The 143624-nt window shown below is 40.5% G+C and overlaps 9 protein-coding genes and 1 long non-coding RNA gene across 12 annotated transcripts; 5 read left to right on the top strand and 5 right to left on the bottom strand.

Moving 5' to 3' along the window:
- Positions 1 to 14455: 14455 nt before the first annotated feature.
- Positions 14456 to 38899, bottom strand: mfsd3 (major facilitator superfamily domain containing 3). The gene is made up of 6 exons (XM_022202656.2): positions 38775 to 38899; positions 37454 to 38274; positions 27520 to 27667; positions 22611 to 22711; positions 18713 to 18822; positions 14456 to 16281 (listed from the first exon to the last, which is right to left on the bottom strand). The coding sequence occupies exons 2-6, from the start codon at positions 38151 to 38153 to the stop codon at positions 16075 to 16077; spliced, it is 1266 nt and encodes a 421-aa protein (XP_022058348.1). The 5' UTR covers positions 38154 to 38274; positions 38775 to 38899; the 3' UTR covers positions 14456 to 16074.
- Positions 38900 to 40876: 1977 nt separating this feature from the next.
- On the bottom strand, positions 40877 to 45759 carry anxa1a (annexin A1a). 2 transcript variants are annotated; one of them, XM_022202657.2, is made up of 12 exons: positions 45600 to 45759; positions 44779 to 44859; positions 43954 to 44044; positions 43584 to 43678; positions 43351 to 43464; positions 43011 to 43101; positions 42810 to 42889; positions 42136 to 42280; positions 41956 to 42051; positions 41788 to 41846; positions 41554 to 41676; positions 40877 to 41413 (listed from the first exon to the last, which is right to left on the bottom strand). In XM_022202657.2, exons 2-12 carry the CDS (start codon positions 44836 to 44838, stop codon positions 41354 to 41356), a joined length of 1014 nt encoding a protein of 337 aa, XP_022058349.1. In that variant the 5' UTR covers positions 44839 to 44859; positions 45600 to 45759; the 3' UTR covers positions 40877 to 41353. The 2 variants fall into 2 exon arrangements, with proteins under 2 accessions (XP_022058349.1, XP_022058350.1); XM_022202658.2 differs by having other exon boundaries at positions 44779 to 44855; positions 45600 to 45713.
- Positions 45760 to 47380: 1621 nt separating this feature from the next.
- LOC127534877 (uncharacterized) lies at positions 47381 to 49964 on the top strand. Its single transcript, XR_007943430.1, has 4 exons — positions 47381 to 47831; positions 48323 to 48515; positions 49260 to 49448; positions 49621 to 49964. It is a non-coding gene; the product is annotated as an uncharacterized LOC127534877 (long non-coding RNA).
- Positions 49965 to 52115: 2151 nt separating this feature from the next.
- Positions 52116 to 55845, top strand: LOC110956902 (uncharacterized). 2 transcript variants are annotated; one of them, XR_007943429.1, is made up of 8 exons: positions 52116 to 52141; positions 52996 to 53117; positions 53765 to 53857; positions 54006 to 54067; positions 54160 to 54301; positions 54840 to 55015; positions 55123 to 55527; positions 55753 to 55845. XR_007943429.1 is itself a non-coding variant. In XM_051951220.1 (7 exons), exons 2-7 carry the CDS (start codon positions 52998 to 53000, stop codon positions 55166 to 55168), a joined length of 639 nt encoding a protein of 212 aa, XP_051807180.1. In that variant the 5' UTR covers positions 52116 to 52141; positions 52996 to 52997; the 3' UTR covers positions 55169 to 55839. The 2 variants fall into 2 exon arrangements, 1 of the variants encoding a protein (XP_051807180.1); XM_051951220.1 differs by having other exon boundaries at positions 55123 to 55839.
- A 287-nt stretch (positions 55846 to 56132) lies between these two features.
- Positions 56133 to 66644, top strand: si:dkey-96l17.6 (uncharacterized). Its single transcript, XM_051951219.1, is given in 10 exon segments — positions 56133 to 56244; positions 56340 to 56532; positions 56731 to 56756; positions 56759 to 56910; positions 57059 to 57296; positions 57648 to 57808; positions 61849 to 61953; positions 62063 to 62160; positions 62249 to 62327; positions 62441 to 66644. Coding segments are annotated over 10 exon segments (1143 nt in total). The 5' UTR covers positions 56133 to 56204; the 3' UTR covers positions 62492 to 66644.
- A 1619-nt stretch (positions 66645 to 68263) lies between these two features.
- Positions 68264 to 76093, bottom strand: LOC110956914 (cytochrome P450 1A1). The gene is made up of 7 exons (XM_022202671.2): positions 75192 to 76093; positions 74491 to 75108; positions 73502 to 73625; positions 73298 to 73387; positions 71880 to 72003; positions 71713 to 71799; positions 68264 to 70729 (listed from the first exon to the last, which is right to left on the bottom strand). The coding sequence occupies exons 1-7, from the start codon at positions 75480 to 75482 to the stop codon at positions 70447 to 70449; spliced, it is 1617 nt and encodes a 538-aa protein (XP_022058363.1). The 5' UTR covers positions 75483 to 76093; the 3' UTR covers positions 68264 to 70446.
- A 4260-nt stretch (positions 76094 to 80353) lies between these two features.
- On the top strand, positions 80354 to 92997 carry LOC110956904 (aldehyde dehydrogenase 1A1). The gene is made up of 14 exons (XM_022202660.2): positions 80354 to 80620; positions 83123 to 83295; positions 84069 to 84173; positions 84725 to 84865; positions 85057 to 85186; positions 85271 to 85332; positions 88420 to 88548; positions 88706 to 88819; positions 88933 to 89035; positions 89543 to 89727; positions 89821 to 89985; positions 90084 to 90241; positions 91447 to 91521; positions 91721 to 92997. Exons 1-14 carry the CDS (start codon positions 80560 to 80562, stop codon positions 91791 to 91793), a joined length of 1674 nt encoding a protein of 557 aa, XP_022058352.2. The 5' UTR covers positions 80354 to 80559; the 3' UTR covers positions 91794 to 92997.
- Positions 92998 to 93121: 124 nt separating this feature from the next.
- Positions 93122 to 107645, bottom strand: tmc2b (transmembrane channel-like 2b). The gene is given in 21 exon segments (XM_051951078.1): positions 93122 to 93856; positions 93946 to 94072; positions 94180 to 94258; positions 94694 to 94819; positions 95682 to 95921; positions 96208 to 96275; positions 96767 to 96895; positions 97012 to 97170; positions 99921 to 100100; positions 100226 to 100420; positions 101745 to 101892; positions 101991 to 102133; positions 103060 to 103158; positions 103262 to 103368; positions 103455 to 103536; positions 103632 to 103722; positions 104736 to 104885; positions 106695 to 106836; positions 106839 to 107090; positions 107321 to 107362; positions 107491 to 107645. Coding segments are annotated over 21 exon segments (2823 nt in total). The 5' UTR covers positions 107537 to 107645; the 3' UTR covers positions 93122 to 93638.
- Positions 107646 to 110648: 3003 nt separating this feature from the next.
- On the bottom strand, positions 110649 to 137271 carry tmc1 (transmembrane channel-like 1). Its single transcript, XM_051951258.1, has 20 exons — positions 137028 to 137271; positions 127424 to 127447; positions 126578 to 127055; positions 126294 to 126482; positions 126112 to 126202; positions 125948 to 126029; positions 125711 to 125817; positions 125485 to 125583; positions 125261 to 125403; positions 125040 to 125184; positions 124755 to 124949; positions 123513 to 123692; positions 123284 to 123436; positions 115088 to 115216; positions 114897 to 114964; positions 114537 to 114776; positions 114327 to 114452; positions 114130 to 114208; positions 112053 to 112188; positions 110649 to 111456 (listed from the first exon to the last, which is right to left on the bottom strand). The coding sequence occupies exons 1-20, from the start codon at positions 137062 to 137064 to the stop codon at positions 111245 to 111247; spliced, it is 2913 nt and encodes a 970-aa protein (XP_051807218.1). The 5' UTR covers positions 137065 to 137271; the 3' UTR covers positions 110649 to 111244.
- Positions 119707 to 122543, top strand: LOC127534894 (tripartite motif-containing protein 16-like). The gene has a single exon (XM_051951257.1). It carries the CDS (start codon positions 119820 to 119822, stop codon positions 121638 to 121640), a length of 1821 nt encoding a protein of 606 aa, XP_051807217.1. The 5' UTR covers positions 119707 to 119819; the 3' UTR covers positions 121641 to 122543.
- Positions 137272 to 143624: the final 6353 nt, after the last annotated feature.

Raw genomic sequence — 143624 nt, 5'->3', positions numbered from 1 at the left:
AATTGATTTGATAATTAACTTGAATGGTGGTTTGTAAAGTTCAACAAAGTCTGTATCGGTTTCCTCGTCCTCATATGTTGTTTCAAACCGCGAGCTTTAGTTTCCAATTTCTGCACATTCGGCTGCGTCTGTTTCCAGAGCTTTCCTCTTTTTAATTCTTACCTTCTCTGCACCACCCTTGCTCTTCCTGTTTTCATCTTTCAAACACCTCTGACCGCGTGCACGGACGTGTTACGTCACGGTGCGTCTGCAAAAAAACAAAAACAAAAACAAAGAAAAGAGCTGCCAGTGGAGGTGGCCCAGGAACAGCAGCAGCAGCATAATGATCAACTCAGAGACATGACTGAACACCGGCCCTCACGGCCCAAACATCAGACCAGCCCACCGGGAATTGTTCCGGTTCTCCCGATTAGCCACCCCGGGCCTGTATACCACTGTGTGTACTTCCTAAAACACACTGAACTCACGAGTTTCTCAATCAAATTATCAAGAAGAAATAAAACTATATGATTTTATAGTTCAACAAAACATTTAGTTTTCAGTCTGCTGCTTTGCAACTAATGCTGATACAAAAAGCTGCAAGAGAAAACGTTTTTGACTTCCCTGTTTATCCACTGCATGAAGTGGATGAAAAATATTTACAATTATCTGAAATGCTGCAACAACCAGAAGCTGATTTTAAGAATATTACTGTACTTTGATTACAACCTGTGTAAAATGTAACTGTAAAAAAAGAATCAGTCACTACTTTTTTTTACATTCTCAGTATGTAAGTCTGTTACATCTATTTCAGTACGTAGCAGTCAAGACTTTAGTAAAAATGCATTTACCAAAGGCAGTGTAAGGAGGAGAGGAGAAATGTCTCCCGAAGAGAATAAAATCCGCAAGAAGTCTGTATCATTCCCCAAATGAACACCTAAAACAAACACACTTTTTCTTTTAACTCCATCATCTTGTTCTTCAGTGGTTTAATGACAACAGACTGGAGAATTTTCTCAGTAATCTCACTGAGATCAGTGAATAGACAGAAGTGACAATGATCCATATTTACTTTTGTGGATTTTTTTTGAAAATTATGCTAAAATTTGCAAAAAGTTTTGGAAAAAATGTGTCTGAGTCACATCACCCACATCACCTAAAACATGGGTCACACACAAACGTTAGTGTTTGACATCAGATAGAAATCTGAAACGAAAACTGCAAAGTTTATGCAACACTTCTGTCTGCAACACTTGCGGACATTTTGACTGGCTGTCTCACTGTTCGTATCTTACCCTCCTCCTCTTCACCCAGATGTATGCGCATATTGCTTACTTTCAGACACAAATACTCTCACGCACAGATACACACACACACCCACACACACATGTCTGGTTCTTATATCCGCGTGGGGACTTACCATTGACTCCCATTCATATCTAACCCCTAACCCTTACCCTAACCCTAACCTTAACCAACACCAAAACAAAGCCTAACCCTAAAGAAACTTTTTTGCACTTTTACTTTTTCAGTAACAACAACATGGCCAAGAAAACACTGTAAACTTGTGGGGACCTCATTTTTGGTCCCCACCGTGACGCGAGTCCCCACGGAGATAGCGTGGAGTCAGGTCAAAGTCCCCACCAAGTCCCCACCGGTATAGATAAACACGTACACACACACGCACACACGCACACACGCACACACACACACACAGACACAGACAGCAGCGGTGTCGGCTCTGACTGCTGTGGTTCCATGCTGTCGTCTGGCTGTCACAACCCCAGTGTTGGGCCTGCTGTTGGAGAGAAAAGCCTGCACTGGGCACATCCTATTTAGACAGATTAAAAACTCCATGTCCAGCTGTCTACATCAGACCACGCACTGTCTCTGTGATGGTCCCACCAGATACACCCCTGCTCCACTGTATCCCAGCCTCTCCATCCCACATCCCTCTCATTTTATCTGGATGCATTACCTCTTCTGTCTCCACTCTGCTCATTCTCCCTCTCATCTTTATTTTTGCTGCCGTTCCCCTGCAAGACTATAATTTAGTGCTTGAAGCAACGAGCTGCTGTCACAGTGGTTTTAGCAGTTGAATTAGATTAGGCAGAGCACAACAAATGCTGGTGGGGATGAGTTGGCTTTTCTCGGCAGCGTGGCACTGTAAGCCTTTTTCCCTCAAAGACTCCAGAGATGCACAAGTGGTGTGGCTTTCAAGGTACAGGGAGAGATAGGAGGGGGCTAAACTGTCTCCCTTTTGTCTCACGGATGACACATCAACACTTACAAGAATGATAATACAAGATTAGTTTCCCCATGAAGCAACGGAAAATGGGATGTATAGGACCGAGCTGTATTATTGAAGGGATTTTTGGTGCAGCGAAACAACACGTACTGTACAGATTTGCACCAAAATACGGATGGAGACGGTTTGAGGAAAGCATAGATTCAGCTATTTGTTATTTTAAACTGTGCAATGTGTCTGCGTGCACAGCTCTAACCAGTGAAGTGTGCATGAATCCATAACTGTACATGCAGTGTGCATTTTCAACATGATTGTTGTGTATGTGAGCTAGGAGGAGAGGGAGAGCAGAGAGACCCCCATTAGTAGCTCTGGCCTCAGGCTGAATCCCTGATGATGTCAAACAGTGTAGTAATGGTACTGTATCTCCCCCCTCGGCCCTTACATTTTTTTTCTTCCCTTCCTCCACAGATCTCCACCCTTCCACTACTCTTCACTCTGTCACATCATCGCTTCACGTTTTATCCACATCAACACACCCATCACATACAATACACACTCAGTTTGGAAAATGGCAGGTATTTAGACGTTTTTTGGGCGTTTCCACAGAAAAGCAGCGATGCACCTCAGTGAAAATGGGTGAAAGCTTCTAAGAGCTGAAGCAGGCATTAATGTCTTATTTCTAGAGATAAAAAGGTATTTTGAGAAAATGGAAACCAACCTCCTGTCTTTGTTTTAAAGAGGCTTAGTGATATGCTTTTGTGTGCTTATGTACAGATTCGCTCTTCCTCGTCTGCTTCCTATTGAGCTTCATTTGAGATGTGAGGTCTTTATACCAGAGGTACGAGGATCATGACACACTGGGGGTTTAGCTAAGCCCGGCAGGTTTTAAATTTTAACCTGATAATTGCACATTTTCAAGTTATTTCACAGTAAAATGACTATAAAATGTGAGATGCTGTGCTCCAGGCAAAGTCAGGTCAACCCACTTGCTTTCTATGCTTAACCCATGTTCCACATTAATATCCCAGTGAGTGCAGTCTACAGCTAGAGCAGCGCTTCTCAGACGGTGTGGAATTAACATCATGTATGGTGATGTTCACTGTTTTATTCTTTTAGAAATATGTGCCTTGACAATTCTTCTTTTCATATATTTCATACAAAAAAAAGAAGAAGCTTTCCAGTTTCGTTCTACACTGTATAATGACAATAAAGCATATTCTATTCTATTCTATTCTATTCTATTCTATTCTATTCTATTCTATTTCATATAAAAGGTCATTTGGGTGACTGAGCTTTTAAATAATCCAGGAGAGGAGATGCAGGTGAGGTGAAAAAGTGAACTTAAAAAGTGCAAAAAATAATAATAATACCCCAGATAAATACCTAGTATTAATCAGACCAAATCGGCAGACTGTGTTGTTGACTAAAAATAATTAGTAATAATAATTCTAATCAGAGCCAAATTATAGCTTATCAAACCACAATAACTTACAAAAAATGTGTTTTAATTGTTCCTCAGCTACTTGTTGTCATTTTTAGCTTAAGGATTAGATCTAAAATTCTAAATATAGTTATGGGGAAACATGAATACACACAATAGTGTCTAGTGATGAATATTTTCCAATATGAAATTGTGTCAAAGAAATAGAAATACCATTTCTGTAGTAAAATACTTGATATAACAGAAATATACTTTGACTTTGGTAAAGAGATCAGGCCTCTATTATATTACTTTAAAAGCTTTAGTCAAACAGACTCAACTGTTCCATTAAAATAAAACCAAAATTTATTGTATTCTCCAGCAGTGTTGCACACCAGCAGGAACACCTGCATCTCCCTTCATTATATCACCATAATCACAGACTCTTGTAAGTGATATCAGCATTACAAATTTGACATTTCCCATTTATTCATTGCTTCAGTTTCATACCACAGTTAGTCTGATATGGGATTAAGAGAAATTTGAGTGTTGTGACTGCACTCTAAGAAACAACAGCAAAACTCTGCCAAAGAATGATTTCCCTGAGAGATACTGGAAATAATAAAGGCCTGGAATCTGATATGATGGAGTCTGCCAACAACAGGAAAAACTCCTTAGTGAACTGTTTAAATACCTTTTCCCAGCTGTGCAGCCACGGATGGATGGATGGACGGACGGACGGACGGACGGACGGACGGACGGACGGACGGACGGACAGATAGATAGATAGATAGATAGATAGATAGATAGATAGATAGATAGATAGATAGATAGATAGATAGATAGATAGATAGATAGATAGATAGATAGATAGATAGATAGATAGATAGATAGATAGATAACAAGGCCACATCACCAGGAGGCATTCAGTCAACCAGTTGGACAGACAGACATATCGAGCTGGAACCCTTAAAACATCACCACAAAGCGCTGTTAACTCCCCCATCAAGAACTAGTCCTGACGGGTTGTCCACATGGGAGGGCAGCGAGATAGAGGAATGCAGGAAAGGCGTCAGAAAATAGATGACAGAAAATGAAGGAGAAGAAGTGGGGTGTGTGCACAGGAACGAGGCTTCTCTTGTCTTGGCCCTAATGGTCCAAATGAGGCTGGGGGAGAGGATGGGGGTGTGTGTGGTGGGACCGAGGCTGAGGGAGAGAGAGTGGAGATGCGGGAGAGTTGGGCTGAAGGCGTCTGGGCCTGGAGACAGAGGCAGACAAGAGCTAAGTGACTCAGGCTCAACACCATATGAGCTGGCAGCTTGTCACATCCCAGCCCATCACGGAGCGACTGGATAGCAGAGCCTGTTTCACCACAGAGCAGCTCCGATCAGTCCAAATGCACATGTGGTTTTGATGGTTTTATGGGTTTTTAGAAATTTCTATAAAAGCAGCGTCACAACAGAAGTCAAAAATCTGTGTATTTAAGGAGAAACACTACAATCAATGTACTGAACCTGATCTTGAGAATCCAAAACAGAAGGAGCAAGCTGATAGGTCATGTCACACCATCCACTTTTATTTAACCTTCCACGGGGTATTAACTGCTCCACAAAAGAGATAGGAGTTGGTGGATATACGTCTTCTGAATAAAGTGTGAAATTATTGTCCCATAATCGACCAACCTAATGAGCTCCCTAACCGACAATTAGCAAGAGAGCTTTTTTCTATCTTCAGTAACTCTTTATTAAATGAAAATGATATATAATCCTGAGAACTAAATGCCAGAGGGGAAAGAAGCTCAGAGAGTAACAGAAAGAACCTCAGAGAGTTAAATTCCCAGCCTGCTAACACATTACATATGTGCTCTCCAACTATATATTTCACTGTAGTCACACAGTCTCCAGCAGCACCTACTTTGCTAATATGTCCGGGTGAATTTTCCGGTTCCTCTATTCAGGTTTGATTGGATCTTGGTTTGTGTTGCTTGCCCTAAATCAAAAAATCTCCGCATTTTTAAACTCTTCTCTTCAATCAGGAGCTGAAATAATGAGAGCCAAGCTGAAAATGTTCCTCTGTTACTCTCCCTTAAAGCTTGTTTTTAAGCTCACCGTAACAAGCTTAACCTTATAGCGGTGGCGTGTTTTCTTAGCTTCAACCCAAGACAATTAATGAGGACAGACATTAAGAACGCAGCATCAGCTAACAACATAAATACCTTTACAAAGAAGAGAAGAGATGAAACAGCATCAGACATTCAAACTCAAACATTTCTTTTCCATTCACCCGACTGCAACCGATCCCTCAATTATCCATATAGATTGCTGTGTAACATATTATTACAGCTATTTTAACTGTCTTGCTCTTGGTGCCGTGTTGGATTTTCTGTTGATGTGTAAATCCAACTGGGAAAACCTATACTCATCAGCCTCTGTGTGTTAATTAGAATGTATGTCTGCAAACATGCTGTAAACATACTGGGATTTTCTCTGATCTCACAGAATTAGTGTTCCTTAAATATGCATTGACTCGAAATGAATAGAAGTCACAATCCATCAGTTAGCCATGATTTACAAAAGTAGGAAATAAATCTGAGGCTGACAACTGGAATTTTCCTTTAATTATTTTAACATAATCCTAATTCTGAGAGCTTATGGAATGAAAACATGTGAGCACCAGAGTAAAGCTTTGTCTTCTTGTACCGTCAGGAAGACAAAAATCTCAACGATACAAGACTTCATTACACTATACTACCCGTACTGTACTGCACATACCACCAAAGTTTCTATCCCAAAACCACAGATTTTATGTTTGCCTGCACATGTGAGCATTCACTGTACTGTCGGTGAAATCTTGCTCTCTCTGTGCCTCCCCTTCTATGAGCATCACACACTGTTGATGCTGCCATCTTCAACACGCGCTTCATTGTGGCTCATTGGAATATTCATGCCAATTAAAACCCTGTACCTAAAAATAGACATCTATGATTATGTTGGCAGGGAGCAGGGATCCTGTATGAAAATTAGTTGTGTATTATTAATGAAATGAGTGCAGAACATACAATTTATTCTTACATTAAGTTATTCAGTTGGGCTGGGCTTGTAGTTATTGCTCAGAGGCTGTTTAGAAGGGGAAACTCATAGCACTACAGAGGAAACTAATTGAAGAGTCTACTCAGGCTCTCATGAAAATGGAAAATGGCTGTTTCTAAATTAAGTGTAGGGGATTATATGATTTCTTTTTTTTTAATTAACTGTATTCAAATACTGGTAATTCCAAAAAATGAAAATTCTCAGAAACACGATTATGAGACACCCTGAAATAACACAACAGGATAAATGGTCGTGTGATAGAAATATTTTTGCAGATTCTGTGTGTGTGTGCAAGAAATGTTTTAAATTTGACAACACAAAACGAGCAAACAATGCCTCAGTGAATGTTTTACACACAATTTTAGGGAACTTTAATGACATAAATGACGCCTAACTCAAGTTAAAGCAAAGCAGTTGGACAGAAAAACAACTTTACTGACTCCACACAGTTATTTGTCTGCTGTCTTTTATTTCAGACCCTTAACTTTCTATAAAGTCAGACTGACTGCAACTCACTGCCGGTTCCCATATTGGTGATCAGATCATGTGATCTACACACAGGTGTGTGTTTTCAGTAAGTAAAGATATCTGCCTCCCTGCAATGGAAGAAAACACACACGTTCTCTGTGGGCTAAAGTTACAGTGTGGTTGTTGTGGCCTGGCTAACAGAAAACTAAATGCTTACCGCTGCTCTGCCCGTTCTGCATTAAGGCTGCCTCTTTCCAAACATCCTGGTCAGAATTATCTCCAGTTTCTTCATCCTCTCTGAGTGTTTGCTGCTGTAGGTACACACTGGAAAAAATGCCCCTCTCAAAACAAGAAAAAAAACTTATTTCAAGGAACTTTTACCTTAAACTCAGCGAAAAAAAATCTGCCAATAGAACAAGTGAAAAATGACTTGGTAAGATTTTGTGAAATAAAATATGATATTTACAATATTGAGATCTTAAAATTAGCTTTGGAAACTTATTTTAAGCTGTATTTTACCAGGATTGTCAAGCTTAGGTGTCTTAACCCTCTTGTTGTCCTCATTTACGGCACCAAAAATTATTGTTCCCTTGTCTGAAAAAAAATCAGCAAAAAAATTCCCCAAATTTTAAAAATTTGCAAAATCTTCAGGACAAAAATTCCTTTAAAGCTTCCCTTAAAAGTTTTATTTAAAAAAAATCCCAAATTTGGCAACAAATAATAGTCAAAAAATCTAAAAAATGTAAATATTTTTTAAAAATGAGTAAAAATCTTTCAAAAAATCCTAAAAAAAATATCTACTGTAAAGTGATTCCATATATATCAATAAAAGTTCTAATATTTTTCTTTAGGAACATTCTGAAAAAAATCAACCAAAATCCAACGAAATTCACTAGATTTTGGTTTATTTTTTTCCGAATGTTCCTAAAGAAATCTTTTTTTTTAAAACATTTCTTTGTTTCACCAAAAAAGGTTCAAAACTTTCCCCAAAAATTTTGAAAATGTGGAAGTTTTCACTGTGAAAATATTTTTTTTTTCTACATTTTTAAACTTTAAACCAGACCAATTTGACACAAGGGTTAAACTTATTTTGAGGTTTCTTGTAAAATACAACTCAAAACAAGAAAAGATTGTTTGACTTAACAAAATATTTAAGATGCATTGTCTCAAAACAAGTCCTTCTATGTTCCTGAAATGTCACATGTTAAGTGAATTTATCTTAAATCGAGTGGGACGAGACATTTTTACTAAAAAAAGGACAAATAGACTTGGTAAGATGTTGAGTTTTTGCAGTGCATAAATCCATGTCTGTGCAGACTTCACCTTTGACTTTTTAGATATGAAATGTCATGACCTCATTATCCTGTTAGACATTCATCTGAAATGCTGTCATAAGTAGGGTTTGAATTCTTGAGTTATGACCAAAGCCACATTATGTGACCACGAAATTAACTGCAAGTGGACATTGGTGCCAGATTTAATGAAATTCCCTCCAGGCATTGCTAATTTATCGTGTTAACAAGAATGTGTCTGATGTGACCTCAGCTGTCACATTTCCACCACTGACTGTATATAAAGATGGACGAGCCCTCCATGACATCACCCACAGGTTTCCTGAGCAGCATTTCTGAATCTCAGTTTTTACGCCTGTTGCCACCTTGGCAGTGCCAGACCCCTCATAGCTTCCAGCTGATCCAAAAATGAGCAAAGAGGTGCAGAACTTAACACTCATGCATCACTTTAAGCCAGACTACACTTTAAAGAGGTGAATTATACAAAAACTCAAGCTCTGTACGGTTGACAATCAAGGTTAGCAAAAACTGCTTTTCTACCAGGCTGTAATGTGTTTATTTATGCTGAGCGTTTTAGCATGGGGGTCTATAGGGAATGACTTGCTGTTGTAGCCAGCTTCAAGCGGCCAGTCGAGGAACTGCATTGGTGGTCTGTGTCCAGTTTGCTGTGAGCAGTAACAAAACAATACACAATACACAGATATGACTGTTATCATTCTTTACATTCATAGTGTACGTGGTCCATCTCTACAACAACTAAACTGTTATGTTACATACTTTTAATTGACACGGTAGATGTCCTAGATAAACTGAAAGAGATGATGTGTGCGTGTAAGCAACATCAAACTAAAACAGCTTTGTTATTTTATTAAGATTAAAACTGAGAGAACAGGGATTATTTGCCATTTCTTGATTAGAATCTGTACTCTATGTGTGTTTTCAGGTAAAGCAATAAGCTGAGACCATTCCAGTATCATCAGAAATAATTTGTTGCTCACTCTGCTCACTTCAGTTGCTGGATATCTCATTTCAGTTAATGTGTCTCTGCTCTACTTGTCCTACCTTTGTTTTTTTTTAACTTTATTTTTGTATACAGAATTTTACATAATTATAAAGGGACATGACATATAAAATCAAACAATACAGAACATTTAGGTCACCAAAGGAGAAAGTATAATGTCGGCAAGATTTTAACTAGATGAGCCCTCAGTAGAGGGCAGAACCACGCCCTCTGCTGGCGAAAACCCTGTCCTCCCTATACAACTGATGCAATATGTATCAATTTTGATCATCGTACGTATCTCCCTCCCTACTTGATCTGCTGACCTGTAACTCCACAACTGAGCAGGGGACCACAGACTGATCTTCAGTGCCAAGTTTGATTATCCTGACTTCAGCGGTTGCAGAGATATCGGACCGGACATAGCCACATACATACATACATACATACATACATACATACTTACCCAGCCAGATACCGCACCGAATGCAATAACCCCGCCGACGTACCCATCGGGCGTGGTTAAATAGAGCAAACAGCAGGTACAGTATAGGGTTACAACAATCCATGTATAAGAGGTAAATGTGTGGAGTGGTCATCAGGACGGCAAACCTTAGACATCATAGAGGAGCAAAGTCTAGTTTCCAAAGTGACTGCCAGGGCAAGTTACTATCAGCGTTAGAACATTCAGTCACATTAAAGTTCTGTCATAGCAAAGCAAGAAAATTCAGAAAAATTACTAAAAATAATCCATGGAATCAGACCATATTCTCCTTCGCATATGATACCTATTTTGACCAATACCTCGGTGCTTTATCACCACAGCATACTGTCGACGGATCCCTCTTAAGCCATTTCCTTGTTATTGATTTCTTGATGGCTATCAGTAAAATTTGCAGTAGGTAGTTGTCCTGGCGATGGAGATCAACTGGTAGATTACACAAATAAACAGTTTTCAAATCAAATTTGATTTCAAAACCGAGAATCGATTTGATTTCTTTAATTACTTCCAGCCATTTTGGCTGGATAACTGGGCAACACCAAAAGATATGAGAGTGGTCAGCTATCACATTATTACAGTGTCTACAACAATGCCCAGACCCAGTTCCACCACTCTGTAAATATGTTCTTCTCGGTGTCGTGAAAAACCTGATAATATTTTTCCATGTGAATTCCCTCCTACTTCTGTTTTTTTTATAGTGTTGCTTTTTGCCTGCATGTTTAAGTATTAATATTTTATAATCGTATGACCAGTCATGTTGTATGTGCTGCATGTGAAATGAAAAACACTTTTTTTTTAAAAATGTATCTGTTTCAATTAACTTAAGATGTAGCCAAGAGTTTCTCAGCAGACTTAATGATTACTTGTTTAAAAAATAATCAATATTTCCATGGAGAGTTTCAGTGTTCAGGTAAAATCTGACCCAATGTGGCATAAAATTAGAAATTATTATTCTTTTTTACCTTGTTGACATATTAGCAAAATAGTTGATCAAGGGCATGGCGGAAAATTTCTGCCTTGAAGCTGCAGTTCACAGATAATGCCATTCTTTCTTAAAAGCAGGTGTGCTCGAGCTGCAGAGCAGTGGGTGGAGAGAGAGGGAAGGACTCCTGCATATTCAAGATTTTTCCACATACTGAAGGAGGCAACAGTGTAGAGTTACATCTGAGCCACTTCAAGGCGTGAACGGATTGTTTTCATGGAACAAACCTGACCTATCCATGAAGAATAATGAAACTGTTTTATTTACACTGAATTTAACATTTAGATGCTAATTTATCTAGTAACCTTTCAAATTTCATTTTCTCCATTCTAAGGTGGAAGAATAAAGATGTCTCTAAATCTGTGTAAGCACAGAGGCCAAATCCAGAATCCTCCAACACACCTAAACAATGACACACTGATTGAGCTGGTATCATCAGTTGCACTTGCTCTTTCTTTTTCATCCCATCAGACGACATAAGGCTTATTTGGACACTGTTTACACTCAGAGAAATGACAATAAAATCTAAGATCTCTTCTTTTTTAACAGAAACAATACACAACAAAGAAGAACAAAAGCTTGTGAAGCCCTCGTGTGAGCATGTGATGAAGTTAGTCGAGAAAACAGAGGACGAAAACAAAGACGAGAGACAAAGCGGTGGGAAGAACTAGAAGGAATGAGTTTGGAAGAGCGAGTGGAGTATATAGTGAGAGAGCGAGAGAGAGAGAGGTGTCCATGTCTCTCATTCTGCAAACAAACAAAAAGTAAACACCAGTGGAGGAAACACGGTGACACTTGATGCCGCTGATCGCTCCTCCACCTGCCCACTCAGGTTTCCCAGAAGGCCATTCTGCCAGCCACAGGACAAAAGCAGCGCAAAAAGCCAACACCTCTCTCCCCCCCAGGCGCTCAGAGACAAAAGAAAAAAAAAGCGATACAACACCTTTGTTTGCTGAGATTGAAACATGTTGCATTCTCTGCCTCCGTCCCATCCTCTCTCCTCCCCTCCCTCCCTCTCTCCCCAGAGGTAACTCTACCAGGTGAGAGGTGCAACCGTCAGTGAACTCTCTCTCCACTTGTGGTAGCTCATAAACTCTGCCTTATTATTTCTGTGTTTCCTATTGTCTGGGTGTCATTGTGGCGCATCTTGTGATTTGCAGACCAGCCTTGGCATCGGGTGAATGAGCAGCCCTATCCTTTTGCTGTGTGATACGGGTATAGAGTTGGTGATGTGACCAGACTTGTGGCCCAGCCTGATTGTTAATGAATGAAACTGAATAGCTGCTGACAAAAAATATTCAGAAAAACACAAAACACCCAGCCTTACCCGCCGTATAGGGAATCTGACTCTTCAGGAATTCACATGAGCAAAGACAATGTTATGTGTGTTTCTGATTCAAAGGAAAGTTTCCACTAAATAGTTGTCTGACCATTTATATATGCAATATGTGCTTTATGTTTACAAAATTTGCCTGATAAATTGAGCAACCTTTTCTTACACTTGACGGCAAGTCTTATGCAACCCCCTTGACTGTTATTCCACAAAGATAAAGGTCGACATGTGTGGCAACGCACACATCAAATCCAACAATCTATCACTACAATGGTAACTGTGGCAAGGAGGGTGGCCCCGAGACACGCACTCTCTCCACGGGGGGTTTCTGCCAATCTGGCAACCGCAGTGGGAGGTCTCACTCTCATCAGCCCTGTAGGATCCAGACCACTTGTCTACCTTTGCTCACTCTCGTCTGCTTCAAATAGAGATCACAAATGATGCAGTCTGTGGTTTAACACTTTTCTCATCTCATTTTGTGTATCTGTCTGGAAGTTCTTTTCATATAGGAAACACTTTAAATGAAAACTGTATACTGTGAGCTGTACGGATAAATATATCGATAAGTAGCCAGGATATTGTGTACGCTCTTTTCCCTCAAATGTAGTGTTTAAGTGTTTGTCAGTACAAGTGTCATTCTATTAGCATCCACTGCAGTGAAATAGGAGCAGATGTCTGATTCCTCCTAAGTCTCGGCTAATCCAAGAGTGAGCTAAGAGGTGAAGAGTGACTGGAGGTGAGGCGGGCCTTGCAAATGTCTTTGGATTGTCCTATGATGACACCCACCTGTTGCCTTAAGTGGCAATACCCCACCATGATGCGTAACGTTAAGCCTTAATACAATTTAAATGGGTTAGTTCAATAAAAATCCATCTCATGTACAGTTGTCATGAACAAGGAGATTAGCTATAGAGACCTAAACCGTTTTCATATACTGACAGTAAACGTGTCTTTTCCTGCTGTAAATTTACACATTTTAAAAAGGGGATCTATGGGGATTGACTTACTGTTAGTGCCTGCCTCAAGTGGCCATTGGATGAACTACAATTGTTGGCAGTCATGGGTTGCTGCTTGGGAATAACAAACTCTGCATTCCTTGCAAGTTACAAAATGCATTTTTTTCAATTAAGGCAAACAGAGACATGAAATTATTTTTCTACAACCAACACCAGCTTGTGAACAAAGATGTATTTTATGACCATATGGTTGACAAAACTCATCATCAGGTTAATTTAGCAGCTCTACAGGAGCTTTTAGTTGTACCACTTGACCTTTGTTTGCCCAGTCAAAAGTTCAGGTTCCATCTCAACTTCAAAATCTTGAATGAGAAGTCCTTTTAATTGCTTTGGTTCCATGACAACTGAGGCAAACTCCATCTGCTGAGGAACATGGAATGATACTATAAAAAGCTCCAGAACTGCTACTAAATGGACCCTGTGATGAGATGGTTTCATGAACATTCAACACTATGGGTTTCTTTTTTCATTGGCTTTCTTACACACACACACGAGCAGAAAAAAGTAATTTAAAAGCAAGGGTGTAAGTAAGAACTTTGCAGCATTGTCCTAATTTTTCAAATTAAAGGTGTCATCTATGAATAAAGCCCGTTTTCTTAAGTGAAAAAAGCTGATGAACTTTGAGCTTGTGCTGTCTAATGTAACTGAACATGGAACTCAAATATTCAGATGGGCTTAGGGTTTAAAGAGAATGGCCCATCACTCTAAATACTCTTTTCTGTAAATGTCAAGTGGGTAAGACCTAAGCCTCTCTTCAAACCCTTCGCTCTCTATCCCGCTACACAAACAAAATGCCCAGATAATGAGGTCGGGAGAGAAAGTGTAAAGTGGAGGTGTATTGAGGGGCCTTGTAAGCTGCCCTAATCCCCCTTCACAGCATTTGTTGTGTCATTAGAGCTGTATGGGTTGTGGATCCTGTGACACTGGCCCTATTCACTCCCATAGCCCTCAGCCAGTGCACTGCAGAGGGCCAGTGTTGTGTTTGGAGCCGCTATGAGCCACCGTGGATTTCCAAAGGTGGGAGCGTCCTTAAAGACCACACAGGACCTCTACCCCCGGGGACAGAAAATGAGTTAAAATCTGTTGACAAGAGGTAAATACCGCACACACAAAAAAGACTCCAAGATTCACTCAGCAGCTTTATTTTTGTGCAAATCTCTGGTAACACAGTAGCTGAGAGACAAGAGATGAGCTTTGCAACACGCGCTCTACAATTCAGGACATGACAGAGGACCTGGCTATGTGAATAAACCAGTAATGACGTGGTATGGCATCCCATTAGTTATTATGTGGGTGAAAGCAGGTGACCAGCTGTTTTATTTCGCTATACTTGCTGAAATTGCTGGCTTTATTTAAACCAATTCATCCTTCCTTTCTAACCTATCTGTCAGCACAATAATGAATTTGAGTCTCTATTGATACATTCACCTACATTAAGGATAGTCTTGTATTTTCATAGAATCTGGTGGAGAAAAAAAACATTCTGCACTGCTGTTTTATTAATATTTTAAGCCTGGAGAAAATGATCTTCTATAGGATACAGTGCAATGGAGAGTTACAGTAAAGGTTATAGTACATATTATTATGCAATTGACATTTTTTGAAAACATAAAACACTGAAGTTATGCAGTGATATGAGAAACCGCACTTTCTCAGTGATAGTGGTCATTCAAGTTTTATTGAAAACAGGTATTTTCAGACCTTATTAATGATTTAAAAACTGAAACGAGACGGCACCATGCAGTGTGTAAGGCTGAGGTTTCCTATCAGAAGTAAGCTAAGTGTCAGGGTTAAACTATTCAAATACAAATGGAAGAGGATTTTACTCTGAATTTAATGGAATTAATGCTCCCCATTCAACAGCTGAATTACATTTTCATTCTCTTTTTAAAGAGAACGTTCCAGTTACTGAGAGCATACTTTGGCTAACTGGTTTAGGTAACATAGCGGATGCGCTGCCGCTGTTTATTGTGAATAAGTGTTTACTCTACTTGGTGCAGCTACTGTACATTCGCCTCCTGTGTATCGTACCATACAGTGCTGATACGAGGTAGTAGAGATTTATTCATTTATATCTGTAAACCATAAAACTCAGGAGAATGACTAATAAATTCATATACAGTACAGTATAATAGAACAAGCATCACAAAGTAGCGATATTGCTTTTGGCTACAGCTCTTATTGCTGGCGTGTAATGACATTAAAATGGCTCAGATGACAAAAACAGCTTTTATATTTCCCTTTGATTTGGTATTTTTCAGCTCTCAATACATGACTACTTGTTGCTTCCTACCACACTAAACCACATTTTTCATGACACCAACTGGATGCACCAATTCCATTTTGCCCAGAAAGCGAAATACTGTTAGCTAAACCCAACATGCTAATCCTTACCTACTCGATATCTCCAAGTTTCATCAAGCTATTGTACATGTTAAGACTTTTCAAGACATTTCAAATGCAAAATAAATAAAAAATAAGGCCAGTTTTGCCAGTGAAATGACAGTGCAATAACAAAAGCACACTCTGAAACAGAGTACTTAACTGCATGGCTAATTTCTCCTTAAAAATGTCTGAAAGTCAACTTATTCAAGATCTTTTATACTGAAATGATTTGCTGAAGTCATGAGAGTTACATTTAACAGGATTCAAGGTCTTTCGATGTGTCTGAATACTTCTAGTAAAGTATTTCAACACTTTTCCAGCACCTGCAGATGCCCTGAATCAGGACGTTTCACCCTGATCTTATTTGGGCTGTTCTTTGAGCTGGTGCTCCCTGAGAGCACCAGTGAAGGTTGCCGTCCACACATGCAGGGCCGTTCCGGCGGAGAGCGTGAGGAAGAAGAGGAAGGCAACTTGGAAACCAAACCAATCCACCACACCTCCGGCCAGAGCGCTGAACGTCAGCTTTCCCAGCACCTCAAGAGTCGCCAGGAAACTGTAGTGGGTCGCCTTAAGGGAGAATGAATGAATGAGAATGAGAAGTAGGATGAGGGCAAAAAGAGGAGGAGGAATGATAGGAAAAGAGATTAAAAGGACATGGTAAAGGAGAAGGAAGTGAGAGGAGAAAAGGGACAGGGGGAAAGGAGAGAGTTTGGGAAAGAAAGACGGACATTGTGAGTAAAAGGAGAGACCGGTAGATCGGAAAGTAGAGAGGGAAGAAAAGGTGACACTTCATCCTATCCTCCAGCACAACGTATCGTCTAATTGCTCTCAAGCCCTAATATAGACCAATTAGCTGCAACAGACAGAGCGGCAAGAGAAAGCCGTGATTTGAAATGTTTAACATAAATCATCAAAGTGCAAAAGAAAAGGGCAGAAGAGAAAAAACACAAAAAGACTGGAAGCCTGAAAGAGAAAGCGTGAGATCATGGCCTGAGACGATGGAAAGAGGCCAAACGAAGAAGAGTATCTGATCTCAGCCTTAAGGCTTTCAAGACAGAGTGAGAGGGAGGGAGAAAGAGAAGGACGGAGATTACCTAATCTCTCCAAACCTCCTCCCTTTGCCCTAGAGCACCACATTCAGCAGGTAACTCGGACAAAAACAGGACTCTAGTGACACCTACATCACTGAGTAAACAAATTAATTCATTAGATTTAGGAGTCTTTTCTTCATTACAACAAATGCCTTTTGCCCTACTATGAAATAAAAACTGATTCAATGTGTAAGAATTCTGGCAAAGAAATAATTCTCAGACATTTGTCATCGAAAAATTTCATGTCTTTGATCCAGAAAATGTATAAAAATACAGCAAACTTGGAAAAGTACAGGAGACTATTATACTTTCTGTTGGACACTACCGCACAAAATTTTTTTTTACAGGACTAAAAATGTGTGTCTTTATTCAGAACTAGAGCATCAAACATTAGCACAACAATTGACCAGCAGAAAATCATTATTATTATTATTTTGATAATCAATTAAATGGCTATTCTGAAAGGAAATAAAGACTAAATGTTTCTACTGTATGCTGCTTTTCCCACTGACATGGATTTGCTGCTTTTCTCTGATCAACAGCCTACTTTTTTTCATTTTGGACCAGATGAAACAAAACTATTGTCTTGCATTTGGTAGTCTAATTGATTAATCACAGAATAAAAAACAACTGGCAGATTAATCACACATTCTTCTGACATGTAAATATAAAGTAAACTTGTCATTTATAAACTGTATAGAGACAAGAGCATGCTGACAAAATTAGTACAGAAAATTTCTCAAAGGAAAACAGAGAATGAAATGGTCTGACTTTGATGAGTGTTCAGGATTTGTTGGTGAGTTTGGACAGTCTGAGCTCCGGCTGTGGTCTGCAGGCCGAGGTAGAGAGCTCTGAGAGCCTGTGTGACCACAGCTAAGTGGAGTGCCTTTATTCTGAGCAACTTGTTTAACAGATTCAGTTTCTTTCTCCTGGGGATCGTTAACAAGCACTCACACTATCAGCTTTCTGTTACTGGATAGCACTACGTTCAGTAACACACACACACACACACACACACGCACATCGAGCACAGGCAAGCTAATGCTCTCCCCTCCTGTACACACACACACACACTGATTCACACACCGACACACTGTAAAGCAAACTGTATATGTGTCATGAGAACCTCTCAAATGAACCGCCGTTCTCGTCATCACATGTTGTCATTGTGCCCTCCTGTTATTTATTTTAATTCAGTACCAGATCCTGGTACCTGTGCTGCAGCCTGCGATTTGTTCCCCGTACTTTTTTCCACGCTTTAAGACTGACAGCAATTTAAATGATAATTTGTCACCTTCAGAGATTGACTGAGTGATGTCTGAATGGCAGCGTGAACAGCGATCACCTCCAGGCAATGATGGCCCAGTTACAGCGGGGACAAAAGGAGTTATGTCAAAGAGGAGAAAACGAGAGAGGAGAGGAAAAAGTCGGAGAGGAAAAGAGAGCATTTAAGGACAACAGAATGACAAAGAAACAGAGAGAGATCGTACGAGGGACAGTGCCAGAGAGAGGAGGGGGCGATGAACAGAAACTGGGTCTGCTTATACTTTTGAGATTTTGCAGGTGGGAACAGCTGATGAGAACTGATGAGTGTAGGGGACAATAGGTGTGGCACTGTACGCCGAGGATCTCCCTCCCCGGCCTCCCTTTGACAACAACCAAAGGAAACGTCCTAACATTACAAAGTAGCACAATTAAACTGTGACAGAGGAAGAGGAAAGAAGGGAAGGAGAGCAGGCGTAAAGAAAAGAAAGATCGCGCTGTCTGTTTGTTAAGCCACAGAGGATGACCTAACACTAAAGAATGACACAATTAACACCACAAAGACGGCGACAAAATTGTTACGTAACAGCAACCTTGGTCTCCAGAATGAGCTTCTTGGCAGGAATGAGTAAAGGCCTTTTTACCTGAATGCTTTCCTCGGCCCTCTGAGTGCAATGCATCATGGTAGTGAAGGTGAGCGTGGTGATGAGACCGCCCAGGAAGTGTTGAACGCTCATGCTCAGGACCGCCATACCTGAGGGGGGGGTACACACGCGAGCGAAATGAATCAAAACGTGTCACAAAATCTACAATAAGACACACACAAAAAACAAGTAGTTCTGTTTCTAAAAGAAGGCAGAAAACTATCAGTTGTACACTGCCGTCTGCTCTGCTGCGTTTCTCACTATACAATTCTATGTAGAAGTCAAAGCACGGAGACAAAGCAGCGAGAAACGGTGAGCTGCTGAAGTGTAGCCGCCCCCCCTCCTCCACATCCCCCGTCCCCAAAACACATGTAGTGTATCCTCTGAGGGGAAGAGGCAGAGCAGTGTTAGCGGGGAAACACAGAGGAACCACAGAGCCTATCTGTCTGTGCTCCCGCTAACACTGAATTATTCACTCAAGCCGCCAGAGTTTTTGCCGAATAAGACTCTTCAGTCAGCGACACGAGGCTGGTGGAGTCACACAGACACGTCGACTGATCAGACTGGAAGAGTGGGAAGTGGAGGGTTATCATGTAATATTGAAAAATCTGAAATTGACTGTTTTTTAGGTTTGAGTTTTCCTGAAATCTTTGTTCTGGGTTTAAAATGGAGGAGGAGAGGCCTCAACTTTCAGTCGGAGACGCTTGATAGAGGAACAGACAACTCTGGCGGAGATGAATGGCGTGGATTTGAATCCCGAATGCTGTAAGACGGGCTGTGCGACACAATCAGAAGTGTCATTCAGACATTAACGACCGAATGGTTCTCTGGAGAGAGACCTCTCCTGTCTATCAAAGTTCTCCCCATCATGCACTCCTGCTCTGTATAAATACTGAACAACTGGCTCAAACGTTTGTACTGATAGGCCACTGGCTCCTGACCTTTAGTGCTCCGAGGAATATCTAAAAGCATCTCACCAGCCACGCTCACACTGTTGCTTCCAGCATGGTTGTTTCAAGATGAAGCTATAGTTAACTGTGTCCTTTCTTCACAGGATGAAAAATTGTACAAACAGTTCAATCAAATATTTCAAAGAGAAGTCTAAAAGAAAATACACCATTTTAAGTATTTTTTTTAATGCGATTGCATGAAGAACAAACCCCAAGCCCCTATTTTGGAAACCACGGCTATATTCCATTAATGAAGATCCAACAGGTTTCAGACCAACGGCTTCTATCGAGTGATTTATAGCAGTTCATTTCTATTGTAAAATCCTGCTGTACGAGTGTTACTTAACCTTAGTATCAAATTACTTACCTGCCTATCATGCCGCAAGAAATCGGCTAACATTTTCTCCTCAACCATCAGTCAGAATGAACACACCCCTTATGTTACATATATCCAGAGGCTGAACACACTAACTGTAACAGCACAATGCTACAGTGTTGCAGTCAGTCTGGTGAAGATCACCGTTTATGTTTGGTTGAGCTAGTGGTGACTCAACTCAATGTCCATTTGTTGTGAGGCTGTATTTGTGCATCTCTCAGTCACTATTGATCAAAGGGTAATTGTGGCCTAGAGCTGAGCGAGCGAGATGAAAAATTCATCAAGAAAAAATGCTCCATTTCAGTCAATATCAATAATTATGGATCACTTTTACTGACCCAGTTATCAAGGTACACTGGTAATAATTGTGATGCTAACACAACAATGAATAACACACAAATTAAACCATTCGCACACATAAAAACCTCTTCTTGGTAAGAACAAAGAAGTAAAAACTGGAGACATATGAAGTGTGACCAGGGCAAAGCTGTCGCACCGCACTAAGGTTAAAGTTTCTTGTTGCTGGCCAGGAGTGAGTATCACCAGACGGGGATGCTGCAGCGGCCTTCTTGTGAACCTGCCTTTAAGTCTGTCAGCCCTTGGAGCAGACTGAGTTCCTCAGTGGAGGTGGTGGGTTACACAGGATTGTGGGTGTTTTTAGAACACGGAGCACTTCTCTCAAGAGGAAAAACCATCATCCCCTACCTGAAGTCTCCACCAGAGGCAGGAGGTTGTTTCCCTTTGCAGATTTGCTGTGTTTAGTATGTTTGGTTTCTTTCACCACCTTATGTACAGCGCCCTCCATAATTATTGGCACCCCTAGTTAAGATGTGTTGAAAGCCTTAAAATAAATTCAATTTTTATTGCAGAAGCATACTCTCACATAGAAAATTGTAGAAAAAATGTATTATAGGAGAAGATTAGGTGTTGTTTTGTTGGCAAAAGGGGGTTGTACAAAGTATTAACATCAGGGGTGCTAATAATTGTGGCACACATGATTTGATGTTAAAGAATTATTTATTAATGTGTGATTTTTTTCCCCACTGAATAAATGCACTTGAATTAAAGGTTGGGTTTTCCTTTTTTTCATTGTAGTCCTATATTATTTAGGAAAAAAATGAATTTATTAGAAGCTAAACAACGTATCTTAACCAGGGGTGCCAATAATTATGGAGGGCGCTGTAGCTTTCAAACAAGAGCCATACAAATTGCAACTGAGTTGATTAAACTGTAAATACAAGCACAGAAAAATTAATCAGTGTGTCAGCATGTTCTTCCAAAACAATCTGCTTATCCACAAAAACTCACATTTTACTTCTGACAGAAAGCAATGTGTAGCTGCATGTTGATAAAAGCATGTTTGGTGTGTTTGTCCAGGAAGTAGAAGGTCAGATGAGGACTGTATGTGTCAGGATCAGGATCTGGAACATCCAAATATGTCATTTTACAGAAGTCAATAAGCAACATGTGGTACTTACACAGAGAACAAATGAAGATTTAAGGCATATTATCTACCATCTCTGCATTAAATGCCTTAAAGTAAATAGACCAATGTTATATATGTAGCTGACTTGTGTACTTTCATTATCCGAAAGGTTCCACACAACATTCAAACACAAAGAAATTCATAAATTTTATTCAGCCAACTAGTGTCTTTCATTTTAATTGCCTGTCAATGGTGTCATATCCTCTTTACCTGCTGTAGCAGAGAAACCGTGGTAAACACACGGATGCAGAGGAAAGAAGATGAACTAGCAAACTACACAGATAGCCACTCTGTTGTCTTTTTATTCCACTGTTGTAATTGCTCAGTCATGACTGATCACTGTTTCTTTATTCTCATTGTTTCAACCACAAATGAAAGCCCTTGTTTCACTTAATGATCACATTAATCACTTATTAATTAATTTTTTTATATATACTTCACTCCTGAAAGAGCAAATTTAGGTTCAGCCAGACAAATAAGGCCCTTAATGCTGCAGCAGACATGGTAAGGCCCCCAACAATGACAACTTGGTGATGCTGGGGCTTGAACTCCCAACTTTCTGAGCAGTAGACTAAAGCTGAAACTACTGAGTTGCCTCTACATAACTACGTCATTGACTCATCTATTGGTCACTTAGCAATTAAAAAGTTATCTAACGTTATTTGCAATTATTTCAATAGAACGATGTGTGACGTGAACGTAATGTGAAGAAAACTCTCATGCATTATCTTGTCTGTGAACACGATTTCTGTTTAAGTCACGTCATTTAGATTTTGATCAGCAACGGTGGTGATGGCAGCAACTCCCATGATTCCACAGTACTAGACTACCTCATTAAATTATGTCTTTTGTTAGTGTTTTGATTGAGAGACACAAATAATGTTCATTTAAGAGGGTCACCCCAACTTCTTTTTGGAGTATTTCAACACTTGTAAAGTGGTTTTGGTTATGTGTAAGGCACCAACCTACACCAACAAACTGTAATATGTGTAGAAGTGGAAACTTGTCATGTCAAATTAAATTGTGTTGCAACTGAATCTGCGACTGCCACTTTATTTTGCGACTGTGTTTCTGTTTGTTCCTCACCTTTCATGAGCGGCGATGGTTCCAGTACAGTGAGCAGAGAACTCTGGAAGACCATGCTGATGGTTCGCAGAACAAACACGCGTCGCATCAGAGCCCCGATGCTGAGGAAAGACCGACAAACAAGCCAAGCATCAGAGGCATGTTCACCTTCAACTTTTGAGTACGAGTGTATCGATGAACAGTGTGATACGTGATGACAGCGACTCCAGGCTAGTGTCATTAAATTTGGAGACATTCGGTATTTCTTTTCAAGTCACACACAATTAAACACACACTCATGCATGCGCACACACAATTACATGCGTGCACGTGCATAAGTAAACAAGTCCCCAGACACTAATTGATTCCCTGTTAGTGCAAGAAAATCATCCCCCTGTGGGTTTGGTACATGACGTAATCAATAACCTAAGGAGATCCCCAGCATGAAGAAGATAATTAATCACTGTTAACATACATACAAACACACGCACACAGACACAAACACATACACAGACGCACTCACACTGTTGTGTGACATCAGGGATTAACAATGCCAATCACTCAGAGGATGCCTGCCACTCAAAGGACTATGTGTGTGTTTGTTTATGCTTTTTTTGCATGTAATTATTTATGTGTAAAAAAGGTTGTGAGGAAGAAGGAGCCTGTCACACAAAGCAGAATATCTGATTTATTTGGATGCGTGTGCTGAGCGAAACCAACTTATTAAAAATATTTTCAAAGCATTATTCAAGGTGAATAGTACACGGACCCAAGCTGTAAAACGAAACCCTCACAGATTTTACTCACATCACAACAGGAGTGCTTGAATGTGAGTCTTCATGAGGGCTCAAAATGGTATTAAAACGAGGAATGGGACACGCTATAGGACAGTAAATGTTGGTTTAAAACTTACTGCCATTAAAAAAAATGTGACATTGGAATCATATTTCAAGTTTGATTAGTGTAGTCTGACTAGCTGCTTAGTTGATCACTCCCTGTTTTTTTGATATTACGCTGCCTGTGCAGTTTAACAAACAACCAAAAGTCAGGAAAGTTACGAACATATGTAAATCTTGTGCAGAGGCTTTACTCAAAACACAAACAGCCTAAAGATAAACTTCCTAGCGAGTTTCCTGCACCATCCATGCTTGGTTTGTGGACAATTTCAGAGGGACAGGGCAACCGCACTTATTTGTCACCAGTTTCATAATGAACTATGAGCAAGTCACTCAGAAAAGTCTGTAGATATGTAGACTGACTCACAGAAAGGGTGCTTGTGTGTGCAGTTTTACAGCCCTACATCATTATGCACTGAGCAGGCTCAAAAGAGATTGTGATTGAGCAATGGTCAGTTCACCAGCAGTAGATTATCTGTGAATCCTAGTTGACTCTGGTTATAATTTGTGTAAGATGGTCAGTGCAGAGGGGTGTGTTGCCTGGAACAGCTCAGCCTTCATCAAGGCTGTAAAATTAAGAAATTTAACCAAGGAGGCTGAACTGTTCTGCAAATTCTGCTTTCTAAGGAAGATGCAGTGGCAGGCTGAGGGGCACACTAGTTTTCATAATGCTATGGAGTTATGAGGAGGGGCCATGCTCAGTTTGTCTCTAGTGGGTCACTGAGCCATGCTTTCTGGCCGCCCAATAAAGCCTGTTTTCACAGCTTTCAGAAATGATTTTTTTTGACAGGTATAATGTATTTGGAAACAAATCTCTGAATTTCCTTTCCGTAGACTTTAATCGCTTTGTGAACAAGACACCCAAAAGCAATAAAAGACGCCCTTCAGCTTCCTCGAGTCCAAGGTGATGTCACAAAATCTATTTATTTCACTTTTGTTATTTCTGTACAAAACATTCCCCTCTCCCTTCCGCCACCCTTCTCTGTGTCTTTACCTCACCCCTCTCTCTCCCATCCACTCAGCCTTTCCTTACCTCTCCACTGGAAAACCAATCCCGCATCATTCACATGCTAAAGACATTCTTCTCTCTGCTGCTCCTTTACCTCCCTTCTCAATGACAGCCTTTCATATCACACAGTCTCAAGAGATGCTGAGGAGGATGTGTGTGTGTGTGTGTGTGTGTGTGTGTGTGTGTGTGTGTGTGTGTGTGTGTGTGTGTGTGTGTGTGTGTGTGTGTGTGTGAGAAAGAGAACCTGCCTGGCTGCCACCTCACACGGGCCAGGCCCAGATAAGAATAGCCCTGTTCTCAGGTTGCCAGTGGCGGTTGTAAAGGGGGTCACTCACTGACCACTCAGCCGTTTCTGATGGTAGGAAGGATAAACCTTCCAACTGAGCTTTTAGAGGTGGGACAACAGCCTACTGGACAGCCCTTCCTCTGTGTGCGAGTCAATGTGGGGGTGATAGGACGAGGCAAGGCAGAAGAAGTGTTCACCTGGCACAACAACCAAAAATGTAAACTTGAACAGACATCTGTAACGCTATGCATTCAACTAAATTACTTTATTTCATTACTTTTCATTTGCAAATGAAATTCTAAAAACTGTCTGCACCATTCTTACTTTTAGTATTTTTGACCAAGTGAATGAGGCCAAATTTTAATCCTTCACAATTATCTCAGACAATACAAATTGGATTTTAGTAAGTTCATGAATCACAGTTGACAGTCTTATTCATCAGCTTTAATATTAAACTCAGCAGCCAAACAGAGGTGCTTCACTTACAAGTTTAATAAGCTGTCATAAACTGCGTGTTTCAGATTACTGCATCCTGTGTGGGTTTAAATAATAGTCTAATTTAAACATTTTTAGGGGAAGATAATTCAGGAATGTACTGTTCTCACATGTTCTGTTCCAAAACAGAGAAACATTAACTCACACTGAGTACCAATACAAAACCAGAGCTGTTCTCTTTTTCCATCATAAAATCTCTGAACCTGATGGTATCATGTGTATTTTACCTGATCTACTGGCAAGGATGCTGATCCACAATATCACATCAGAATGATCCACTATCCTGCGATTTTTCACAAAATATTTTCTGTATTTACAGATTTGGTATTTTATTTGTCTGTGTTTGAACATTTTGCTGTCCTTATAAGCTACAGTGTCCTTTATGGGTAAGATGGAGATGGAGGGTGAAAGATCAAAAGCCGAAGCATGATAATGACTTCTTTTGAAAGCGAGTTCCCATCACCAAAATTCTGCCTTTGGAGGCTTCCTCTGTGTAACTAACTAATAAGCACAAAACATCTACTGCATCCTGATCACTTGATGGAACTTGATGTACGTTAATGGCAAAAAAAAAAAAAGTGCAGTAATGTATGGACTGTGAGCTCACACACTATCCTCCATAAAGGCATTGTTGTTATTTATAGTTCTCATGACATCACACTGGCCATAGGCAGTGCTGGGCTATAATGTGATCCTAGTGGAAGCAGACGGAAAACCTTATGCAACGATGGTCAGGCAAAAATGGCACAATGTCAATGTGCTGAAGGGAAAAGGATGAAAATGTTGCACATATTTATATTAGTAAGGCAAGAATTACTAATTTAAAACTCGACTTACAAATCACTGCCTATAGAAATGTCTTTGTCTATTTTTAGAAGAGCTGCAGTTATTCCAGAGGAGGTTATTACTTTAAGCAGTAATATCACAGATCCTTTTCAAATCTTGAATACTTTATATGCATTAGTCTAAAAATGAGTTTACATTTGAACCATCACTTGCCTGTAAAGCACTAACCTGTACTGATAAATAACATTCAAGCTATTGACTGATGAATTCATACATATTAGAAATAATAATTTTAATCTAAAGTGACTACATTTTTGAAAAAAAGGTCAAAAAGGTCTTCATATCCAATGAGCATAATAAACAATATTTGATATGCTTCACAGCTACTGTAATACAGTGATCAGAATCATCTCAGTATCTGTCTGTAAATCTGACAATTAAATTCACTTGGGTGCCTACTGTCTCTGCGATCAAACCCTGAGAGGTGTGTGTGTGTTTCTGTTTTGCGTATGTGTGTGCACACGAGCGTGCATCATGGATTTGCTTCTCATGCTGTTCTTACACCACACACCACACAGGGGGTCCCTGAGCTCTCAAACAAGGCAATGTTTGCTTAAATTACTGTGCACATGCAGTCATACAGACAGAAAGACACACACACACACACAACTTGAATAATGGGCACAGAGTAACAAGGGAGGACAAAGGTAAAGGAGGAATCTGCATGAAAATGGAGTAAATGTGCACAAAAAGATTGGGGGAAAAAAAGAGGAACAAGGTGAGGAAGAGGATGATAACATCTGATTCGATATGAGCACAGCATGTGAGGCAGTAAGATCAATGTTTACGTGGTGCAGTGGACTGTACCTTTTCACTCTTGTCTCATATTTCTCATTGAAAACGCACAAGCAGCCTCACAGAGAGCCTCTATCCTGCAACATTTTAACCCTTGATTGCTACATATCTTCTTTCAGTTCTGCTTGTTTTCAGTTACTTCAGTTTGTGTGGCAGGGATCTTTTTTTTCCTCCTGGCAGCATGATGCAAACGTTGTTTTTTACGTTTCAACCTGACTTGTTTCCAACTGTACTGTGATGATTCTACCTATAAGTGATCACGTTCATTGTTAATATTAGATTATAAATGATTAGTTGATTTATTAATAGGCAGACAAACATTTTTGCTAATCAGTCAATCCTGTGAGTCAGGTTTGATAAAAAAAAAAAAAAGGCCAAAGTTACCTGCTTCCAGCTTCTGAAATGTGAGCATTTGTATGTTTTTGTAATCTTCTATGAGAGTAAACTGTTGGTTGGAAAAAAAAAAAAAAACAAGATATTTGAAGTTGTCTTTTTGGATTCAGGGAAACTAAATGACTGGTTGATTTATGAAGGGACTGGCAGACTAATCAGTTCCAGCCTTTGTGAAAATTAGACAACTTCATGTTCGATGACGATGGCTACCTGAACTGAGCGAGCAGCAGGCCTCCCAGAGACGACCCGCAGATGGAGAAGCCCATGGCAATAACACCGTTCCAAAAGCCGAGCTCCCTGGCAGTCATGTGATGATCCAACAGGAAAAGAGGAAACATGGTGACTGCACCCTGCTCACCTGTTTACACATTGAAAGGAGACAGAGATGGACAAAGAGGAAACAGCAGAGGAAGGGGAGGAAGAGAGACGGAAGCAGGAGAAAGACCAGAATGAGTCACATATACTGAAGACAGAATTAAGATCTGCAGGGTGAAACACAACCAGTAAACAGTGTATTATGTACTGTATGTGTCTGACTAAGCGTTACTATTTTTCACCTACAGTAAATATGTGAGACACCTCCTGAATACACATGCCTATTCCAATCACAGTCAAATACGAAGGAGGTGTTGTATCAAACTGTTTTGCCTGCACGAATGAACAACACGGTTTTCCTGAGATGACGACTGCAGAATCAAATGCGGCACACACCGACATGTGGCGCACCTAGGCCTATTCCTGGAAAGTGTCAATAATAGATGCCTGACAAGAAAAAGAATACCCTCAGTCACTTTATCAAACGGGGGCCTAGCACTTTTCCTAAAGCACAAAAAGGAAAACACAACAAAAACACAAAAACTTCCGCAGATGAAACAGACCTCACAAAGACCTTTCAGTCAAAATAAAAAGTTTCTGTCAGACAGTAAGACTTTCTCTGTGTGGTGTTGAGTGTGGGGGTAATGTTCTGCTGAACATTACAGTAAAATATTCAGTGGTGCCGAGTATACGCCATTATTATATTAATGGAGACTGACTTCAGAAAGACAGTGGGACCAAGGAGCTGCGTGAGTGACAGCTTGGCTCCCAGACTGCTGTCAAAGACGACGCAACACAACCGACGATTCACTCACTCAGTCAGCCAGGAGACAAACAAAAATAGAGAAAGAGGAAAAAAGGCAGATGAAACAGACTGATATAAAAAAAAATAATAAGAGAAAGCTGAGAAGCTCCCAGTGATAGGAAGTGCAGCAGCAGAGTTAGAGTGTCACCGCTGTAACAGTGGTGTGACAACCCAGCAGAAACGTGGGGAAGGAAATGTGGATTCTCTGCGTCAAAAACACTCGTCTCGTACTGCTGTCACTCTTGTTTCACTGTTGGTAATTTACACGCAGTTAATACAGCCGGGAGCGACTATGTTCAAGTTTGTCATGTCAATTAATTTAGCCAATCAGATAGACATCTCTTTAAAACATATCTACCTGTCTGACAGCCACATGAGGTTTTTTTTTTCTTTTAGATAAAGAAAAGAGAACCACGATCCACCACTACAGCAAATCTACACAGTATGCAGTCTGCATAAAGGCAGGGAAACAAGCTAAACTGATCAAATTACCAATATCAAAACTTATTCATATTGCACAAATGGACAGAATCACACATAAATGAAAAGAGAGCAATAGAAAGACAAATAATTGGGCGCACCAGAAGCAGAATTTGAGGATAAATGGAAATAATCAAGGGAAAATCATTATACACTAATGTATTATCAAAAATCTATTATTACACTAATCAATCTTAAACTCTTTGGTTTAATATTAAAGCTCCTTCAATCAGCAGTCAGGCAGAGAATAAATCGCCTCTGTAGTTTTTCAAGCAAATGAAGCAAACAGTTTCACCTTTGCAAATGTCTGGATCTGATGCTTTAATTTACTAAACGGGACAGTAAACTGAATATCTTTGGCTTTTTGATTGATGATCTTATAAAACTAGTCATCTGAATATGTCACATTTGCCTCAGGGGAATCAAAATGGGCACTTTCCACCATTTTTTATGTTCTATAGTCAAAGCAAATAATGAATTAACTGAGAATAATCTGCAGATTTGTCATTACGGAAAATAATTGCTAGCTGCAGATTTGAGATCATATTGTTGAACTCTAAAATAATGAGCACGCTAAAATAAATAAAGATGATAATGATGCACTGGTTTCATTTGCCACTAATCGAATTTACTGCACTGCACCTCTGAGGAAAAAAGAGCAAATTTATGTGCAAATAAAGTGATGGCGTACCCTTGAAACAGAGCCACTGGGGTAAAAAGGAAAGTGTTTGTAATGATCGTCAGTATCTGGTTGGATGCTTTCATTGGTGAATGCGATTTGTAATGTAATTCTATTTGAAAATGCCTCATTTTCAGTGACCGGCCCTGGTTTGACAAACTAGATGATTCTGATGTCAGATGTTAATTCCCATATCTGCTCAGTGGGTGCTGCACTGATCTCTGTGCATTATTCACATTTTAATCTCTGTCATCTTCTGTGCTGAAGTGTTTTGAGCTGCATCAACTGTGCGGTAGCTATAGTAGTCATAATAAAGTAAACACTGGCAGCATCAGTACCCATGATGCCAGGGTTGTTTACCCATGGTTCTGCGCTCCCGTGCCTGTCTGTCTGTTGTTGAGCTCAAAGCTCAGAGCTTTCACAGTCCTGCCTTCAACTAATTATTTCTTTAAAGTGTGTGTGTGTGGGGGGGGGGGGGATGGGAGTAGGGCATGCAGACAAACACAACCACGCTGATTATTCCTTTCTATAAATATTCTCAAAGCAACAATTGTCCATTTCAGCAGGGATTTCATTAGACATCCGCAAAGATTAAACAGCGTGGAGGGGAAGGAGGAAAGACTGGAACAAGAGTGAAGGGGGGAGAGGGTAAAAAAGACGAGGGGGAGAAAGAGAGAAAAGTGAAGGACTAAGACGAAGCGATAACAAGAAAAACAAAGAAATAAAGAGAAGGTAACGAGAAACAGCAGTGGGTTTAAAAGGGCAGGCAAAGCAGAAAAAAACGAGACGTAGCGCAGGAAATGACAATCATAAAATCATAAATAAAAGCGATGCGAGTGAAACATGACTGGAGAGATGGGACAGCAGCAGGGATGGAGAGAGCTAAAGACAGAGGAAGAGGAGGAGGGGCAGATGAACAGAGACATTGTTAGGAGGTTAGCGAAGAGGAAACAGAGGAGGCATGGCAGGCTCAAAGAAGCCCTGTGTTTACAGACAGCGCAGAAAGACAAAACAATTTAACATTAAGAGGGAAAGTGACAGAAAGAAGGGAGGTGGGGTTGTTTTATGTATCCCAGTTATTTAAAGGTGCTTGATGGCAACATCAATCACCGATAGACTTGGAAGCAAGTGTAGCAGGTCCCAAACACCCTGACACGTTGACAGCGAGAGGAACAAAATGATTTAGCACTACAGGCACGGAAAAGATATATTCTGGATCGACTGGTTACACATAAAGAAGCTGTCGCTGAAGTCATAGTTAGCGGCCAGACCTCAAAATACACATTTCCAACAATGCTACAAAAACGGTAACATGGCACATTTGGTTCAGAATTGGTAGAATTTATGGCACAACTGTTGAAAAGAATGGGAATAATTTATGCAGTTGCACTCAATAGAGTAGCTATTGGCTTTCCATCCAGTATGAGACATTGATTTTGTTTTTAGTGCCTTTATTGTGTATTTCTGATTATATTTGTTTTACTGTTTTTATTGTATTGTATTGCCTTGTACTGGGTGTACAGCACTTTGTTTCAACTGTGGTTGTTCAATATAAATAAAGTTGGATTGGATTGGCTAGCTACACATCGTATTTCTGTGCATTAACACACAAATTGGGAAACATTTGAGTCAAAATCTGATAACAGCTGCGATGTTCACAACCACAAAGATCTGATGAGACCCAATAACATTTGACTTCTGATTAATAACTAAGGGTGTTTTCTACTAATTAATTGGTGTTGCTGCTCAGGACTTTAAACTTACAGATAAACTGTTTACATTTTCAGGGGCTTTTAGTGGATCAAAGTGGGGTTCTTAATTATTCTAGTTACTAAAACTCCTTTGATCTATCATTTATTAACTGATATATTAGCAGCGAATTTAAAGAAACTGGTTTTGATGTACAGTAAATAGATAGAAAAGAAAATATGTGTGTTAACAGTGCAAATACACCCAAGATACACAATTTTTACGACTGCATGTGGCTTAATAAGATCGAACCACTAACTGTATGACCAAGAGAATCTCTCATCTTGACCAGATTCACGGGTTTCACCGTAAGTTTAGCAATTATACAATGGCTTTTAAATATTCTGCACACATTCATGAATCTTTTATGCACAGCGATCAAATGAGATGTATATATTTTATTATATAAAATATAAATGAGATTTATATATTTTATTATATAAATGTGTGTGTAAAAGCAGAAGGAAGGGGCTGGGTGGTTGCATGAAGGAGGATCACAGAAGGATAAAGGTGAAATGAGGGTGAGAGGTCGACCAGGACAGTGGGCTGAAAAACCTGACGTCTGTGCCGCAGCTCAGACTAAAGAGCTGCCGGAGCAGGAGAGATCACCGAGGACACACGGTCACCCTGCAGAACATCATCACTCCCCGCAGAGAGCTTGGGTAAACAGAGACACGTTCATACATAGTCCGTTTATTGAGCACAGCATAAATAAGGAGGCCTACGTGCACACACACGCATACACTTTTCACTTCCTTGGGTTCCCTGAGGACAAAAGGGTAAACAGAGCACTGTATTTACACAATTACACAATATCCAATGCATATTACTCTACTGACACAACCACACCGGGAGTCCCCGTAGATGTCAGGGAGTTCTCTGCAGCCCTTGGCGCTCATGAACCCGAGAAAATCCAACCTCTAAGTAGGAAGAAGCAAAACAACCAACACCTCCCCACCCAACCCAAACCTGCAAGGTCACTGGGTTCATTTTTTTTCGGTCTATTTTCTGACAAATTATACAATATTACTGTCCATTCAGGAACAAACACATGATTCCTTTAGTATTTTTACAAACATAAGATGACTATTATAATTATTAGCACAAGATGCTGATTTTTGATTATTAAGATAGATTAATCAACTTTAATTGGCTCATTATGTGTGATTTATTTGGTAACAATACAGGGCTGGGCCTTTAAACATCTAGAATGATTATGTACTCTCTATGTAGTAGTGTGGATAAATGTGTTTTTTCCTATTTCCACTGTGCCCTTCGTCTCTCTCAGGGCACCATGTGGTGGTTGTTCATTAATTCATCCCCTCCTTCGGCCTCCCTCCCTGCAGTCCTTCTTTTCCTCTCTGGAAAATACCCCCACACTCTGTCCTCAACTTTTTCTGTAAAACTACTCGCTAAAATTCTTGTAGTCTAGTACATGAATCCTGCAATAAATCACACCTTTCAAAGATTATAATGTTCAGTTTCTGTTCAAACTGCTGAGGTGTTGATTATACATTTCTGAAGCCGTAGCAGACGTAGCTCTTGAGCTGCATCGCCTCTGATATTTAGCTTTCTACATTTATATAGTTTGTTTAGCAATTAATCATTATAGCTGTCTACTCAGAGGAAAAGGTTAAAAGGGAGTGCTGGAACAAAGCTTCCCTTTTTCTGCTCATCCATCCATCCCTCCACACACCTGGTCACTTCCCCAGAGAAAGTCACCATCAGGGTCCACCTCTTCTCACCATCATTCACATCTCTTGTCAAACATGTGGGGTTTACTGACTCTCTACTTTAAAAAACAACAACACTTCCCTGATGTGGGCATCACTGCATCACAGGCCTGCAGCTGAGTAGCTACTTGAAATAAGAATTTAAAAATAACTGAGGATAATAAGGGCTGTCATCGTAGCTGTAATTGCTCTGTGTTTGAGGAACTTCACACTCACAAATAGAAGAAAGCAGGAGTTTTTCTCAAATCACAGAGTTCTCAAAATGCATCCGGACTCCACACTTAAATAATTTATGAATTGCCCTGCATTAGACAGCTCAACGACCACACAAAGAGAGTTTACATTAAAGAAAGGTGTGCTACCTTTCTATAAAACAGAAGCATACTTGTCAAGCAAAACAACAAAGAGTTGTTTGTTAGGGTTTAAATGATAAATGATTGAAAGGTAAAGGTCACAGTTAAAATGTTTTAGTATTTAGTTTGTCATCCTTTAGCTTACTGCGCTGCTTGTTAATGTCTGGACATTTAACCAGTTTCCTTGAAAACTGTGGTGAAATCTATCCATGCTTCCACCCAAAAAGCTCTCAGTTTACACACACTAGAGGATTATTGAATTCATACGGTTTTATGTCTCAGTGGGATTCAGGTAAGCGCTCTGGAAGGGCTCCTCCAAATGTTTTTTTCTCTCCTGTGCAAAATTTCAACAGGCATCCGATATGTTTTGGATCAAATTCCTGAAGTCCAATTCTGATGCATGAATGAACTGATTTAAGTTGCCATACAACATTCCTAATTCAAGATTCTATCAATAAACTTATATTCACCTACAACACTGCAAGAAGAAAAGCTTCAGATTTTGACACTCGTAGGCTTTGACCTCCATGCTTCCCACTGTGCCCTTCATGCAGGCTGGCTGAAAATCTTCCCCTGGCTTTCTCCGCACAAACTTTGTACCATTAGATCCATGTTAGTTAACACAACGCACGTCTCCGAAAGCCGCTGTCCTTCAGTGCATGTTCTTTTAAATTTAATCCCAGCTGGCTTATTCTTGGAGTTTTTGAATAGTTTCTGCTGTATCACTCTCCCTTTGTACCCATACTCTTTGATCTTATCTTGAATCTTCTCTGAAGGAATCTGGTAATTCTCATTTTTTTCCTTGATTCTACAATTACGCAGTCCAGTCTGCTGCTGGTCTATCTGATTTTGCATGCGTGCCCTCTGTTCGCGGTCACAAGTATTGCATTTTGGACGATCCAACCAACAGTGAAGGAAGGAAGGTTAAGTTTCAACCTTTTCTCGGCGCTCACTTCATTTGTCGTTGCCATTTTTTGCAGTTTCTTTTAACTAACGAGCTCCAAAGGGCTTTATACAGAATTTATTAAGTCAATTTTGCCTTCACACAAGTTCACACAGGTGCTCCTTGCAGGTTCCTATCTCTGGATCAAATACCACTAATATTTTATGAAATAACCTTCGGAACCCCGTTAAAGTTTGCCGATAGTTTAACTGGCTAAATATGTTTTGGGGATACTGTATGGCAACAGGATATTGAAATGTCTGTATCCAACATTTCAGCTTACTTCAACTCTAAACCTCCGTTGTTTGCCTCTTTCCTGGCCTTTTTCCCACTTTCTCTCTGCCTACTTCCCTCCCTCCCTCACTCCCCCACCTCACGCCCTCCATCCGTCCCCTCGGGTCTACCCAGACAGTTCTCCCATCATGCCTGTGGCCTCAGATGGCACCAGGGTCACAGTTCAGACACGAGGCTCCCGATGATTGGCCACAGTGTTGGACGCAGCGCAAACTCATAGTTCATTAGGGTTAGATGAGGGAGATGGGCTGTCTGTGTGTGTGTGTGTGTGTGTGTGTGTGTGTGTGTGTGTGTGTGTGTGTGTGTGTGTGTGTGTGTGTGTGCGTGTGCGAGAAGCGGGGGTTCAGACAGCCAGATTACCGGTCTCACACAAACATACCCACATACCCCTTGAACAAAAACAATACTGTCTCACAAAGGCAATTACGCCGGCACATCCAGGCCTGATCGAAAATATTACACAACCTGTTTTGTTTTTTTTACTGCAAAGGTGGGAAACATTTAAATTGCTACAACAGGAAATGTTAAGTGACGAGACTGATAATGTATCTACAGAGCTCCATCATGGGACTGAAAATACTAAGAGTAATTACTGTTGTAATCATGAACATCAGCCAACAGTGTGTGTGTGTTCGTCTGTGCTCATGTGACAGGGAGAGTGTTTGGTAGGGGGGGGGGTGCTCCCTAGACAGATTAGGGGGTCCAGCCAGCCTTCATATTTTGTCTAGTAGTGTCGTCTGCTGGGGCTTATCCGATTACTGAGCCACCCTTAACACTCTCTCAAAAACACACACACACATACACACACAATTTAAAAACAAAGGCATATACATTGATGCACATACACAAGTTAAGACTATGCAAATGCGAGGAGACAATTATATTCTCACCACCTACGTACACATAAACACACATCAGCAGGATGCGCCGTCTTTCATTTCAGTTTCTGAACGTCACAGACACAAAGACACTCTAATCCTTACATAATCCCCTTCTGCTACCAAACACCAAACTCTGGTCATATCAACTCTCTCTCCCACACACACACACAAGCTCGACTATTTCAAAACTACTTTAAAATTTTTTGCTTCTTATTGGAACGAACCCATTCAAAACTGTGTGTGATGCATTCAAACTAACATTGTATTCTTTTCCAGCTGCCTTAAGTCTGGACTTGTCTAACTGTGACAGCAAAAACAACTACTTTATCTGCTCTAAGTTTGTATTTCCCAGAGTGCCAACAGGAACTGCTAAAACATGTTAAAATGCCTTGCAATGGTTGCTTTCCAAACTTCTACAGTACGCTCATTCAATCCTAATATGAACACCAACAGAGACATCTAGTGGTGATTTCTGAACCCTACATGAGATGGCAACACAAACTGGAGAAGTTCAGAAGGGTCAGTGTCAGGAAATATGACTCGTCATTGCTTCTGAGTAGGTACTTTTTCAGGTAAGCTTGCAAATATGAGAAAAAAAATAACAAGGTGAAAAATTGAGGGTTGCCAAAATTGAGGGCTAATTTCTAGGTAGATAACTCCAGTCTCTCTATTGTGAGGATGTTCTGCTTTTCTTTGTTTTTTATCTGTTAACTAAATATCTTTAAGACTTTTGTTTGGGCAAAACATATGATGGATAGCTCAGCTTAAACAACAAATTAATCAATAAGGAAAACAAAGCATAGTTTAATCCTGAAGGTTTCAGTCAAAACACACCGCTCGACCAAAAAAAAAAGTTGCACATTCTAATATTTTGTTAAACTGCTTTTAGCTTTGAGTATGGCACTCAGTTGCTGTGATATTGTTTCCATAAGCTTCTGCAATGTCACAGCATTTATTTTTGTCCAGAAATGTATTCATTTTCCACCAAGATCTTGTGTTGATGATGGGAGAGTCGGACCACTGCGCCAAGTATTCTCCAGAACATCCCAAAGATTCTCAGTGGGGCTGAGGTCTGGACTCTGTGGAGGCCAATCCATGAGTGAAAATGACGTCTCATGCTCCCTGATTCACTCATTCTCAATGTGAGCCCCATGAATCCTGGTATCATCATTTTGGAACATGCCCATGCCATCAGTAAAGAAAAACTCCACTGATGGACAGACCTGCTCATTCAGTATATTCAGGTAGTCAGCTGACCTCATTCCTTGGGAACATAATGTTGCTGAACCTGACCAACCCCAGATCATAACCCTAACCCCCACAGGTTTGTAGGCACTAGACATGATGAGTTCATCACTTCATCCGCCTTTCTTCTTACTCTGATGCACCCATCACTTTAGAACAGAGTAAATCTGGACTCACCAGACCGCATGACCAACCACATTGGTTCTTGAAGATGATGGTTCTCCACTATCCTTCAGGTTTTAATAATGCATTGGACAGTTCTGAACCCGATTTTAGTAGTTTCAGAAAACCTCCTCAGTTGTTTTCTTTGTAAATAATTTGACCCTTCTGACTAACATCCTTTCCACAACCACAGGATGTGTCTTCCAACATGGTTGTTTAAGAAATGAGAAGCTCCTCACTGCATCAGCTAGGGTTAAATGGGTTGTTGCAGCTGAAACATATTCATCACTACATTAATTATACAATGGAAAGCTCTTACCTATTTGCTTAGTTAAATCTAGGTGGCAACTTTTTTTTTTTTTTGGCCAGGCAGTATATCAGTCTAACTTTTTGAGCTTGGTGGCAAAGACGTATAAAGGACAATGAATAATATCCTTGTCACCAGTATTTGTTTAATTTATGAATCTATTCATTTAAATTTCAACATGTGCCTAATCAGACTTACCCAGTTTGTACGTGAGCACATACAGGACTGTCCAAGGTGTGCCGGGCACTGCCAGCAGCTTCCTCCACACCCTCCATGGCCTTACAGCATCGGCTCCCTGCCCTCCCTTCCTGGTGCCATCTGCCTGCTGGCCCTTCATAGTCTCATCATCCAGCACAGGGGCCCCCCACACAAACAGAGCCACGCCTGCATACACAAACGTCAGCAGCATAAACATCCAGCTCCATCCAGCCACGTCAATCACAGCCAGGAGTCCACCTCCAGCAAACACTGACCCGGCTTTGTAGCCCACAACTTGGGCCGTGTTGCCAAGCCCCAGCTCCCCACGTCCTTTCAACAGCCCCACTGCAGCACCGTCCACAGCAATATCCTGCACAGAAGCCAGGGAGTTCATGGCCAACAGGGTCCCAGCTACTCCCCAGATGTGTGCCTCTGGAGCCAGGGCAGCACTGGAGAGGCATGTCAGCGCCAAACCAGACACTGTCCCCACCAGCCAGCGGCGCTTGGTACCGATTCGGTCCACCAAAGGGGCCCAGAGAACTTTGAGCACCCAGGGGAAGTAGAGTATCTTGGTGAAACCGATGCGGGTGAGAGAGTGTCCAGCTCCACGCAGGTAGACAGGCAGCAGGGAAGACTGGAGACCATAGGGGATGCCCTGGACAAAGTACAGCAGGCCTAAGAAAACTAGTTTGTCATTCATGATCTATCTGCAAAAGTAGCCCTCTGGTTGAGCTGACACTGCAGTGGTCCATGGGTCAGGTCATTGTCATTATTCAGATTAAAAGGAGAGTAGTTCGAGCGGCCCAGAGGAGCTGACTGACCTGAAATAAAAGACAGAGTGAGACAAGCAGGGTTATTTATGATGAACTTAGAATCTTGTTGTGTAAGATACTGAGTGTCTAAATACTTCCACTGCTCCTGCCTGCAGCCTTAAAAGGCTTCTGCAGTTTTACTGCCTCTCTGCCAAGCTCAGTTACTACTAACCTGCTAGCGAAGGCCCCCTCAAAGTCAAACGACTTCTGTTCATAAACACGTTAAACATTATTGCTACCACTTGTGCTTTTAACATTTACTCTCTATTAAAACACAAGCACGACTTTGCATCGCTGAAATTTTGCAGCAGGTACAACAGTCAAGTTTGTTGCCAAACTGACTGCTACAATCGTTAGCATGCTAGCAGGCTGTCCGGCTAAACGTAGTTAACGAACAGCTTTAAAGCACATTCACACCAAATGTCAGCATTAGATTTGGGCTTTGCATGCAGATTTAAAGTAATACAGAATGGCTGCCTATCTGCTGTGAGAGGAATGTAAACACATACGAAGAAGAAAGTTGGTTAGCCTAGCATTGGCTAACCGGTGAGGGTGCTCCGCTTGTTTATAGTTATGGTCCGGGTGAGCTATGAGGTTGCCAGGTTCTGTGGTAGCAATCCCCCTTCTGCGGATGGCAACCTGAGAATGGTTCGTGAACATTACCAATTCAAGATGTAAAAGCATGCTTTTTGTTTATAATATTTTACTATTAGTTATTAGTGTTTTTAGTATCATTACTATTATCGTTATATGTTTTATTTACCAACTTGGCAGCACTGGATCTGTTTGTCACACTAAAATGTGGCCTACAATATCTGTATTCACTCTTTTTGCATTTGACCCATTGGTTACTCCAGTATGTACACACGTGGACAAAATTGTTGGTACCCCTCAGTTAAAGAAGGAAAAACCCACAATTCTCACTGAAATCACTTGAAACTCACAAAAGTAACAATAAATAAAAATTTATTGAAAATTAAATAATCAAAATCAGCCATCCCTTTTGAATTGTTGATTAACAATTATTTAAAAAAAACAAACTAATGAAATAGGGCTGGACAAAAATGATGGTACCCATAACTTAATATTTTGTTGCACAACCTTTTGAGACAATCACTGCAATTAAACGATTTCTGTATTTGTCAATGAGCGTTCTGCAGCTGTCAACAGGTATTTTGGCCCACTCCTCATGAGCAAACAGCTCCAGTTGTCTCAGGTTTGATGGGTGTCTTCTCCAAATGGCATGTTTCAGCTCCTTCCACATATGTTCAATGGGATTCAGATCTGGGCTCATAGAAGGCCACTTTAGAATAGTCCAACGCTTTTCTCTCAGCCATTCTTGGGTGTTTTTGGCTGTGTGTTTTGGATCGTTGTCCTGTTGGAAGACCCATGACCTGCGACTGAGACCAAGCTTTCTGACACGAGGCAGCACATTTCTCTCCAGAATGCCTTGATAGTCTTCAGATTTCATCGTACCTTGCACACTTTCAAGACACCCTGTGCCAGATGCAGCAAAGCAGCCCCAAAACATTACTGAGCCTCCTCCATGTTTCACCGTAGGGACAGTGTTCTTTTCTTCGTATGCTTGGTTTTTGAGTCTATGAACATAGAGTTGATGTGCCTTACCAAAAAGCTCCAGTTTGGTCTCATCTGTCCAAAGGACATTCTCCCAGAAGCTTTGTGGCTTGTCAACATGCATTTTTGCAAATTCCAGTCTCGCTTTTTTATGAGTTTTTTTTCAGCAGTGGTGTCCTCCTTGGTCGTCTCCCATGAAGTCCACTTTGGCTCAAACAACGACGAATGGTGCGATCTGACACTGATGTACCTTGGAGTTCACCTTTAATTTCTTTGGAGGTTGCTCTGGGCTCTTTGGATACAATTCCAACGATCCGTCTCTTCAATTTGTCATCAATTTTCCTCTTGCGGCCACGTCCAGGGAGGTTGGCTACTGTCCCGTGGGTCTTGAACTTCTGAATAATATGAGCCACTGTTGTCACAGGAACTTCAAGCTGTTTAGAGATGGTCTTATAGCCTTTACCTTTAAGATGTTTGTCTATAATTTTTTTTCGGATGTCCTGGGACAATTCTCTCCTTCACTTTCTGTTGTCCATGTTCAGTGTGGTACACACCTTTTCACCAAACAGCAGGGTGACTACTTGTCTCCCTTTAAATAGGCAGACTGACTGATTATGAGTTTGGAAACACCTGTGATGTCAATTAAATGACACACCTGAGTTAATCATGTCACTCTGGTCAAATAGTTTTCAATCTTTTATAGAGGTACCATCATTTTTGTCCAGGCCTGTTTCATTAGTTTGTTTTTTAAAATAATTATGTTAATCAACAATTCAAAAGTAATGGCTGTTTTTGATTATTTAATTTTCAATAAATTTTTATTTATTGTTACTTTTGTGAGTTTCAAGTGATTTCAGTGAGAATTGTGGGTTTTTCCTTCTTAACTGAGGGGTACCAACAATTTTGTCCACGTGTGTATTAAATAGATTCAAAGCACTAAAATTACTAGTGTTTAAATATTTGGCAACATATCATAGCTGCTTTGGCCATGTGTGTCTGGTATATGCACGTACAAAGAACCAAGAGCACTCAGATAGGCCTTCATAAAAAAAGCTTTTATTTGCATAATATCCAAGCTCCTTCAAGGGTAATGCTTCCAATAAATGATTGGCACATGATCTGTATACATCTGATAGCAGCTGCACTGTGATCACTGACTTCAGCTTCTCTTTGAGCATCAGATACAGAGAATCCAGGAAGTGCAAAGTAAGTCTGTCTAGAGCACGGGCCCACTGGCATAAAGCTGTGAGATCTACGCAGAAACGGTGGAATAAAAGGATTTACTTGGAAAGAAAATATCTGCAGAAGCAGTGTCAACTCCACATTAATCTTTGCTCACTGCTGCATCTACTAAATGTCATGACAGTCAAAGACAGACTGTCTCGTCAGTTCTCCACAAGCACATAAGGCACAATACATGACAAGAGATAACAGGTGATTTTAATTTTTTTTCCACAGCTGGACATTGTGGGGACTCTTCAGATGTATGAGATTTGATCCTGGTGACAGGCTGTTAATTTTCAGGCCCACAGAGAGCAAGCAGAATCTTCTCATAGTCTCCTTTGGTGTCATCCTGAAAGAGAAAAAGGCAGTAAAACTTTAAATTCTTTTACTTTACCTTTCATTTTGTGCACTGTAATATGCATAGCCTATCAAAACAGAACTGAACCTCTGAGATGGGTTCATTGTCATTATCATCAGATGTTTGCTCACCAGAATCTCCTGGTAGAGTGTTTTGCCATAGTTTTTCTTGTACTCCTCCTTGATCCGTTTCATGTCAATTTCAGAGCGGCTCACCATGACGCGAGTCAGGATATTTTTGCGGGTACCTTTACCCTGATGAGAAAAAATAAATAAATAACAGTGAAGACTCAGCATCTTTCATGTGTTTTTTACATGTGTTTTATGGAAAAAAAAAAAAAAAAACACAGCCAACTAATACTGTACCTTCATGGCCAAGTAGAGCCTCTCTGCAAAGAAAGCAGGCCTGCTTCCAGCACACTTCACTGTGGTTATCGAAAAAAAAATGGTTCAAGTTGAAATCTCATCTCTGCATAAGATAATATTTTTTTTTCCCTCAAGCAATAAAGCTAGAGTAGAGGTTTGTGCCTTTACCTACTGCTGTGAGACAACTTTCAATATCTCCCTTCATCTCCAGGTCGATAGCTTTGGCCACATCCACTTTGCTGTACTTTGAGTACCTCTCAAATACTGAAGGAGAAGAAGCAGAGGACAGCTATTAGATTTGACAAAGTGCAGCATTGATTTTACACAGCAGGACAGCGAGTTAGTTACCTTTACGAAGATGAGGGCCACTCCTGCTGGTTAGGATCTCAATGAAGACGGAGCAGTCTTTGCCCTTCCTCCCCTCCCCAGCCTCATACAGAGCCCTGGCATCGCTGTCAATCAGCTGCTCACAAACTCCCTCAGTCCTGCCGGCCTGCAAACAAAGCATGTTCACTGTGCTGAACCCAACCAAACTGGGCTCCCATCCTGTAAGTGACACATTTTTCTTCATGTTTTATGCATGCAAACTGAAAAAAGAATGGGGGAAAAAAATGCGGAGTTGCCTGATAAATAATGGACTATCCTATAGATGTAGAAATGTTGGAATCTAATATGAATGTACCCAACGGATATTCTGCAGTTACATGTCTGTCATCATTTTATTGAAGCAGCTTTTGATTTTATCTAAAATGTAACAGATGTTCAGCTTACTGAGCTGACCCTTGCAAGATGCCCATATGTGTGTACACATATGTGTGTTTCAAGGGAGTGAGTTTGTGTATTTTTTATAAGCCACTGTTAGCTCAGTACTGTCACAGCTACAGGAGGGAGTGTTATGTTGCCTCAGAACTTACAGGTGTCCTGGTGCTGTAACTGAATAATTGATTGCAGTAAACGTGCCTTTAAAATTCTGCATGAAACACCCAACACAACACAGAACGCAGGTCGGGACACATCTGTACCTTGCAGAGTGTAAGAAGAGCAGTCCTGAAGTCTCCACTGGTGTCAGATCTGATGTCTTCCTCCAGGTCCTTCTTGTATTCTTGGTAAAGAAATCATAAAGAGGGCAAAATTAATGCTCACAATTAGAAGACTGTGCTTTGAGCCTGTCCATTTCTCATATTTGTATCATGTTTTTATGCGATTGTTGTTGAAATACGCACCATCCTTGTAGACTTTCTTTATGTCCGTGATCTGTCTGTTGTTTCGGGAAGCCAGAATCTCTATCAGGGTGTCCTCATCTGTTCCCAGACCCTGAGACATGGATAGATAGATTGTTGCAGAGAGAGACCTCTTATTCTTCACAAACCCAGTTTAAGCAAACACTCCCATTAAGAAAACAATGGATGAATATGTGGAAGTGGGTGGATATTATTAAACACCAGAAATAACAGATGATGGTGAGGCAACAGTGTTCACCTTAGATGTGCTCCTGTATCACTAGCCTCTACATGTTGGAAGAGTTTATACATTTATTATCAGTTTTAGTGTAGGTGTGTGTACCTTCATGGCATGTTTCAGCTGCCAGGCATCGTACTGGGCCGGTGTTTTCAGTAGACCCATCACTACATCCTCCAGATCTCCCTTCAGAGCATTTTTCAATGCTGAATCCAGCGGCTACAGATGAACAGCATATGCATGAGTAAATATATCATTCAGAGCACGCCATCATGGAGCTACCTCTGGCACTAAATCTAAAGTGTATGTATCTTGCTGTGAAGGGAAACTCTCACTACCTTGCCACTGGCCTGCTGGTAAGCCTCTTTGATCTGCTGTCTCTGCTCGTTGCTCCTTTTGACCAGAATTTCAATAATGGTGTTCTCATCCACACCTGCAGGAGTAATCGAGGAGAATAATGATTTCTGCCAGTCTCTATCCATAACAGCACAGACAGCAAGCATTTGTACTGAGTGTTAAGTTCCACATAGAGATATGAGGTGACTTTTTGCCATAAATGACACTGTATGCAGTAATAATGAATGACAGCCAGCAGAGGGTGTTACAATTCTTAGCAGAAACACTTCATACTTCTAGTAGAGATACATTGCAACACCAAAGCATGTTCATACATGCTCCCAAGCTTCCCTGTGAGGACTTTAAGTTTACCTTTGGTCTTGATGGCCTTGTCCAAGACTGCTGCATCTCCACTGGGGCTAAAATTGGGTGCTGCGGTCACCGTTCCCTCACTCTTCAAGACCTGAGAGTCATCACAGATTATTGGGTATTTGGTAAATACTTGACTTCTGCTCAGAGTGTGTAAAAGGTGGTTTCCAAAAGTACCAAAACTGGCATCTTTTACATTGCCTACATCTATATTCAAGCTTAAGATATATTAAAGAACTATAAAAGCCATTTTTTCCACCCTCTTTGCTCCCTCCCCTGGCAGTCTCCACCCCTGCCCCTTCATTCCTTCAAATCTCATGTCAGTGCCCTTTAAGATGCTTGAACACGCCTCTGTTGGACTGAACTAAACAGTTAGCAGGAGAGTGGAAGAACACAGGCTGAAATCATGCAGGATAACCTTATGCAACTCTCCCCTCGTTCACTTTAAGAAACCAGGGAAAGAAGAAGTAGCATTTTGGTGTATTTGCAGAGTTCTTACAGGGAGGGGTGCAAATTCCTCATTCTGAGTCATACACTCACAAGACTTATGGTCTTTCTCATCACCTACAATCTTTATCCTCCGGACTCCCTTTCACTTCTATCACAGCACTCATCTTATCTTTGTCTCTGTTCACCTCCCTTTCCTTCTCTTCTACCACCTTTCAACTCATTCATTCTTTTTCCCTCACTATCTTCTACATTTCTGTCGGCAGTCTAAACACTGCCTGATCAGTTTTTCCACCCCAGCATACCACAGGAAGAGAAAAAAAAAAGGAAAACATGAGTGGTTTGCCTTAGCAACTGGAACAAAACCACAGAGTTACGTACTGAGTCATCGGGCATGCCCAGATAGACGGTTTGCTGCATTAAGGTCTGGATTAAAGACATGGTGGGACTGGTGGGATCTTTCTGGAAGAGAAGAGAAGAGAAGAGAAGAGAAGAGAAGAGAAGAGAAGAGAAGAGAAGAGAAGAGAAGAGAAGAGAAGAGAAGAGAAGAGAAGAGAAGAGAAGAGAAGAGAAGAGTCAGGGCTGATGTGATACATCTAAAGTAGCATTTTATATTTTGAAAGAGAACTGCTGTGGAAAAAAAGTGAAACATCTTAAAATGAAACACAACAAAATCTACTGAACATACTGTAGATAGTATTCAAAAGATGATATTGTTACTGTTTCATTGATTCTGCTTGAGTAAAGTTCTTATCTGTCAAACATGCAAGCAGAAGACAGAAAGAAAATGTATTTGCTTTTCCTTCCTCTTGATATAACTGTGCATATTTGCTATATAGGTTTATGATAGGTTCCTTTCCCTAATGCCAAGCATGTGTAGATTGTGTTGCCACACCCACACCCACACCGAGTTCTGATACGGACATGCAGTGAGCTGTTGGATATATGGCATATTCCATCTACTTTCACGCAGTTTGCTATTGAAGCAGAGCAACAGCATCGGTGCGTAATTAACCAAAACCACATCTTACTTTAACCAAACGCCTAAACACCAAACTTGTCTCGCTTCTTCCCCAACCACACCCACACAGGTTGCATCAATACCAATAGCAACAGGAGAAGTGAAGCCTCTCACATCTGCTCCTTAACTCGCAAACGAAAAGCATGAAGAACAGAGCAGAGATTTGTAAGAGGAGACTTACCGTGCGGGTCTAGAGGAGAAAAGTTTGTTTAAGTTTCCAGGGGCGTTGTAGTGGCAGAAAGAGTTTATTTATACGTCAACATAAACCCCACCTAGTAACGGGTCCAGCCCATCTTCCCTCCTCCACAGCTGCCATTGGATTGAAGTGTCTACAGCGGTGCGCAGCGGAACTCCGTCCTTACGCAGTCCTTATTCAGTGCGTAAAAACTAGGAACAGCTTGTCCAGCAGATTTAAAACAGCCACGCTGCTTTGGCTACTTGAAAACATACGCTGATCAAATTCCAGGTCGTAATCCTTCATAAAAATCGGGATTTCATGGATAATCACTAATATACACCTACAGCTGGGACTTAAGGAGCTGCGTGCTTAGTGTGTAGTTTGTGTTACATATTGTACATCTGTATGTATGTATAGTTCTTATGTGTGCGTTTTTTATTCATAATGTCAATGCATTTAATTATTATGGCGTTTTACTCGCAATACATGTTTTATGTGGAAATTTAAATTATAAAAATACATGTTCATTTAGTAGTTTGAGTGTGCTTGGTGACCTGGTGCAAATAACCCTTCCTGTGCTCTATAAGAACATACACTACCAGTCAAAAGTTTGGACCCACCTTCTCATTCAGTGGTTTTTATTTACTTATTTTATACACTGTAGATTAATACTGAACATATCAAAGGTATAAAAGAATCCATATGGAATTATATTTTAAACAAAAAAGTGCTAATCTTCAGTATTAATCTACAATGTTGGAAATAAGACGCATAAAGTAAAAGCATTGAATGAGAAGGTGTGTTCAAACTTCTGACTGGTGTATGTGCATGTTTTTGTCATGCGTACACATAGTTCCACAGCTGGAATGTTTCGTGTCCCCAGCTGAAGGAATATTTGCTGTCACTGCGGTTTCATTTGCTACAAGACAGAGTGAGGTATATCTTTCTTTTGAGCTTCCTGCTGTTATCTCTCCACAGGCAAAAAATGTTATCAGGAGGTTACTTTACTCACAGTCTTATCCAGTGAATCCACTGCTACTACTGTGTATGTATATCATTAAAATTATTATCTCAATATCTGTGGGGCCCGACAGAGCAGAGACTACCTTGAAATTCGCAAAAGGCTGATGTGATGAGGTAATAAGTTGCTTTAAGGTGCCACACCTTGTCATGACAGCGCCTGACTCTACCTACAGGCTACATGCCTCATCTTTTGCCCAATGCTTTCACGCAGCTGAGATTAACAGCCAAGATGATGACACATTTGATCAGTGATTGCATTGTTTTAGCCTCGTCAGACTTTGTCGTCACACCAACCAATCCAAATTTTACAGGTCATATGTACAAGGTGTGTTGATGTCTTTCTGTCCTAAAAGGCCTTCCTTCCCTGTTGCGCCTGGTGCCAATGTGTTTAATGACATTTTGCCATGTTTGACAACGTGACACTTTATACATCCACGTTGGAATATGGCGAGAGCAGGGTTTGGATTGTGAAAAAAGGAATAGCAGGCAAAGCTGTATTTTCATTAAAGTGGCATCATGGCTGGATTTACCTCTAAGCAAGGTGTGTTAAACAGATGCTCAAGCTGTGGTCCAAATGTTCCAAATGAGTGTCTTGGTCTACAAAAGAGAGGAAATCCTCCTCAAGAGGTTTGGCCAAGAACAAAAGGGCAAAAGAGCACAATAATCGGTGGCAGCAGAAGCAGTAGTGACCATGACATTGACTTTATTCCATAATTACACTTTTTGGAGGAATTTGGACACAACAGAGAAGAAAATATATAATTTCAGTAAATCATTTGTAATGTGATGTTCCCTTCATCGCAACAAACTTGCATAAAATCATTTCTTGATGTCTGGATGTAGGTGATTTGTTTCAGTTTGACCATAACAACTCTGTAAAGTGTTGGGTTTCCAGGAAAACAAACAGAAACAAGAGTGAAGTCAGTGTATGTATGAACTACAGATGTGTGTCTGTGAGTGTGACTGAAAAAGCGTCCCGTTACAATCTCTATCTTACACATGGGAAACCTGAGGACTGTTTGGGGCATCTTTTTACCAACAGGCTGTGTGGAGTTTAAGCCAGTACCTGGTGAAACTCCATCTCTGCAGGTTTAATATTTAAAGACTGTTGAGAGTTTAGTTCCCTGAAGAGATCAGGATCGACTCATCCTCCTGGTCAGCATGGCAGCACCCAAACTGCACTGAAGCGCACTGAAGGCATCTGATCTGAAGGTATTCCTTATACTCAGAATTTTTAAATTCTGCTTTCCAGTTCTGTCATTCTCTCTTCTCTTTTGACAACTAAGTACTTTCTCTGATTCATTCATTCATATGTATTTTGTCAAGTGTAATGGCAAAAGACTTCATTTTTCAGGTTCAGTAAATTCAAGCCTTGTCCTAAAATGATTGGCACTGTGCCTGCTCTTGACAAGTGAAATGGAAGATTTGTTCTGATACATCTCCGTGAAAGGACTCAAAGTTTAGGATTTTCAGTTGTTCCTGTTGAAAAGCTTGCAGCTTTTAGTAGCTTGGAGAGGCTGACAGAAGGATTACACTCCCTGAGCGGATCAGCTGTGTGAGCTTTCTGACATCTGCAAATCATTTGAGGGTTGAACAAGGGTTCACGACGCAGATTCAAATATCGGGGGATTTCCTATTGTAAACTAATTAAAATGTTCATCTTTTTGGGCTTCTAAATGATTTGAACCGTCTTTTCTTTGCAGATTTCGGACTCATCCAGGTGCATATGTGAGCTTACCAAGACCAAACACAGGAACAGCAGTGGACGGCCAGCAAATACAGTAATATACACAATGTATGTGAACTCCTCTGGAGCTGACAATGGATCTTATTCACTGACATTCCTAGGGAAGAAAGTTGGGAGACATCACTCTGTGGCCCCTGCAGGCAAGCAACGTGAGTGTTAAATACAGCAGCAACAAACAAACACACACTACCTTTGAGTCATCTGCATAGTAATAATATAATCCTTGTGTTTTTGTGCTTTATTTGATATCAGACTATATCCTTTAGAGCAGGCCTCTCTGTGACATAGATGTGTTGCAGGCAGACAGGTGAAGCGAGACGAGGTTTAAATATTTTAGCTGCTTGGCTGCCTCCATTGTGAAGCAGTGAAGTACTCTGTGTATCAGAACAAGCATACCACGTTGTTCCTGGCAGGGTCCGGTTGGAGAGCTAGACACGAGGGCCAGTCAGGTCCACTGGAAGCAGACGTAGGCATATGCAAACCCAGAAACTAACAGGCACAAGCACGCTTAAAAACAAGCAGAATTAGCTCAGTTCATCTCTAGCAGGGATAGATACAGATGCGTTTTGCATGGTTTTGTAATTTATCATCTGCACATTTGTATTCACACGGCCTCCATGCAGAGATCTTTGGACTCTACAAGATAAAGACCAGACTGTTTCCATTAGGATTTTTTCTTTACCTGAAAGCAATCTGTTCTGCTACATCTTCTTTTAGCATTTCATTATCATTCGACTGAGCTGTATCCTGTTTTATCTACTCTGTATTTGTTTTTTCTTTTCATTTGTAATCCACGAGGAAGCATTGTACTTGGTCCTCCATTTCAGTATCTGTATATTTTGCATTTAAAGATTTGCTTTTTTGCACATATCTGAATATTTTCTTTCCCTCAGTTGCTTGGGAGACAACTGGCCGGTCCGCTTGCCCTGAGGACCCTGTGGTGTCCTCGCGGGCTCGTCAGGTCCCACTGGCAGCGCAAATGCTGGAAGATTTACCAGGCAGCGTGCCAGAGCTGAAGGACCAGAGGCCATGTCCAGTAATTCACAGCACACAGTTTGACCCATATGAGGACAGTGCAACAGGTCAGACCAGTAGACTCTTTCAGTTTTGCTCTATTTTGAGTTTTCTGCCTTTGAATTCAGCTTCTGTCTTGCTTTCAAGCATGTGTTTTTTTTTTTGTTTTGTTTTGTTTTACCAACTTTTTATGAACTTTCTCTGTAATTCCTGACATAATCTCTGTTTCTCCACTGAAAGGTATTTCTGGGAGGAAAGTAACAGCATGACGACACGCCCACATTCCTGTATGAGGAAACAAAGAGGGGAGAGGGTGGGATGTAAGAGACAGACAATGATGAAATACTCAGAAGAGGCCTTTTAACGGAATGGGTCAACATTTTAGAGGAGACTGGGCATGGTGAAGCAACAAGCTGTACATGAAAATAAACAGGGACTAACTAAGTTCTACAGTTATTAAAACGACATATATTTTGAGTGTAGTGTTCAGAAATGTAAATAGACCTTAAACTGCATGCCAATCACTCATCATCATAAAGATGTAAACGTGTTTTAAACCTTATAAATAAAATTTTAATGGTTTCTATGAGATTCATGTGTTTTCTTTTCATCCATGGAAGTGATCATAAAATGTTTAATAAAAAATAAACTGGACAAATCAGTTTGTTTGAGTTGTGTGAGTTCGCATGATTGGTTTGATCCGACAAAATCCACACTTAATTGTTCGACTGAGTGCAATTCCACACTAGAGCTGGGGGAGCTATTCATAAGCTCCCGAACCCAATAAAACTATTTGACAAGTTCCATCTGCAGAGTATCATGAATATGTAATTACATTTTTGTGGTTATCTTCGTTGGAACATTTTAGTTTCCCTTAAGGAGTTTCTGTTATCATCCAAAATGCAGATTAACAGTAGAAAAAAAAGCAGCACCAAATTTCTAACCAGAAGTAAGTTTGTGAGTCTGATATTTATAAATATATTTTAGTTGTACAGTTTAAACTGTTTTATTAATGAAGCTGTTGTGAAATTTAAAATGCAATTACTGCAGTGGAACAGAACGAGGCACTTGGATAATCTGTGCTTTCTTCTTTCTCTTGTCTATCTCTTCACTCCTTAAGCTGATTCCAACTGTCCACCAACATTTGCTTTGTTGTTTAAGCTGTCATTCATCACAAAACTTTGTGGATGAGGAGGTGGGCTGCATTCAGACGCTGGATTGTGGACCGAAGGAAACACAACGGACAAGAAATCAGCCAAGGTGCTCTGAATACATGGCAAAATATATTGTTAAAGGCAGAGGAGTGGAAGAGTCTGTACAGTAAGTGGTAGTAAAGTGCTCTGCCAAAGCAAAAGTTAAGCATTCAAGATTTGATCTGAGTAAAATCAAAACGTCTTCCAAGTATATTTAAATATCAAATATGGCATTTTACTGTCATTGGAATTATTGTTTTGTTGATTCTGATTCACCAGGGTTTAACCAGCCTTTTAGTGTTGGGGTTAGAAGAGGTGGATCTGTTTTAAACTATTTCACATTTAGCTGAACAGGTACAGCATTTCCAAAGTAGGAGTTGAATCACTTCAAAGATCACATCTCATTTCATTTATCCTGGTAGGAATGATGGAAAAACAATGTTTCATTTTACATCTATAAACATCAGACAAAACCAGCTGATATCTTTTTGTTTTACCTCAAAGACATCAGAAACAAGACATTTCTGAGATTCTAATTAGACAACGATTTATGTGAAAGAGGTTAAAGCAACATTATTCTCAGCTATACTAAAGTTCTTCTTACATTTTTCCAAACTGCATCCTGGGCCAAACACATTGTGTTCTATTGTCTTATCATGTTTAATTCATGTGAGCAGTCAGATAAATACAATGGAGTAAGAAGCACTCCAAAATGTGACAGATAAAGTGAATATTCAAGTAAAGCGCAAGTACCTCAAACTGATTTCGTGAAATTCCGCATTTGCTGTACTACAGGGAGGTTTGACGATGGGGTGTGGTGGGATGTAACAAGCTGCAAGTAAATAGAAGCTGTGCAGAGGTTTGCTAACTATCAGTTTCAATAGGTGGTAATTTGCAGCATGTTACGTCTGCAGGCTCATCAGAATCTCGGCTACCAGATAGCAGCGATGCAGATCAGGCAGTAGAAGCTGAGAGGACGCACGATGTCAGAATCTACATCCCCTACGAGTCTGCTGAACTCTGTGTCGCTCAGGTAAAATATTTATCACAGAAAAGTGTCATAGAACAATGTTGTGTGTTTCTTACACAGCAGCATATTCACAGAAGAATCCATTTTATATGGAATTTTAGGCAGAACATTTAACCCCACATCACTCCATATCGCAGTCAACAAGGTCAGAGCAGATAAAATAACTTTCATCTGGTCAAACAGCGAACAATAAGTATTTTTTTTTGGACATGTGACTCATTGCTGTGTCCCAGTTGTTCAGTCAGACAGAAGGCATGCAGGCGCACAATGAAGTCACTGTGAGACGCTGTGTTCTCACTCACACTCACATGGCTGCCCTGATGCTGATACTGAGGCCCTCGAAGGCATTTGATCATCACAGTTATACCAGGACGCCCTTTAGTGTATTTGTTAGTCTGTTTGTTTGTTTATGTGTGCTGTACACACTTTAACACAGATAGCTGAAGACATGGAGGCAATGAAGAGGAGACACCTGGAAATGGTTCAGGAGCTGGAAGAAGAAACTTCCAGATCACGCGCGGGAGAACCAGGTGAAGAGGTGTGTGTGTGTGTGTGTGTGTGTGTGTGTGTGTGTGTGTGTGTGTGTGTGTGTGTGTGTGTTGTGTGTGTGTGTGTGTGCGTGCATGCGTGTGTGTGTGTGTGTGTTGTGTTCTTGTACTTGCTATATTGTGAGTACCATTTTCTGCATTTAACTATCAAAGTGAGGACATTTTTACAAAGTGAGGACATTTTGGCCGGTCCTCACTTTGAAACAGCCATATTTGAGGGTGAAGACTTGTTTTTAGAGAACAGGTATGAATTGAGGTTTGGTTAGGGTTAGGGTAAGGATTAGGGTTAGGCAATCAGTTGTGATAGTTAAGGTTAGGGTAAGGCTCTAGGAAATGCATTAACGCTTATGGATGTCCTCACTAAGATAGAAGTACAAACATGTGTGTGTGTGTGTGTGTGTGTGTGTGTGTGTGTGTGTGTGTGTGTGTGTGTGTGTGTGTGTGTGTTCTTGTACTTGCTACATTGTGAGAACCATTTTCTGCATTTAACTATCAAAGTGAGGACATTTTTACAAAGTGAGGACATTTTGGCCGGTCCTCACTTTGAAACAGCCATGTTTGAGGGTGAAGACTTGTTTTTAGAGAACAGGTATGAATTGAGGTTTGGTTAGGGTTAGGGTAAGGATTAGGGTTAGGCAATCAGTTGTGATGGTTAAGGTTAGGGTAAGGCTCTAGGAAATGCATTACACCTATGGATGTCCTCACTAAGATAGAAGTACAAATGTGTGTGTGTGTGTGTGTGTGTGTGTGTGTGTGTGTGTGTGTGTGTGTGTGTGTGTGTGTGTGTGTGTGTGTGTGTGTGCATGAAAACTTAATAGGAATGCAAATGATGTTGTGTTATCAGGAATGGACCGTGCAGAAGATCAGATCTCATTACCAGAACAAGTTAAACCACTCTGCGGAGATTCCTGGACTCTACCAGGAGAAGGTGGAGAAGAAGAAGGCCGACTGGAGAAGAAAGTTGTGGTCAGAGTCATTTATTAGTCATTCTTTTCATTTAAAACACAAGCAACTTACTGTTGTATTCCTCCTGTTTTGTTTTTTTTTAATCTGGCTAATTTTCCTGCGGCTTTCTTTGGTGCCACTTTCTTTCTTACTGGTGATTCTTCTTCAAGCTTTGAAGTCATCCGTCCATCATGTTTGTGCTGAAACATCAAATGCAGCTAAAGGGCCCTCCATAATTATTGGCACCCCTGGTTAAGATGCGTTCTTTAGCCTTCTAATAAATTCAGTTTTTTTCTAAATAATATAGGACCACAATGAAAAAAGAGGAAAATCCAACCTTTAATTCAAGTGCATGTAATCAGTGGGGGAAAAATCACAACATTAAGAAATAATTCTTTTACATCAAATCATGTGTGCCACAATTATAAGCACCCCTGATGTTAATACTTTGTACAACCCCTTTTGCCAACAAAACAGCACCTAATCTTCTCCTGTAATACATTTTTCTACAATTTTCAGTGTAAGAGTATGCTTCTGCAATAAAAATTGAATTTATTTTAAGGCTCTGAACACATCTTAACCAGGAGGGCGCTGTATGCAGATCTACATGTATTGTTATATAACATACAGCTAGGATATATCTCCTTGTGTTGTCCTGTTTGATGCAGGATTTGACGGCAAAAAACCAGCAGCTGCTGGAGGAGCAGAGAGCTGAGAGGAGGAGGAGTAAAGAGGAGGCCCTGCAGTGGCACAGAGAGAAGGTTAGATAGCAATCTGACAGGCTTCCTACAACATGTTATCTCTCTTCTGAACCAGAGCACACTCTTGTGGTCAGATTTGAGTAGAACTGGCAACTTTTGTCCTCATTACATAATGATCTGACCAATTTTCTTCCTGCCTCTCTGTTAGAGCAAAATGCTGGAAGTGTTCTCCAACAGGCTGGATGTTCCTGCACAGCCACCAGGCCTCCAGTGAGTCTTTCTGCATTTGTTGGTATTTAAGACTGCAAAATCCCTGACCTTTGTGCAGAAAACCTTTATTAATGCCGTGATACACCGAATAGCTTTGCAGGAGCTGGAGATGGCCAGACAGGAAATAGGGAAAGTCCAAGAAATGTTGATGGTGTCAACACAGGACAGCAGGAAGCTGCAGAGGAAGGTGAAGGCTCAGAGGAAAAAGGACTTTCAGCAGAACAACAGACTGCGGTGGGTTGGAATTAGATATCATGACAGTCGCTGATCATATCAGGGATGCAGGATCTGAGATCCTGAACACATCAGCAAAGCAACCAATAAAATAATTTAACATTCAGAGGGACAATATGTACTAAAGGGTGTTATTTGTAATCCAGTGATGGGACAAAATAAAGCTCTACTTGTCTCTTACCTTTACTGCATTTAGATGACCACAAAAGTTAAAGAGATGGATACCTCAAAGCATATAAAACACAACCATCTGCGTGGCTAAATAACCCAACTAAGTGCATCTTTTGATCTGTAATTTGGTTCTCAAAGTATGCTATTTTTAAATAAGTGCTGTTTTTATAGTGTCGAGTTGTTTTGTTTTCATAATGTATTTTGTATTTCTCTTTATATTGCTGCTGTTCTTACCTTTTTCACTGTTATTTTATTTTTCCTTGTATACAAAGCTGACCCAAGAAACCTCACAGAGACCTCAAATGTACCTGTATTGCAATGTATCTGTGTTAATAGCAGTGTAATTCTATTCTATTCTATTATACAGGCCTGCACTGATCCAGATCGGCCTCTGGAGGGGGCTAAAGCCCGTCTAGAGGAGCTGAAGGAGAGCCTGTACCAGAGGGAGAGGGAGATCACTGAGCTGCTGGAGGCGGAGAGGAGCCCATTCCTCCGGTCCTTCAGCCCCCCTGCAGCGTTCTGCTTCCCGCTGTCATTCACAAGGTGTTGCTCAAATATTAAACTAATGTGCAACTTTATGTTAAATATGCTCTGTTTCGCATTTTAGAGCCTTAGTATTGATACCATGCAATTGTTTTTTTCCCCCTCAGGCTCATGCAGTTTGCAGATCAGTGTCTGAAACCAAAACCATTTTAGACCAGATGATTGAGGAGAATCGGGTTGCTCTGATGAAGCCAGAGACAAACTGCAGATGGCTAAAGAGGAAGGCATGACAGAGAGACGGCCACTGAGGAAGGGTTAGAGATATGGGAATGCAAAAATATAATTTCTTATTCATTGGAATGGCAGGTAAATTGAGCCGCCTTTGGTATTCCTCAAATTCCTTTATTTTCTAAATGAATAACTGTATAACTGTTGCTGATCATTTTCTTCCATTTTACAGATCAGAATGATATGAGTCAAGACTGTCTCTCTTAGAGGAAACAGTGAGAGAGTATGAAGTCTGCCAAATTGCTTTAGAATGCATCAAAGTGGAGAAAGTTCTGTAGCGAATGGTAAATACACAAGTTGGTTGGATGCAACCAGTCATATTAAATTATTGACTTTATCCACATAATACGAATTCTGCTGTCATTACATAACTGTAGAACTGTAAGCTTGGCATCTAATGAATCATGGTAAGAACAGGAAGTCTTCCACATATCAGCCTTGTAATTGGAAACCGTATGTACATTTAGCTCACTGAATGTATGATGTATCTCTTATATCTTCTCTCTCAGACTCTGCAATCTCTGAACTGGAAGGTATCCTGGGACACAGAGGCCATCCAAGCCGCGGATGTCGGTCAGCAGCTTCTCTTATTGCAAGATCAGGTTAGATTTTTAGTCTAATCTTATCATACCTGCAGCAGATCAGTCCCAGCAAACACTTCTGTGCAGCAACTCAATACAGAAATAACGAGAGAGAAGCCCAAACGCCTGCACTGTGATCTTAAAAAAAGCTCCCTCATTCAGTCAAGTTAGACAACTGTTGTAGCTTTAGAACCAAAAGTGGTCAACTCGGGAACCAAACGGTGCCCTCTTCTTTTCTGGTGGAACTTTATGACACATGCGTGTTTTCTACACGCTGCACTCTTCACTGTCACAGCTGTGTTATCCTGCTTTTATCTGAAGCTGAAACAGGAAAAAGGAGGAGAAAAAGAAGATAATGAAACTACACTTCAGAGAGGACAATGAGGAAGAAATATTACAACATGGTGGAAGACATGAAAGGTAAATGTTTCATACCTCTAGCAGGTTGTTGGCAATTTAATTAAGGTCTGCTTTCTGATTGATTAATTTCACGCCCTTGTTTTGTTTCTCTTTAGGCAAAATTAGAGTATTTTGCAGGATCAGACCTGTGAACCGAAACGAGGCTGCACAGGGTGGAGTCATTGTTGTGGATAAAATCGACGAGTTCTCTGTCACCATAGACACCCCACGTGGGCAGAGGGAGTTTCAGTTTGACAAGGTGTTCAGTGCTGAAGCCTCCCAGGAAGACTTGTTTCACGACACCAACAGGTGAGAGTGATGATGATTCCTAATCGGCCAAAATGCAGTACAGTATATTCACAAATGTATTATGAAAGAGACATAGTGGACTCCAAATGTGGATATTTAATTCACTATAAAATAAGAAATGGTGTTTCTTAAGTTATCATACTGATGAAGTGTCTTAATTCTTTCAGTTTAGCAGCTACAAAGCATTTTTCCCCACAGGCTGATCCAGTCAGCTATCGATGGTTACACGTCTGTATCTTTGCGTACGGCCAGACGGGCTCAGGAAAGACCTTCACTATGGTGGGGGACAAGGAACAGAAGAACCCTGGGCTCATGCCGCGATCTTTTAATGCCATTTTTGACATCATACGGGAGAACAGCTCTAAATTTGACTTCAAGGTAGCAACTGTTTGTGACCAATGTAATTAAATCGAGCTTGGAAGAGAAAAGACATTAGATTGCACTTAAAGTAAAACCCTTCCATCATCACTTCCCTCCCTCTTCCTTCCTGTCATCTTCCTAATCCTTGTGCTTCCTTTTCTGTCAGGTTTCGGCCTATATGCTGGAACTGTACAACGACAGGCTGCAGGACCTCTTTGTGAGCCCGGCTGGTGAGGCCCATGCACAACCTCAATCCCATGGCCAGGCCAGGCGGGTGGAGATCAAGAGGAACAGAAAGGGGGTTGTGTTCGCCCAAGGAGCAGAGACAAAGGAGGCTTCCAGTGCCCAGGAGCTCTACGCTCTGTTCCAGCAGGCCTGCGCCAACCGACACATCTCTGCCACCAGTGAGTTCTCTATACCGTGCAATGTCACCCAGTTCAAACAGGGTCCTGCTAAATGGTTTGGATTAATCGTGTTAGTTACAATTAGTGTGTGGCAGCTAGGTACGTGGTCTCTGGACTGAGCAGTGAGTGTCAGAGCAAGCAAACTGTAGGAAGAGGAGCAACATTGTTTTACAGAATCTGAATCCTTAATAATCAATAATGAAAATAACAGTTAACTGCAGCACAAATCTGTGGACTACGAGCGGCTGTGTGTGAGGTTTATTAGAGAGAGACCACAACAAGCCGATGTGAATCGAATTCCAGAGCTATTTAAATCTGTTTTGTTGCTGTTTGCTGTGTGTATTTCTCAAGAGATGAATGTGGAGAGTTCCCGCTCCCATCTCATTGTTGGCATCAGAGTGGAGAGTAAGAATCTGACTAATGGGAGTGTGAGCACTGGGAAGCTGAGCCTGGTGGACCTGGCAGGCAGTGAGAGAGCCGCCAAGACTGGTGCCAAGGACCACCAGCTCAAGGTTTGTTCATATGATGTAGTCTGATTGGCCCACCGAGGGATTGTAAGGATGATTTAAAGTATCAGATAGTTGTCACGGCCTCTTTTAAATAATGGTTTGATTTGTTTGAAGTGGAGTGGTAGGAGCTACGTATTGATTGTTGGTGTTTAACTTATAGTAGATGACAGTCAGGAACACAAGGAAGCATGTTTTAGCCACCTAAAAAGTCTGTATAAGTTCAAGTTTACATTTTGTTTAGAATGTTTTCACCACTTTATCTTGCTATCAGACAGTTGTTCCAGCTGGGAACTGAAGCAGTTTTATCGTGCTCTTCAAAGCTGCCAGGCTCCATTAACAAAAACAGTAATATCCCAGAGGAAAATTTTACTGCTCAAAGCTTGCTCTTCTACAGCTCAGGAGACAAATTTGAGATTCTCATGTCAGCCTCATTTTAGTTTCTATTTTGTCTAAAGGTTTCTCATACGTTTCTCCTAAAATTCACTAGGAGAAATAGGTGAGACAGGATAATTAGAGGGAGTCATACTTGAGACTTGTGGGAGATACCTTGCTAATCTCAATACAGTGTGTTTAATGGCTCCTTTATTTCTCCTCTGGAAAAGAAAATGAACAGTAGTGGAGCAATATGTGAGACTCACTCACAGCTCCACATGAGCATGACAGACTCGGAATCAAATCCCAGCCTTCTGGGGGTGAGACAGCCACTCTACCCACTGAGCTATGCCACCCTGTGCATATGTTAATCTGCACACACACACCTTACAAATGCTGCAACAAATAAGAAGTTGCCAGGATACAGCCTAAACATCTTGAGGCACTTATAATAATATATGGTGACTTCAATCATGTCACCCTCTCCTCCCACTTGACTGGATTTATCATTCTAAACACCACGGATCATCCACTCATAATATTGTGACAGGCCTCTCTCTGGACTGCAGGATGGAAAGATATAGAAGATCTTTGTACCCACAGCGATCAGGCTTTATAATTCTATAGCAAATAGTAGATGAGCTGACAGACAAATGAATTTCCCTTTTGGGATGAATAAAGTAATCTGAATCTTTATTAATTAATTTAAAAAAATATCATGTGGATTACAATAAAGTCAACATGATAGATGATTAAAAACAACCAAAACCTTGATCTGAGTCTGAGAATTCAATGAGCGCTTGTGGAGATCTCTTCATTTGTTCTCTCTGAGCTTAGTATGAGATGCATGAACTGAAGCTGGGATGAGAATAGATGGAGTTCTTAGAGAGAGCTCTCTGATTTCTCTGCCTGAGATCACAAAGAGACACAAAAGTTGAGAAACTCTGAGAATTATATGAGAGATTGTTGAGATCTCTTCTGAAACTTTAAAGGAGACTAAACTGAGATTTAGTGCATCTTATTGCTCAGGAGAAAAAAATGAGACACAGGAGAAATAAACCTTAGTCTCAGTTTGGTGTCACACAGATCTCAAAGTTGTCTAGGAGAAGTAAATGAGACATTTTTGAGATCTCTTTTTGAATTTTCTTTTCCTCTGGGATAACCCCAGGGAACAGAAGTGTATGAAGGTATTTCAGGTGCAAAATGTTTGAGCACCTGTAACATCGAATTTGTAGTTGTGTACATTGAATTTGTATGTGTACATTGAATTTGTATGTGTATCAGCAAATCTGATTTCCCACACTCTATGAGTTGTGTACTTGTAAAATATTTTTTTGTATGTGTCGATTTTTTTTCTTCCCACAAATACAACACAAAAATACACATTCACAAATCGTAATTACAGGTGCACAAATCACATTTACAGGTGTACAAATCATATTCACGGGTGCACAAATCCTTCTCTACAAGTCACATATTTCAACACTGACACGCTCACATTTTGCACCTATTGTTGCAGCACACTAAGTGCAAAACATACTTGTGCACCTGTATTGTAAGAAGTGAAGTTGAGGTGAGAATTTGAATATGTGCAAATCTGAATGTGAACTTGTGCAATAAGTATGTGAAATAATTTACCACGAAAATACACAAATTGCTACTTACAACCACTCGAATCCTCCCCACGAGTCACACATTCTCTGTTTTCTACAGGTGCAAATCCGAAATCTGCAGGTGCAAATCCGAAATCTACAGGTGCAAATCAGAAATCGTACTTCCGGTCCCGCTGAGCTATTTGGTGCAAAACTACAAAACGAGCCGATCTGTGTATAAATTCTATGCTCTGAGATTGACGGACTTTTCGACCAGTCAGGGAGACGCTTTGCCCGCCCAGCCAATCAGAGGTTTTTATTCCGTCCGAGGTCGCTTTACCGACTTCCGGGTGTGGAATTTCACGATGGAGAGAGTGTAGGGAGTTCTTGTTTTGGACGGCTGGTCTGCTCTAATCTCTATAATGCGCATTTCCCAATGACTCAAATAACTTATCCATTCCTCTTAGTATATTGAAATCAAAGCCTACATCAGTGGTTGGCGACTGGCGGCCCGCGGGCCAAAACTGGCCCGTCAGATGATTTTGAAAATTTGATTTGGCATGGAGCCAAGCCAGTCCGTCACCACAACACGAAACTCGCGTTGTCGGCTGCTGCCGGGCATTTCCGCGTTTGCACTACTGGTCGGACACAGTTGTACCAGCCAGATTTCACTGAGCAACAGTGTGTGCAAAACATGTGTGTGTCTCGGGAGTCATTTTTAATACATCTGTGATCAGAGACGTGTGTCCCAAGCAGCGGCGATCAGCTGTAGAAGCTCCGCTGCTCGCGTTATCGCCAGCTCCCCCGCAGCTCGCGGAATCGGAGCGCACCCGCCCGCAGGTTGGCCCGCTGTTCGATTGTTTACAAACATCTACTTGCCTTGCCGACCCCCTGGCCTACACTCTCTCCATCGTGAAATTCCATACCCGGAAGTCGGTAAAACGACCTCGGACGGAATAAAAACCTCTGATTGGCTGGGCGGGCAAAGCGTCTCCCTGACTGGCCGAAAAGTCTGTCAATCTCAGAGCATAGAATTTATACACAGATCGGATCGTTTTGTAGTTTTGCACCAAATATCTCAGCGGGACCGGAAGTACGATTTCTGATTTGCACCTGTAGATTTCGGATTTGTACCTGCAGATTTCGGATTTGCACCTGTAGAAAACAGAGAATGTGTGACTCGTGGGGAGGATTTGAGTGGTTGTAAGTAGCAATTTGTGTATTTTTGTGGTAAATTATTTCACATACTTATTGCACAAGTTCACATTCAGATTTGCACATATTCAAATTCTCACCTCAACTTCACTTCTTACAATACAGGTGCACTGGGTGCACAAGTATGTTTTGCACTTAGTGTGCTGCAACAATAGGTGCAAAATGTGAGTGTGTCAGTGTTGAAATATGTGACTTGTAGAGAAGGATTTGTACACCTGTAAATATGATTTGTACACCTGTAAATGTGATTTGTGCACCTGTAATTACGATTTGTGAATGTGTATTTTTGTGTTGTATTTGTGGGAAGAAAAAAATCGACACATACAAAAAATTATTTTACAAGTACACAACTCATAGAGTGTGGGAAATCAGATTTGCTGATACACATACAAATTCAATGTACACATACAAATTCAATGTACACAACTACAAATTCGATGTTACAGATGCTCAAACATTTTGCACCTGAAATACCTTCATAGAAGTGTTGGGGTTCTCTTATTGTGTGAATGTGGTGTTGAAACACATCAGTTTGAATCTGAATCAACAGATTTAGCCTAACACTACTTTACTTTAATTACTGTTATAGGAATACAAAATCTTCCATTTCCTGTTTTAAAAGACTGTCCGAGGAGCTAAAATTGCAGAGTACACCTACTATAAGCTGACAAAAATACATTTTGTTGTTGAACCTGTTCAGAGCAGTTCATTCCTTAGCTTCCATATTTACTCCAGGCTTACTTTTCTGAACTAGTGGCATACTGGCAATCATCTACTGGAAGTAATACACTGACAAGTACCTTAGGCCACCTCCTTTCAAAGAAACAAAACTTTCTCTTTAAGTTTTCTTCATCTCCTCTGCAGGAGGCAAACTCCATTAACAAGTCCCTGAGTGCCCTGGGTGATGTGATCTCAGCCTTATCTGCTGAACTGCCCCATGTACCATACAGGAATAGTAAGCTGACACAGGTGAACCTATAAAGCAGGGCTATTAAAAACAAGCTGGTTATGAATCTGTGGGCATGAACCGTAATGCAGATGTGCAGGTCAGTCAAACTGTGCTCCTGATGTCTCTCAGGTGATGCAGGACTCATTGGGTGGAAACGCCAAAACCCTCATGATCGTCAACATCTCTCCTTCAGAATGCAATCTGGATGAGACACTCACATCTCTCGTGTAAGAAACGGATATAAAAATAAGTCATGTGATTTATTTTAGTGGTTACAAGGTACTGAATAACACCTCAAATTCCTGAATCTTCCAGCTATGCAACCAGAGTGAAAGCCATAACCAACAACGCTCAGAGAAACGTGGAAAGCAAAGAGATTGCCCAGCTGAAAGAGGTCAGCCATGCCAAATTATTAAATTATATTTACTGTTAAAAAGAAAAATGACTTTAATTGAATTGATGATGCTGCCACTATAGGTTAGTTCTGTTTATTTTTGTTTCTGAAAGGTGATCATGAAGCTGAAATCTGGACAGTCAGTGGAAGACGTGGATGTTTAATGCACGAGTCAATATATATAACTGCGGGACTTTTTGTAGCATAGTTGACAGGTATCATAGTTGACATTTTTGCTGTTTTCAGGCCTAAAATCAACATGGCCACCGATAACCAAACACCACATGGTATTTTTCTAGAAAGATTCTTCTAAAATATGATATATACACTCAGCAAAAATATAAACGGAACACTTTTGTTTTTGCTCCCATTTTTAATGAGATGAACTCAAAGATCTAAAACTTTTTCCACATACACAATATCACCATTTCTCTCAAATATTGTTCACAAATCTGTCTAAATCTGTGATAGTGAGCACTTCTCCTTTGCTGAGATAATCCATCCCACCTCACAGGTGTGCCATATCAAGATGCTGATTAGACACCATGATTAGTGCACAGGTGTGCCTTAGACTGCCCACAATAAAAGGCCACTCTGAAAGGTGCAGTTTTATCACAGCACAATGCCACAGATGTGGCAAGATTTGAGGGAGCGTGCAATTGGCATGCTGACAGCAGGAATGTCAACCACAGCTGTTGCTCATGTACTGGATGTTCACTTTTCGACCATAAGCCGTCTCCAAAGGCGTTTCAGAGAATTTGGCAGTACATCCAACCAGCCTCACAACCGCAGGCCACGTGTAACCACACCAGCCCAGGACCTCCACATCCAGCATGTTCACCTCCAAGATGGTCTGAGACCAGCCACTCGGACAGCTGCTGAAACAATCGGTTTGCATAAGCAAAGAATTTCTGCACAAACTGTCAGAAACCGTCCCAGGGAAGCTCATCTGCATGCTTGTCGTCCTCAACGGGGTCTCCACCTGACTCCAGTTCGTGGTCGTAACCAACTTGAGTGGGCAAATGCTCACATCCAATGGCGTCTGGCGCATTGGAGAGGTGTTCTCTTCACGGATGAATCCCGGTTTACACTGTTCAGGGCAGATGGCAGACAGCGTGTGTGGCGTTGTGTGGGTGAGCGGTTTTCTGATGTCAGTGTTGTGGATGGAGTGGCCCATGGTGGCGGTGGGGTTATGGTATGGGCAGGCGTGTGTTATGGATGAAGAACACAGGTGCATTTTATTGATGGCATTTTGAATGCACAGAGATACCGTGACGAGATCCTGAGCCCCATTGTTGTGCCATACATCCAAGAACATCACCTCATGTTGCAGCAGGATAATGCACGGCCCCATGTTACAAGGATCTGTACATAATTCTTGGAAGCTGAAAACATCCCAGTTCTTGCATGGCCAGCATACTCACCGGACCTGTCCCCCATTGAGCATGTTTGGGATGCTCTGGATCGGCATATAGGACAGCGTGTACCAGTTCTTGCCGATATCCAGCAACTTCACACAGCCATTGAAGAGGAGTGGACCCCCCAATAAAACAAAACTGCACCTTTCAGAGTGACCTTTTATTGTGGGCAGTCTAAGGCACACCTGTGCACTAATCATGGTGTCTAATCAGCATCTTGATATGGCACACCTGTGAGGTGGGATGGATTATCTCAGCAAAGGAGAAGTGCTCACTGTCACAGATTTAGACAGATTTGTGAACAATATTTGAGAGAAATGGTGATATTGGGTATGTGGAAAAAGTTTTAGATCTTTGAGTTCATCTCATAAAAAATGGGAGCAAAAACAAAAGTTAGATTTTTGTTGAGTGTACAATTAAGTAAAATTGAAATTAAAAGTTATTTATAAATATATTGTAGTAAACCTGTTGAAATGCGATAAATCTGCACTTGACTCACACACTACTTTATATTAAATAAAAAAAGAAAGCCTTGGAGTCTGACCAGTCTTTTCTTCAGGAGGAAATGACATCATGTGGAGCAGGTCATGTGATCTGTAATTAACACACTTCCTTGAGAGGTGTTTTTGTAACGGGTAACTTAGTTGAAAGTGGTTTCTTGGAAACATATACCAATTGATATTTTCCATATAAAATTTGATATATTGGCAAAAAAGACAAATATGTCATGATTTTCTCAGCTTAACAAAAAAACACAATCAAAACTATTTTTGACTAAGCTCATTTTTTAATTGTTTATCTAATTAGGAGGTGGTTGTTACTAAATTTGGATGGTTATTTGGTTGACATTTGAATGATTTCCAGTATTTTTTTTATTAATAAGTGACTGTTTTCATAAATAATAATTATGGAATTTGTAAAGAAATTATCATAATGAACATAAATAACATTTTTTTTAATTTTTAATAAAAAATGTATGCAAGATTTACCCCATGGACTTCTAAAGTTATATATCGACTCTACATGGTGCATAATCCTGCAGTAAATTGGTGACATTAGACTGTTTAAACCATTTCATTTATATGCTCTGTTTAAACTCTACGTGCTTATGAGCTATCATAATTTTTAACATCATCAAATTATTTCATCATGTGTGGGGATGGATGACATCATAACGGGCACACTGACAGCTGCGTTCAGAAGATTGCGTGCAGTTTTTTAATTGGTGCTGCCCACTCAGATCTATAGAAGGAGGCCCCCACAATGCAGGGCCTCATGTGTAACTGAAGAGGCAAATAGGAAGTCAGTCAGTCATCCAGTTTGCACTTCTACTGTATGTGGTAAAAGGCAACATGCTGACGCTTGAGAAATGAGTGTCCAAAGCTCATGATCTGTTCCTATCGTCTTGAAAGGTCAGCTCCGATGGCTGGGAATAGACTCTTTCTATAGCGCGCAATGTTACACTACTTTGTTGTTTTTCTTGTGTCTGACCAGAGATAGAGTCAGTAAAATTAGAACTTCATGGCAAAAGGTACAAATAAATGTAAGAAAGACTGCACTTTGCTGAATTAATTTGTAGATTTTTGGTAATAATCTATCATATGAACTCAACAAACTACACAGATTCATTTCTCTTTAATGTTTCATCCGTGCGGAAAAAAAGCAATATTTTAAGTGAGCAGTCATAGAGAGGTTGATTCTGGTTTTTCTTGACATGTTTCAGTCTCACTGCAGGCTCAGAGTAAAGCAGTCCCAGCAACGACAGACTCTGTTAGAGTCAGGGTGGCATTTTAGCACTTATGGGGGTTGAAAGTTTCTATAAGTAGACTATGTTTGCCTGTAATTGGGCCCTGTCATAATTGTCCAGCACTTTTATTCTATGCCACGGGCCTCACAAGGGGTCGTCTTTGTTACAACATGAGAGCCAGATTCCGTGCTTTGCGTGCTACGTTTTATTGGCTGCTTTAGATTAGAGGCCACTCAGCACATGTTGACTGTGATTTGTTATTCTTAATGACGGCCACGGTTTAAATCATACTGTGAGCTCTGTGGACTAGAACAAAGTGAGGGACAAAGGCACAGTGAGCCACAGCGAGCACATGGAGAGGGAACAGGGTTGATTAGGGGGCCGAGGTCTCATCCTCTGGGTGTGTTTTGTTAATTAATCACCACAAACCAATTTGCTGCTGTAAAGGGTTTGTACATGGCTACACACAGGCAAACTGGGAAAGATGCCTTTAATACAATAAATGGCTACAGGCCTCTGCTGTTATATGACCTCTGTCTGGCCTTTGAAGTCATTGTGGGCCTTACAATCTCTCTACAATAAGATTTACATGACAGAATCACCTTGGAAATAAGAATTACTAGACAATAAACTGACTAAATGAATATTTTATTCAGCCTGTATCAAAAACAACTAACCGTAAATTTGTTTTACAATATATATTAAAAAAATTATTTGACGTGTAGTGTTATTTTCCTAAAATAGTCAGTAGAAATATCAAGCATATACCAAAACTGAGAGCATGTTGTCTATTAGGTGCATTACTGATTACTGATGTGACAGGTGAATGTAAGTTAAAGTGCATTTGACTTACCAGATATTTTTTGCTAAATTTTAAGACTATATTTTTGTATTTCTGTACTCTGTAAATGCAAACGTTGCCCTTATTTACATTAAATAATGCATTTATCTTAATATATTACAGTCTTTTACTTGCTGTTTATTGTTATTTTAAGTATGTTGTATTAAGACTTTGGTCGTTGTGAATGTGTAATATGGTTTACAATGTCTGCGTGATTCAGAACCGTGTTTAGCTAGAGAGAAGCCATGACTGAGACTTCTGCTGCAATTTTTGCCAGGTAGTCAGCATCTATGTTAAGGGTTATTGTCCAAATGATAATAAAAGGGCACAAAAACACAAACTAGAAATTGATCTCTGCCTTCCAAAAGTTAATATCCATTTGGATACAAGTTCAAACTTTCCAAATTAATTCTCAAATTTTATTAATTGATTTTTTTAGTCTGTCAAATAACAACAAAAAGTCACACATTTTAATATTTCACTGGACTGCCTTTTGCTCTGAGAATGACACACATTTTCCATGGCATCGTTTCCATAAGCTGTCTGGACTCTGTGGAGGCCAATCCACGTGTGAAAATGATGTCTCATGCTCCCTGATTCACTCATGAATCCTCGCATCATCATCTTAGAACACGGCCATGCCATCAGGGAAGAAAAACTCCACTGATGGACAGACCTGCTCATTCAGGTAGTCAGCTGACCTCATTCTTTGGGAACATAATGTTGCTGAACCTGACCAACCCCAGATCATAACCCTAACCCCCAAAGGCTTGCAGACACTAGGCACACTGAGTGCACCACTTCTTCTGCCTCTCTTCTTACCCTGATGCCCCCATCACTTTGGAACAGGGTAAATCTGGACTCATCAGACCACATGACCTTCTTCCATTGCTCCAAAGTTCAATCCTTTTGCTACCTTGCAAACTGAAGCCTTTTATTTCAGATTAGCCTCACTGATCAGTGGTTTTCTTAGAGCTAAGCAGCTGTTTAGTCCCAATCCCAATTGTGCATGTGGAAATGCTCTTACTTTCACTGTTAAACATTAGCTGTGAGTTCTACTGTTGATTTCCTACTATCATGTAAGAGTTTGCTTTGACCACATTTGTTCCTCGAACATGATGCTTCACCACTATCCTGTCAGGTTTTAATGATGTGATGGACGGTTCTTGACCTGATTTAAGTAGTTTCAGAAATCTCCTTAGTTGTTTTCTTTGCTTGCTGCAGGCCAATAATTTGACTCTTCTGAGACAGATGAACATTCTTTTCATGACCACAAGATATGACTTCCTACATGGTTGTTTAAGAACTGGGAAGCTCCTCATTGCATCAGTTAGGGATAAATAAGTTGTTACAGCTGAAACTTATTCATCACTGCAGTAATTATCCAATGAAAGGCTCCTACCTATTTGCTTAGTTAAATCCATATGGTGACTTTTTTTGGACAGGCAGTGTATGTTACTTATATTTCCCATGGTAATTGGTTTCCTGCTTGTATAATTTACCTGAACTTGTTAGAATTTGCAGAGGAATGAACAAATACACTTGATACTTATTAAACAAAACAGAATATAGTGACAATAAGTCATCTTTCTTACCAACCCAGCAAGTGATTACAAATAGCATGTCCAGTCAGTTTTCATGATATAACTCAGTTTTTGTTAGATTTTTTCCACCATCATGTTAAAGCATTGCATGTTTAATTCGTCCAGTTAATATTTTCCTTGTTGTGGTTGAAATACGTTCACAGCACCAATCATGTTTCCTTGTCTTTTGTTTCTGGCGGTAATGTCAGTACAGCCTTGTAAACCGATGTTTCATTTGAGTAACAATAAGTAAACAAAGAATTAATTGAACACAAAGACTACACATTTTTTATTTTATTTTCATACTACATGTTTCCACAAAGACATTGTTAGAAGCTCACATTTTAATTACTGCTCACATGACAATGAGAGTGCTTTTATGACAACTAGATTACATTTTACTTTTTTTACATATACTATATGTGCTTTATTATTTCTTTAACTCTTTTTCTCATTTCCTGTACTTCTTCTTCCAAAAAATCACTGACTTCAATTTTAAGATTCAACAATAATAAAGATGTGCTCAGTGATATTCAGTGCTCTGAGTTAATCTTGCAAAGAGGTAATTTGAGATGTTTGCAATAATAAATAGAATAAGTAAGCTGCATACATGACATTTAGAATTGCACACAAGAAAAAATAACTGAGAAAAAATAATTTCAAGAAATGTAGATTAACATTTAACTTACATTTAAGATAATATTAAATCATTTTAACACTACATCGACTCAATGAGGGATCAATTAACCAGTACTCTCTATAATGGTGCAACAAATATACTTCCCAAATTATCAGATTTTTCGAAATCAAGAGAAAAAGAAAACTTTAAAGATCCCCTCCAGCCAAATTTTAGCTGTCACATTACTCTCATGCAATCACATACTGGACCATGATGGGGCCTTTAAACTAGTTCATACAGCTGTTACGCACTGACCTTAAGTAGGATTTTAGAGAAGAAACCGTCACCCTTCAGCAGATAAATGAAAAAAAACAGCCTTCTTGTTTCAAATTCTTCATATATATTAGTCTATGCAGTGACAATCAAATCACCAACAGCGGGACCAATGAACAGCTGAATGATGTGGTTTTAGTGGCATTCCTGAGAGCCCGAGTGCTAAATAATGACAGCTATTACTAGATAGTTTCCAGTTTGAACTCTTCCAACGGATTTAACCTCCTATAGATGAGGTGAAACAGCTTCCTGGCAAATAATAGAAGACAGTTAAATGGAGTTTCCAGATAGTCTTCTCATGGAATAAAATACTCAGTAAACTTTACCTGAACAAATACAAGTTCGACAAAAGATAAACTTTTCGTTAATGGACAAAGTTCCTTTAAGTAATTCTGCCTGACTCCTCTTTTTCTCAAACATATCCTGCCATGCATCTTTACATTTAGGGTATGAAAATAACTGAGTTCACACTTAACTGTCCTCTTTACCGCCTTGTAAGATGTCTGGTTTTTAATCTGGTTGTCTGGAAGGTCACAGTGCTGACGGGCAAGAAGGACAAGGTTCTGAATATGTATTTGGAGCCACTGGGGAAGCATTGGGAGCAGATGAGTTGGTGCAACAGCCAAAGCTTTGGAGGAAGAGTGAGAGAAGGAAGATAAGGACAGGAAGGCGAGGACATGATGGTGGTAAGAAGATGAAAAGATTCAAACAGATGAGAAGGAGATGGGAGGAAAGTGAAAGGGGATGAGCCCTGCATGAACACAATCCAAGGCCTGAAGCGCTGATCCCCAATCTGAAACACCCCTTCACTTCCTCCTTCAGTGTTTAACTGTAGCCTATAACTTAAGATAAAAGCTTTTAATGAGGGAATGTTTTCAAGCTAAGGAAGAGAGACCCTTTTAAAATGTGTGCACAGAAGCACTTTGAATGACCAGGGTTCAGCATATCGTGTTCAATACAGTGAAGTTAGTTCACATTAAGGATATACATACATTTCACTTCTGTTGATCATTTGTGTGCTTATGTTTTAACCACATTTGGCAAAAAACAGAAACTCCAGTCTGTGAGCAATAATGACAGATGCTTTATCGCTGTGGAATTATGGAGGTTAGCCAAAGATGGTGGCAAATACAGCCATGGCCATAAGTTTGGACACAGCAGGACTTACTATGTCTGTTTTGATGTCTATTACAGAACATAACTAATATTTTTTGACAGCACCAGTTTAATTAGTCAACAAATCAACAAGGGATATAATATTATTAATAAATTCCAACAATTGGAACAACTTTGTTCCCAAAACATAATATTAGAAGAAAATAACAAAAAAAATGCAGTACTTTCACAACCAAATTTGGTAAGAATAACAAAATGACACCAAACTCTTTTGATGTTTTTTTTAAATATGAAACTTAATATAGTTCTCAGGAGTTGTGTACTGTATTGTAAGTGACAATTTTGTGGTATTTTCTAAGATTCACAAGCGTCATGGTACTTGTGTCCAAACTTATGGCTGTAGTAATTAATATTTGTGATATTCCAAAACATCCACAAGGAGCAACATTTCACTTTTTAGGTCTAAAATCTCGATGAGATGGTAATCCTGTATGGACGTGGTTTCATAGTCAGACCAAAATCGGTGCTGAGATCCAGCTCCTGGCCTCGAACCTTTTCAATCCTCAGCCCATGAAGCAGCGTGGTGAGAAAGACAAACATCTCCAAACGAGCAAATCCATCACCAAGACAACGTCTCTTTCCCATCCCAAAGATAAGAACCTTTTCTGTGAGCTCTTTGTTGAGGAGTCCCGATGGACCAAGGAAGCGTTCAGGGCGAAATGTGTCCGGATCACCCCAAAGATCACTGAGACAGAGTGAAAACAAAAAGATCAATTCTTATGAACTGAACAGAATACTTTTAAACAGAAAGATACATGTCACCAGAGGTGGAAGAAATACTCAAATCTTGTACTTAAAGGTCTATGCTTATTGTTTTTTGTGGCTGTTTTAAACTTACAGATATAAAATAAACTCTGTTAATCCTCGTGCTGTCCTTACCAAAAATGTTGATGCCTTGTCTGAAAAAAGTCCAAAAACTCAGAAAAAAATTCTCCAAATTTGTAAAAAAATTGGCAAAATCTTCAGGAAGAAAATTCCACCAAAAAAATGGTTAAACAATTTCCTAAAAAAAATGTAAAATGTGGAAGTTTTCACTGTGACATTTTTTCCCCCCACATTTTTAAAACTTTAAAACGGGTCAATTTGACCTGAAGGACGACAGGAGGGTTAAGATATAAAGACATTTACTGCCATCAATCCTCAAGCCTCACCACAACTACCAGCTTTACAAACCAGTAAGAATTTGACTCTAACACGTAAAAGAAGAGTACCAGTATGTTCTTCCTGAAGTGGGCAGGAACAGTAGCAGCTACTGGTTTTCAGAGTAAAACAAGCTCAGAACCAGGTGTTATACTGTCATGGTAAAATTAACCACATTAATATTATTTTGAGATGTTCAGCTGATAGACATACTGTGGGGACATGTGAGACTCTGACTAACTCATTGAAAAGGGGCACAATGTGGGACCTTCAAGTACAAGTACCAACAGCACAGAGCACAAATACTCATCAGCCACAAGTGAAAGTTATGCATTTAAATTTACACTTAAGTAAGATATTTCATGTGAAATACACTTAATTACCAAAGTAAAAAATACTAATTATTATAGTATAATATGATTATAGTAATAATGTGTTTTTGGACTACAGTCATTGCAGCATTAATGCATTATTGTTAAAAGTTTCTGAATATCTCAGTCATAGTTGTCATTGCTTGCAGCTTCTTACCTGTCATGATTGACTTGATACTGGTTAATGAAGACACATGTATCTTTGGGAATGAAATATCCATTCAAGGTGATGTTTCTTGTGGTACTGATTTGGAAAAACAAGTTTAAACAACAACATATTCACTGTGATTGGAGAATGTAGTCATAATAAAGCTTGCGTCTTACCAGTGAGGTATGGTGAAAGGAACATATGACGCATGGCGGAACACTTCGTATAGGAACGCCTCTGTGAAAGGCATCTTGGCCTTATCTGAAAACCTGGGCAGTCTGGCTGAGCCAATGTGGTCATCTGGAAACAAAAACACCAAAGCCCTTTGAAAACATTTTGATGACTGAGAAGTTCATTTCTGTGCTCTGTCCTTTTGACCTTCTGAAACATAATCTGCAGAAATCCTGTCAAAGCAGTAAATTATTCTGCAAGTGGGTTTCTAATACAACTGCAGCCTTATTAATTTCATTATAAAGTCTTGCAAAGGTTCAAGTGTTTCCTGTCTGTCAAATTCAACTGCACTTTAGTTCACCGCAGGTTGAGTTCAATTAAGTTTTTAACAATTTAAAGATAGGCTTTACAAATAATTACAGTGTCAGAGTAGACTCCTACTTATTGCTTCACTAATGAAGTCTGCAGTAAAGTGCTGGCCAGCTTTGCACCAATGCAATTAAAGTTCCTTGGTCAATTAATTGTATTAATTTCACTTTAATTTAAGCGATAAGGGAGTGAAGAATGTTAAACTTTGTGTGTTGAATGCCTTGCGTGTTACGGCCTTTGTGTCTCTCTGGAACTCACTAACCTCTCTTTCGTTCTGACTCATCCCGTGTCCTCTTAGTATCTGTCTCTTGTCCTCTGTCTGCCTCTCTCTCTCTCTCTCTCTCTCTCTCTCTCTCTCTCTCTCTCTCTGTGAAAATGCAACGTGCCTCAGAACAGACAGCACCAGTTCTGTCAACCCACTTCAAAAGTACCTCTGACGTCAGCAAATTGGACTGTTCTTTTGTGAGTTCCTCTGCTGGCTGTTGGATTCTGTCTGTCCGGGAAAGGCACTGGGACTGGCCATTGCTGGGCTTTTATTATGTTGCTGCTGCCTGAAATTTTGATACTGCAGATGCCACAGACACCTAGCTACCCTTGTATACGTAATATATATACACTACAGAGATATACATTCCCACCTGAACTTTATGAATCCTGTTTTGGTGCAGAATGTAAAGATTTCATTTCTCAAATATTGAGATGTGCTGTTGAGGGAACATCTTTGACTAAAATTGTTAGTTTTGATTTATCAGTACGGAACCTCAAGCTGCAATCTCAAGCTCATACTGACTTGTAATCATTAATGAGCAACCTTCTATTTTTAGATTATGACTAACACTATAAGTATGAGTGTTTCATAAGGCCTGTCCAGCACCATGAACCATACCATAAATGGTACTGGACTATTTAGTGTAGTATGATCTCTCTCTCTCTCTCTTAATAACATGCATCCAGTAGTTCTCTGTAAGAAGTGAATTTGCCAGTTAAAGTTCATTCCTGGTCTCTTTCTAGTAAAAAACAACCTTGGCAAACATACTAAGACATAAGACAATACCTATCTCCTGGTGTATTCTGTCCTGAATGTCAGGAAACTTGATGAGGTACAACAGGCTCCACTGCAATCCAGCAATGATGGTGTCAAATCCTTGAGAAAATCATGAACACAAGGAAATGCAGTGAAAAGAGAGAATTCTCCGTCATCGCTATGACCTAATAATGATATTGCCAGCCCAATGATAATATGTGAAACTGGTCTAACCGGCTCCGAAGATGTCTATGACGGTGTGAATGATCTGAGAGTTGGAGAGCACTGATGCATCCTTGTTTTCTTCTCTGTCTTCACAAAGTGCAATCAGAGCATCTGTAATGTCCCGGATGTAGTTCTGCAACCAGGCACACATACAATACGACAGGAAATTTAACACTGACATTGTTGCTGTCTTCTCCAGTCATTGTCGTTATCACTGCTGAAACATCAAGCATCTTCACTGTATACAGTGTGATTACTGAGTATGCAGAAAATAGGTTAAAATTTAAAAGCGGTAATGAGGGAAGGGACAGTAATCGGTTATAGTACGACGCGTGTCTTCCAGTGGGATGCTAATTCCTAATTAGAGTGCGTGCGAACATTTTAGCCACTCTGCACAAGAACAAAGGTCTGTCCCAGGGAACTTGTTTGTTATTTTTTTGGCAAGAGTTACAATCACAGCTACTACTATATGGGTACAATGTCAGATGAACTAGTGGAGAGTAAATTAGTGGGGTAGATCTAAAGAAAACAACACTTACAGACACGCCATCTACAGCGTGAGTCCCTTCTGAAAATATTCAGTTTTTATTTTGTTGTCACTGTGCAATAGGTGGGCTTTGGATCACATAAAATTAATGAAACCAGTGATGTGGTACTGATAATTATAACGTTTTATGATATTTAACATATCATTTTTGTCGCATGGTCTTACTAAGTATGCAGAATTTTAGTCCCTTTAGTTTAAATATGCAATTTTACATTGAAAAGCCTTAAATGTTGAAATGTTCCTTTACTTTATTTGTCTTTACAAATATCAATCAGTGGTGCAACTGTAAAATCAAACTCAAGTTTCAACATAAAAAGTCCATTTAGAACAGCTAGGGTCCCATCCTGCAAAACAGCAATGGTTCTGATTGCATTCTGTCACTAATTACTCATTTACATCTGCTTTTTATTCCATTTAAACCGAATTGTTGTCTACACATGTACTTTCAAACCTTATCAAAGGTGCTGATGTGTTCCTCAATGCTCCGCTCCATGAATCCATTCATTCTGCGAATGTGCTGGACCATCTTCCTCAGAGATGGACTAGGAAAGTAACGAAACACCGGGAAGAAATCCGCCAAATTTCCTGCTGCAAAGATCCTCAGGACCTCGTTGTTGATGTGAACGATAGTGAGAAACTCCTTGTCGTTGTAGTCATACCTTTTCCCAAAACACAGGGCACAGACCACATTTGCCACTGAAGTCACCAGGGGCATCACTGGGTCTATACCTGTCATATTATGGTCTGTTTGTCCTTTAGCAGCTTGTTCCTGAAACCACTCCACCATCTCAGCAGCTTCAGCACATACATGCTCCTCCAGAAGGCAGGTGGCTCCGGATCCCCTGGGCTCAGCCTGGGAGAAAGACCTGAGGGCGTTCTTACACAGCTTCTTATGGAGCAGCCATGCTGGTCCGTACTTCTCACTGAAGGTCATACTGGTCCCATTGGCCACAGCAGAGAAAGTGAAAAGGTCAGGCCGCCCGGCGAAAGCCTCCCCCTGCCGAACCAGCGCCTGCCTGATGGTGGTGTACCCACTCAGGACAACAACACTCAGAGAGCCCAGACGCATCTACAGTGAAGAGATTAACAAATGACTGAACACAAGAACAAATTCTTGCTGTGTCCATGTGAAAAAAAACTAACTTTTCATACCTTGAAAACATCCCCATACTGGAGCCTTAAGCGGGTTAAAGAAAGATGAATCTGGTCCTCCATCTGGAGCAGATTCCCAACAAGCGGCCATGGCGTGGGGCCCGGAGGAGAGGGGTACTTTGTGTGGTCCAGGGGGGAGTCACACTGGAAGTGCAGGAAGGACCAGTGGCACTTTCTGCCCCTGAGGGCCATTAGGAGAAGGGCAAAGACACAGAGAGCAACTGTGACACTGGACAGAGAGGCACATGGGTTGTCCTTGATGGGCAGAGTCCCAAACAGGATCAGGCTCATGTTGCAAATCCAAATACTGAAAGAGAGAGAAAATGTGTGAAAACATGAAAAAAAGGTATGAAAAAGAGGTGACTCTAGTTAAGATTACACAACTGTGACTGGCACTGTAGTCTACAAAGAGCAAAAAGCCACAAACAAGAAAAACTCACCATACAGCGTCCTCTCTAAGTTTGGTGTTAAACAGTAGCGAGCCCGACCTGGACAACAGAGAGCAGAGCAGAGACCAAAATACTCAGCAGACAGAACTTTGAGGTCTGATCTACTGGACTTCGTTGATGAGGATGACCTACCGTGCAGGACATCCCTCTCAGCAGTCGCCGGGACCCCTGCAGAGGGAGCTGCTGCCCGTTCACAATAGAGAGGCGCAAATGGCGACAAATTTGGCTCAGATTCGAGAACGAGTCCGACTCAGCCAGCCAGAGACTGTATCGGCCCATTTGAGTGCAGACCGGAACCATAGTCATGGACAGGGGCCTCTCCTCTCCAGTTCTTACTGTCCCACCAAAACTGCAGGCTTTTTGTTGCACTGCACAGGCTGATAATGATGATTTTCAAAGGAATTATGAATTTTAAAAAAGTATTTCAGACACACAAAGATGAAAGAAAAAGAACAAAGCCAAGATTATCTGTTTGAAATTGTTACTACCTACCAATTAATACATTTTAATGGAAAGTACAAGATGTGCAAGTACACTTTTTGTGCTATTTATTGCTTATATTCAAATGCATTTTGCATTTTCATTCTGGAAAGGCATTTGCATAAGTCTATTCATCTTTTAATACATGATTATGTGTCTTTCTTACAGCAGATTTGCCATTTTTAAGTAAGTAGTAAGATTTTGCAATTTAAAGTTTACATGGAACTTTGAATTTAGGTCCAGAAAAAACACCTTGTGATATTAGCGTGTTTAAGTAAAGCATCTGGGCACAACTTCCCAAACACCTGGTACTGTTTAGTGAACAGTGTAATATCTGTAATGTGTCACAAGGGAGTGCTGTTCATCTGTTTAGGCAAATTCAATATTGCTTCCAGTTTTTGGTTATGCTCTCAGGATGCTGTGGTTCATCTATGACATGCATTCCCCAAACCATTGCAGCTCACGCCTTTTGGTGTTGTATATTTATAGTAATGCCAACAGGCTTTTGTTACAGTTGCAGTAAATCATCTGCCGAGGAACGATTGATATTTGTGAGGAACAGCATGTGGATTTGTCTGTAAACTGCAAAGTCATCAGATGTTAATAGAATAGTTTAGCATCTGACAAATAGGATATGTTAATCTTTCATTCTCCTCTCATTTTCATACGCTGTCTGTCCAAAAAAAGTTGTCATTTGGATTTAACTAAGCAAATAGGCAAGAGCTTCTGTTGGATAATTAATACAGTGATGGATGTGTTTCAGCTGGCAAAAATTTATCTAACCCTAGCTGATGCAGTGAAGAGCTACTCATTTTTTAAACACCCGTATTGGAAGACATATCCTGTGGTCATGGAAAGGATGTTAATCTGTTTCAGGAGGGTAAAATTACTGGTTTGCATCAAGCATAGAAAACAGCTCAGGAGATTTCTGAAACTACTTAAATCAGGTTAAAAACCGTTCAACACATTATTAAAACCTGAAGGATAGACGTGAACCATCATCTTCAAGGAACAAATGTGGTCACAACAACTCTTATATGATTGCAGGAAATCAACGGGTGCATTTACAGCTATGTTTAAGAGTGACAGTAAGAGCATTTCCACATGTACAATGCAAAAAGAGCTCAAAGGATTGGGACTAAACAGCTGTGTAGCTCTAAGAAAACCACTGATCAGTGAGGCTAATCTGAAATAAAAGGCTTCAGTTTGCAAGGTAGCAAAAGGATTGAACTTTGGAGCCATGGAAAAAGGCCATGTGGTTTAATGAGTCCAGATTTACCCTGTTCCAAAGTGATGGGGGCATCAGGGTAAGAAGAGAGGCAGAAGAAGTGATGCACTCATCATGTCTGGTGCCTACAAGCCTGTGGGGGTTAGGGTTATGATCTGGGGTTGGTCAGGTTCAGCAACATTATGTTTCCAAAGAATGAGGTCAGCTGACTACCTGAATATACTGAATGACCAGGTCTGTCCATCAGTGGAGTTTTTCTTCTCTGATGGCATGGACATGTTTCAAAATGACGATGTGAGGATTCATGGGGCTCACATCATGAATGAGTGAATCTGGGAGCATCAGACATCATTTTCACCCATGGATTGGCCGTCCAATTCTCCCATCATCAATACAAGATCTTGGTGAAAAATGAATGCATCACTGAACAGAAATAAATGCCATGACATCGCAGAAGCTTCTCAAAACGATGCCACAGTGAATGCGTGTCATTCTTAGAGCTAAAGGCAGGCCATTAAAATATTACAGAGTGTGACTTTTTATTGGACGGGCGGTGTGTTTTGACATTTCTAACTTTTATCTTGTGGCCTCTAATTTGATTATTAGAGACATTTGCTCCTCTCTGTTATTCCTTTTACCTCCTCACTTCTTTTCTCAGGCCTTCATCCCTCATTTTCCTTTTTTCTTAAATCCATTACTGCATTATATATTTCCCCCAATTTCCTCTTCTGTCTCTCACTCTCTCATTTCCCTCATTCTCCTTTCTTTTTCACTCTCCATCAAACTGTCAATTTGGCTCAAGCTCAACTGTGGGACACCCGGTGCTGTCCGGTCAAGCAACAGCTCCTTTGACCTGGTGGTCCACATCCTCTTCAGGCCGAGCTGGTCCAATCTTGTCATTAGTTCTGGCAGAGACACACTGACTCTGTGGAGCGAGGCAGCATCGTAATGTGTTGGTGCCTATATTGAAATATTAAATAGACCAGAGTTACAATCCTAACACACAGCTGCACAGCTTCAGACACTTGAATGGCCATGATGCTTAATATGTGGTTTAAATAGACAGACTGCTACTACATCTTAGACAAGCACTGTGTTGATCACAATTTGCAACACTTTTCAGCTCACTATATTTACCTCTCTGAGACACAAAAGCTTTGCACAAACAGAATTTGAGTGAACTCTTCCTGTATGACAAAACAGAGCTGTATGTGTTAGTATGGGAGAATGGGTTCCACCAAGTTCTGCAACACTCCTCAAATGCAGTTGTACTGATCTTTTCAATTGCTTAACGAGGGTTAAGTACAGAGGTTGTGTTGTCCCAGGGGATAGTTCTCAAAAGGATGTGTGTATTTCCAGACTAATCAAAATAGGCGCACCAGACACAGTTATGTGATCACATTGTTCCTGGGAGACAGCGAAGCAGCAGGAGACCTCTTATCAAAGCAAACATCTTCCCAATTATGTTTGCTGCCTTGGAGACGGGCTTATTCAGGCAGTTCAGCTGAACGGGTTCACTGATGATTGAAGGAATAAAAGCGTCTATCACTGCAAAAGCTAGCAAAGTTCAGACATTAGGACTGGACTGGAAGCCGCTTGTGGTTGGATTGATTCCCACTTTAAAAGTTTAATTCATTACATAGTGAAATCACATTATTGGGGGTTGTGTTTTCAGAAGTGCACTGATAATTTGATGATTGCTATTTCTAAGGTGCAAATGATACAGTAGTTTGACACTCACTGGCATCTTGACTAGGTATACGTTTATAAAATCCTCAGGGTTTCTGCATTATCACTGGATTCTTGTTACAAATACAATGAAGTGGAAGCAGCATTTTGTTGATATACATTATTACAAGGTGCTAAATTTAATTTGTGTGGCTATCTGCATATTAATCTGAAATGTAACTCTGGCTGTCAGATAGACAGTGAAGTAAAAGTGTGATGTTACCATCCTAAATGCAGTGAAGATTAGTGAAGTACCATTTAAGTACAAGGATTGACCTAAGTTTATTTTTGAACCTTTTGGGAAGACACATTGAGCAGAGAGTCTGGTATTACCCTATGAAACTGTGAGTCTGAAACCTGCTGATTTCCTTGATTTGCCATGCAATTTATATTTTGTGTATGTGTAATTTTAATAGCAATAAAATATCTACACAAAAATTCTGCCTAAGTGGACAATTTTAGAGGTTCATTAAATCATAACAAACTAAAACTTTTTAACTTTGTAAAATCAGATGTAAAATCCCTGCTACTGAGGGAAGGCGAAAAAACATGTCACCTATGCATAAGATTAACTAATTTATCAAGTTTTGACGTTGATGATTGTTACTGCAACATAAATGTTAGCTACCACATATATGAATTTTTTATTTATTTAATTTATTTTTATTCATTTTTTGACAAGCAAAATGTCTTGTTAGCCTTTTAGATTTAAGATTTTATTTTTCCAATTTTTAAATTTTTATGTATTCATTTCTTTTTACTGCTGGTTAGCGATTATGTTACTTTATTAGACAGGCCATGGCTGCACATTTTTATGAGAAATTAAAAGCGTGGTCAATCATTGATCTCTGGCTCATTGATGGGATCAAAACTTTCTTAAACTTTTGCAAATTCTAGAAAAGTATTTTCTATAATATTTTTTGTTCAAATGAATGGATTATCCTTTACAAGACTTCTATCTGTAAATTCTTATTTAAAAAAATCCCACATGAACATGTACGATAACAACATACCTCAAAACGATGTCTTTTAATTTCCTTAGACCAGTAAAGTTATTGTGATGCCATTTAAAGATTAACAAGAGTGCTATCATCCATGAAAAGACTTGAAGGCGACATAATTTAGTGATCAGAGGGGAATTCTGTGTGGCATCTCACCCCAGTTTACCCCACAAGGACCCTGAATTTTAAAGCACTCCTCATATGTTTCACTCCTGGCTGCTTTGTACGCATCAGAAAGTTTTCACAACCAAACTTTTCTTTGGCTCCTGTGGAAAAACTTACCATCCTCCCCTCCGTTGTCATGTCAACCGAGGACACGTGCGCGGCGCTGTGATTGGTTGAGACTGTGCGACGGTCAGTACGTGCAGCGGGACCCTCCGAGCACCGAGCAGGACTCCCGGTGCTCCGGTACTGTTCCGGTGTGCAGCGCTGAGAGCTGCACGTATAAAGCAGCCCGGAGACTCTCAGAGAGGAGCTGCAGCATGTCGGTGACCGGAGGGAGAATCCAGCAGACCGGAGGAGCTTCGTCATCATCACACACAGGTAACAACAACTTATTCAGACGTTGTAAAGTCCTGCGAGCTGACAGCTGGCGATTTCTAGTGGCCGTGAGACACTGAAACTGTTTTAAAATCCCATAAAAGTAGTTCATTTTTAAGATTTACTGCTAAAATTTGTCATCAAAGTGACATATATGTTCTAATATTGAGCTTTTACTGTAGTCTGAAAACGCAAAAATGAAAAAAACACACACCATGTTTAAAGTAGCATGCCTGCAAATAAATGGTTGTTCTCAGAAATGCACAATTAAAAATGTTGAAAAGTAACGCAAATAATTAAAAATTATCAAAATAGAACCAGTCTTCTAATCAATTGTCAAATCAGCTTCAAATAGCAAAATTATTAGTGAAATTTTTCTACATATCACATGTTATGCTGTGTATTTGTATATGAATTTGTTACACAAAAGCTCTCCAGTAAGTTTGGATGTATTGAAAATATGGCTCCTTGAGATGTAGCATCTCATTATTCAAGGGAGGCTTTTAAAATGCTCCTCAAATGTGATACCTCTTGTAGTGTTTTGCCCTGGCCTGCGTCTTCCAAACCTGTCCTCCAAATGAGGTCCAGTCCTCTGATCAGAGCCGACCCGACTTTGTGGTGCCACTCGTGACCCCTGACCGAGTGGTGTTACCCTGTCGACAATGCCAGTATCTCATTTGGCACAGTTACTGTTGAGTCCATTGGGTTGGGATGTGATCTTATGCACAAGGATGCACGAACTGAGCTATTCTCACTCAGTGATCCATACACGCGTGGACAAAATTGTTGGTACCCCTCAGTTAAAGAAGGAAAAACCCACAATTCTCACTGAAATCACTTGAAACTCACAAAAGTAACAATAAATAAAAATTTATTGAAAATTAAATAATCAAAAACAGCCATTACTTTTGAATTGTTGATTAACATAATTATTTAAAAAAAACAAACTAATGAAACAGGCCTGGACAAAAATGATGGTACCTCTATAAAAGATTGAAAACTATTTGACCAGAGTGACATGATTAACTCAGGTGTGTCATTTAATTGACATCACAGGTGTTTCCAAACTCATAATCAGTCAGTCTGCCTATTTAAAGGGAGACAAGTAGTCACCCTGCTGTTTGGTGAAAAGGTGTGTACCACACTGAACATGGACAACAGAAAGCGAAGGAGAGAATTGTCCCAGGACATCCGAAAAAAATTATAGACAAACATCTTAAAGGTAAAGGCTATAAGACCATCTCTAAACAGCTTGAAGTTCCTGTGACAACAGTGGCTCATATTATTCAGAAGTTCAAGACCCACGGGACAGTAGCCAACCTCCCTGGACGTGGCCGCAAGAGGAAAATTGATGACAAATTGAAGAGACGGATCGTTGGAATTGTATCCAAAGAGCCCAGAGCAACCTCCAAAGAAATTAAAGGTGAACTCCAAGGCCAAGGTACATCAGTGTCAGATCGCACCATTCGTCGTTGTTTGAGCCAAAGTGGACTTCATGGGAGACGACCAAGGAGGACACCACTGCTGAAAAAAACTCATAAAAAAGCCAGACTGGAATTTGCAAAAATGCATGTTGACAAGCCACAAAGCTTCTGGGAGAATGTCCTTTGGACAGATGAGACCAAACTGGAGCTTTTTGGTAAGGCACATCAACTCTATGTTCATAGACTCAAAAACCAAGCATACGAAGAAAAGAACACTGTCCCTACGGTGAAACATGGAGGAGGCTCAGTAATGTTTTGGGGCTGCTTTGCTGCATCTGGCACAGGGTGTCTTGAAAGTGTGCAAGGTACGATGAAATCTGAAGACTATCAAGGCATTCTGGAGAGAAATGTGCTGCCTAGTGTCAGAAAGCTTGGTCTCAGTCGCAGGTCATGGGTCTTCCAACAGGACAACGATCCAAAACACACAGCCAAAAACACCCAAGAATGGCTGAGAGAAAAGCGTTGGACTATTCTAAAGTGGCCTTCTATGAGCCCAGATCTGAATCCCATTGAACATATGTGGAAGGAGCTGAAACATGCCATTTGGAGAAGACACCCATCAAACCTGAGACAACTGGAGCTGTTTGCTCATGAGGAGTGGGCCAAAATACCTGTTGACAGCTGCAGAACGCTCATTGACAAATACAGAAATCGTTTAATTGCAGTGATTGCCTCAAAAGGTTGTGCAACAAAATATTAAGTTATGGGTACCATCATTTTTGTCCAGCCCTATTTCATTAGTTTGTTTTTTTTAAATAATTATGTTAATCAACAATTCAAAAGTGATGGCTGATTTTGATTATTTAATTTTCAATAAATGTTTATTTATTGTTACTTTTGTGAGTTTCAAGTGATTTCAGTGAGAATTGTGGGTTTTTCCTTCTTTAACTGAGGGGTACCAACAATTTTGTCCACGTGTGTATGTTAGCTTTCACAGTCATGTACAAATGTTTTGTTAAACCAAAATGTATGCACACAAAGGAGCTTGAGTAACACTGGTGCGCATTTGTTTCTATTTCAGAGAGAAAACGTGCCAACACGAACTCCCAGCCGAGTAATGGCCACGAGCAGCAGGCTGGTAACGGGTGTGACCACCAGGGTCCAAACCAGGAGCACAGATCACAGCGTGTCGATGGATCAAAGACGAAGGCGCTGCCCACTCCAATCCCAGACCCCCCAATCCTTTACACTAAGGTAGGCTGACCCAGTCACAGCAGCCAGGGCTGAAACATGAGCTCCAGTTTGGTTTGGATGTCTTTGTTCTCAGAAGATGATTTAGTGTGTATCAAAAAGCATCAGGCTACAGAAATCCACAAAGTTTTCTAAAGAGACATCCAGATTTAGAAAGTTTATTAACATATGCCGTTCGGTCTACTGCTGCTGGCTTTGGCTTTCTCAGAAAAATCCACTTCACATGATCCATGTAGGTGTCTTACAGCAGGTAGTTATGGAGTCTACAACAGTAAGAAACTGCAGTGTGTGTGGTGGTTTTGACATGTTTCTTTCATCCTCATCCAAAAATGTATCATACGCCTTGCTGGGCAAAAACATTCTTAGTGGACAGATTGTCAGCTTTTGATAACTGGTTTAGCTGTCCTTTAGTATGGCATTGTGCACCAGAGATGGTTTGTGTCCAAAATGAAACTTAAATATGGTGTTTCTGCTTGTAATTACAGGAGAACAGAAATGTGCTTTTAATGACACGAAACGAGATGAATAAAGGAATCCATTCAGTGGACTGTAGGATCAGTTAGGGTGCAGTAATTACCTGGAAAGGCATGCAGATGCATCTCATAAAAAAGTCTGAGTGGGCAAAACAGCTCCTGCTAAATAACAAGGAGCCTGTAATTAGTTTAATCAGGCTGAGAGGAGCTGATACACTGCACCATGTGTTCCAGACTGTCTTTGATGTGCTTTTAGAGATAATACTGGACTGTTTCATGTGTATTTCTGCCCTGGTCCCTCAGTTGTTCATCAATAACGACTGGCATGAGTCATGCAGCGGCAGGAAGATTCCTGTGTATAATCCCACCACAGGGGAGCTGCTGTGTGAAGTGGAGGAGGCTGACTCAGTGAGTGTGTTACACATCATATTACAAATCATATGTGCTTTTACAGTCTGTACAAGGAAAGGGTACAAAACTTTAAAAGTGTATCACCCTGTGTTTTATACAAATGTTTCAGGGTCTGTGGAGTTTTGCCTCTTCCATTTGCCCCTTTAAAGTTTTTAGGAGGATTTTGCACACACACCCATCACCTCCTTACTCTAAACTGTAGTCACATTAATCTCACTCATTATCACCCCAGTAGTGTTTTGGTGTTTTTTTTGTTTTTTTTAATTGAGTTACTTTTTTTTTTTTTAACTTATCATATATTCATTGTTACCTTATATTTATTCTTAACTTTATATAGTATTACCTTTATTTCTGCACTGTGAATGGATGTGAGAAATGCCATTTTGTTTAACTGTTTACTACATACTCTGCTGAATGACAATAAAGCCGAAGTTGAAGTTGATTTTCATGAGTTGAAATCAAGAGTCAGATCTGCAGACTGTGACATTTATAATGTGATCTGGTTATTGGGAATTGATTCTGACTTCCTCAACTTGAATCTCTCCCAGGAAGATGTGGATGAGGCAGTGAGAAGCGCCAGGGCTGCCTTCCAGATGGGGTCACCATGGCGATCCATGGACGCCTCAGATCGAGGTCGTCTACTAAACAGACTTGCTGACTTAGTGGAGAGAGATCGGCTCCTACTGGCAGTGAGAAACACACACACACACACACACACACACACACACACACACACACACACACACACACACACACACACACACACACACATATATATATATATAATATATGTGTGTGTAAAGCTCCATGAAACCATGCAACTGGTTTATTGCCATAAAGTAATGGTGTTTCTATGGTAGTTACTGTGTCTTTTTTCTAGACTCTTGAGGCCCTGGACTGTGGAAAAGTGTTCCTCATGGCGTACTTTGTAGATCTGATGGCCACAATAAAGACCTTGAGATACTACGGTGGCTGGGCTGATAAAATTCATGGCAAAACCATCCCTGTTGGTAAGTTGGCACCTTTTCAGAGTTTGGTTCCTCGCATACAGCACCTAAATGAAATAACTGAAATAACTGTATGCATGCTTTTAGATGGAGAGTATTTCACTTACACGCGACATGAGCCCATTGGAGTATGCGGACAGATTATTCCTGTGAGTAGAAAAAGGATTTTGTACAAATACCACACGTCGGATACAGTACATAGCAAATGTTTACTCTGAGGAAAGGTTTGAAAGACGTATTATACTTAAAAATGCGCCAAAAACAGTATAGAAAGAAACAATCGCTGGATTTTCAACTTTGCAATAGTCCTTTAACTGCTGAAAAGTATCCAAAGCTCAGCTTGAAAATGTGATATTCCATCGAAATCACTTTACTCTTCATGTCTCACTCGAAAGTTTAGCAAAAAATTTATCTTTTTTGCTCTTAACACATTCCCTAAAAGTAAGAAACTCTGCATTCTTCAGCACAACTGTGAACCTATTAGTAGCCCAGCCGTAGCCACAGTCACACAGCTAAAGTTTTTTGGCTGTGCTACCACAGAGCAGAGAGTAGTAAGTATGTAAAAAATATTAAAATTGTAGGCAGTAAAATATAAACACTGATCAGGGAAAACATGAAGACCACTGACGAGGGAAGTGAATAACACTGATTATCTCTTCATTATGGCACCTGTTAGTGGGTTGAATATGGCCAGTTATGGCAGCAGGTAAACGGTTTGTCCCCAAAAGTTTGTCCTCAAAGTTGAAGTTAGAAGAAGGAAAACTGGGCAAGCGTAAGGAGAGTGGATTGAGCAACTGTGAGAAGGGCAAAACGGTGATGGCTAGACAGGCATCTCCAAATCTGCAGCTCTTGTGGGGTGTTCCAGTTTGCAGTGGTAAGTGTAAGAGCCATAATTGAATAATAGCGATTTTGATTATGACAGTTAGGGTTGCATGAGAGCTGTGACGATTAGGGGAGCATAATTTTTTCTACCGGATGAACATGCGGAATGTATCTTTGTTTATTTTTGGTTTTTCTTGAGTAAACATTTTGACTTGAAGTACACCTCATGTTTTTATTCGTGTACGATTAATAACTCTTGCTGCAGCTCAGTGGCCTTTAAAGAAGAGGAAAGAGGAAAGGCCACATCAGTCAGTATCTATCAAAGTCATCCAAGGAAGGAACAGGGATGAACCAGCGACAGGGTTATGGTTCACTGATGCATGTGGGGAGTGAAGGCTGACCCGTGTGCTCCAATCCAACAGATGAGTATTGTTGCTCAAATAGCTGAAGAAGTTAATGCTGGTTCTGAAAGAAAGCTGTCAGAACACACAATGCATCACATTTTGTTGTGTATGGGGCTGCATAGCTGCAGACCAGTCAGGGTGACCCCTGTGCACTGTTGAAAGCATCAATTATGAGCATCAGACCTGGACCACAGAGCAATGGAAGAACGGTCTTGTCACGCAACAGAATAGAACCCAAGCAGCAGGAGGAGTCAGGTGGATGAAATTAATAAGGATTTAATACAACAGGGATATGAAAACAGAAAAAGCTCTTAAACACTAAGGCAGGAGGGAAGCAACGGGGAGAAGGAAATAAATTAAACTAACCAAGGGTGGACCCGAAGGCCGAGATAAACTAAATAAACTAAACTAAAATACGGGGAGAGAAAACTCCAGAAAACTCCATGTTCCAGAGCATGGTCCATAGTCTGACGGGCGGCAAGATGAGCTAAACCGAGAGAGAGACGTGGTGAGTGCAGGGAAACGGGTAACAGTCTAAAAGTGAATAGAGTCCAGTAAACAGCAGGCAGGAAATGGAGAACGACGTGCAGGGTTTGGTGGACTGCGTTGTGGTCTTTGAGATGAAACATGGAGCATGAATGAATGATGCGGCGTCGGAGGGAAGGAGGGAGTCTGGATTTATTCTGCGTTGATTGTTGATCTGCCTCGGCTGTGCACTCAGCACAGCCGCTCGTTGTTATGCTTGATTCGCCGGCTCGTCGAAGCCAGAGGGCGTGACAGGTCTGGCCTGATGAATCATGTTTTCTTTTACATCACGTGGATGGCTGAGTGTATCGCTTACCTGAGGAACACATGGCACCAGGATGCACTATGGGAAGAAGGAAAGGAAGGGGAGGCAGTGTGATGGTTTGGGCAACGTTCTGCTGGGAAACTTTGGGTCCTGCTGTCCATGTAGATGTTACTTTGGCACGTACTACCTGCCTAAGCATTGTTGCAGACCATGTACACCCTTTTATGGAAATGGTATTTGCTGATGGCTGTGGCCTCTTTCAGCAGGAAAGTGCACCATGCCACTAATCAAACACAGTACAGGAATGGTTTGAGGAGCGCAACAACCAGTTTGAGGTGTTGAATTAGCCTCCGATTTCCCCAGATCTCAATCCAATCGATCATCTGTGGGATGTGCTGAATAAACAATTTCGATTCATGGAGGCCCCACCTCACAGCTTACAGGACTTCAAGGATCTGCTGCTAAGATCTTGATGCCAGATACCACAGCACACCTTCAGGGCTCCAGCGGGGTCCGTGCCTTGATGGGTCAGGGCTGTTTTGACAGCAAAAGGGGGACCAACACAATATTAAGCAGGTGGTTATAATATTAAGCGTGATCAGTGTATAGCATCAGGTGTCCAATCACGTTCTTTTTCCACTGTTCTGGGAACACCACGAAACACTTAGGAAAATGTTGTACATGTTGGTTCCATTTTTTTTAATTTTTGTAAAATAAAATATCAAAGAATTGTACTTTTATCTTTTCTTTTTTTTTTATTTATGGCACTATAGCTGTGCAAAACCACACAGAAGACATTTTTGACTTCTCTCTGCTTCTAGCCGTGGTTGTACTGTTTCCATAGAGAGACAAAACTTTATAATGCTGTGAAAAATGAGCCACAGTAAGCAAGAAGTATAACAGGAGCAAATAAAAATCCCAGAAATTGCTTAGAGTTCAGAAGATGAATTTATTAGGCTCTATAATCACTAGGACCTAAAATGAGCAAGGCGTGAATAAACTGTAATTTTACATGTGTATGTGTGATAAAAAATGTAGAGCCTGTTTCAGTCAACAATGAAGAAAATTTGAAACAAAATAGCCTGTCTTATTTTGACTTCCTTTGGTCATGTGTGATGAAAATTTGATATAATCACAGCAGCCTTACTTTAATGTGTATTGCATAATATTTTTTTCCTCTTTCTACAACTCCAACATGTTTATGTCTTTTGGTTCCACAGTGGAACTTCCCGGTAATGATGTTTGTTTGGAAGATTGCTCCTGCTCTGTGCTGTGGGAACACTGTAGTCATCAAACCTGCAGAGCAGACCCCATTATCAGCTCTGCACATGGCTGCACTCATCAAAGAGGTACTTGGACTATTACTGCTGCTCCATAGCAATAATACACATGTGGACAAAAGCCATAAACTTGCATTCAGAGATTATCAACGCCTGTGTAGCTGTAAAACCAGAAAGCCCACTTTGACATAATGTCTCAGATTTTGTTGACTCTCTCTCTGTTCAGGCTGGATTTCCTCCTGGAGTGGTGAACGTGGTGCCTGGTTATGGTGAGACAGCAGGCTGTGCCATTTCCCACCACATGGACATAGACAAAGTAGCCTTTACCGGATCTACTGATGTTAGTATCTAATGAATTAAATAGCGTCTCTGTGAACTGCGTCCTTTTTCCTTTCATTGTGTCATTTGTTCCAGTCTACATAAACTCCTCAAATGGTTGTCATTGGTTGCCAGGTTGGGAAACTCATCCAGAAGGCTGCAGGTGAAAGTAACTTGAAAAGAGTTACACTAGAGCTTGGTGGAAAAAACCCAAATATTGTCTTTGCAGACTGTGACTGTGAGTATGTACTTTTTCAGTCAGTTTTTAAATGTGATGCTCTTTTCATACCTTCACCATGTCTTCCAGTGTGCATGTACCGAATAGAATTTCAGTGATTTAGTACATTATTCTGTGTACTTTGATGAGAGTAAGATACTTTAAAATGCAAGAAAAGTAAAGAAATTACAAACAATGTGCAGAAAATACACGGAATGCTAAAGTTGCATCAAACAAACCAATAAATTGAATGTGATCTTGTGTTAATGGAGGACGGTATTTTGAGAGAAATTGTTAAAAAATTAAATATTCTGCAGAATTTGGCATAAACTCCATTCTGTTTGCAGGCACTGAGGCCTAAACATACTACTAGACACTTCACATTATGTCCCACTTGTAGTCAAACCTTTAATAAGTGTTAAAGAGCACTGGTAACATAAAGAGATTATCCTGCACAACAATTCTTACTTCTTGTCAACAGTCAGAGTGCAGTATTTCAGACTTTATCTGTTTCTAATTGTCTTGCAGTGGAGCACGCAGTGGAGCAGGCCCACAGTGGTCTGTTCTTTAACCAGGGCCAGTGCTGTCTGGCTGGATCCAGGGTGTTTGTAGAGGAGCCAGTCTACGAGGAGTTTGTCCGTCTCAGTGTAGAAAGGGCCAAATCCAAAGTCCTGGGAAACCCACTGCTCCCAGGGGTGGACCAGGGACCACAGGTACACCAAAACTGTACTGATTTCACTTCTGATATACTGTTTAACTGCGAGAAAGAGGAACGCATGTGAGCTACTGTTTGCTGTTTTCTGCAGATTGACCAGAAGCAGTTTGATAAGATAATGGAGCTGATAGAGAGCGGGAAGAGAGAGGGCGCCACACTGGAGTGTGGTGGGTCCATGTGGGGTCAGCAGGGACTTTTCATCCAACCTACCGTCTTCTCAAATGTCACAGACGATATGCTCATCGCCAAAGAAGAGGTGCTTACAACTACTAGACAGTGCACATGATCTGGGTCTATTCTGTCACTGGGTTCTGAATTTTCTCCTTATGTGCTGTTTTCATCCTGTACTCTCAGATTTTTGGTCCAGTGCAGCAGATCATGTGTTTCCGCAGCATCAGTGAAGTCATCCAGAGAGCCAACGCCACACACTATGGCCTGGCGGCAGGAGTGTTTACTAATGACATTAACAAAGCCCTCACAGTGTCGTCTGCTCTACAGGCTGGGATAGTCTGGTAAGGATCAAATCTTCCTGGAGCATCTACACAGCAGATTATACAGGAACCCCCCTTAAGTTGTATTAGAATTGCCATTTAATAGCTAGACAGCATAATTCTACTCTTCCTTAAAGATGTTTACCTTTGTAGACATCTTAAGTTGTAACTAGTCTGAGTGATGTCAATATTTTGAACTGGAACTAAGTCAAATCAAAATGATGTCGTTGGTAACTCAAACTGGAATCCTGCCTAGTCGATATGTCACAACTGATATCTTGAATCGGAGTTTATCCAATCGCAGTTGCCATTAATTCTGCTCATAGTTTTCAAATGCTTTGCTGGATCAAGATCCAATGGGAAGCTTGACCTGAACAGCATAAAGCATCGCAATATTCATGATGATGTTTGAGATTTCTACAACTACTTCTTTGACTCATCAAAGCTTAGCTGTTGTTTTTCCTGATCAGAATGGTGCTGTTGACATGTGTAATTTTAATCCCTGATAGTCAAACTTAGCTATTAAATATTAAAACACCTTTCCATAGTATTAGACGTTGGAAGAGACTGGTTCACTGGAAGCTCCCGATTGGTTATTTGTCTGCTAGTGGTAGCATTAGTCAAAGGGCTTCCACTAACAGCCTGGCTGCTGTCCACAGCAAGGAACAACCACAAGAATCCCAGTCTGAAATAGAATCCCTGCTCTCAGTGCTACGATAAAGGCTGAGTAAGACACTTGGCTGTACTAATAAGTAGGCAGGTTTTGCTACTTACTGATCTTGTAGAAATAAAGCTAACTGAATGTCAGATTTGAACCCTCTCAAGTGAGTGAATACCCATCTGAGGTCCACTCTTGTTTTACCTCAGTTTCTATCAGCCTCCCACTTAGTGCTTTCTCCAACAACGGGGCTCTTTTTCCTTCTTCAGGTAGAGTTTCCTCAGTTTCTCTGGTTGTTCTTTTACCCGTAAACCGAGCCTTCATTTTCCCGTGAGATTTAAGACCCGCTGGCAAACAGAAATGCACAATGAAAGCAACACTTTAAACCATAGATCGATGGTGTCATTGTTCTACAGCCATACATCACTTTAGCATGATGAGTTAAAGCAAAATATACATGTCTATTGCCGCTTTGATAGAAAGTAGTGAAGGCTTTGGGTAAAATAGTTGGCAAATGGCCTTTGATTGTTATGTAAGGAGGTGAAACGAATGCTGCTTTTTTTTCTAGGGTGAACTGCTACAATGCCATGAGTGCTCAGTGTCCATTTGGTGGCTTCAAGATGTCTGGGAATGGACGGGAACTGTGAGTGATACTGTTGTATAATCTCTTGGGAAATAGCCCTTTATACTTCTTGCATTTATGTGTAACACGCAGCTGTGTATTGGTCAGTACTTTAGTGCTTATAACACTGCAACTGCAGTAGTAAATGGTAATGTACTGTGAGTTAATAGATCATTTATTTCCCTACATAATCAGTGTCGCTTTTTTTTGTTTGTTTTAGGGGAAAATACGCTCTTCAGGAGTACACAGAGGTCAAAGCAGTCACCATTAAAATCTCACAGAAGAACTCATAATAATGCTGGACTGATTCTTTACTGAATCCATCCCATAAATTCAGATCCTCCAGAGGCATTTTGAAGTAATCCTATGGCACCTGGATGTTTAGGAGGCATTGTTATTTTTGTGGTGTTTCATGAACATTTGTCCCTGTTTTCTACATCTTATCACAGTTACAATGTGACTGACTTTCCATTATCAATAATCTTTGTTCTCTAAAGTGGTGTTTCTCTTATTTGTGTCATAGTTTAGAAAGCCTTCTTTTGGTCAGACAGAACAACTTAAAAAGCACTTTGTCAGAAATCTGTTGTTTTATTGGGCATTATACAAAAAATAGAAAGACAATTTACAAATTATTTACAGGGATTTCCAAATGAAATCAATAAAAGTGTCCCGTATCATTAACCAGTAAACCTTACACTCATGTCAATGTAGTAAACAGGATCAAGCCCACTTCTTGCAACGTATATGGAAACATAGTTACTGTGTGATAATTTTGTTTTTACTCATGTTGTACTATTAAAACAGATTTTAAAAATGTTCTGTAATTTCTGTTTGTTTAACCCTCCTGTTGTTCTCACTTACGAGCACCAAAAAATACTGTTTCCTTGTCTGAAAAAATCCAAAAATTGAACAAAAAAATTCCCCAGATTTCTGAAAATTTGCAAAACCTTCAGGAAAAATTCCAATAATTCCTTAAAAGTTTCCCTTAAAAGTTTTATATATATATATATATATATATATATATATATATATATATTAAAATCTCCCAAATTTGGCAAGAAATTCTTGTAAATATTTTCAAAACATTAGTAAAAATCTTCCGAAAAAAAATCCTAAAAATATCTAAAGTGATTACATATACATCAGTAAAACTTCTCATGTGTTCTTTAAGAAAATTCAGCAAAATTCATTGGATTTTGGTTGATATTGTTGGGAATGTTCTTAAGAAACATTTTTAACATTTCTTTTTTCCACCAAAAAAATTCAGAACTTTCCCAAAAATGTTGAAAATGTGGAGATCAGAAGTTTCACTGTGAATTTTTTCTCTCCACATTTTCAAGCTTTAAAACGGGTCAGTTTTGACCCACAGGACGACACGAGGGTTAAAGAAAGTATCACTGCAATACTTACAGACTTTATCCAGTTATAAATTTTTTAGCAGGTTTGCAATACTACTCTGAAACTTTTCGAATATGCAATAAATTTACTATGAATTAAGTAGTGTTTTTTGTTTGTTAATTTTATTAAATCAATATGTTCACAATGTAGAATATATGCCTAATTTATTTAAGATATCATATCACTATATTCAACCAGAAATATCAGTCCATAATAATTAAAGGGGAACTTCGGTAAAAAGTACCGAAATTGCAAATCTCGCGGTTTTGGCGCGAGCTATCGCGCGATTTCAGAACGAGATTTGCTTTCCAGCGTCCTGAGATTTGGATACAGACCACAACAAAGAGCGATCGCCAGATAATGTGGAGGTTTTCGTTCACTTCTCATCTCTAGTATGTTGTGGGACACTCGTTGAGACTATCTGAGCCGGTCAGTGTGGGGCAAAAAGCATGTTAGGGCGGACGTTGATGCGGGGGGGCCAGCTGCCCCATACTTTTCGCTAGCTGAGCTGCTAGCTGAGCTGCTAAGCTGCCTGCCTGGCTAAATACTGGAGCTATGTCAAAAATTCGTTTCTCCATCACTCACATGTATGAAATTACATATTGAAACAGACGCCAGGTTGAAAAAAACTGAAGTTCCCCTTTAAAGTGACACATCCATCCTCTCTATGTGACTAAGATGGCTGCTGTTTGTGGTGAGCTGTTTGTATTGACTGGATCTGAGTCTAGGATTCATGTCTCTTAATACCTCGGAGGTGCACCCCGACCCCTGCCTCTGCCGGGCCCAGGCTGAGGCCCCCTGGGGTTTCCAGGAGGCCTACCTCTGGCCACCGGGGCTCGGGTCACTGGCCCTCTAGGGTTTGGGGCAGCCAGTGACACCTCCTTTTGCAGATTAACACCTTTCCCTGCTGAACCTGGCTTTGTCTTGGTAGACTTGCTGTTTTTCTCCACTATGACATCTGAAAAGACAAATGCAGATAAAAGCAAGTAGTGAGAACAGTCAGATGGCTGATGTGAAATAAAGGAATAAGAGAGAGTGTGTTTGTACCAGGTGGCGGCTCTTCTTCAACGGGAGGAGGTATTAGAGACTTGTTTGGCAGCAGGTCCTCCAAGTCTTTCATCACTTCATTAGTGCTGTCCTTGTTGTTCCTGCGATTCTTCTCCTCATCTCGGGCCTGAAGTGTCAGTCAATAGAGAAGACAGTCATTTGTTTCATTACATCTTGAACAAAAATAAGTTTTTATTTGGAAAGGCAGAAGTGGATTTCAACACTCATACTGACCATTTGCATCTTCCTTTTAAGGTCCAAGTTTGCTTGTTGGTATCCTTTTGACACAGTGTTGAGGTAGTAGATGGCCAACCTGTTACACAGTGTTTTACAGGAGATAAAGAAAATCATAACTGCTTAGATTTCAGTTTGGATTTGCATACAGAGCAATAAACACTAGGATAAAATTTTATGATTTAATCAGATATGGTGCATTTGACATTTTTAGGCTAAATAAGTACACATTTCACTGTACTCTACAGAAAAAGACTGACTTTGCTGCCCCTGTGTGGTTATATCACAAAATACAGTCTGAGACGATGCATTACCTCAATACCTTCACAACATTCACTATTGCAAAATACAAAAAGCATCAGAAAGTTACAAACATGCTGGAAATGCTTAAAGAGTTTCAGTCAATTTTCACATAAAGGTACACTCAAAACATTTTAAAAAGTGAAACATCTAAATAACTGAAAAACGTGTTCAGTTTAAACAGCAATTCACCAGATATGTGAGTTCTACTTACACCATGAGGAGGACAGCGGGCATGATGAGTCCAGGGTTGGTGGCATACGTAAAAATGTTCCCAATAAAAGCAGGTAGATCCTGGTCTATAGTCTCCATAACCACATCATACATCTTCTCCTGACCGCTAGGGGGAAACAACAGGACACTGTTGTAACTAATCTTTGAATGAAAATGTCAGCCAAATCACAGTTTAAGTATACCTAATTTAGTTAGTCATATATTTGATATTCATGCACATAATGCCTTAGAAATAAAAACTAAACTGTTTTGTTGTTGTCTGCCAGTGCTACAGCAAATGCATGGTATGAAAACACCACTAACACAGGAACACTTATAGTATGCTCACCCTGTTCAGTTTTTAATGAACAAATATGAAAATTTAAACATTTAAAATGAAGGTGTCACTGAAAAAAAGTGTCTCTAACCTACAAAACTGAACAGTTGACAAGATGAGGTGATTAAGATCAAGATAAGATGTTAGCTACTCTTAAATGCAGCCTGTTGCACCTCGAATAGTAACATGTTGATATTTTTATTATTATTTGTCATTAATCACATATTATTACACAGCATAGGAGAAAATCATGGCCAGCTGGTGGCATTTAATACTAATCTGCTGAATAGCTGCAGCAGGAAGATTAACACTGTCACCCAGAGAGGTTCGAGGCACAAAGGAAAAAAGAAAAAACACTCTGCTGAAGGTGAGCTAAAAATACTGCTATTGCTTTTGAATAAATTGGCAGGATAACTCTTTTACTCTAAGGCAGCTAAACCAGGATTGTTGCCTGACTAAAATACTTTTAACATGCATCATGTACCATCACTGAGAGGACGGGGGGTTTCAGTTATGATCACATTAGAACCAATGTAATTGTAAAATGTCTATGCACCTTATGTAGTTTAATACAACTGTTGTCTTACTACTTGTCAAAGTCACTTTAAATCTATCTATCTATCTACTTCTGCTTTTCCAGTCTCCTACTGACCTGAACGGCCCGCAGTCAAAGGACGGAGGCAGCGTCATGATGGTGTAGACGACAGGAAGGAGGCTGAGGAACAGCACAAGCAGCAGCAGGCCCATGTAGAAGTTGTTGGACCGTGAGGCCTTGAAAACTCGCTCGTGTGGAACATTACAGGCCATTACTGCCCAGCACTGGTAGTACATGGAGGTAAGGAGGCGCAACACGTTCAGGCCCACCAGACCTGGAGCGTAAAAGGCTCCCATCCTGAGAAAAACAGAAGATTTAGCGACATTATTCCAAAAGGACAGATTAAACTTACCGATTCTAATTAATGATTTAATGTCATTAGGTTGAGTTTTGTAACAGTTTGCCTCCAATAACAATCAAACAGGTAACACATCAGATTGGATGAACACCTATTGTGTTAATTAAAAGCACACCAAAGAAAGAAAACAAAGAAACTTGAGCTGTACTTCACATTAGAGAATCTCTGATAGTGTAGAAAGAGACGGAAAACAAAAATCAACGACGCAGATGTGGAATAATTCACCATATCATCCCTTGATTGAAGACAAGCCCCAGCACATTTCCACTGATGTCAAACTCTCCATATGATGGCTGGAATAAGCACAGCAGCATGATTAGCATTCCCACCTGAATTAATAAACAGCAGGTCAATACACTTTGCATTTGCTGCTCTCTCCGTGCCTGTCTCTCGCTGTAATTAAGCTCTCATGCAGTGTCCTGTTACGCTCAATGTTCGGGATCACCTGTCTTGCCAGATGTCATCGTATAGTATCAGGTTGTCTTGGATCTAATACAGACTGCGCTGTGCTCACACCGTGTACAATAATAGCTGAATCATGCGGTTGTTATACAGTGGTATAGACAATTAAGCCGATGCACTCACTTAAAATTGACAATCAGTCACATGACAGCAGCTACAAGTCAAACAAACGTACATATAATGTGACTTACAGCAAAGGACAAATGTGCATTGTTGTGTTGGATAAGTAAAACAAATTATTGGGTCTAAATTATTTTAGTTTAACAATAGAAACATTTTTTAAAAATGCATGTAATGGAAAAACTGGCACTCAAATACTCACAAATCCAGCCTCCAGGTCCCAGCACCAGCAGTAGTTGAGGAACCGGACAATGACCGCCCGCAGAAAGTCACCAATAAGGATGGTCAAATAGCTCACCTGCACGTCTGACACTATCAGCTTCACAAATTCCTGCATAGCAACAAAAATCAACAAACGAATACAAGCTAAATAATCAAATCACACCTACTGGCTTCTTTTTGCACCCGCAATTCAAAACATCAATGCTGTCTAATGCCAGTACTTACTATTCCCACTCCAGTCTCCCAGCATGGTCCTCTGATGACATCGGCGGGGTGCACATCTGGAGGAGGCACATTTGTGGTGTTGTAGAAGGACGAGTAGTTGGCATAGTACTGATTCAAAGCCCATTCAGTGGCATTCTTGATTGACTGCTCTCTCTCCAACTATAGAACATAAAATCCATCAAAGAACAATGAACCGAAAGCCAGTCAAACTTGATTTAAAGTTCCCACATGGTGAAAGTTGATTTCATTGTGTTTTGTGGTTGCTAAAGTGTAAAGTAAAAACTGATCAGACAGGAAGTTTTTTATTTGTGCCGTTCCTTTGTCGTTTGTCATCACAACAATAGGAAAATCTTTAGTGTTACTTCATTGTGTGGCTGATGTGGTTTAACATTACCAATAGCTTTGCATACTGGTCAGACATCTTTGTACACTTAAGGCTGATTTGAAACCTATTATCAGTGTGAGCTACTGTGTTTTGTTGCTGCTTGTTGTGCTGTAGTGCACCCTCAACTTGACCTTTGTTTTCTTCCGTTTACTTCTCTCCTGCTCTCTGTGCTCACAAAAACTGGATTTCAATACAACCAAATTTCCAACAAAGCTGTTATCATTTACACACGTGGACAAAATTGTTGGTACCCCTCAGTTAAAGAAGGAAAAACCCACAATTCTCACTGAAATCACTTGAAACTCACAAAAGTAACAATAAATAAACATTTATTGAAAATTAAATAATCAAAATCAGCCATCACTTTTGAATTGTTGATTAACATAATTATTTAAAAAAACAAACTAATGAAATAGGGCTGGACAAAAATGATGGTACCCACAACTTAATATTTTGTTGCACAACCTTTTGAGGCAATCACTGCAATTAAACGATTTCTGTATTTGTCAATGAGCGTTCTGCAGCTGTCAACAGGTATTTTGGCCCACTCCTCATGAGCAAACAGCTCCAGTTGTCTCAGGTTTGATGGGTGTCTTCTCCAAATGGCATGTTTCAGCTCCTTCCACATATGTTCAATGGGATTCAGATCTGGGCTCATAGAAGGCCACTTTAGAATAGTCCAACGCTTTTCTCTCAGCCATTCTTGGGTGTTTTTGGCTGTGTGTTTTGGATCGTTGTCCTGTTGGAAGACCCATGACCTGCGACTGAGACCAAGCTTTCTGACACTAGGCAGCACATTTCTCTCCAGAATGCCTTGATAGTCTTCAGATTTCATCGTACCTTGCACACTTTCAAGACACCCTGTGCCAGATGCAGCAAAGCAGCCCCAAAACATTACTGAGCCTCCTCCATGTTTCACCGTAGGGACAGTGTTCTTTTCTTCGTATGCTTGGTTTTTGAGTCTACGAACATAGAGTTGATGTGCCTTACCAAAAAGCTCCAGTTTGGTCTCATCTGTCCAAAGGACATTCTCCCAGAAGCTTTGTGGCTTGTCAACATGCATTTTTGCAAATTCCAGTCTGGCTTTTTTATGAGTTTTTTTCAGCAGTGGTGTCCTCCTTGGTCGTCTCCCATGAAGTCCACTTTGGCTCAAACAACGACGAATGGTGCGATCTGACACTGATGTACCTTGGCCTTGGAGTTCACCTTTAATTTCTTTGGAGGTTGCTCTGGGCTCTTTGGATACAATTCCAACGATCCGTCTCTTCAATTTGTCATCAATTTTCCTCTTGCGGCCACGTCCAGGGAGGTTGGCTACTGTCCCGTGGGTCTTGAACTTCTGAATAATATGAGCCACTGTTGTCACAGGAACTTCAAGCTGTTTAGAGATGGTCTTATAGCCTTTACCTTTAAGATGTTTGTCTATCATTTTTTTTCGGATGTCCTGGGACAATTCTCTCCTTCGCTTTCTGTTGTCCATGTTCAGTGTGGTACACACCTTTTCACCAAACAGCAGGGTGACTACTTGTCTCCCTTTAAATAGGCAGACTGACTGATTATGAGTTTGGAAACACCTGTGATGTCAATTAAATGACACACCTGAGTTAATCATGTCACTCTGGTCAAATAGTTTTCAATCTTTTATAGAGGTACCATCATTTTTGTCCAGGCCTGTTTCATTAGTTTGTTTTTTTAAATAATTATGTTAATCAACAATTCAAAAGTAATGGCTGTTTTTGATTATTTAATTTTCAATAAATTTTTATTTATTGTTACTTTTGTGAGTTTCAAGTGATTTCAGGGAGAATTGTGGGTTTTTCCTTCTTTAACTGAGGGGTACCAACAATTTTGTCCATGTGTGTACATATTGAAATAGTGGCTGAAACACAACCTGTTAAATGTACATCTTAGTCAGCCACCACTTTATAACCATTTCCAATCAGTGTTCTGCACTGTTGCAATTTAGATTTTATAACTGCAGAGTTGTCACACGAGGTAAAAGCGACACCCCTGCAGTGAATTTTGTAATATTTTTATGCCAAGTAGTCACTCAGAGAGGAAGTTTTAAATGATAGAAAGTCCCTGTCTCTTGGTGCAACAGTCATGCAATCAGCCAGTTTTCTCCTAAATGTCAATCACAAATACAGAGAGTTTTCTTCCGAAAGGGGGGCATGGACAACAGCAGCTCAGTGGTTTTTTTAGAACAGGGATAAAAAAGCAGCGATGATACAATCAAGGTGAAATGACCTATCGGCAATATTTTGAGTTGAAAATTTGAAAGAAAAACTATGTAGATTGCTGTCACTAATTTGCTGAAAAGGACCAAAATATTGGACCATTAGTAGATCATTTTATGCAGGGAAACACAGTCTGGGCATCTGGATCTAGCGGCTCTCAGTGAAGGTATTTACTACTAAAATTAGTCCACTTACATTGGTAAAAGTGAGCCCAAATATATATATAAATACATCTGCACCACAACAACGATGCATCAGCAAGAATAAAATACAAAAACGAACCACACCTTGGCAGTAACCTCATCAAAGAGAGCAAACAGGAAGGTGTACAGGTTTCCCAGGAAAAGGGCAAAAATTCGTCCCAGCTGCCACTTAAGGGCAATACGAGGGTGATAATCTTCCAACTCTGCGATGGTTTCAAACAGCGGAGGACACACCAGTCCCAGCAGAGACATCACAAACTCCAACTGGCACAAAGAACAACACAGAGGAATTACTAATCTCATTTTTCACTCCCATTTTCAAACCTCATCTTTCCCAACTTTCCATTAGTTCTTATTAAAAAATACTGCAACGTTCAGAGCAAACCTGCCTCGTTCTTTTCAAACCACGAGAGGTCGTCGTTATCCATCTCAGCAAACTCCTGAGAACGTTTCACGACAAAGTAGATGAGATACCCACTGCCTCCAAGGCAGCACAGGATCATAACGTTTGCAAGAACCCTGAGGAAACGTCGGAGATGGATGTTCTCATCTTTCTGATTCTCCTGTTCATCCACGATGGATTCCTACAGTTAAGATAAAAACTGTTGCTTATTACCTGCTGCACCATGTCACAAATTTTCTCATGTTAAAATGTAAAATCTCTTCATATTCTGTAAAGTAAGTGAGATTGAAAGCGGTTATTCTCAAGGGATAAGTACAATAGCAGTGTCTTTTCTTGGAGTACCAAGAAGTTCAGAGTGATTTCCTCAACATAATGTGGATGTTCTGTGATGGTCGGCATATGTTTGTCGTTCTGTGAATCCTTCTGTCTGTGCACAACATTACTCAAAAACGGGCAAATAGATTTGAATGAAATTTTCAGAGAAGGTCAGAAATGACAAAAGGACCAACTGATTAGATTTTGGCAGTGATGCGGCTTATAGTCTGGATCCACGGATTTGTTAAAGATTTCTGTATTATTGCGAGATAGCAGCACAACATCACTGCAACAATGACAAGTGAACTCTATGTCAGCTGCCTTCTGATGATCACATGATTGCGATCCTACTACAAATCCTTATCGGACTTATCAGGACTTATCCATCAGAAATCATAGAGGGAACAATTGATTAAATTGTGGGTGTGTTTCCGAGTTCCCTCAATTCCCGCCGCCTGCTACACATTTAGGTTATGCGATTATATCGTGCACATGCATAACACATGCTTGTGCTCAGAACAAGGTTATCTTGTTTGTGGGCACATCTAAATTTAATGGTCAGATTATCTGATGCCGGGATTTCTGCAACAAATTTTATCAAGACTTAATTCATCATAAATGATACAATGACCGAGCAGCCTTGCGCTCTCTGAGTGCTTTTCTTCTTGTAAAGGTTATGATTTTTCTCTCTCACACACACACACACACACACACACACACACACACACACACACACACACACACACACACACACACACACACACACACACACACACACATGTTCGTTTTTCTATACCGGTGGGGACTTACCATTGACTCCCATTCATATCTAACTCCTAACCCTAACCCTAACCTTAACCATCACCAAATCAATGCCTAACCCTAAACAAATGTTTTTGCACTTTTACATTTTTTATTAACAACAATATGGCCAAGAAAATGGTGTTGCCACCCGTGGGGACCTCATTTTAGGTCCCCACCGTAAGACAAGTCCCCACCTTTATAGCAAATAGTCAGGTCAAAGTCCCCACCGGTATAGCAGAAACAAGTACACACACACACACACACACGCACACGCACACGCACACGCACACGCACACACACACACACACACACACACACACACACACACACACACACACACACACACACACACACACACACACACACACACACACACACCTGCTAACCTTGAAGCTGGTGGTAATGGAGGCGTATTTATTATCTGCAGTCTCCGGGTTTCCTATCAGGTAGTCCCAGCTGGTGAACATCTTCCAGCTGAAGGTGAACTCCCCCTCATCTCCACCGTCTCCTCCTTCATTTGCATTACGAGCCATCCTGAAAGACAAACATGAAGAAATGAGGAAATATCATCACTAAATATTTTCATCTCGTTTCTGTAAATGTAACTGCCTGCTTTTGTGAGTCTTGCCTACGTTCTAATGACAACCATGAGGCTGTATCCAAAGATTCCAACACCCACAAGCAGATATGACAGAGGAAGTCTGAACTGCAGCAACCCGATGGTTCTCTCGTTGTTGTAATATCCATAGAACAAAAAGGAGTACTTGCAGTAGCCCTGTTGATGATATGTAGAAAGATATATGAATTCATGCTTATAGACGTTTTACAGGTGCAAACTACATTTTTGAGCAAAACAAAGAAGAATTTAAAGTATAAATAATGTCCTAACATATTAAAATTGTGATCAAAACAAGATCAAGAGCCATACTAGTAGCACTGTGAGGCTAGATTTAGGCTCAGCAGTGCTTTAACGTAAGTGCTAACATCTATTGACTGGCACAAATGATGTCCGAAATGTTCTTCTTTTTATTTAGTGATATCATGTTACAGTAGTGACATTTTGTAAGACTGGCCTCTGTTTTGTAGTGAGCTCATTTTTCATGGTTCTAAAGGCATGACCTGCCCTGTTCTACCCCTAATTGACTTACCCTGCCATTCCTACCCTTAACCAGTCTCATTCATTCCTCACAAACTCCCCATTAGCCAATCAGGCAGCTTTTTCTGACCACCCTTCAAAAAGAGTGAAAACCTGTGATTGACAAAAGTCTTTTGTGACAATTTGGCTTTCTAAAGTCTAAAAATGAAGTTAAGAGGAGGTGCAAAAATCCTGTGTCCTCTCAGACCATGTAAACTATAATATACTAAGAAGTTTTTGTTTAATTTTTGCCCAGTGACAAAAAAAATACTGCCTACCCTAAGTTTAAGTTTTAGTATTGGTAGGAGAAAAGTCATGGGATCAACAACATCATTCAGATTTACAATACAAGAAGCATAAAAAACAGTACAACATTGCATTGCAGGTTATGTCAAAAGGTGGTTGTATTACTCAGTCTAAACCACAGTGTTGGACTAATTACCATTCCTTGAGCTAATGCCACCAACATGGATGAAAATACAAGCATTAGTAAAAAATACAAAGCTGATCTATACCATACCAATTTGCTATGTAGAGTGAGATTTAATAAATATATTGATCCTCACACCAAAGTCAAAGAGCACTGAGAAGTCCATGGCTGAGTCCTGTTCTGCTCGAGGTACAGTTTTCCTGGCAATGGAACCATAAGGAAGACCCATAAGAGCCTGAAGAGGAGGAGAAGAGTGGAAGTGGGGAAAAGAAGAGTTGAAACAGTGTACCTTACTAGATGATATTACCTGGTAGCATGTGTTATGAGAAAGGTTGTACCTCAGGCAGCACCACCAGGCCAAACATGAATCCAAACAGGACCAGATTCAGACCGTACATCCACCTCAGAAAAATGAAGTAGGATGCCACAGATGACCCAAAGTGACCTATTATTAGAAAAATAAATAACATGGCTTAGAAAAGCAGAGACAGCTTATAAGAAACATTAAGTTCATGTGACTGTGCTACCAACTTTCTACTTCCTTTATCTTCCTCTCCCAGGGGATGCAGGCCGTTTTGAAGTTCTCAAAGTCACGTTTAAACTTGATAAGTTTCTGGGTGGGGAAAATTTGAAAATGGTTATCATAACACTATAATCCACATTATGAGTCAGTCAAGTGTCATCAAAGTTCCACAATGAGCGGATTACCTTGGTCATCATGACTTTGTATGCATACAGCTTCCTGCCTTTTCCTTTCCCAAGAGCCCCTTCGAACTTTTCAACAAACTCCTGGGCCTCCCTGTTCGGCCAATCAAATGAAGTGAGCAACAACCAACATAAAACCATCAACGAATGAATTATTCAGTGTGAACAGGATGTTCAAACTACAGCTCTGGAATGATTTACTGATTGATGATACATTGCATACATTAAGAGCACAGTAGACTTGGCAAGAAGGAGGTCATTTAGCCGCAACAACATGCATTAAACAGTGTCAGGCTCATGAAAAAGTGAATACGGTTTGCCTATTGTGTTCCCTTTCCAGAAACTTGTCTACAGTGATCTGTACATAGAGTAACATACACACTGACCTCTTTTGCACACACACACAGACACACTAACCAACACAACTCCCTGCTTCAGCCTTGGCTTTGGCAAGGCCTCCACAACTGTTTACAGCCTTCTCACATTAAAGGAAGATGTCTAACAGGCTGAACTAGAGCTGGCCTTTTATCTGCCTCCGTGTGTTTTCCTGAGATTTAAAGGCAATTATCCTCATGTGTGTCACTGTACATGTCACACAGAGGAGTATCTAATTAACTGAGTAAAATTGTGTCAGCAAACAAGTATTTGTCTGGATCTTCTCATTTTTATAGGTATTAGGACTGATTTTCTGTTTAGTGCTATTCTTCATGACAAAGCAGGAAACATACTCAGATGTGTCTTTAAAGCATCTGTCTAAAAATATTTAATTTGTGTTCATCAAAAGTAGTTTTGATGGTTTATAGAGCACAACACTGATAAAGACAAGTATCAAACAGCTAAAGCAGCAACAAATAAGTTCAACATTGAATGAGCAACATCACATGTACATGACATGAGTGATATAAGGGAAAAGTTTGTAAGAAAATAAAAACAAGCGAGTAACAAGCTAAAGATCAAACTAAATAAAAGAACAAAATGCAGCACTAACAACCACAAATTAAATGGTAAATGATTGTATTTATAGGGCTTTTATCCAAAGCAACCATAAGCAAACAGGCAGAGGATGTCAGTTAACGGAGGCCACTGGTTTTACTTTGTGTTTTTTACTTGAGCATTACGAGTCTCCTCTTCATGCGCCAGGGTTTGTTCCTTAATGTGGCGATCAGTTTCTTCTTCTCCTCCACCTGTTCCTTCAGCGCTGCAATCTCTCCCTCCGACAGTGAATCTTCATCATCCTCAGAGGAGGAAGAAGAGCTGCTGAAGGGAAACAGCTGTCACTTGCCATGACTCTGACAAGGTTCAACAGGAGCTGAATCTGAATATCAGGCAGAAGCTGCAGGGCATCAGAAAACAGCAACTCAATAAATTTCAGCTTTTTAAAATAGTACGTAAAGATGTTTGAGCCCTTTGTACTGTTGTATTGAATAACACTGTCAACACTGTTACTTTGTCTTTTGAATTTGTAAAATAACTTTCTATGATGAAATATCTACAAATGGAATGGGATTCCCATCAGCCTCAGATCATATTTAAGCCATGCTAAGCCGTTGCCATCGAGTTAGTATAAAAGATGGATGTAGCATCGCAGCATCCCCAACTGCACCACTGTTTTGAAGCCTTGAGTTTGGAAATTGGCTGCTACCATCATAGTCTTTCGAAACTAAACATGAAAAGTGGGACATCTGACTGAGAACTTGCTTTAAATGTTCAAAAAGCTCATCAATCAGTAAGTAGCAACTCAAATTTATTGTGTAATTGACTCTAATGGGATCATAATTTACTAAATGAACATCATGCCATGTTGAAGGAGCCTTGTAACTAGCAATTGAGACCATAAACTCATTAGGGAAATGTTTAATGAGGTATTAAATCAAGTGAGAGGTAGTACCTTTTCCCCTTCAATACAATCAGACTTCCTTTCACAACCAGAGGAGTTGCCTCCTGCTGGCTGTTAGAAAGAATGCAGGCTTAAGTCATTTCCACATTAGCTTCACTTTTCCAGCCCAGAAGCTACATTCATCTTTTATGCAGTCAGTAGTCATTGCAGTAAGACTGCCAAGACCGTAAACATTAGACTGTGTCTGATAAACATTGTGTCAACATGCTGACCTTCGCAGATTAACTCAAAGCTCCAATGTGGCTCAAAGAACAGTTAGCATGTAGCTGTAAACTCTGAGGGCCAAGATATACTAGAAAGGAGGTAGTTGGTATGGCATGTTGTCCAGCCAAAATAAAAATGTTTCTGCCATGCTTGATATATGCTTTACTTCAGAAAAAAGAGAGCAAAGAGTGAATTTTAAGCTTATCTACACATGTGGCAAGTTCTGAGTAAATTTTTCTGAGTAAATTAGCAATTGCTTGCAAGTTAGTTTGTCATACTAGCTTAAAATGTGTTGACCTATTGTAGCACCAGTTCTGATACACTAAAGTGGAAGCACTTTAGTATCTTTTTTGTAGCACTTTGTCAAAAGTTTATTAGGCTGTAAATAAATTATTTCAGGATTTTTAAGAGTTGTGCTATAAATTTGAATTCTGCTCCTACATTAAGAAGCATCTTTTCTGTCACTGGATAGTCACAAACAGTTGGGCAGTGTTTAAAATGCAGCCAACACCCCCAGTGAAACAGCAGAGACATGGCACTGCAGGATAATTTGCCCTGTTGTCTTCATATTAAGATAGCAGTAGATAATGGATGAGCTAATGAGACTGTACCATCCATAACAGCTGCCAAAATTTGAATTTGATCTCTTTTGTATTGATTTGATAGCTTTTCCTGACATTTGAAGGATTGTCATTCTCACATCTGATCTTGTAAATTAATCCTTCACTCTTGGTTTCTGACAAAGATGGAAGCCAAGCCATAATTAGCATCTCTCTTTCTCTGACTGCTGACATGTAACATTGAAAGTCAGCCAGATGTACTTCAAATTTATGCCATATATTTGAATCTCAATGAATGCATGCCACATACATCTTCACCTGCCAGGCGTCTGCATGAATAAAGCCCATATGGATGTGTGGAGCATGCAGGTATAGATAAGAGATGTCTCTCAGAGAATACTGCACCTGCTCAACTTCCCATTCTTCTTTTTCTTGTCCTTCTCACCACCTTTACTCTCCCTTTCTTTCCCATTTCCTCCCTTCTTCTCCTTATTCTGCTCCTCTTTCTCCTTTTTGGATGTCGCTCTGCCTCCTTTTTCTTTTTGTCTCGCTCTTCTTCACTGTCCTCATCACTCTCGTCCTTAGCAGCTTTCCTCCTGGAGGCTTTCGACCCTTTGCCCTTCACACTTCGTTTGTCCTCCTCCTCGTCTTCGTCGCTGTCCCGGGGCCTGGCCTTCTTCTTTCGCCCTCTTTTCCTCGGTGCCTCGTCCTCGTCTTCATCATCTTCCTCATCATCACTCACCCGTTTGGCTTTACGTTGGGGTTTGGCTCTTCTGTTTTTAGTTCTCCGCCTGGCCTCCTCTGAGACAAGCATATGCACAGTTTTAGACAAATAATTCAAATTGACATCAAGTGACTATACAGTTTATATTTCTTGCTCACAGGAAATGCAAAACAAAAAATAGTAAAAAGTTGCAAAAGTGTCCAGAATTCATACAGTGAAAGGCATTTTAAATGAAAAAACTAGTATTAAACTACCACTAGTCATCCTTCTATCATGTTTTGAGACGTAAACATCTCAGAAAACTTACCTTCACTTCCACTGTCTATCACAGTATCGACGTCCATCCCAACTGGAACACATGATTACAACACATTTACATTAAATATAAACAACAATGACTTTTTCTGAATTCTTATCTGCATATTTAAAAGGTAGATGTGAGTTTTCAGCATAAGAGGAATAAACAATTCATCTCACCATCTTCAACTTGAACAATGGAATCATTTTTCCTCTTTGGAGGCATTTCTTCTTCGTCCTTTTTAGTTATTTGGTCCTTCTCTGCTCACTTCAGACTCTGCCTCATCCACATCCATGAGTCACTCAGCGCAGGCAGTGCTGTGAAGGAACAGTGTCAAAAAGCCAGTATACATAACCACACACACCCACGCACACACACACACACACACACACACACACACACACACACACACACACACACACACACACACACACACACACACGGAGGAACAGGTGTGCCTCTGTTTGGGCTGTTCAAAGACTGGACTCCTTGACAACCATCAAAGACACAGTTCATTAGATGCTAATCAGGAGCCCCAGAGAAAACAGAATCTATCAGACAATGGACATGTCAATCAAAATGTCTACCAGAGAAACAAGAGAACATTTACATCCAGATGCTTTAATCTTCAAATTTATTTGAATTATACAATAGCTAACAGCTTTGATCATTGTCAAATACAGCTTCTAACTATACAAGAAAACAGCTTTGACACCAAATAAAACCATGCTTGCTGTTATTCGCTTGTGATCCAGTAAGGAGACACAAGAGCAAATGCAGAAATAAAGGTCAGGCTACATTAAAGTTGGATGAAAGCTTAAGTAAGCGTGAGTGAAAAGAAAAACAAGTCAATGTACACATGGTACACAGTGTTTAGTGGAAGTACTATGCAACCTGAATACACACGAGTTACTCCAGTCAGTCTGCAACTTCACTGCACAACTGACTGTAACTTTATTTTATTCAGACAAGTTGATCTATTTCACAATTCGTTCAAGTCTTTCTTAATATCTGCAATCATTCATGTTGTTTGGAATAGCTGAAATCTGGCATGAGGCAAATCGTTCTGTGAAAAAGATTTAAAAAAAAAAATTCAGGCTAAGTTAAAATGAAGAAGCAGTCTTTCATTGGTCAAATTAAGTAGACATTTTCTTCTCAGTCATTTTAGTATGAAATCTAATGAGGAGATTTGGCTATAAGAGTGACGGTGAGTTTGGAAACTTGATTAACACTGCTGAGGTCTCAACTAAACATGACAGTCCAACTTTGCCATTGCTTTAAAACCCTGAATCTATCCATCAAAATAGTTTGTGACAGCACAGAGGTCAATAAATGAGGTGAAAGTGAAGACAGGGATGACCAGCACAGAATGAACTCTTCACATGATGCGTTCACACCATTGAGATGTAGCTACTGGCTCTGTTGTGGTTATGGTCAAATGTCAGATCTGGCCTTTTGAAAAATGCAGGAGGAAACAGGAGACGCTGCCGCTATGCTACAAACACACTTCCGGGGGTTGTATTAGCAGTGGCCTGAAGGCTTGTACCTGAAAGACAAGCTAAGCCCTCAGGGTTGGAGCTTCTCATGTCCCCACCCTCCTCCTCACTCCTCCTCCTGAGTCACACATTTCAGCACTCCCCTCCATCAGTCTTCATCCTTCCTACTCACTCCACTGTACTTAGGCTCAGAGAAGGCCCACATGCATTTTATTCTTGAGACCCATTAACTAAGAGGGTCTAGCTTTTGATAAGTTCACACCGAGGCTGAGCGCCAACCGCTGCTCTCAAAAGCTAAACTGGACACCATCAGCGCAGTCAAATCAGTGCTTGCAGAGCCGCAATGTCTCACTCCTCCCTTCATTACTGTTAGTGAATAAGAGATGCCCATCGTGTTACACTGAGATATCCGGTAATGTGCAACCTGTCATGGCTCAGTTTTCTGTTGCATTGTACCGGCATGGAGGGAGAGTGGGAGGGAGCCAAAACACAACTCCAGTAGGAGGGTGAAACAGGGTGCATGGAGGGGCTGGTATTACCTGGATAATCAGAGAGGAAGGCAGAGTCTCCAGTATACAGAGAGAAAATGGAGACTTTTTTTATTACTTATCAAAGTCTCCTGAGTCTTTATTAAATAATTCTAATTGACGGTAGTTGGCTTCTGTTGAATGAAAAAGCCTCCTTTCTTTGCATCTCACATAACTGCAGAATTAATACTTTATGCTTCATTGCCATGAATTGATCATGAGCATCAATGAAAGTGGATTTAGCTGACCCTGTAATTTAATGTCGGTGACATTATGAGCTCATTTACTTGTTGTCTTAAATGATTTAGACGCAACACTTATCCTTAATCCCTAACACTTAAATCTATACATGAATTTCAACAAGCCAGTGTTTGTATAGAAAGACCTGTTGATGAGGTTTAACTAATGACACAACACCGTCTCTGTTAGGTCTGACTGACAGCTGAGCCATATGAGATGTTGACTGACAGGAGTGATCAGTGTCCAGTGAGTGCAGAGTACAATTAGCTGTTAGGACACACGATATAGCCGCGCAGTTATCAGATGATACGAGTCAGGCTTCTCTGCCACATGATGAGGGTCAAATCTGAATGTTTGGCACAGATTAGATTATTTCATTGTGGTCTCACCAAAGAGGGGATACTCTGATATATTTTGTGCTTGTTTTCCCAAGTTCAGAGGTCACTAGTCGGTCGTATTATTTTTCTACTATATAGCTGAAAAACTAGTTTCAGTTGAGCATGCAGGTTCAGCCAGAAATGAGTGAGCATCCATTTAAGCACAGCTAGCTGGGTTAAATGGCCTCCATGTCTAATGAATTGTTTAATACTTTGGCCCAGTCACAGGTCTAAGGACAGCTGTGCGCAGATTCTGAGAGACCAAGGGGAAAATACATGTCAGTGTTGTTTAAAATTCATTTTGAATAGGACTGAACTCATTTACTCAAAAATTGGGAGGTTTTCTGTGGTCTGCAAGCAAAGCCAAAGTGTGATTAGTGGATGAAAAGACATGTTTTGCGTCTTCAAAGGCAAGGGGATCATCAGAATGCATCACAAAACATATTAATGCAAAACCTTTTCAAAATTATGTCATAAAAATAACTGTTTTTGAGCAATATGTCGCTGAGATATGAAGAGGTTAGCAGATCTCGCTATAGTATAAAGATGGAAACCAAGTTGGACAATCAGTGCTGCTTAATCAAATTTCAAATGAATTTACAGTTTGCTGCACATTTAATTTACAGATAAATGTTTCAAAAGACGCTGGTACCGTATAAGAACTATAAGGCAACATTTGAAGACAAAGACGCTCTTCTGCTCTTGTTGCAATTACTCATAACTTCTACCAAGTTGATATGCTGACAGCTTGTTTTATTGACAGTACAATTACAAGTACAAGTACAATTTATTAAAAGAAAAAAATATATATCTTGGACAATGTTACTAATTTTTTGTATTTGATGATTGAATGTTTTCATTCATTGTAATACTGTGTGATGTGTGCTAAAAGAGGAACAAGAACACAATCTGCTCACACAGGAGTTTGAAGGATAAGAAACCACTCCTAAGTGCCTGCGCTGTAGCAACCTAGAGATAACACATACCAAGATGTCTAATTCATGTTTATGTGTCTATATAAAAGCTGCGACATTTTCACCCTTCACCAGTCACTTGTCCAGATTGTGTTCTGTGCATGTTGATTCTTTTCAAAAGTAAAATTTTGTTTTGACTTGAGAGACAACTTTGGAGAAGTCAGGACTCCACTGAAGAACTTTCCTGACAGACAAAATGTACATAAACTGCCATCAAATTGGCATTCTCATTACTGCATGTCACAGAGGACAAACATCTAAACATTAACTTCTCAGTTAAGTTTGTCGTGTTGATCAACAATATTCTGCTTTCATTTTCTCAGTGTCTCTGCAGGCTCGGCACCCTGCACAACCTCGACTCAGAGAAACCGGGAAGGTAGCCAGGAGCCCCGTGGTTGCCATGGTGATAGGTCCTGGGGCCAGGTGCTCTGGAGGCTGGCAGTTGCTGGTCTCCATTCATGGGAGGAGGGTTGCGTCCATTCTTAACATGATACAGCCTCTGACTGCTGCCGTAGTTTTGTTCCTCATCCGCTAAAGAACGAGGTAAAAGTCAGAAAAATGGATCTATGGATCATTCTTCAAAAAAAATCAAACAAAACTGAAAAAAGTGCCCACCTGACACCCCAAGAATCAACTGACTTCTCTGTACAGTAACTTTAGTCCATTTAATAAAGTGATGGACAATTGTACCTTCATACTATAGTCACAGGGGTGGGGTGACGTTAATTGCATTTTTAATTTGCAACAGTTTTTTAAGACTTTGTCAGACCTTATAATTAAATAATGTAAAGAAGTTAAGTATGTGAAATTTTCTGGGATTAAAGACACTGTTTAGGTCTGTTAAAAATTGCAATCGAATCAATTTCAATGTATTTCAGCTGTCACAATCTAAAGCCAAAATCTTGTTTTTGCTCAACACATTTTTTATAACCAAGTTTGAGCATCAATATCATAGGACATGGTCATCGAATGTTTACACAGAGTGCACTTTTTAAAGTGTTCTCCGGTGGACTATCAGAAACCTGGTATCGTATCCAAAGTATCAATGCTTGCTGCTATTACTCTATGTCATAGAAATTAAACTTGCAATTTTTTTTCTTGTTTTCATTTAAATTCAGGAGTCTCACCCTCTTGGTATTGTAATGATGCATTGTTGTTCTTTTGTTTCTCTGCAGCCTGTGATGCTGCTTTTCTGGCCTCCTCTAGATCCATCTGCGCCTTCAGTGCTGCTCGTTTGTTCTTCTTCTTGTTTTCCTCATTTTGCTTCAAAAGGGACACATATTCTATTATTAAGTCCACTCAGAGCACAGCATTTAAGAATGTACCATCACTTTGTAGATTATTTTCATCTGCTTCCTTATTACTGTGTTAATGGTGAGTTTTAAAGCCAGTCATCTCTGGACTGATGTGCTGTGCTGCTCTCTACTGGTGTGACAACTCTAATACAAAAGTACTGTGGCTACAGACAGACACCACAGTGGCCTCAGGTGGTCTGTCTGTGCACCTGCACAATGTCCGGAAGATTCACAGCTACAAAGTGAATTTTACCAGCAAGTCTTCAGAGTAAATAAGCAACAAAATTCTATTTACCTTTGATATTTAGAATGTTAAAGGTTTATTTTGTGACTTCGTTCATGTCACATGATTGCTGAACAAAACTTTGTCAGCTTTCTCAACTCATCACTCAACTTTTAGTGTCATTCATGTGAAGTTTCCAAGCATTGTTTCCGCCTATACATATATACACTCAACAAAAATATAAATGCAACACTTTTGTTTTTGCTCCCATTTTTTATGAGATGAAGATCTAAGATCCAAGATCTAAAACTTTTTCCACATACACAATATCACCATTTCTCTCAAATATTGTTCATAAATCTGTCTAAATCTGTGATAGTGAGCACTTCTCCTTTGCTGAGATAATCCATCCCACCTCACAGGTGTGCCATATCAAGATGCTGATTAGACACCATGATTAGTGCACAGGTGTGCCTTAGACTGCCCACAATAAAAGGCCACTCTGAAAGGTGCAGTTTTGTTTTTTTATGTTTTTGTTTTATTGGAGGGGGGTGTCCACTCCTCTTCAATGGCTGTGTGAAGTTGCTGGATATTGGCAGGAACTGGTACACGCTGTCGTATACGCCGATCCAGAGCACGCCGATCCAGGCCCATTGTTGTATGGCACAACAATGGGCCTCAGGATCTCGTCACGGTATCTCTGTGCATTCAAAATGCCATCAATAAAATGCACCTGTGTTCTTCATCCATAACACACGCCTGCCCATACCATAACCCCACCGCCACCATGGGCCACTCGATCCACAACACTGACATCAGAAAACCGCTCACCCACACGACGCCACACACGCTGTCTGCCATCTGCCCTGAACAGTGTAAACTGGGATTCATCCGTGAAGAGAACACCTCTCCAACGTGCCAGATGCCATCAAATGTGAGCATTTGCCCACTCAAGTCGGTTACGACCACGAACTGGAGTCAGGTGGAGACCCCGATGACGACGACAAGCATGCAGATGAGCTTCCCTGAGACGGTTTCTGACAGTTTGTGCAGAAATTCTTTGCTTATGCAAACCGATTGTTTCAGCAGCTGTCCGAGTGGCTGGTCTCAGATGATCTTGGAGGTGAACATGCTGGATGTGGAGGTCCTGGGCTGGTGTGGTTACACGTAGTCTGTGGTTGTGAGGCTGGTTGGATGTACTGCCAAATTCTCTGAAACGCCTTTGGAGACGGCTTATGGTAGAGAAATGAACATTCAGTACACGAGCAACAACTCTGGTTGACATTCCTGCTGTCAGCATGCCAATTGCACGCTCCCTCAAATCTTGCCACATCTGTGGCATTGTGCTGTGTGATAAAACTGCACCTTTCAGAGTGACCTTTTATTGTGGGCAGTCTAAGACACACCTGTGCACTAATCATGGTGTCTAATCAGCATCTTGATATGGCACACCTGTGAGGTGGGATGGATTATCTCAGCAAAGGAGAAGTGATGACTATCATAGATTTAGACAGATTTGTGAACAATATTTGAGATAATTGGTGATATTGTGTATGTGGAAAAAGTTTTAGATCTTTGAGTTCATCTCATAAAAAATGGGAGCAAAAACAAAAGTGTTGCGTTTATATTTTTGTTGAGTGTATATTCAAAAGTACAGAAGTATACGAGAGCTAGATGAAAGGTTACCGTTTGTAGTTTTTTCTTCAGCTCCACGTTAGCTTCTCTGTAGCTTTTAGATGTGGACTGCAAGTAATAAATGGCCAGTCTGAAAGATGAATTAACGGATGAATTTCATCAAAGATTGTAAAATTTACCACATAGTAATGCAACATTTGTGCACTGCACAGCATTCTACACATTCACACAGTCTGCTGTTGACTCACACCATGAGTAGTATGAAGGGCAGGACCAGGCCAGGGTTAGAGGCGTAGCTGAACACTTTACTAAACCAGGCAGGGAAGTCGGACTCCAGCGTCTCATGGATCACATCAAACATACGGTTCTTGCCACTATGGGGAGGAGGGTAAAGGTCAGAAAAAGAAACACAAGCAATTATATTTTTTAAGCCCGATGCCTGGAACTAGCATCACCACCTGAAGGGTCCGCAGTCAAAGGAAGGAGGGATGGTGACGATGGTGTAGATGGCAGGCAGTGTGGACAGGAAGAGGATGACCAGCAACATGGCCATGTAGAAGTTATTGGAGCCAGAGGCTTTGAAGACCCTCTCCTGGGGCACATTACAGCACATCACGGCCCAGCACTGCAGGTACATGGACACGTGGAGCCGGAGGACGTTTAGAGCAGGCAGGCAGGGCGCATAGAAAGCACCCATCCTAGAAGGAAAACCAGACTTAACTCTGAGTGGAGAACAGATGCAAAGCTTTTCATTATACCACAGCTGCTGGTTGAAAATAAGACATAAAAATGAAAGGTATAGTGAGTGTTTTATTTACCATATCATTCCTTGATTGAAGATCAGACCCAGGACGTTCCCACTGACGTCAAACTCAGAGTAGGACGGCTTTTACAAATGACACAGAACAGACAACAGTAACTCTTCTGTGTCACCTTCAAAGGCAAAATTAAAATTTTCCTCTGGGAAAAGGTGTGCACTTTAACAGTTACAAATATAAAGCTGACTCACAAATCCAGCCTCGAGGTCCCAGCACCAGCAGTAGTTGAGAAATCGAACGAGCACAGCTCTCAGGAAATCACCAATCAGCAGCGTGATATAGGTTGTCATGGTGTCAGATATGATCAGCCGAACAAACTCCTGCAAAGGATGAAGCAGTCATATGTTTAAACATACAGTATTTGATATTATTATGTACACATTACCATGACAAATGGTTTCCTACCACATATGACTCAATATTTAACATCCATCTGAGGGGTGTTTTCCAAAATAGATAGTGTCTGCATTTCTTTCACTTTTTTGATCCAAAATATTTAGAAGTATCACAGTAATTAGTACATTTCTTAATTTAGATTAGAAACCACTGTTTAATACAGCTGTAATAACGTAAAACCATTGTCAGAAAGGCTCCTCACACGGACTAAATCAGCAAATCACAAAACCGACTTTCCTATCTTTGTGTTTACTGACAGGCAAAGACAAAAGGATTATTGAATTGGAATGATACGTGAAGCTTTATATTAAAGTCCTTGTAATGAATATTATCGATTTACTAACCAATAAAGTCATACAAGTCCTTAAAAGATGCTTATTAACATTATTATGCTAATTAGGTGCTAATTACATATCATACACGTGCTGAAATGTTAAAGACCTTTAATAAAAGCTATATTTTTGGTTCTTATAATTGTTTGTTCAAGCATTACAAACACATTTAAATTTAACTACTTACCTGTTATGTCACTGTTAAGCCTTTACTAAGCTTTTGTTGTGGCTTTAAAAGGATTATTTCTCCTTTGTTATACATTTATTAGCAGTAAATTAGTCATCCATCCTTTAACTCTGCTTTACACAGCTATCTGGTGTAAAGCATGAAAAACATCTCAAAGCTAATAAACACTTTATTATGCACTTAATACCATTTAATTATGCTTTTTGTAGGAACCAGAAATGAGAAAATTGGGGTTGTGAATTTTGAATTGAAAAAACAATACATGGCATAATTTAATAAAATGACCTGAAAAAAAACTCTGTTGCTGTGTTACTGTGGTTTAAAAGCCTGATCTAAATTATTATTATTGCTATTAAATCTGTGATTACAATACATCTTTGTTATTACCTCCGCCAAGGAGGTTATGTGACATCCTGCGTTTGTGTGTCCGTCTGTCGGTCCGTCTGTCTGTCGGTCTGTCTGTCCGTCTGTCTGTCCGTCTGTTAGCAAGATAACTCAAAAACGCCTGGGCAGATTCAGATGAAATTTTCAGGGGATGTAGACTATGGTAAGAGGAAGAGCTGATTTAATTTTGGTGGCAATCCAGAAAGGATCCTGGATTCTGGATCGCTTTGAATTTTTTAGTATGTGGTTTAGTATGTGGTCCAAAGTATGACAAAAACATCATAGGTTAGTATGTCGTCCAACAAATTGGAACAAGGTGTCCAGGTAGCTCAACTGGTTAAGAAGGCGATTCGTAAACAGAACTGTTTCAGAAACACAGGTTCAATTCCAGCTCATGATCCTTTACTGTATGGGTTTCCTGTTTTCCTCTGTCCTTGTTGATTAATTAAGAATGGAATAAAATTGTTCATGAAAATATATGTCTTATGTTTCCATGAAAATACAATGCAATACTTCAATTTCTAAATCGTACATAACTGTATGTGAATACAATGTTCTCTGAGTTATAGTTTGGTATGTTGTCCAAAATGTGACAAAAACGTCATAGTTTAGTATGTTGTCCAAAATGTAACTGAAACATCATAGTTTAGTATGTCGTCCAAAAATGTGACAAAAACGTCAGAGTTTAGTGTGTCGTCCAAAATGTGACAAAAACATCATAGTTTAGTATGTCGTCCAAAATATGACAAAAACGTCATAGTTTAGTATGTTGTCCAAAATGTGACAAAAATGTCAAAGTTTAGTATGTCGTCCAAAATGAGAGAAAAAACGTCATAGTTTAGTATGTCGTCCAAAATATGACAAAAACGTCATAGTTTAGTATGTTGTCCAAAATGTGACAAAAATGTCAAAGTTTAGTATGTCGTCCAAAATGAGAGAAAAAACGTCATAGTTTAGTATGTTGTCCAAAAACCCACAAAAACATCATAGTTTAGTATTGTCCTCCAAAATGTGACAAAAATGTCATAGTTTAGTATGTCGTCCAAAAAATGACAAAAACATCATAGTTTAGTATGTCGTCCAAAATATGACAAAAACGTCATAGTTTAGTATGTCGTCCAAAAAATGACAAAAACATCATAGTTTAGTATGTCGTCCAAAATATGACAAAAACGTCATAGTTTAGTATGTTGTCCAAAATGTGACAAAAACGTCATAGTTTAGTATGTTCTCCAAAAAATGACAAAAATGTCATAGTTTAGTATGTCGTCCAAAATGTGACAAAAACGTCGTAGTTTACTATGTGGTCTAAAATGTGAGAAAAACGTCAGAGTTTAGTATGTCGTCCAAAATTTCAGTAAAATGTCATATTTTCGTATGTTGTCCAAAATGTGACAAAAACTTCATAGTTTAGTATGTCATCCAAAATGTTCTAAATCATATATAAATGTATGTGAATACAATGTTCCATGGGCATGTCAATATCCTTGGCGGAGGTCTGCGCTCTCTGAGTGCTTTTCTAGTTATTGCTGCAGCTGTGACGTTTGGTGTCCAGGATTTCATGCTGCAACAACAATTACATCACACAGTTACATAACAGTTTACACACACACACACACACACGCACGCACGCACGCACGCACGCACGCACGCGCGCGCGCACACACACACACACACACACACACACACTCTTAAAAGCACAGACACTCACACAAAAATGCCAATTAAAAGAACATTGCTAGACTAAAATACATGACAGTGAATCAACACACACACACTCTTAAAAGCCCACATGTACACACAGTCACACATAAATGACAATGAAAAAGACATTAATGGTTGCAGTTCTGAGTGCTCTTAAGCAGGTTTTTCAGTTTGTTTTTAAAACTGCTGATAGAACTACAGGTCTTAATGTCATCAGGCAGGGCATTCCACTGAGCCGTAGCTTTTACAGAAAAAGCTGACTGTCCAAAGGTGGTGCGTCGAAAAGGTATTGCACAGTCAGTGGTGGAAGATATTCTTGCAGATTTAATAGACTGTGCCGAGTGATACTGAACAAACTGTCGCAACGGAGGAAGGGCCAAACCATTTAAAATTTTAAAGACAAGACACATATTTGAAAATAACTTAAAATTTTCAAAGCTCAGAAGACGATGCTTATCTAAAATCCCGCAACGGTGGTATTGCATTGATTTTTTGTCCAGGATTTTCAAAGTCTATTTGTAAAGAGACTCCAGCGGTTTGATGACTGCCTGCCCAGCTTGTCCCCAACATGTGATACAATACGATATGACTATCGCAAGTCATTCATTCCATCCATCAGCATCACTGGCTGATGTTAACACAAAACTGGACTCTATCACATCATCCTTTACCACATAATCTGCACAGTTCTTGCGCTATTTTACCTTTACTTTACTTCACATCATTACATAAACCACATTTTCCATCCTACACTCCTGAACATATTGTGATTGTTACTATGTTTATCATTACAATATTGTCAAAGTATATTGTTGTTTATTGTTGCTTATTGTTGCTCTACTGTATGATGTATGCTGCTGTAACATGGGAAATTTCCAGGACACAGGGAGTAATAAAGGATTATCTTATTTTATCTATCTTATCTTAACACAGTCTGTCACTGAATCAATGTCCTCCCCATGTGGACCACAGAGCACATCCCAGGCGCTTCAGTGAACTCGTCAGACCACTTCTTCACATACCTTATGGTGGGGGTTGTTTCTTCACCATAGATATGTAAATGGACTGCAGTCTCGACAGATTGTGATCTGAGCGGCCCTGTGGGGGGAGGGGGAGGAGCTGTATGCTTCCTTGATGTTTGCACACAGTAGGTCCAAGGTTTTACTGTCTCTGGTATGGCAGGTCATGTACTGGGTGAATGTGGGGAAAGTGGCAGAGAGTGATGTATGATTAAAGACTCCAGAGAAGATAATAAGTGACTGAGGGTGTGATGTTTGCAGCTGGGACACTTCACTGTGGATGAGTTCACAGGCTGCAGCCGCATCAGCCGAGGGAGGGATGCACACAGTAACAGCTATTACATGTGAATACTCCCAGGGCAGATAGAACAGACGCAGACTGACTGCCAGTAATTCCACATCCTTAGTGCAGAACTGCTCTTTAATGCTAATGTGCCAGCATTTCACCATCTCTCATTCACATTTATTGGGAGGCCCCCACCCTTTCTCTTATCACTCTAAGTAAAGTAAGAGTAAAAACGCGAACCGGATTTCCCCAAAGATTACATATTGCCATAACAGCAAAGTGGAACTTTTTTTGGGCTGAATTCATCCAATCTGGTGACACAAACTCTTTCAATAGTGGCTACAGAAACACCAAGCTGATACAGAAGCTCCTCTTCCTGGGTTGGACTGAAACCTGAGAACTCCTCCTCCTCTTCCTGCTTTCAAGAACAACCAATCTCATCCAGTCCACATGTTTTCAGCAACCCCTCACAGATCTCAAGTCTACAGATGGGTATAACCAACATGCTGTGAAGTGAAAGTCATACCCGAGAGTGAATGTGAAGGGTTAGATTAGTTTCTCTGTCTCATGTGAGGAAGTGAAACTATCTGACATTCAGCGTCTCTGAGAGGTGAAATGGAGCAGCAAGGAATTCAGATGGACCAGGAGAAACTCGACTGTTCGATCTGTTTGGATTTACTGAAGGATCCGGTGACTATTAACTGTGGACACAGCTACTGTATGGACTGTATTAGAACTCACTGGGATGGAGAGGATCAGAAGCATATCTACAGCTGTCCTCAGTGCAGACAGATGTTCATGCCGAGGCCTTACCTGAGAAAAAACACCATTTTAGCAGATTTAGTGGAGGAAGTGAAGAAGACAAGACGTCAATCTGCTCCAGCCGATCTCTGCTATGCCGGAACTGGAGATGTGTCCTGTGATTTCTGCACTGAGAGGAAACTGAAAGCTGTAAAGTCCTGTCTGCAGTGTCTGGTCTCTTACTGTGACCAACACCTCCAGCCTCACTATCGTGTTGCTGCACTAAAGAATCACAAGCTGGTGGACCCGTCCAAGAAGCTTCAGGAGAACATCTGCTCTGGTCACAATGAGGTGATGAAGATTTTCTGTCGCACTGATCAGCAGTGTATCTGTTATCTGTGCTTGGATGAACATAGAGGTCATGATACAGTTTCAGCTGCAGCAGAAAGGAATAACAAACAACGAATTGCTGGGCTGAATCAAGAGAAGATCCAGCAGAGAATCCAGGACAGAGAGAAAACTGTGAGGATGCTTCAGCAGGAGGTGAAGGCCATCAATCAGTCTGCTGACAAAGCTGTAACCAACAGTGAGAAGACCTTCAAAGATCTCATCCGTCTCATTGAGAAAAGAAACTGTTATGTGAAACAGCAGATCAGATTCAAGCAGACAGATGAGGTGAGAAAAGTCAGAGATCTTGAGGAGAAGTTGAAGCAGGAGCTTGTTGAGTTGAGAAGGAGAAGCTCTGAGCTGGAGCAACTTTCACAAACAGAAGACCACATCCAGTTTCTACATGATTATCCTTTCATGTCACATCTCAGTGAATCCACAAACCCAGCCAACATCTCCAGTGTTCACCGTCTGCAATACTTTGATGACGTTACAGTGGCTGTGTCAAAGACCAGAGATAAACTACAGGATATTCTGAAAGGAGACTGGACAAAGACATTACCAAGACCTGAGGAAGTTTCAGGATTGAAGATTCAGTCACAGAGATCAGAGAATGTTCCAACTTTGAAAAGTCGGTTTAGGAAAAGAAAGCATGATTCAAGACTGGAAACTTGGTCTTTGACAGAACAGGATGTTTCAGGCTTGAGGACTGAGTTAAGGAATGGAATAGATGTTAACCCACCACCGACACTGCCACAAGCAGAACCAAAGACCAGAGCAGAGTTCCTACAGTACTTACGTCACCTCACACTGGATCCAAACACAGCAAACAGATGGTTATTATTGTCTGAGGGGAACAAGAAAGCAACAGTCGACTGGACACTGAAACTACCATCTGATCATCATCCAGACAGATTCATGGAAAAGTGGCAGGTCCTGAGCAGAGAGAGTCTGACTGGACGTTGTTACTGGGAGGTTGAACAAAGAGGAGCTACAGTTTCAGTAGCAGTCACATACAAGGATATCGGCAGAACAGGACCAGAAAGTAAATTTGGGTACAACGACAGATCTTGGGCTTTAGAAAATTCATACAAATGCACTTTCGTTCACAACAGCATCAAAACTCTCATCTCTCATCCTCAGTCCTCCAGAATTGGAGTCTATCTGGATCACAGTGCAGGTATTCTGTCCTTCTACAGAGTCTCTGACACCATGACTTTGATCCACAGAGTCCAGACCACATTCACTCAGCCTCTCTATACTGGATTTAGAGTTACTGGCTCTGTTGAATTTTGTGAGCTCAAGTAGACAGATGTTATCAAGGAGCCAAAGAGTTAAAATCTGTTCATGTAAATTGATTTTTGTTTCTGTGCTGTGGTGTTCCTGCTCCAAAAGTCCCAAATATCTGTTACTGAATGTTGACTGGAATGAATCTTTGACTTTTGCAGACATAAAAACCATTTTAGTCAAAGCAGATGTTGTTCTCAAAGTGTGCAGCTGCATTAAGTAGAATGAAATTACGAGGACGGAGAATCAAACTTGCTCCATCATTTTCATTTGTGACTCTGAAAATGCTCACAGTAAGAAGGTAAAATGTTGCTGGGCTTCATTAAATGTGCTAAAATTACTGTACATGACTTGTGGGGAAATGAGCTTGTGATACTGTTGTGTTTGAAAATCCTGATTGCCAATGGAAATGTTTGATCAGTACAAAGAATTGTAGATTAACGTAGTTGATGATTTTTACTTTGTTTTCTTAAATGCTTAAGAATGTAGACCTGTATTATTATTATGACTCTACCAATAATCAATAAGGACAACACTGATTATCTTCTTATACAGTGGAGACAAACTAACTGAACAGACTGGTGGTGGATGAAATGAATAAAAAAATATTTCAACATTTATTGGTTTGATTAATGAACCAAGTTGATTTTTCCTGAAACAAGTGATGTCTCATGAGTTTATCCTTGAAAATCAATGTTTAAAAAGTGACATTTTCTGTATGATTTCTGTATTATGATGGTTCATGTATTATAAACAAAAAATATTAAAAAAGGGCTTGGGAAACAGAACACTGTGTTTAAATGGTATGTGAACAGGAAAAAACTGGATATTTTCCTAAAATTTTACAGTAAAACATTGTTTGTTGTCTAATGGTGGATCTATTGTGGAAAGTTGGACATTTTCTTTTGTTTAATTGTAAATCTAAAGCAGGGATTAAAGAAAAAAAATTTTCATCTGACTGAATATTTTCTTTTGGTCACAATCATTGGCCACTATTAAAAATGATGCAATACAATACTACTATAGCATACAAGTTTATATAGACACATTTGGCAATACTGTAAAACAAACTGAATGGGAGAGTGTACAGGTGTAGAAGATTAGTAACCTGGATAGAAAAAATGTCATGAGTGGTATTGGTGGGGGGTCTAAGGGTCCTCCCCCAGAAAATCTTTAAAGCTTCAGGTCAATTTTGGTGCTCTCTGGCTAATTTTAAAGGGTATGAAAACCTTTGAAGCAAGTGAAAATAATAACTAGAAGAAAACCTTACTGCAAAAAATGAGTGAAAAATGTCATGAAACCTGCGTCCACAATCCCCTCCCGCCAATATCATGTTCTCTTTTGATTGGAAGAAATTACGTCAACTGTACACAGTACAAACAGAAATTATATTCTGTTACAGATACTCTGAGGGTATTTAAAATACAGTGGCTTTGCAAATACAAAGGGTGTTACTCATTCATTCAATTTTATCTTCGTACTGTACCACACAGATAGAAATAAGATGCTAAACGGGTCAAAATAAAGCACTTATGAAGTCGGGCGCATAACCACGTAAGGCTGCGGCCAGCACTGCCGCACGCACGGGTTGGGCAAACACACACACACCCAGACACACACACACACACACACACACACACACACACACACACACGCACACTGACCTGGCCCACCATGGTCTCCCAGCAGGGTCCTCTGGGCACATCAGCAGGGTTGATGGTGATGGAGGGAGCAGTGCTATTTTCTGACACTGTGCCATTATAAAGACTGGCTTCCCACATGGTTATATTAAACTTTATTATCTTCTCCTCTTCCCTCTGAGATAGACACACTTTAGATTAATTACAGTTTAATAATACAATTTCAAAAAGCTGCACATTCATGGGTTCTTACTTTAATGTTGATCTCATCCATGAGTGCGATGATGAAGGTGTAGAGGTTCCCTAAGAAGAGTGCAAAGATGCGTCCCAGCTGCCACTGCAGGGCGACACGAGGGTGGTAGTTCTCCAGGGTGCTGATGACGTCAAACAGCATGGGGCAGAACATCCCCAGTAATGACATGACCATATTCACCTGAGAAATGCACCAGCAATAGGCTCAAAAAAGCTCCTATAATTTTATATATAAAGACACTTCAGGATGAATAATTTTTGTAGTGTGTAGCCTGTTTTTACCCAGTAGTTAATGATACAGCGGGCAGCAAAATTATCTGTGCTTCTTGGCATACATGCAAACATTGTGGTAAACAGTTAAATGAAGGATACTATAGCTTGGGTGTCATCTAAAATATATAATATATACAATACTATATATAATATGTGGCAATTGAGCACATGGTTGAGTTCACCTCATACAAACTGTGAATTTGATCAAAATATCATCATTCATCTACTGAAGATCTGCCATACTACAATATTTCAAATTTATTATTATAATTGGGCAAATTACCCAGAGATATGGGTTTGTGTACTGGTAATTTGTAATGTATTTCATCATCTGGCAGCTCATTCCTTGCTTTTTAGTAATGTAGGCGGGTCTTAAGTGTTTACTTCAGTTACTGTCATCATTTACATCCATAGCTGTTCCCCACACCTGTACTGAAAACTAAGGATGCACATATTTGTTGAATGTAATGTGTTTATATTGAAGAAGGAAAGCAAAAATATACTATAAACAGTTGGGATGCATGTTTGTATTTGCATGTGCAACAGGCAGGGGGAAGGCATGGGATGGGACACAGAGGGAGAGGCAGTGCAGGTGAGATGAATGGTAAATCTGGGAAATGGAAACATTCTTTATCCAGAATCTCAAACTCCACATTTATTGAAACTGGGCCAGTGGTAATGCTTACCTCATAATACAGGCAATGTTCAGTATTAGTGTTCTAAGAAACCAAAGTAATCCCTGAGAGTCTACTATAAAAGCATAGCTAGAAAGTTTAAGTGTAATAAGTCTCAATCGGTACTTTTAATTACAGATGGGCTTTAAGCACCATTAAAAATAAACACCAAAATCCAAAAATGATGTGTAACGATTTATACCTCATGCAATTCAATAAAATGGAACTACTTAGAAACTCCTGCCGGCTGCCAAAATGATTCTTCTTTATTTTGTCTGTCTTTGTCTCATTCCTACCTCATTCCTTTCCCACCAGGTGTGATTCTCCAGGCCATCGAGGGCAAACTTCTGAGAGCGACGCACTACAAAGTAGATGAGGTATCCACTTCCTGCTAAGCAGCACAAGACCAAGAAGTTCGCCAGCACCCGCAGAAAACGAGTCAGGTGGATGTTGTCATCCTTGTGGCTCTCTTGCTCCTCTAAGATTGCCTCCTGCGGAGGTAGAAGATGGGATACGCAGTAGATAAATGTGATACACTGTGTTGCATCAGAATTGCATGAGGAACGTTCAGCAGCTCTGACCTTGAAGCTGGTGGTGATGGAAGCAAACTTATTGTCTGCAGTTTCGGGGTTTCCTATCAGGTAGTCCCAGCTGGTGAACATTTTCCAGCTGAAATTGAAGCTGTTGTCATCTCCAACCCCCGACTCATTTGCATTACGGGCCATCCTTAAATCAGAAATAATTACACACTCAGTGCAGATTAAAGAGGTTCCTTAATTGCATACAGACACATTAAACTTACGTTCTAATGACCACCATATAGCTGTAGGCCACTGTACCTACACCAACCAGGAAGTATGATAGAGGCATGCGGAACTTGAGCCAGCCAATGGCACGCTGGTTGTTGTAGAAACCATAGAAGAGAACTGAATACTGAGCGTAACCCTGTGGATATAAATTTAAATATCAAAGTCAACAACTGTCAAAAAAGTAAAATTAAATGTCCCCTGCATGTAGTAAACTCACCCCAAAGTCCCACAGGACAGCAAAGTCCATGGCACTGGTCTCCTCACCCCTGGGGACGGTCTTTCTTGGCATGCTTCCATAAGGACGTCCCATTAACGCCTGTTAGCAAAGATGAGAGCGGATGAGAAGAAGCACTATAAGAAAAAAATCTCTAAAGTATGAAAACAACAGAATGAACTAAGAAATGTAGCATACAATAAAATAATGACTAAAAACTGTATTATACCTCTGGTACCATAACCAGGCCAAAGGTCAGACCAAACAGTATCATATTGATGCCGTACATCCACCTCAGGAAGATGAAATATGAGGCAACCGAAGAGCCGAAATGACCTGAGAGCCAGAGGGAAGAAATATGAGGATTGTTCTAATTGTCAGGACATATATTCGAGAAAACTAGAAATGAAAAGTAAAAGCTATGAGGGGAAAGTATGTTGAGGAGAAAAAAATAAAGCAAACCTACTTTCAATCTCTTTTATTTTCATCTCCCATGGAATACAGGCAGTTTTGAAGTTCTCAAAGTCCCGTTGGAACTTCATGCATTTCTAACATGAATGAATTTTAAAAATGAATCATATATTCATTGATATTATTTAAATAGTTACATAAATAATTGGAAGTCCTTGCCTTGGTCATCATGACCTTGTAGGCATACAGCTTCCTGCCTTTTCCTTTCCCCAAAGCTCCCTCGTATTTCTCCACAAACTCTTGTGACTCCCTATGGGAAAGCAAATATTTGTTAATAATTTGGTTAAAATATTGACTGGTGACATCTTAAATTGAGCCTGAAACTCGAACATTATCAGTACCGTAAAGTGACCAGCTTCTTTTTCATTGGCCAGGGTTTCCCCCTCAGACTCTGGATCAGTTTCTTCCTCTCATCCACGGCCTCCTTCAGCTTCTCCAGCTCCTCTGGTGTCAGACGCTCTGGTCTCACCTCTTCGTCTTTGTTGTCCTCTTCTTCATCGTCCTCTTCTTCACTCGTCTCCTGCTCTGAACTGAGGCATTTAAGAGTATTACCAGTATCTCTATTACGTGCATGACATAATAGTTTTTCTTAGCAAGAAATTCCAGTTAAAATAAAATAATTTACCTTGTTTCAACTACCTTCTTGTGCTTTTTCCTCTTCACCTCACCTCCTTTCTCCTTTACCATTTGTTTACCTTCATCCTCTTTCTTCTCCTCTTTTTTGGCACTCCCATGTTTCTTTTTCCGCTTTTCAATTCTCTCTTCCACTTCTACCTCCCCTTCTTCCGCTCTTCTCCTTGTTTTTTCATTTTTGGTATTCTTCTTTGTTTTTGCCACCTTGCCACTTCCTGTTTGGACCTGCTCCTCCTCCTCCTCTCTTTCTCTTCCTTTTGTTTCAAGATCATTCTTTGCTCTTTTTCTCTTCTCTCTTTCTCTTCTCTCATGCCTGGTCTGTACTTCATCTTCACCTTCTTCTGCTCTATGTGCTTCTTTTCTCCTCCTCTTTTTCCTCTTCTTTTTCTCTCCATCACCATCTCTTCTTCTTCCTCGATGCCGTTCCCTCTCATGTCCCTCATTAGAAGAGAAAACTTCATCGTCTTCACCTGTAGTCAAAATGCAGATGCTGTTTTCATTATTTACTCTCACTCACATCATTGAAAACTCAGCAGTTCCTCTCTGTGGGTTATGAATCCACTCAGTTTTCTTACAGTGTTTGAGAGGTTTGATAATCCTGGGATAACGGGGAAAGTGGCAAAAGTGACAATGCAGCTTCTGAAAAGGGTGATTGACTGATAAAAGCAAACATCTCCTACAAAATGAAATAATAAAGGCCAGAATGCATCAAGATTTCTCCATCTCTTTGCCACTTAACTTATTCAGGACAAATCTTTCATGCTCGTCATACCTGCAGAAATGGTCTAAGGAATAGGAGCCTTTAGTGATTCACCTAATAACAAAAGAGCCCACTCACCTGCCAAATCCAGTCCAACGTCAACTATGAGAGAGAGAGAATTTCACTGTAAAATGAAAAAGTTGAGAAAATAGAGTGCCTTAATATTTTTATATTATGAGAACTTTTGATTTCTTTCTCTTTTTGTTAACGTTCTCTCTTAATATTAGTTCATCTTAACTTTCAAATTTGATCAGTATCAGTATGAGTTAGTCACAAGAAAGACAAACTGGGCATGTAGTCAACACAATTTGAGCTGAAATGCTAGACTTGTAATTTGAAAGGTCATCAGTACACAGTTTAAGCTGACCTACTATAAAATGTATGGTGTCAAATCATAAAACCAAAGTTTCTAGAAGACAGTAACACTTCAGAGTACAGAGAAATTTGACTTCAAATGGCTTAACTCTTAGACAAAAGTGGGTCAAAAATGACCCGGTGAGATCATTTTCTTGCAATATCTCTGTAATGAAAGTTTATAACATTTCATATTCCAACTATTTCTCACAAAACATGTTTTTGATATTATTCCATTTCAAATCTTAGGTTACCTTTTAGATTTTTAAAGAAATTGTAATATTTGTATTACTACCCGAAACTCTTGAGGTTTGGGGTAGTAAGAGGTGATGCAGTGTACAAATTTGGAGGGGAGAGACAAAGGATAGATAGATAGCTAGATAGCTAGATAGATAGATGGATAGATAGATAGATAGATAGACAGACAGACAGACAGACAGACAGACAGACAGACAGACAGACAGACAGACAGACAGACAGACAGATAGATAGATAGATAGATAGATAGATAGATAGATACTTTATTAATCCCAAGGATCTTAAACCTTAACTGGTTTGTCACCTAGACACTTAATCTGACTCCACCTTAGGGGTAGAATAAGTCAAGTGGTCCAAAACCCAGCACTTATTTAGCATTGACAAAGTTGAAAAAAAAGGGGGGGTGGCAATTCTTCTGCAACTTGATGGCAACACCTTTCACCAATCACACTTGAAGCACTTTTTAACCACACCTGACGTACGTCAGCGGGGTTACTGCATTCGCTTCAGTATCTGGCTGGCTGGCTGGCTGGCTGGGTAAGTATGTGTGTGGGTGGGTATGTCCGGTCAGATATCTCTGCAAGTGCTGAAGTCAGGATAATCAAACTTGGCACTGAAGATCAGTCTAAGGTCCCCTGCTCAGTTGTGGAGTTACAGGTCAGCAGATCAAGTAGGAAGGGATATACGTAGGATGATCAAAATTGATACAGAGTATCATGCATGGGCGTGATTCTGCCCTCTACTGAGGGCTCGTCTAGTTGCACTTACTACATGTTTTTCCTTATGTCTGAATTCTTGCTTGTGTTGTACGTCGCTTTGGACAAAAGCATCTTCTAAATGAAATTGTAGAACTGACCCTTCGCTAAGCCCCTCTCACAAATGGCTACTGTCCAATTCTACCTTAGCAACTGTAACTAGGCACGACAGGTCTGTCATGTTTTCAGCAGCAGACAATATGCCGAAGCGGTGTGCTTATGGTCCTTGCAAGTCCGACACTTGTTATCCGCAAAGCTTGGAGGGTGGTGTTGATTTTTTTGCATTCCCCAAGCCAAAGACACAAGAAGAAAGGTGCCGTGTGTGGATTAAGCAGTGTGGGAGACCGCATGGTCAGCCAAATCCCTCCAAAATCAAAAAGAACACCTACGTCTGTTCTAAGGTAAGTTGCTAGCTAACATTAGCTAATCGTGGCTCTGTGTGTTAGGTCAGATAACATTAGCAAAGAAAGACGTCTCAATGGAAGGTTACTTCTCTTAAAACTTGAGCTACTGTGTATTATTTGAGCAAAATAAATACTGGTGATATATAGAGACAACTTCTGACATACTGGTATAGCATATCTATACTAGCAATCTACGGGTCTCCGCCTACGCTCACGTCTGGCTTTGGCGACAACAACAGATGAGATCGGTACTGCTTTAATGTTGTAACCCCTTGGTTTGTGCCACTGTTGTGGCAAACTTGTGCAAGATATTGCTGGGCTTTGCTGTGCCTTAATGAGATCAAGTCCATAGATCAGCCCCACTATATGTGAGCAATATCCTGGCACGCTGTAAACAAACACAAATTTAGCTTAGCAAGAAATGGGCAGACACACAATAATGACAGTTGACATAACATTAATTTAAATGTATATAATACATATCGGCTTACCCTGCTGTACAAGAACATTGTTGTTCTTGTTTATGATTATTTTTGACGTGAAGTGACAATACATGGGGTGTTTGGCGCTTACACTGAGATCTGTGCGCTTTTCCCTCTATTTTAACGTCCTCTTCATTTGCACTCCGCCAACATTTAATTTGGTGAATGTAGTTCTCAAAAGCATATTGGAGACCCCTCTGTCTGCTTCTCTCTGATATCGCTGTAGAATATGTACAGAAATTTGCACATATCTCCTGAGAAATATCACTCACCGGTACCGCTAAAAACTCCATATTTCATGCTAGGAGGGAAAGCTTGACAGGCGTAGCAACAGTAACCAAGGGGGGCGGGGCTTAGCGAAGGGTCAATTGTAGAATTGTAGGTTTGTTTCACTGGCAAGACTGCTGAAAAAAAAATGCATGTAAAAGAAAAACTGCTGAGCTGATACACTGATTGAATGGGTGAAGTCTCGGTATAATCCATCCCTGTAGCGTAAATCTGAGCAAGATTTATATGTTTTTTTGAATGAGGAAACCAACCAGTTTTACACTTTTGCATAAACCACATTAGCAGATAGCATCTTGTCACCCGAGTGAATATTTCTTTGGTGAAAACAAAAGCATTACTCGCCCACATTTATACAGCGTGCATATCAAACGCAGCACTTGGGGGAAATGTAGAATGTGTTAGTCATAATTCTACTTATCTCACATGTGTGACAGATCACATTTTAGTAAATAAACTGGCCCATTACCACCTCTGTAAGTTATATGCAACATCAGAATGTGCTGAACCTGGAGCCGGCCAGCTGCTCATATTAATCAAACAGCCCACTTCCCTTTATGACACCAAGCAAATAATCATAAATGCTCTTATCGGCCTTTGTAATAGTGTGGACGTTACAGTCAGATTCATGGTGGCGTAAACTATTGCATTTCCTCTTTATCACATCCAGCAATCACTTCTTTTTCACGGGTTTCGTTTATAATGGTCGGACAGCTTGTTGCATATTGAAGATCTATCGACCAGGGAGATCTCGCACTCTGTTTACTTACATTTTCATATATTTTGTTTTCCCACTACAGGCAAACAGGCATGATGAATGTATGGCCCTGCTGGGACACAGAGTTGGTATGAGATCAGGCAACTTCCTGGCTCTACTGTAAGGTCTGGAGAGGGAACATTTTATTCCGTTTTATCTCAACGTCACAAATAAAGGCTCTTTTCTTTAAAGTGCAACCTGTAGATGGCAAGAATGTGTTTATTGCTTTGTAAAATAAGGTGTTAAAACATACAAAGTCACATGTTTTGTTACAGCCACAGCTTAGGCTGTGAGCTGTGGCAGGGCTCTCCTCCCTCGGCCTTGCTCTCTCTCTCTTTGCAGGTGTGTGCTGTGCTGATGAGGAGTCCAGGTGTGTGTCATCTGTCATCAGCAGATCATGGGCAGGTGGAGGCCAGCTAATCAGGTCCTGGCGTCCTATTAAAACCGTCGTCAGTCGTCGTTTGATGCCAGACATTGCTTTTGGTTACCTGACTCCTCTGGCTCCTTGGTCTGCTCCTGGTCCTCCGTGGATTCTGGCTGGGTCAAGGAAAAATCATCTGTCATCTCCCTAGGTTAGCATAGCAGCTGTGTTAGCTCCCTATAGTCAAGAGCAGTTTGGGTTGAGCTTTTGGGTTTTAGTGCAGACTTCTGGTTGGTTAGTTTTTGTTAGTTAGATTTCCCTTGTCATTTAGTTGTCCTGCCTTGGTGTTACCAACAGTGGGTTAACCTTAGGTTTTGGGTTTGTTTTGTTATAAGTCTTCCCTGCCTCTAGAGCAGTGGTCGGCAACTGGTGGCCCGCGGGCCAAAACTGGCCCGTCAGGAATAATATCTGGCCCGTCAGGTGGATTTTGAAAATTTGGCACGGAGCCAAGCCAGTCTGTCACCGCAACACGAAACTCTCGTGGTCGGTTGCTGCCGGGTATTTCGGCGTTTGCGCTACTGGTCGGACACGGTTGTCCCAGCCAGATTTCACTGAGCAACAGCATGTGCAAAACATGTGTGTGTCTCAGGAGTCATTTTTAATACATCTGTGATCAGAATTGAGACGTGTGTCCCAAGCAGCAGCGATCAGCTGTAGAAGCTCCGCTGCTCACGGTATCGCGCCCCCTCCCCCCCCGGAATTGGAGCGCATCCCCCTGCAGGTTGGCCCGCTGTTCGATTGTTTACAAACATTTTGGCCCGAAGCCACATCTACTTGCCAACCCCTGCTCTAGAGGCTCCTAGGTTGGTTCCCTGAGTTCACCCTGAGTTGTACAGCTAGTTCCGGTTCCGGTTGTAGTCCTGTATTCTTCCTGGTTCTGCGAATAAATTCGTTGTTGTTGCAAATCTGTCTACTGTTTGGCCTGGATTGTATGTACAATCCAGACCAAACGTGGGGAAGCCAGATCAAATTTTGCCAAAAAAATTATCACAGCTTCACTGGTACAGCAAAAGAAACATGATTATTATATTTAGAATCGCTCATCAGATTAGATCTTTACTGTCATCGTCAGGTATCTGTACCCATAGATATATACAAACGCTAGATGTCTCAAGACGGATCGGCGGCGTCGTCACTTGGCGGTCATCTTAGGACAGGGAACTGCTCTGGCGCACTGTACTGTAGTCAATGGTAAGGTGGATGATTTCCTCACTTTAACACTCATAACTCGCTCAATTCTTGATTGATTTACAAACGGTTTAGTTTATTACAAGCCTTAATAACGTGGCTATGATTCAGGCTCAATTCCGAAATCGCAGTTTTTCGTTTTGAAAAATGCGGCATAGTTGTGTGTCTTTTCTGCCTGACTACTCACATTGAAGATGGTGTTACTCACAATCTGATTTTCCATTATTAGGTTTTCCTGAGACCAACGTTTTTTGAGAACATAGTCTTTAGGTGAAATTACATTCTTTGTGGTTGTGGTTGTATTTATTTGCTTGTTAAGAGACTCCGATTGAGACCTTAGACTTATTGTTTGTATACATCTATGCCTGGATTAGTTAGCCTGCAGCCGAAATGCATTGTGGGTAATGTAGGCACCAGGTTCATGAAAAGACAACATCTCTGTTTGTTGTGCATTGATTTTGGTTGAGCTTTGTTTTTATCTGTGCATTAGAAAGCTGATAGTAATAAAGAAGTGCAATGCTAAATAATAAAATTACATTTACATCCATTTATGCTGAAAAAAGATATCTGTGTTCATTATTATATGAATTCCATGGTTTTAATTAAGCAGTAAGCAGTAAAAGAAGTACATCTCTGACGTTTATAACAAACCAAGCTGTTCTAAAATCGGTTGAAAATTGAGCAATATACAGTGATTTTAAAATCCATGCTCCATTGACTTTAATGTTATGAGTGATCGAGCAGCCCTGTCCCAAGATGGCCGCCATGTGGCGACGTCGCTCCCCATAGGCTGACAGCGCTCACGAGCCATCTAGCGTTTGTATATATCTATGTCTGTACCTGTCAATCAGTGACGGGTGGATGAGATGTCACGAGGCGCTCTGTCGCTCCACTCTGACACCTGCTGGCTCTTAAAATCATTACAGATAAAAATTTTATTTAATTAAATATATTATAAATTCAATAATACTAGTTATAATAATAATAGTAAAAGAGCAAGCAAAAATGGTTATCATTTTTCTCAGAACAGAATAGTGCAACCAGAATGAGTGCAAACAAAAAGAATAAAGTGACTGGTAAATGGAGGTTATTTAATGGTTCTTACGTCCGACAGCTGAGGGGAAGAAATTGATTTTGTGGCGGGAGGTTCTGTTCCATATGGACCATAGCCTCCTGTCTGAGGGAAGTGGTTCGAAAAGTTCGTGTCCAGGGTGAGAAGGGTCGGCTGCAATCCGGCCTGCTCGCCCCTGAGTCTTGGAGACATATAGGTCCTGGAGAGATGGGAGGCTGCAGCCGATCACCTTCTCAGCAGAGCACAATGCTCTGAAGTCTGTCTGTCCCTGGCAGTGGCCCCAGTGACCACACGGTGATGGACGAGATGAGGATGGACTTCATGATGGCGGTGTAGAACTTTGTATCGGGCTAGGGCTTTCCTGAAGTCCATCCTCATCTCCACTGTCTTCTGAGCGTTGAGCTCCAGGTGGTATATATTGATTTAATGACCTAGTATATACAATAATATAATTTAAGTTATTCTGTTTTATATTGCATAATTTAATATCTGAATTTAAGTTTACAATATCTTTAGATACAGTCAATGAATAATGTGAGCTTGTGTCATAACATGAAAATCAAAGTGAAAGTGTTGTGACTGTCAGGATGCTGATGTACTTACCTTGGAAAAAAACAAGTTTTTCCAAGGTCTTGGCACTTGTCATCAAAGGGCGTGTCTGTGGCGCCGTGACGAATTTCGAGCACATCCACACTCATAAATGTAGAAATGCTCATAGCGCCATCTATTGGCAACAGGAACTTTTATAAAAATGCTCTGCAAAAGTCTGAGGACATAGAAATGGCTACTCCTGGATTTTGACAATTTGCCATGAAACAGGAAATGCTATGTAACTGCCCTGAACATGCTCCAATCTGCCTCACACTTTACATGTATGACCAGAGTCCTGCCCTGATCACATCCATATGTTGATATACTGTCACAGTGCCACCTTGTGGCTAGACAGTAAGTAGTGTATAAGTGGCCTTTACATGCTCCAATCTGACTGAAATTTTACTTGTATGATCAGTTTGGTCCTGATGACATCAATAGACCAATATAAAGTCAGAGTGATAGCGCCACCTGGTGGATGGACAACAAATGCTGTGTAACTGCCCCATACGTGCTTCAGTCTGCCTGAAATTTTACATGTGTGATCAGAGTCCAGCCCTGATGATATCCACAGGCCGAAATACACTCTCGGTCTCAGCGCCACCTGGTGGGCATGTGGATTCGCCGACCAGCGACGATGCGAGGACCTGTCCAATGTTGCTTGCAGCTTTCATTATATTGTGTTTTTCAGATAAAGTGTCGCCTATATACACTGCTCAAAAAAATTAAAGGAACACTTTTTAATCTAAGTATAGCATCAAATCAGTGAAACATGTGGGATACTGATCTGGTCAAGTAAGTAACTGAGGGGCTTTTTAGTCAGTTTCAGCTGCTTTGGTGTTCATAAAATTAACAACAGATGCACTAGAGGGGTAACAATGAGATAACCCCCTAAACAGGAATGAGTTTACAGGTGAAGGCCGCTGACCTTTTTTTCCTTCCTAATGTTTTCTGACTGTTTTTCACTAGTTTTGCATTTGGCTAGGGTAAGTGTCACTTCTGGTAGCATGAGGCGATACCTGGACCCTACAGAGGTTCCACAGACAGTCCAACTCCTCCAGGATGGCACATCAATGCGTGCCATTGCCAGAAGGTTTGCTGTGTCTCCCAGCACATTCTCAAGCGCATGGAGGAGATTCCAGGAGACAGGCAGTTAGTCTGGGAGAGCTTGACAGGGCTGTTGAAGGTCCTCAACCGATCAGCAGGACAGGTATCTGCTCCTTTGTGCAAGGAGGAACAGGATGAGCACTGCAATAGCTCTACAAAATGAGCTCCAGCAGACCACTGGTGTGAATGTTTCTGATCAAACAATCAGAAAGAGATTTAATGAGAGTGGTCTGAGGGCCCAGCGTCCTCTAGTGCCCGCTGTGCTCGCTGACTGGCACCGTGGAACTTGGCTGGCATTTGCCATAGAACACAGGAATTTGCAAGTCCACCACTGGTGCCCTGTGCTTTTCACAGATGAGAGCAGGTTCACCCTGAGTGCATGTGACAGACATGAAAGGGTCTGGTGAAGCCGTGGAGAATGTTATGCTGCCTGTAACATTGTTCAGCGATGGTGTGGGGAGGCATATCCATGGAGGGATGCACAGACCTCTACAGGCTGGACAACGGCATTCTGACTGCCATTAGGTATCAAGATGAAATCCTTTGACCCATTGTCAGACCCTACATTGGTGCAGTGGTCCTGGATTCCTTCTGGTGCACGACAATGCCCAGTCTTATGTGCTAAGAGAACTTATGCAGTTCCTGGAGGATGAAGGAACTGATACCATTAGCTGGCCCCCATGCTCACCTGACCTGAATCCAATAGAACACCTTTGGAACATTATGTTTTGTTCCATCCGACACCATCAGGTTGCTCCTCAAACTGTCCAGGAGCTCAGTGATGCCCTGGTCCAGTTCTGGGAGGAGAGACCCTAGGACACCATCTGTCATCTCATTCAGAGCCTGTCCCGGCATCGTCAGTCATGCATACAAGCACATGGAGGCCATACAAACTATTGAATACCATTTTGAGTTGCTGCCAAGGAATTTCAGCAAGATGGATTAGCCTGCCACATCAGTTTTTCACTTTGATTTTGGGGTGTCTTGAATTTAGCTCTCCTGGGGGGTTGATAATTTTCATTTCCATCAAACAATGTGGCACTTTTCATTCCTAACACATTAACCAGTCCATATCAATGCTAATATCCAGTTTGTTTTTTCCCCGTATTGAAATATGATGTATTTTCAAAGTGTTCCTTTAATTTTTTTGAGCAGTGGAGTTCCTCCACAACCTACCCGACCTCTTCCTTCTCTGCTGACCTCGTCTCTATAAATCTATAAATCATTTTTTATACCGTCAATACCACATTGACCCCTTTCACTGGTATTAAGCTCCCTTATTGTGTACCTAGAACTATTATACTGCAGCAAAGGAGGATAAAGAGGAAAACAAAGAGGACCACTGACAGATATTTATGTAGTCGGCCTTTTGATGTGTGTCCTTAGTGTAACCGGAGTGGCCGGCACACGGGTCATTATTGCTGGGTGCAGCACAGGGGCACAAAAGACACAAACAATGGCCTAATGAAGGGAGACGGGGTGACTAAGCCCACAAGGACGGGGGAGACAGCCAAGGGCCAGAGGCCAGCTCCCAAATATGCAGCAGAGAGAATTGGGGGCCAGAGCATAGTGAGTAAATATGTTTGAAGTGGTCAATAATGGGCGTTTGAATTTGATTTTATTGATTTAAACTAGTAATCATGTGTAAATAGCTGCACTGTTAACTTGTCCTCATATTGCTGAACAAAAAGCTCAATAAATATGGATGTTTTGTCCAAAAATAGCTTCCAAATCAATTGTTACAACAATGTTGCAGAGAACAGAGGGCCTTGATTGATTTGAATAATCAGTAATAACCAATTTAACCTTTTTTCCAAATGAGCATGCTGTCATAAACCAAAAGAAAATAGCATAATTAAACACAGATTGAATAAATCTATGAGACTTTTGTCACCACAGCCAGAGAAAAGTTTGAAGAATGAGCATCCTCTTTTAAACATACTGCTGCATCATGCAATGTGAAAAGCAGAGCAGCAGTTTAGTCTTGAGAACATAAATGTGGTCTTACTGTCATTCTCCGAGGTGATCAGACTGTCTCGAGGCATCTTCCTCTCATGGTCCTGTGTCCCCCAGAACAGTCGCCCAGCGTCCAGAGTTCATGTGAGCTGGAAATGAACGAAGCTTCAGTTTTTGTGTGGACTCTCTCTCTCCTTCTGCATCTCAGGTGTGGATGCAAGTCATCCAAGTGCATGTAATGTGTGTGTGTGTGTGTGTGTGCGTTGAGGGGCAGGGACATGATGAGTAACTCGCATGAGAAGTTCACTTTTTCCTCGCCACCCATCGACCCGAAACAGGGACAATGATGGCATGGAAACCCTAGAGCCACGCAATTTCACTAGCAATCAATTATTCAGAACAGTTATGACTGCCTTTATGTGGCGGTGTTTGTGAATGTTTATGGGTGTGTGTGCAAGTATGTGTGTGGAGAGACAAAAAAAAGGAGGGTTATGAGAGTAGCAGGCATGAGTCAGGGTCAGAGTTGTCTGACAGATTGTTTTCATTGCATCATAATGGATGACTCAGCTGCTCGGGTTCACTGAGAAATCACGTTCACCTCATGAAGCTGGATGTCCTCTGGTCTGCTATTGGCTTTGCTCTGTGAAATAATACCAAAGATGTTTGGTCATTATAGACATGCCTTCCTTATTCAATTGATTCACATATCCATCAGATAAATTCCACAATTTTCCTCTCTGTTGCAACACAATGATTAATGGAAAATACAGTATCCTCATTATGTGTAAATAAGCCCCTGTGGTTTATTAAGTAGCAGCATTAGAAAGTTAAAGTAAGGTTTTTTTTCCAGCCATTCTTTCCCAATAAATATGTTTTACACACTTTGATATAGGGCTGCACAGTGGAGCAGTGGTTAGCACTTTCCCCTTGCAGCAAGAAGATCCCGGTTCGATTCCCGGGGTGGGCCTGGGATCTTTCTGCATGGAATTTGCATGTTCTCCCTGTGCATGCGTGGGTTTTCTCTGGGGACTCCGGCTTCCTCCTAGCCTAGCCGCGCTAGACCCAGGTCTGAAGACACAAGGGTCTAGGAACTCTCGACAGGGAGGGAGGCGGGCTAAAAGGTTGTCTTTCAAATCACTCTGCAGCAATTGGGTAGGTATACAACCAATCAATGCAACGAATAGGCTGACGCAGTTCCTAGAGCGCCGGAAATCAGAGGATGCGGTAGTTTGGTGAAGCCTTATTTATGCAGTCAATGGGTGAAGCTCAAGTATATTACAGACATGTTAACAGAAAGATTATTCAGAGTCGGTGCTAATGGAGCTCAACGACTGTTGTCGACCCTGGCAGAGAATTAAATTTGTTGCCGTGGGTTGTCTAGCGCGGCTAGGCTAGTTGTTTCCGGTTGTTTCTTTCAGAATCGTCGCGCCTCTGTCGTCACTTAGTTACGCCCGCCTTCTGACTCTACACTTCATGGTGATTCGTCCGGCCAGTTTTAGGAGCATCCAACCTCGAGGCTTATCGAGAGTAACTAGACCGACCCTGGCAGAGAATTAAATTCGTTGCTGTGGGTTGTCTAGGCTAGCTTCCTCCCACAGTCTAAAAATATGCTGAGGTTAATTGACTATTCTAAGTTGCCCGTAGGTGTGAATGCGAGACAGATTGTTTGTCCGTATATGTAGCCCTGCGACAGACTGGCGACCTGTCCAGGGTGTCTCCTGCTTTCGCCCGAGTCAGCTGGGATAGGCTCCAACCCCCCCCACCCCACCCCCCGCGCGACCCTAGTGATGATAATGCTGGGTATTTAGCTTCATCTTGAGCAGATACCTGCGGTTATAAACATTTTCTGTGTCTATCTTATGAAACTAAAGTAAAGGCCAAAGCTGACATTTCCAAAATGTGTTCTGATGGGAGCTGGTGATGGGCATGAGTCATATTGTCTGACGCCTGTGTGTCTGGGCCAGCTTTTGGGCTAATTCAGTCATCTGACACGTCTGACTGTGTGTGTTTTTTCAATAAATAGCATTCTAGGATTTACAGATTTGTGTTTTGTTTTTTAGCTGAGGCTTGGAATAGGTTATAGGTCAGTTTAAAATGGGGTTAGGTCTGAAAGAGTGCTTTCATTTTTAAGGATGATAATTGTTGTTGCATCATTTCCCTTGAAAATGATGGCACTTTGGATGGGATTCCGTTTCTTTTGAGGATTTGGGGAGAAGTAAGAACTGGGAACCACAAGTTCATTTCAAAAGTGATAATGGTGAGATTTTAGAAGTATGTTCATGCAGGACAGATATTGATATGCAATGACTTGATTAAAAAGATGAGGGTGAACAGGGAAGTTCAAGTCCAGTGAACCTGTAGGGGGTGGTGTTGCTCTACAATGATTCCAGTATAGAGCAACACCAGGAAAAAACTGAAAGACACACCTCTGCCTCCTTGAAGATGTTTTTCATCTTTACATTCCTTGTTTTAGGCATATGTGTCTTAGTGTATTTGTGAAAAGCTCATGTGGAGAAAAGCCCAGAGTGTCACAGACATGTAAGCATGTTTGTGTACATGTGCATCAGCTCATGCATGTTAAGGATGGAAGTAGAGCAGGAATCCTATCAGTTTCCCGGTGCTAAAGTTAGCTGCAGCTATGAGGGAGCCACTGAACAGACAGGTGAGGGAGGTCGTCAAGGCCACTTGAGCTGAGAACGGCTTCTAAACAAACTGTAAGATCTATCTGACTGTAAATGGATACATCGCTGCAGTACAGCTGAGATAGTTGCCAAATGAACAGATCAGGAACTACAAGGCTCCATAATCTAAACAAACCAGCACGTTGTATAACATCAATAAATGTTGATCTACCAAGTAATGAAGAGCAATGTATATATATATACATATACATATATATATATATATATATATATATATTTTATGGTATCTAACTTTGCAGACAGATTGGTTTGTTTTTTCCAGGACGCTGCTTTGAACAGTTTTAATTAAAGCTGCTTTTTACTCAAGAAATAGCCACTATACAAATTAAGTCAAAGCTAAATTTAATGGTTGCATTGACCTTTAATTAGTAGGATTGTGACAACTTTCTGTCACACAATGTGAAACTGAGCAGCTGCACATTCAGTATGAGACAGTGATGACATGGTACTAATGGAAAATGTGTACAAAACAAGGAATTAGAATGGGACATATTCATGGGGGAAATGTTATAGTGATCATACAGTATATGTAATGTGCAAAAGTGTATGTGAAACAATTTGGTTTTGCAATATTAACATGTCCATATGGGCTTTTTTTTTTAATATGCTGGAAGACAAATATTGAGTGAAATAAACAGTAAATGTCTCAAAAACACAGTTTCAGACTTCTGGAGTTTCACAGAACCAGTCATGTCAACTTAAAGGATAAAGCTTTCTGCATCATTATTCTTATTTGATCCTGCTGTGTAGCATAAAGTAGTCTTACAGTATTTGACCAGAGTTGTATCTAAGCTGATGTGCTCCAGCTGCAGCATGTAGTGGAAGGGTGGATGGAGAAAGGGGCACATCTGCACAATTTAAAGAAAGCAACAGTGCAGAATTACATCCCATCCATTTTTACACAGGAAGGAATTACCTTAATGGAAAATAAAACTGCTAAATGTGTATCTTTGATACATAGAGGTGAGTTTTAAATGTTTAATGAATGATAACAGAAGCACTTTAATGGTTTAAAATAATGTTTTAAACCATTAAAGTTGGTCCAGATCTGGAATGAAGATGGGGTTGTAACTGCAGGGTTTAAGAATCAGACTAATTCCTGGGTAGGAAGAATCTGGGTTGCTAATGAAGTTACGATGTGAGGGATAACCTCCTTAAACAGTGTTCATTTTTGACAGTTAGGTCAATATTTGTGCAATACTTCTGTCACTGAAATATTAAATGCTCCCTTAAAATGCATTTTTACATGTATTTTTTGCCCAACATTACTTTTGTAATGTTGAATACAATCTTTTAAATCTATAATAATATAAAGTCAATTTTGATCCACAGTTTCTCCCTATGCTTGTTGTCCATGTGTTTGTAGATTTTGGTGAACATACTGATGTCTGAACAGACAATGATAGGAGAGAAGTCATTGTTCATACACTGCACAGTTTGTCTGTGTTTTGTTTTGTTTTACAGTAACAACAAAGTAAATTCATCTGTAGCTATCAGTATGCAGTTAGACAGTGATTCATCCATCTGTTGGCGTGATTAGAGGCAACTGAACCCTGCAAAGTGCCTGCATACACTGTATGAGTCAAACAGCAGCTGATTTAAAAGATGATCTGTCTGCTGCCAAACTTACTGGCCCCTAATGCAGACCAGAGAAGCAGGAAAAGCAACATTGACTTAGAGGAAGTCAGTCTATTGAGCTCTAAAGGCACTGTATTGTACCTTGCTAAAAATAAATATGGGGATCTCATAAAAAATCCTTTATCAGAAGAGCCATGAATTATCATGAGGAGCAATCAGCAGCATTAAACAAATGTCATCAAAGCAAACTGTTCTTTGCAGCTGGCCAGACAATGATGTCAAAGGATGACTAAACAAGATGTATTTATTCAAAAAGCCCATTTTCGTTATGTCATGTTTTATTTTTAATGTATTCTAACAGTCAAAGCACACATGCACAAGCACTGTCTTCCTGAAAGCACATGCTTTTCCTTCTGCCAATAACAATCCACCCGTGAACTTTGTATAGCATTAGAGCTCCACAAATGTCGACACTAAATGTAAAGCAGTAGGGAGTTTTGGCCCCTGAGGGTGAAACTTGGCTGTTTTTAACACAGAGAGAGAAAGAGAAGGGTGCTGAGAGTACAGGTTAATCCAGGTGTGACTCAGACTATAAACACATTTTTGCCAGAGGGACTGAAAATGAGACAATCACTGCATACACAGACTTGTCATTAAAGATGTCTAAAGCACAGTTTCAATAACATACAGCTTGTATACCTGCGAGACTCTCTGGGATGATTGATTGAGTAGAGTTTAGAATCATTTTTCACTTTAAGACACCATAGAAAAACAGACTTCTTTACATTTTTCTGTTGGAATTCCAACAAGTTAAATGCCAACATGTCGTTACTCTGAAACTCAGCCCTTGCACGGCAGGATCTCTCCCTCCCTTGTTTTCCTCTGCACTAAATTCCTTCTTCCTATTTCTGGGTGTTTCTGATGAGCAGGACTGGTCGTTGCCCATTAAGGAAGGAACTTCCAATCGTCAACATATCAAGAGCACGAGGGAACATGAGAGAAAGAGACAGTTTACATAGTGTGGAATGGGAAGTGTGTTGCTCAATTTTGTACACTGTGTTCATGGCACAGATATGGTTTCAGGTGTGAGGAAGAGACAAAAAGGGAGCATGGTGAGTATGCGTGAGTAAAACAGCGTCATCAGGCAGGGAGGCGGACCCTGTCAGACTCTGGGTGTTGTGAGGGGCGCGACTTGGCTGCTGGAATTGACAGATTATAGCTGTGGAGGAGTGGCTTGTCCTTGCAGTCAGAGAAGCACGTGGCTAGGCCCGTCTGCACGAGGGAGCAGCAACAAAGAGCAGCCAGTCTGGGGAACAGAACAGAGCACAGGACATCTGCTGCACACACATGTACACACACACTCTCTCTTTCACGCGTGCACTCACATGCAAGGGTTCACAGTTGATCGCCACACACAGGCATGCGGTCATACACAGAGTCTCATATATCAGCTGCAGAGGACAAACCCACATAGAGCAGCTTGTAAATTTACAGGACAGCTATTGTTTTTACAGCACCATGAACACATTTTTATATGCATCGCCTCTCTGTCGGCTTTCCCTAAAAGCTTTTCACAGGAACCACGTGTGCATACACATATGTTCATCCAGCCATCTTCCACATACCCTTGTACAGGGAGGCTTGTGTGTGCGAAGAAGAGAAAAGAGAGCCCGAAGGAGAGAGTTTAGACAGAGTGTGTGCTGAGAAAGTTGCGGGGGACTCCTCCCTGGTCAGAAATAACAAGAAACACATTGATGGGAGGTGCAGAGGAGTTGTGTAGCAGCACAAGAGAGGACCTGAATGGTCAGCAGTTGCTCAACAGAACACATTCATTGGATCGGATTTTTCTTTTTTTTTCTTCATTACTTTATGCCTCTTTAGTATCTCTCTGAATTTATTTCTCACTCACAGTGTTTTCTGTCTCTTTTCTTTCTGTCCTCAGCAATTACATCAACAACAGTCTAAATTCAAATGAAGATACCAAAGATTCAGAACAAAGCTGTCCCTGATCTCTCAAACTCAAGCAGACAAGTGTTTCTTTTTACCCACGATAGCACACAGACATATATGGTTAGCCCTTTAATAGGGGCTGCACGTTAAGCTGTATGTAGACAGAGCAGGGTGAGGGATCAAGTTTTGTGGCAATGGTTTTAGTCAACCTCACTGCAGAGCTTATCAAGCCCCACACACGGCTTATGTAAATGGATAAGCTGCCATTTCCACCACTAGCCTCTTTATCAACTGTGTCTCACCACACCGACGCCAGACACAGGCAAGCTGTGCCTCTGTGTGTGTGTGTGTGTGTGTGTGTGTGTGTGTGTGTGTGTGTGTGTGTGTGTGTGTGTGTGTGTGTGTGTGTGTGTGTGTGT

Source organism: Acanthochromis polyacanthus, chromosome 7 (assembly GCF_021347895.1).
Source record: "Acanthochromis polyacanthus isolate Apoly-LR-REF ecotype Palm Island chromosome 7, KAUST_Apoly_ChrSc, whole genome shotgun sequence".
In the NCBI taxonomy this organism is placed as follows: Eukaryota; Metazoa; Chordata; class Actinopteri; family Pomacentridae; genus Acanthochromis; species Acanthochromis polyacanthus.
This window is presented reverse-complemented; position numbering and strand designations above follow the sequence as displayed.

Excerpts from the sequence above, each read along its gene's own strand:
- LOC110956902 (XM_051951220.1), top strand. The coding sequence starts at position 52,998 with ATGGACCGTGCAGAAGATCAGATCTCATTACCAGAACAAGTTAAACCA. Across the intron at positions 54,068-54,159 it reads GCACAGCCACCAGGCCTCCA|CTTTGCAGGAGCTGGAGATG; the intron begins GTGAGTCTTTCT and ends TACACCGAATAG. Across the intron at positions 54,302-54,839 it reads CAGCAGAACAACAGACTGCG|GCCTGCACTGATCCAGATCG; the intron begins GTGGGTTGGAAT and ends TCTATTATACAG.
- anxa1a (XM_022202657.2), bottom strand. The coding sequence starts at position 44,838 with ATGTCTTTAATCCAGACCTTAATGCAGCAAACCGTCTATCTGGGCATG. Across the intron at positions 43,679-43,953 it reads CAAGGCCATCAAGACCAAAG|GTGTGGATGAGAACACCATT; the intron begins GTAAACTTAAAG and ends TTACTCCTGCAG. Across the intron at positions 43,465-43,583 it reads ACCAGCAGGCCAGTGGCAAG|CCGCTGGATTCAGCATTGAA; the intron begins GTAGTGAGAGTT and ends GTTCATCTGTAG.
- LOC110956904 (XM_022202660.2), top strand. The coding sequence starts at position 80,560 with ATGTCGGTGACCGGAGGGAGAATCCAGCAGACCGGAGGAGCTTCGTCA. Across the intron at positions 80,621-83,122 it reads TTCGTCATCATCACACACAG|AGAGAAAACGTGCCAACACG; the intron begins GTAACAACAACT and ends TTTCTATTTCAG. Across the intron at positions 89,036-89,542 it reads TGTCTTTGCAGACTGTGACT|TGGAGCACGCAGTGGAGCAG; the intron begins GTGAGTATGTAC and ends ATTGTCTTGCAG.
- LOC127534894 (XM_051951257.1), top strand. The coding sequence starts at position 119,820 with ATGGAGCAGCAAGGAATTCAGATGGACCAGGAGAAACTCGACTGTTCG.
- tmc1 (XM_051951258.1), bottom strand. The coding sequence starts at position 137,064 with ATGCCTCGAGACAGTCTGATCACCTCGGAGAATGACA. Across the intron at positions 125,404-125,484 it reads CTGTCCTGTGGGACTTTGGG|GGTTACGCTCAGTATTCAGT; the intron begins GTGAGTTTACTA and ends TTATATCCACAG. Across the intron at positions 123,437-123,512 it reads TGGATGAGATCAACATTAAA|AGGGAAGAGGAGAAGATAAT; the intron begins GTAAGAACCCAT and ends TGTCTATCTCAG.
- LOC110956914 (XM_022202671.2), bottom strand. The coding sequence starts at position 75,482 with ATGAGCCTGATCCTGTTTGGGACTCTGCCCATCAAGGACAACCCATGT. Across the intron at positions 73,626-74,490 it reads ACATCAGCACCTTTGATAAG|AACTACATCCGGGACATTAC; the intron begins GTTTGAAAGTAC and ends GCCTGGTTGCAG. Across the intron at positions 71,800-71,879 it reads CCTTTCACCATACCTCACTG|TACCACAAGAAACATCACCT; the intron begins GTAAGACGCAAG and ends TTTCCAAATCAG.
- mfsd3 (XM_022202656.2), bottom strand. The coding sequence starts at position 38,153 with ATGAATGACAAACTAGTTTTCTTAGGCCTGCTGTACTTTGTCCAGGGC. Across the intron at positions 27,668-37,453 it reads TGTGCTCACGTACAAACTGG|GTGAGCAGGGTGCAGTCACC; the intron begins GTAAGTCTGATT and ends ATGTGTAAACAG. Across the intron at positions 18,823-22,610 it reads ACCATCGCCGCTCATGAAAG|GTATGGCGGTCCTGAGCATG; the intron begins GTGAGGAACAAA and ends CCCCCCCCTCAG.